The sequence below is a fragment of the Hyperolius riggenbachi genome, chromosome 8 (assembly GCF_040937935.1).
Source record: "Hyperolius riggenbachi isolate aHypRig1 chromosome 8, aHypRig1.pri, whole genome shotgun sequence".
Taxonomy (NCBI): Eukaryota; Metazoa; Chordata; class Amphibia; order Anura; family Hyperoliidae; genus Hyperolius; species Hyperolius riggenbachi.
The window spans coordinates 151,074,123-151,217,587 of record NC_090653.1 but is presented as its reverse complement, the minus strand read 5'-3'; the positions used below and the strand labels follow the sequence as shown (position 1 = coordinate 151,217,587).

Below are 143,465 nucleotides of genomic sequence, written 5' to 3'. Positions count from 1 at the left end.
CAGCATGGGTATGTGTAAAAATACACCCCAAAACACTTTATACTACTTCTCCTGAGTACGGCAATACCACGTGTTACACTTTTTTGCAGCCTAGGTGCGCTAAGGGGCCCAAAGTCCTATGAGTACATTTAGGATTTTACAGGTCATTTTGAGGTATTTTGATTTCCAGACTACTCCTCACGGTTTAGGGCCCCTAAAATGCCAGGGCAGTATAGAAACCCCACAAGTTACCCCATTTTAGAAAGAAGACACCCCAAGGTATTCCGTTAGGCGTATGATGAGTTCATAGAAGATTTTATTTTTTGTCACAAGTTAGCGGAAATTGATTTTTATTGTTTTTTTTCACAAATTGTCATTTTCCACTAACTTGCGACAAAAATAAATTCTTCTATGAACTCATCATACACCTAACGGAATACCTTGGGGTGTCTTCTTTCTAAAATGGGGTCACTTGTTGGGTTCCTATACTGCCCTGGCATTTTAGGGACCCAAACCCGTGAGAAGTAGTCTGGAAACCAAATGCCTCAAAATGACTGTTCAGGGGTATAAGCATCAGCAAATTTTGATGACAGGTGGTCTATGAGGGGCCGAATTTTGTGGAACCAGTCATAAGCAGGGTGGCCTCTTAGATGACAGGTTGTATTGGCACTGAAGTGCAGGAAGCACAGGATGTTCTCAAATCGTGACCTGGACATGGCAGCAGAGAACATGGGCATGTGATGTATTGGGTGCGTAGACCAATAAGACCGCAATACATTCTTTTTGACTAGACCCATGTTAAGGAGAAGGCCCATAAATTTTAGTGGCATAACGGTTGGTCTCAGCCACAATTAAGTCGTAGAGATCCACGGTGCAGAACAGATGGAAAAAGTCTAGGGCCAATCCTAGATTATCTGTCTCCACCTGGACTCCAGACTGGGCAGTGAAAGGGGGCAGTACGGGTGCGGCGGAACCAGGGGATTGCCAATTGGGATTTGCCAGCACCTCTGGTAGACTATGGGTAGTACAGGGCCCATTTTGCTGGTGGTTGCGACTCGGTCTTAATGCACGTGCTACTGAACCAGTTTCTACTACCATGCTGGTGCTCGCCACTTCACCAGGGTCTACGGTAGTACTGGTGCTAGGTCCAGGAGATGATACGCTGCTGGTGCATGCCTCACCAAAAAAAATTGGATCAGCGCTATCACCACTCTGCTGCCCTTGAGTCTGATCCTGCGGCCCAGTGACATGGGGTGTGGTACGCCTGGCTCTACCCGGGACCTCAACCTCGTCATTGCTATCGGTCAGAGAGCCACTGCTGTTCACCGGTTCGTATTCTGACCCGGATGATTCGTCGGATGAGGCTTCCCAATCGCACTCACCCCACTGGGCCAGAATCTCAGCGGCCTCTTCAGCGGAATACCCCTTTTTTGCCATGGTGGACTGCTAAATTTAGGGGTATTCCTTTGAGACTACCCAGGAAAAAGAACACCTACCTAGCAAAATGGAGTACTTGTGAAGTAGAAAGCTGTGGTCACTGAGTTTTGATTAAAAAAAAAAATCAAACTGATCTTTACAGCGCCACAGTTATTGTACAGTGTTTTTGCAGTGATCAGAAAAAAAATTCTGTCACTGCGGTGGGGTGGGTGGGGGTTTGGCCGGGTGATCAGAAGCCCGCAGGGGGCAGATTAGGGCCTGATCTGATGGGTAGGAGTGCTAGGGGGTGACAGGTGGTGACAGGAGGTGATTGATGGGTGTCTCAGGGGGTGATTAGAGGGGAGAATAGATGCAATCAATGCACTGGGGAGGTGATCGGAAGGGGATCTAATGGGGATCTGAGGGTTTGGCCGAGTGATCAGGAGCCCACACGGGGAAATTAGGGCATGATCTGATGGGTAGGTGTGCTAGGGGTGACAGGTGGTGACAGGAGGTGATTGATGGGTGTCTCAGGGTGTGATTAGAGGGGGGAATAGATGCAATCAATGCACTGGGGAGGTTGATAAGGGAGGGGTCTAAGGGCGATCTGAGGGTGTGGGCAGGTGATTGGGTGCCCGCAAGGGGCAGATGAGGGTCTGATCTGATGGGTATGATGGTTAGCAGTGACAGGGGGTGATTGATGGGTGATCAGTGGGTGATTAGAGGGGAGAACAGATGTAAACAATGCACTTGGGAGGTGATCTGAGGGCGGGTCTGCGGGCGATCTGAGGGTGTGGGCGGGTGATCAGGTGCCTGCAAGGGGCAGGTTAGGGTCTGATCTGATCGGTGGCAGTGACAGGTAGAGATGGCCTGAACGGTTCGCCGGCGAATGGTTCCAGGCGAACTTCTCGCCTCCGCGATCGCGGAGAACGGCTAACTTTACCGGAAGTTCGATTCGCCCCCATAGTGCACCATTAGGGTCAACTTTGACCCTCTACATCACAGTCAGCAGGCACATTGTAGCCAATCAGGCTACACTCCCTCCTGGAGCCACTCCCCCACTTATAAAAGGCAGGCATCGCCAGCCATTTTACTCACTCGTGTGCCTGCACTAAATAGAGAAGGGACAGCTGCTGCAGACTCTCTCATAGGAAAGATTAGTTAGGCTCTTGTAGGCTTCTTAGCTTGCTCCTTGCTGATTCTTATTGCTAAAATAGCACCCCACAACAGCTCTTTTGAGAGCTAATCTTGTTCTTGTGATCTATTTTTTTCTGTGTGTCCCACTGACACTTGTGTTGCATAGACAGCCTTGATAATTCATACTGTGTGTGCCACTGCCAGGCCCAGCACATTCAGTGACTACCTGTGTGTGTGTGACAGGTGCACATTACCCATCACTGCATATACCTACCTGTTGTTCACTGTGCACCCACCCACCTACGTGAGCGCACGCAGTGTCACTGTGCCTGTCCGCTACCTGTCTGTGTGTGACAGGTGCACATTGTTATACCCATTACTGCATATACCTACCTACCTGTTGTTCACAGTGCACCCACCTACCTACGTGAGTTGAGCGCACGCAGTGTCACCGTGCCTGTCCGCTACCTGTCTGTGTGTGACAGGTGCACATTGTAATACCCATTACTGCATATACCTACCTACCTACGTGAGTTGAGCGCACGCAGTGTCACCGTGCCTGTCCGCTACCTGTCTGTGTGTGACAGGTGAACATTGTAATACCCATTACTGCATATACCTACCTACCTGTTGTTCACAGTGCACCCACCTAGCTACATGAGTTGAGCGCACACAGTGTCACTGTGCCTGTCCGCTACCTGTCTGTGTGTGACAGGTGCACATTGTAATACCCATTACTGCATATACCTACCTGTTGTTCACAGTGCACCCACCTACCTATGTGAGTGCACGCGCAAGCAGTGTCACTGTGCCTGTATGCTACCTGTCTGTGTGTGACAGGTGCACATTGTAATACTCATTACTGCATATACCTACCTACCTGTTGTTCACAGTGCACCCACCTACCTATGTGAGTTGAGCGCATGCAGTGTCACTGTGCCTGTCCGCTACCTGTCTGTGTGTGACAGGTGCACATTGCAATACCCATTACTGCATATACCTACCTGTTGTTCACAGTGCACCCACCTACCTATGTGAGTGCATGCGTAAGCAGTGTCACTGTGCCTGTATGCTACCTTTCTGTGTGTGACAGGTGCACATTGTAATACCCATTACTGCATATACCTACCTACCTGTTGTTCACAGTGCACCCACCTACCTACGTGAGTTGAGCACACGCAGTGTCACTGTGCCTGTCCGCTACCTGTCTGTGTGTGACAGGTGCACATTGTAATACCCATCACTGCATATACCTACCTGTTGTGTTCAGTGCACCCACCTCATTACTGCATATACCTACCTGTTGTGTTCAGTGCACCCACCTCCTCACTGCATATACCTACCTGTTGTGTTGAGTGCACCTACATACCTATGTGAGTGCACGCAGTGTGATATACCACTCCGTGCATACCTGTTAACTGCACCTGTGTGACTGCACATTGTATTAGTCAAGTCAGTGCATACCTTTCACTTCATCCCCCCTGATATGGACAAAACAGGTAGAGGCAGAGGTAGAGGCAAACCCAGAGGAAGGCCACCCGGCAGGTCTGTGCGAGATGGTGGTGATGTGATTTTGTGCGGCCCTGGACCAAAGTACAGTGCTCAGAAGAAGGCACGTCCCATCACCTCCCAAGATTGTCAGGACGTGGTGGACTATTTAACACAGAACACCTCATCTTCCTCAGCCACCAGCGCTACTCCAAGTACCACATCCGCCACACTTGACAGTTCGCAAGAGTTATTTGGTGGGGAAATCACTGATGCACAGCCATTATTGTTACAACCAGATGAAGGCGCTAAGCAAGTTACACCACCTCATATGTCTGAGTTAGGCGACACTATGTACGTAACGTGTGCAGAGGGGGATGATGAAGTACCTGCTGTTGGTGCAGTTTTAGAGGTGTCTGAGGCAAGCGAAGCTGGGCAGGATGATTATTATGATGACGATGATATGGATCCCACGTATGTTCCCAATAGAGGAGATGACCAGTGGGACAGTTCAGAGGGGGAGTCAGAGAGGAGTAGGAGGAGATGAGTTCCTGAAAGAAGCAGGGGGAGCTCGTCGTCAGAAACAGCTGGTGGCAGTGTCCGGCGCCATGTATCGCCACCTTTGGACAGCCAGCCAACGTGCCCTTCAACGTCAGCTGCTGATGCCACCATCGTGCCATCATCCCAGGGGGGCTCAGCGGTTTGGACATTTTTTAGTGTGTCTGCCTCAGATCGGAGCAATGCCATCTGTTCTCTCTGCCTCCAAAAATTGAGCCGTGAAAAGGCCGACACCCACGTAGGGACAAGTGCCTTATGAAAGCACATGGAGAAAAGGCACAAACTGCAATGGGAAGAGCACCAGAGGAAAAGCAGCACACAAAAGAAAAGCCACCCTCCTTCTACTCTTCCTCCTTCAGGTGCATCATCCTCAGCCGCTTTCTCCCTTGCACCCTCACAGCCACCCTCCTCCACTCCGCCTCTGCCCTTGAGCGGATACTGCTCCTCTGCCCACAGCAGCCAGGTGTCTGTGAAGGAAATCTTTGAGCGGAAGAAGCCAATTTCTGCCAGTCACCCCCATGCCAGGCGTCTGACAGCTGGCTTGGCGGAACTGTTAGCTCGCCAGCTGTTACCATACCAGTTGGTGGACTCTGAGGCCTTCCGTAAATTTGTGGCCATTGGGACACCGCAGTGGAAGATGCCAGGCCGCAATTATTTCTCTAAAAAGGCGATACCCAAACTGTACCGTGAAGTTGAGAGGCAAGTGGTGTCATCTCTGGCACACAGCGTTGGGTCAAGGGTCCATCTGACCACGGATGCCTGGTCTGCTAAGCACGGTCCGGGCAGGTACATTACTTACACAGCCCATTGGGTCAACCTGGTGACCGATGGCAAGCAGAGAGTACGTGGCTGTGCAGCGGACCAACTTGTGACACCTCCACGGCTTGCAGGCAGGCCTCCTGCCACCTCCTCTCCTCCTGCTACATCCTCTTCACTGTCGTCATCCTCCTCCTCTTTGGCTGAGTGGCAGTTCAACTCTACTGGTGCTGCGATCTCCTCTCCAGCTACACAGCCCCAGCTCCCTAGGGCCTATGCTGCATGCCAGGTACGACGGTGTCACGCCATCTTAGACATGTCTTGCCTCAAAGCGGAGAGTCAAACTGGACCAGCTCTCCTGGCTGCTCTTAACAAACAGGTGGATCAGTGGCTGACCCCGCACCAGATGGAGATCGGCAACGTGGTGTGTGACAATGGCAGCAATCTCATTTCCGCGTTGAATTTGGGAAAGCTGACACATGTACCCTGCATGGCACATGTGCTGAATCTAGTCATTCAAAGATTAGTGTCAAAGTACCCAGGCTTAGAGGACGTCCTGAAGCAGGCCAGGAAGTTGTGTGGGCATTTCAGGCGGTCTTACACGGCCATGGCACACTTTGCCGAGATTCAGCGGAGAAACAAGTTGCCGGTGAGACGCCTCATTTGCGATAGCCCGACTCGCTGGAATTCAACCCTGCTAATGGTTATTCGCCTGCTAGAACAGGAGAAAGCTGTCACCCAGTACCTCTACAATTTCAGTAGAAGGACACAATCTGGGGAGATGGGGATGTTCTGGCCTAACAACTGGACACTGATGCGAAATGCATGCAGGCTCATGTGGCCGTTTGAGGAGGTGACCAACTTGAGTTGCAGTGAAGGCACCATCAGCGACTTGATGCCATACGCTTACTCCCTGGAGCGTGCCATGAGTAGAGTGGTGGACCAAGCTGTGGAGGAGCGTGAAGAGGAGGAACAGTTGTGGGAGCAATTTTCAGCAGAACCAGATGTTTCCTCAACACCTGCGGCAGCAGAGAGGGGGGAGGAGGAGGAAGAGTCGTGTGGGGAAGAGGAGACAAACTCGGATGATGAGGAAGGTGTTTCTTTGGAGGAGGAGGAGGAGGCGGCAGCAGAACAACCGCAGCAGGCGTCACGGGGCTTGTGCTGCTCAACGTTCCCGTGGTATTGTTCGTGGCTGGGGGGAGGAGGAGGACTTACCTGACATCACTGAGGAAGAGCAAGAGGAGATGGATAGTACAGCTGGATCCAACTTTGTGCAGATCGCATCTTTCATGCTGTCCAGCCTGTTGAGGGACCCCCGCATAAAAAAACTCAAGGGGAATGAGCTGTACTGGATGCCCACACTACTAGACCCTGGTATAGGCACAAAGTGGCGGACATGTTACCAACTCACCTGAAGGCAGAAAGGATGCAGCACTTGCAGAACAAGCTGGCAACTATGCTTTACAGTGCTTTAAGGGCAATGTCACAGCACAATGGAATAAAGGTACCACTGCCTCAGGTACCCTCTGAGGGTGTGGGGGGCAGTTTAGGACCTAATCTAAAATATAGCGTTGACAGATAGTGACAGGGGGTGATTTATGGGTGATTATGGGGGTGATTGGGTGCAAACAGTGGTCTGAGGGGGTGATCAGGGGGGGTCTGAGGAGTTCTGTGGGCGATCAGTGTGCTGGTGTTTTACTACAAGGGCTGCCTCCTCCCCTGGTGGTCCCTCGATCACTGGGACCACCAGGGGAGGAGGCAGCCTGTATAATACACTTTGTATACATTACAAAGTGTATTATACACTTTGTACACGGCAGATCGGGGGTTAACAACCTGCCGGCGCTGCTAATTGGCTGGCTGGTTGATGTTACGGGTGGGCGGAGTCTAATGTTGGCGGATCCCAGCTAATCAGTCCCCCAGGTACCACCGCCGATCAGCGTTACGCGGTCCAGGGGTGCCACTTTGCCACCGCCAATTGGTAGTGGGCGGTCGGCAAGTGGTTTTTTCTTAGATTTTTTAAAAATTGATTTTCTCAAAAACTACAAAAAAATCCAATTTGAATTTTTTTTTTCCCATGGAAACACAGAATCCATGCCGTTCTTATTGGTGGGTCGTTCATAAGTCGGGGACTACCTGTATAGTAATTTTATACTATCAATTTTAAAATGTATGTAAATTAATGTAAAGCATTACCTCACATAGATAGACATTAAATTATACCATCATTATAGTTCAATAAATTAAAAAATCTGTCATTATCAGTCAAAATATTACATTTACACCTAACAAAAACCTCCCCTCTCCACTCCTAACACTAACCTACCCCCTCTCCACTCCTAACACTAATCTCCCTCCTCCACTTCCAACACTAATCTCCCTCCTCCACTCCCAACACTAATCTCCCTCCTTCACTCCCAACACTAACCTCCCCCTCTACACTCCTAACGCTAATCTCCTTCCTCCACTCCCAACACTAACCCTCCCTCCACTCCTAACAATTATCCCCCCCCTCCACTCCTAACATTAACCTCCCCGTCTTCACTTCTAAAGCTGAGAACTCACCACCCAATGGGCCCAAGGACGTCCCCTTGATGATAAGCGTTCGGCGATTCCTCTTCCTGCTCGTAATGTAAACTGTGGACGTGAATGGGAAGTCAAGCGATTGCAGTACTTTGTGTGGAGTCGTCGGGGGTCTTAAAGATCCGATCTTCTGTGATGGCTGTTATCAGCGCAGCCACTAAATGTCATTTGTGTGATTGTGCACCTGTACCCATGTCACTAGATCACGGAAATGACCGCTCATTACTAAAAAAAAAATGGCTGGTTGTCGGAAAAATTGTCAGGAAAATCGCGTGGTGGGTTCAGGCCTTTACACTAATCTCCCCCCTAAACTCCTAACATTAACTTCCTCCACTCCCTCTCCACTCCCAACACTAATCACCCCTGTCCCAACTCACAATAACTGCAGCGTTGCACTGTTCGATACAGTGCAATGCTATGGGCCATAAATCCCTCCCAAATAAATTAAATTTACTGTCCGGTCCGATCATAATTTCAACTGATTTGTGCATTGAATTGATCAGAATTTCAAAATGAACAGTTCAATTCATGGTGAAATTTATTGAAATTCTGTGTGCAGTCTATGGGGGGTTCGATCCCTCTCTGCCTCCTCTTACAAGGTAAAAAATACAGACAAAAAAGTTTTTGGGGTCTAGTCCTGGGAAAAAAGGTGGGTGGACTCTACCCCGACACTAAAAATGGGCGTGGCCATGCAGCAGAATGTGGGCGTGGTCATGGGCGTGGTCATGGGTGGGCCATAGTCCTGGAAAAAGTAGTGAGTGGGCTCACCCCAGCCACGGATGCCACCCCCCATACTCCCCACCCCCCCCTGGAGACAGCAGGTCACTTTTTAGACAATATATCTGGTGACAGGTCACAGCAGGTGGTCACTTTTTAGACAAAAATATCTGGAGAAAGCAGGAGGTCAATAATATTATCAGGCAATATATTACACTGACACTGGTCTGACTGGTGGGTGGTAATGTAATGGTATTATATCTGGCTGGACTGGCACTGGCAGGCAGAGTTAAATTAAGTCTCCTGAGTCCTGTCTGTACTAGCAGGCCTGGCCTGCAAGAGCAAGGTGGTGCTATCTGGAGACAGCAGGTCACTTTTTAGACAATATTTGTGGAGAAATTAGGTCACTTATTTTACAATATATCTGGAGACAGCAGGTCACTTTTTAGACAATATATCTGGAGACAGCAGGTCACTTTTTAGACAATATATCTGGTGACAACTGGTCACTTTTTAGACAATATATCTGGTGACAACTGGTCAGTTTTTAGATAAAATTTGTGGAGAAATTAGGTCACTTTTTAGACAATATATCTGGAGACAGCAGGTCACTTTTTAGACAATATATCTGGAGACAGCAGGTCACTTTTTAGACAATATATCTGGTGACAACTGGTCAGTTTTTAGATAAAATTTGTGGAGAAATTAGGTCACTTTTTTGACAATATATCTGGAGACAGCAGGTCACTTTTTAGACAATATATCTGGTGACAACTGGTCAGTTTTTAGACAATATATCTGGTGACAACTGGTCAGTTTTTAGATAAAATTTGTGGAGAAATTAGGTCACTTATTAGACAATATATCTGGAGACAGCAGGTCACTTTTTAGACAATATATCTGGAGACAGCAGCAGCAGGTAACTTTTTTAGACAATATATCTGGTGACAGGTCACAGGTGGTCACTTTTTAGACAAAAATATCTGGAGAAAGCAGGTAGCAGGAGGTCAATAATATTATCAGGCAAATAATTACACTGACACTGGTCTGACTGGTGGGTGGTAATGGACTGGTCTGGTATTATATCTGGCTGGACTGGCACTGGCAGGCAGAGTTAAATTAAGTCTCCTGCTGAGTCCTGTCTGTACTAGCAGGCCTGGCACACACACTGTCTCTGTGACTGACAGTGCTGCAGTCAGTCAGTCCGGTAAGAAGACTCTCTGGAGGAGTGTGGACTGGGTCACTCTCAGACTCAGAGACAGTGACTCGTCTCAGGGAGCAAATAGGGCAGGCTAGCTAGCCTAGTAGCAGGTAATGAATGAACAGATGATCACTCGCAGTCGCAGTGTCGCACTAGAGCTCAGGAGCAGCAGACTGTCTCTCTCTGTCTGTCTGCTCTCTCTGCCTGTGTGGCTAAAATGGCGCTGGGGGCTGCTGGGCTGGGCTGGGCTTAGCCTGGCTGGGCTGGGCCTGGGAGGTAAGACGTCACGCCGCATTACGCGAGCGGCCGTCATTACGCTGCGGCTCCAGCTCCACCCACTAGAGGAGGGGAGAAGCCGGGAAAGAAATGCCCGGCGCGCCGAGCGGTCATGTGACTAAGCTGTCACATGACCGCAGCTCAGCTGCCACTCCGGCTCCGCCCACTAGAGGAGGGGAGAAGCCAGGAGAGAAGTGCCCAGCGCGCCGAGCGGTCACATGACCGCTGCGGCTGTTCTGCATAGTGTAGCCCAACTGCCAGCGCCGCCAACCAGGAAATGGGGACAGGGTGGACGGCGTTCACGTTGAAGAAAAGGTTTGTGAACGTCGTCCACCCGCGTTCACGCCCCACTCGACCACTGCAAAAAACCCTGTAAATACAGGTTAAACAGATTTTCTCTACTTCTGAAGATGAAAGATTGAGCTTAGTTTCTGCTAGAGACATGAATGCAGTCATCAAACCAACAAGCGTATATTCTAGTGATACCGTTAACGACTAACCGTACATTTGTCAGGTTCTTCAGTTCCATTCATACCTGGTAGGTTGTGGTATCTTCCATGGCGAAGCAAGTGAAGTGTGGTCTGGTGTTAGTCGAGGAGCAGAGATGCAGACATCAAACCAACGAATGTTGATTTTGGTGATACAGTTAGTCATTAAAGGTATTATCAGAATCAACGTTTGTTGGTTTGATGTCTGCATTTCTGCTTCTCAACTAACACCGGAACACACTTGCTAGAGACATATGTTTTATATTTTTTTAGGATTTCGTTACAATCAAATTTTCTGATTACCGTAATTGTAACATTTGAAAAATCTGACCAATGTGCCACATACATGTTCAGTTTTTCTCCAATTATGAAAATCAGTTAAATCAAGAATTTGACAAATTACAATACACCCATTCCATTTTCATAAAGATCGATTAAAAGGATCCACCACTCCCAATCGGAAAAGAAAGAAAAAGGAAAATTTGTATAGTGTGTGGCCACCTTAGGATGAATCCTGTTATATTCTGGTAGCTATTGCTTTCAATGAATGTCTACAGGAACTGCTGTAGGTACATTAAAATGCCTCAAAATGCAATAGGCATTTTACAAGCATAATTTAGCATTTGGTAGGTGTTCATAATGGAATTTTCCTTAAAGGAGTACCGGCCCCCCGCAAACTGTGCCTGCGCAGGTACAAAACAATCCCCTGGTCCCCCACCATGGCTTGCTTACGGTATTTGTGACTTTAATGTCGCAAGCCAATGAGCAGGTGCAGTACGCTCCCAGCAATGTCAGTGGGAGCGAGAGTGCACACGGCCAGGGCCACACAGGCGCAGTGGCTTGCGACATTAAAGTTGCAAATACTGGAAGCGAGCTGCGACGTGGGACCGGTGGATTGTTTTGCCCTGGCGCTGGCACAGGAAGTCTGCGAGGGGCTGGTAGAGGTGCCAGTTAAGTTAAACTCTCTTTTTATTTTTGCATTACAGTACTCCTTTAACTGACTTTCCTGCAGTTTGACAAATGCTATAAAATTCTAATTCAAATGCAAAGAAAACACTGGTCACATATGAATGTCTCTTGAAATTATGGCCAGAATCGTTTGCAGATAATTGTTTGGGTGCAGGTCTGGTATGAGGTCTGTGGGGATACTGTATGTCCCTGAGTTAATTTAAGCTTAAACTGATCAGATGCTGACACAGCTGTTATCTTTGTCCACTTCATGTTCTCTCTCACTGAACACCCCAAACACATTCCAGCTGCTATTTCAGCTGTGAACTGCAGATCAGCTCTTAGCTTTGAGGCTGTTCACCAAACTGTAACATTTGTACTATCTTGTACTAACTATTGTGTTCCGATTTTAACAATTACACCAAATTGGCCCTAGATTCCGATACATGCACTACATGATACATACATAGACATATGACTCTGGTAGGGATTAGATTGTGAGCCCCTCTGAGAGACAGCTAAGTGACAAGACAATATACTCTGTACAGCTCTGCTGAAGATGTCTGTGCTATATAAATACTAATAATAATAGGTCTCATTTACTGCAAGAAATTATGCTTCCATTTGGAAATATAATTTGTAAAAGGATTAAACATGAAACTTAAGTTAAATAGAGAATTACAACTTGCTTCTCATGCAATAAATATTTTTTTTTTATAAATAATATATCAGTATGCTGCAGTTGTGAATTCTCCAGATTCATATTACAGCAATAACTTAAATTGTTCCTAAAGGAGGGTCTACATACTTCAGTTTCAAAACCAAATGCAAGCTATCACAGAGAGAGTGTAAATAATTGACATAGTTTACAATTATGAGGAATGTCAGAACGCTGTGCCACTTGTAACTGTTGATATGGCTGTCTGTAGTTTAGCATTACACACAGTAGATAGGAATATAGGGGTCTCATCAGTGACTGGATTTGCCACTACTAAAAATATGACAAAATCTGTGACGGGTAATTCATGAAAGTTACAGTAAATCATACCTGTAGTGAAAAAGTTAGAAACTAACCTCAGGCTTAGGAGACGTCCTGTATTATCAAATACCTGCATCTTGGTTTGAGTAGTGAACCTTGCCAACCTTTATATTCTTTTTTTAATGATCAGACTTTTTCATATTTTTACTAAAAGCAATGCCTGTGTGGTCACAGTAGTGGCTGGTAGTGGGTAGTTATTTAAGTGACAACTACCAGGAAGATAGAAGCGAGCACGTCGATTAGAGCGCAGGAGATTTGAGCGCCACCATAGACTGGAATAGGAATTACGGCTATAGCGGCACAGTAAGTAACTGTGTAAAAAAGTTTTTATTTAAAAAGCAATCTGACAACGCGTTTCAGGCCATGACCCGTGAAGATTACTTTTTGAATAAAAACCTTTTTCCAGTTAAACTGGTGTCTATATCTTCTGGAGAGGTAAGCAATAACCTATTTTTTATTATACGATTTTTTATTTGTATTTAAAAATACTAAAATAGAACGCACATTGGGCAGACTCCATCCTCTCTCTTTTACAATAAGTTTTATCCTTCTAAAATTATTTTTATATCTCCAGGAGAATTATATTAATTAGCAATAAAGCTTTTCTACTCTACATAATATTGGTGGTGACATATACTCATTATAGATTGCGTAACTAACCAATAGCGCCTCCTTCAAACATAGTTTTTTTCGTCATATTGCAGGGGGGTTAAGGGGACACCCCGGATCCTGAAGGATTGGCAGCAGGAGGAATCCTCCTCCACAAGTTAGTTAGGACATTGGGTCAGTGGCGCCCTTCATCTATTTACTTTGAATTGTCACTTTAATGCTTCCGATACCTGTGTGGTTTCGGAGTCAACTGGCAAATTAAAAAAAAATGACTTGAGCATTACAAGGGGACTCTAGGTGAGATGTTGAGTGCTTTCTGTTTCATGATGGAACTTTCTCGAGCATCACTTATGACCTCCGCGCCTTTATTTATTTTTATCTATTCTTTTGTTACATTAGTATAATGTGCACATTTATGAAGTGTTGCTTCACCACACATTTCTGAGCCGTTTGTGGATGTTGGCAGCAGTACTCCCCTCTTTGGTCAAGAATGCAGTGGCCATGCTTTGCTTTTGATTCAGATCCATGGTTCCGCAAAACCTAGAAATATAAAAATAATATACCGGTAAGACATACAGTAACAACTACTCTATATGGTGGTGTAAAAACATACAATTTGGGATAATAATTGGAAAAACAGACATTACCTTTGAGTAAATTCATTTTATATTGATAAGAGGAAGAAAAAACTTTTATGGGAAAAGGAGTCAAAAAGAAGAAGGCCTAATGACCCCTATTCAATAAGCTTTTCTTCTGAGTTTTCTCAGAGGAGATGACTTAACACTTTATCAATAAATGTTTTTAAAGACCCCAACAAGAAAGCAAATACTCAAAATAAATTTGATACTACTTTGTTTTCTACATTTTAGTACTTTTTCTATTTCCAGTTCCTGAAAAGTTTTTTTTTAAGAGGAGATTAAAAAGACACTGAAGCGAAAAAAAAATATGATATAATGAATTGGTTGTGTACTATGAATAATTTCTAGAAGATTAGCAGCAAAGAAAATATTCTCATACTTTTATTTTCAGGTATATAGTGTTTTTTCTAACATTGCATTATTCTATAATATGTGCAGATTATACAACACTCAGCATTCAAAATGATTCTTTCAGAGCAGTCTGTGAAGTAATGACCTATCCTCTAGCAGAGAAAAAGTAAACAGTTCACTTACAGTTGAGATAATAAAAGTCAGATAACAGCCCTCTCCATGACTAACTTGGTGGGAGAGCTTAATGGCTTGTTTGCATAGAGATAACAACTGGAGTTTCTCAACTCTTCCTGTACTGGAAACAATTAGACTGATGTATCTGATCTTAATGTTTTATTTCTTAGCTGTACTACACATACAAATCATAATATCATCATTTTTTACCGCTTCAGTGTCTCTTTAAAAGATCTCCAAGGAGAAATCTCAGAAGGTACTGGTAAATTGCGCAAGTGCCAGTGTGTACTGTGACACTATCCTGCTAAATAGGAAACATCCAGACTAAACACTGTAACAATCTGTGTCAGCTAAACAGATTTTCTGATGATTGGTGATCTGCAGAATCACAATAATGCTAGTATAGCCAGACACAGGACTACCAATGTGAGATAGTGTTTGGTGCAACAGTAATGAGGAAGAGGAGATCTCCCGAGGAGCGGGTGACTCGGACAATACTGCAGCCAAGGATCACCTGAGGAGCAGGCGAGTCAGGCTGTACTGCAGCCACTAGACACCTGAGGAGCAGGTGTTACAGACCGTGCTGTAAAGGGTTATCATCTGAGGAGTAGGTGATTAAGACTATACTGCAGCTAGTGGACACCTGAGGAGCAGGTGTTACAGACAGTGCTGCAAAGGGTGTTCACCTGAGGAGCAGGTGATTAAGACTATGCTGCAGCTAGTGGACACCTGAGGAGCAGGTGTTACAAACATGGCTGCAGTTGAGCTTCACCTGAGGGGCAGGTGAAAGACTACAGATGCCTCACCAGTGGCTAGGCCCACTGGCGAGGACAGAGAGGTCAGACAAGCAGAGTAGGCAACGTACGGACAGATAAGGTACAAAGACAGAAGACTGATTCAGTGTTGAGTTCAGGCAGAGTCGGCAACGTGAATCAGATGGGCAGAGGTACAGAGTCAGTAATCAGGAGAATAGTCAACGGAAGCAGAAGGTCATAACAGATAATACAATATATTTAGTACTTTAAGCTATCAACAGAATCTGGCTAAGTGTGGATCCCCAGCTCCGGCTGGTTCTAGGCACACTTTGGGATCTGACTAGGGTCTGAGCGCTCACACGTTAACATTCGCAACAGCAGACACGGAGCAACTGACTGGCTGGATAGTGTAATGGTTAAGGGCTCTGCCTCTGACACAGGAGACCTGGGTTCAAATCTCGGCTCTGCCTGTTCAGTAAGCCAGCACCTATTCAGTAAGGAGTTTCTTGGGCAAGTCTCCTTAACACTGCTACTGCCTACTGAGTGCGCTCTAGTGGCTGCCTCGCAAGTGCTTTGAGTCCAACAGGAGAAAGGCGCTATACAAATACTGCCATTACTGCCATTATATATACACAGATGCTCCGCAGCGCCGCCCCAGTCACTGAGCCAATCCGAGGTAGCGTCTGGAGTCAGCTGACCAGGCAGATCAGCTGACTCCCCTTCTATTCGCATAAAGGTCCTGTCGCCTGGCGCGCGCGTAGCCCTCAATCTATGTGCAATAGAAGGACCAGGCAGAGCACCAGCATGTAACTGCGCGGCCGAAGCCGCCGGCTGATACGCGGAGATAGCCGCCATGCCGCTTGTCTCTGCGGCGGCATCTCCTCTATACAAACACGATTTATGATTAAAAAAGTGGCATGTGCAGGTCTGCTGTGTCAACTCTACATTTATTACCATTTGCTGGCCATCTGCATGTCTGGGTAGGAGTTAATAGCTGCAGTGATTACAGCAAATGGCAGGTGAAAATACTTTTTAACCAAGTATTATAAAACATCACTGTGATCTCAAATAAAAAAATGTTATAACAATACATAAATATATTTCTACCTTATCTTTTATTTTAATTGACAAAACCCCAGCAAATCCTCATACTTCATCCCAGGAATGCCAATCATCCAGTAAAAAGGTCCAGCAAGTGTGAAGAAGCCTCTCTGCCAAGCTGCACCAGCTCACATAGATTTCAATCCTGGCAGAGCGCCATACAAAGAGGGACAGTAGATCTATCTCTTCTCTCAGAAAAGACCCATGTTTCAATGTAAAGGCAAGATTCTTCAATACCTTTACCACCCCAGGGAGAGGGAGGTGGTGGCAATATAAGGCTTTTGGACTATATGGTCAACCCCTCAAAAATGGAGGGGGGAGGGCCAGACAGCACTCAGCATTCCTATTTATCAGCTAGTTTGGACTCATGGAGATCTTTGGCAACATATTTCAACATGCCAGGGCTGCTGGTTTGCATAATATGGCTCTAAATGATCTTTTACTGTTCATGATCATAACCACTTCCACCACTACAACTACCACCATCATTTCTTCATGTAGTGGGGCTCATTCAACTAGATCTGTAACTGCGGCATACTGGACCACCTATCGAGCAGCACTGCTGCCTTTCTGCATAATATACTGTAGTCAAACTAACTTTTAGGCTGGATTTACAGTGGTCAGTTGCATAACAGACGTTATGAAGACTGAACATCGACTTTAATACAAAGCATGCATGCAGCAATTTAGAATAATGCGCTCCGTTACCTGACAAGACACGGAGCATTTATATCATACTTTTCTCCTGGCGGACTCAAAGCGCCAGAACTTCAGTCACTAGGGCATGCACTATAGGCAGCAGCAGTGTTAGGGAGTCTTGTCCAAGGTCTCCTTCCTAAATAGGTGCTGGCTTACTGAACAGGAAGAACAGAGATTCAAACCCTGGTCTCCTGTGTCAGAGGCGGAGCCAAATATGTCTCTTGGTGTGCAGGGCACTATAGTAATCTGCGGTTCTTTTCACATATTGGGCACAGACACAGTCAATTTCCAGGTAATACAAACAGTATTGCAAAGTGCAATCAAGAGGCTTATTAAATCAAGCATCATCTGTCTTTTTTCATTCAAAACTCACAATGAAAGGGAAAGCTATGAAGTTTGAATGAAATATTTTATTTTAGATTTGGAAGGTGTGAAACATTTTAGACCCTCCTTCGTTCTATTTTATTGCTGCTTTTGGTTATATGTGCAAGATTTGTTATCCTAAAAGGAAATGGTTTAAGCCACTCATAAAAGGGCCAGGGATACCAATAAAATGATTTCTGTAGAGTAGGGAAGATTTGGAACCTCTGGTGGTGAATCACCTGCATATTGGTAAGAGTATCTTACTGATAGTCTTATTAAAGAGACTCTGAAGCGAGAATAAATCTCGCTTCAGAGCTCATAGTTAGCAGGGGCATGTGTGCCCCTGCTAAACCGCCGCTATCGCGCCACTAAACGGGGGTCCCTTCACCCCCAAACCCACCCCCGCAAGACTTGGTCGCAAAGTTGATCTTTCGTGGAGGCAGGGATAACGGCTGCAGCCCTGCCTCTAGTCGCGTCTATCAGCGGCGCATCGCCGCCTCTCCCCCGCCCCTCTCAGTGAAGGAAGACAGAGGGGCGGGGAGAGGCGGAGATACGCGCTGACAGACGCGCGTGGGGCAGGGCTGCGGCGGTTAGACCTGCCCCAACCAGGAAGTGCTCCCCCGCTGCACCGAGGGGATTTGGGAGTGAAGGGACCCCCGTTAAGCCGCGGGATAGCTGCGTTTTAGCAGGGGCACACATGCCCCTGCTATCTATGAGGTCTGAAGCAAGATTTATTCTCGCTTCAGACTCTCTTTAAGGCTATTACCTGCACCAAATGTACCTCTAAAACAGTTTCCTACACATGCCTGCTAATGTGTTTAGTAGCCCACAACAGGAGAAAAACCACTGGAAGTACTTGGAAAAAAAGAGGATTGAAGGGGGTGTTTGGGAAGATATCTTCATTCAAAGGAATAAGAATAATATTGCTAACAAGCCATACATACTGTATTATGTTTACAAGCTACAGAATATTACTCTATTTTTATGATTATGAAGAAAAAAGAAGGTGAGAGTTGCTTTAGTTTCCCAGAACCCATAGAGACACATGTGATCAGTATAATCAGGTGACCGATGTTTAAGGCTCTGATTTGTGTTTCAAGGTTATGCCCCTCGTGAAAGTGTGCTTGGCACGTGACACAGGTCTTAGCCGGGGCAGTTTTTACTCTAAACTAAAAACATCCCTGGGCTCATGTACAAATCCCTTTTTCTCCTGAGTTTTCTCCTTGGTGATATTTTCACATCTTATCAAACATGCCTTTTTAAACCACCAGCAAGCAGCAAAATACTCAAAATAATTTTGATAGTACTTTTTCACCAACTTTTGGGTACTTATTCAATTATAAAGTGCAAAAAATGTATTTTAAAGAGAAGATAAAAATTATCTCCTCTGAGATAACACCGGAGAAAAAGTTAATTGCAAGGGCACTGGTGAGAAGGGATAGATTGCTGGTCATTCCTGTATACATTTTGATTTCACACTTACAGGCTGAAATAAAAAATGACAAATGAGTTCAAATAGAAAGATGGAACTATGGGACAACCTTTTTTTCAGAACAGGAGTAAAAAAACAATGCCAAAGTAATTAAAAGTGCCAAAAATGATTTATTTCTTTAAGAAAAACAAAACATTTGTAACATTTCAACATGAATGCATTTAGGACGGATCATAACAGTGCAGAATCAGAGCAGTGCAACAACAAAGTGTACAGACATCAGTACACCTAATTTCCAGTACGGGTTGGAATAGATCATTTTAGAACAGTCTTTAATAATTTCAGTCCTACAGACAGAGGATGTTGACATACTGTTACCCAGCAATCAACCATTTCAGCCTTGAAAGAGTAACACAGAAGAACATTGAGTAAGAATGAACTGCACAGATAAAAGCTACGTTCACACCAGATGCCACATAACCTATGCTACTGCATGCAAATTTTACAAGCATTTTTGAATAACTTCATTGAAATAATTTGCAACGGGATAGGTAGGGTCAATGGTACAAAAATGCCTAATGTGCCCACTGGTACTCAAAGCATCAGTGTAAGACATTCGGTGTGAACAAGATCAATAAGTTAACCTATCCATCTTTCACGTTTACATAGCAATCCTCATATTTTATCACATTAAAGAGGGGCTTGGATTCGGAAACAGAGTAATATTTAGGTACATGACTCAGTATAATTCTAGTACAGTGCTGGGTGCACAAAAACTATGTGCTTCAACATACTTTTGATACAGATACACATGAGCTGAAAAATGACCTTATTGTAAAACTTGACCAAACTAGTCATACTTACACCATGAGGTCCTGCATTAAACCTCGTACTCACTTTGGTGCAGCCGAGGAACTTGTGGACATCAAGGCACACTCTGTACAAGATAGTCTTGACGTTTCAAATTAACCTCTACTAGCCCAATTTTGGCATTATTCTTAAACTGATCACATTTCAGGACACATTAGGTTATGAGGTAACTGGTTTGGATATACAAGTAATTTAACAACCTGATAATCTTATTGATTTACTTACCTTTCCCGCCTGCAGGTATGTTATTGGATCATTTTTTCTTTTTTTTTTTTAAATAGTGTTATAATTTGTTTTTTTTTAACTAGGTTTTCTTCATCTACTTTTGGGACTTTTAAAAATCAAGAATGGGGTTCATGTTACCACAGGTGTATGCACTCCTTATCTTAGGAGAAAAATATGGATTGGCTGGGGAAAAAACATTTTTTGGCAATTCAATTGTATCCATTCAGTCAAGAAGTGTCTGATTGGCTTGCATTCTACCCACAGACCTACACTTTTTTCCTGATGCTACTGGCACTAGGCTGAATCAGGTGGCCATCACATGTCCACAGGCACATTAAACATGACCAGTAACTTTACATGAAGCAACAGGGCAAGATCTAGGGTGAGGTCAGAGAAATTTGAAGAGAACATCTGAGGACCTGATCCAAAGATTTAGTGTAGTTTCAGTCATTGGTTCTTTTGAGATAACAAAACCACTTTTCAGTATTGTAGGCAAACTATATCTACTAAAAAGGATAATCACAGTATATGTTGAGAGGAGAGGAGGGATTAGAGTATTTGCTTATTAGCTTTCAAAACCACAGAGCAAAGAAACATGCACAACTTTTGCTGGGAATATGCAGTAGAGGAGGGATTACAAAAATATGGAGAAATGTATATAAGAACATTTACAAAAGAATAAGACTCAAATGAATTGCTTTTGGGCACCTACTTATTAGCTCTGATTTTCTTTACTCTGAAGGTGGCCACACATCATACAATTAAAAGATCCAGTTTTTCACCAATTCGATAATTTCGATCGTTGTCCTGCAAAATCAAGAACTTTTCTTTGTTTTCAATCGATAAATCAGATCGAATTTCACATTTTTTGGAGATTGGACATGCTGAAAAACTCAGACCAACTTTATCAAGAATTGTATGGTGTGTGATGGATTGTGAAATTGTATTCAACCAGAAAAAAAAGTGTATTTACCTATTCAGTACTTTTTTCTCTCAATTATTTAAACCAACCAATTTTTCAGAGCTTTTGATCGTTTACACCTTGAAATTGCAGCAATCTTGAATATACGTGTGTAGTACATCGAATATTCTGATCAAAACCTCTGATCAATCGGAAAATTGGATCGGAATGCTTGAATCGAAACAAAAGAAAAAAAATTGTATGGTGTGTGGCCACCTTTAAGGTGACCACTAATGATCCAATCTTTTTCATCCAATCTTACCATTTCTATGTAATATAAGGTAACTGCCTGAAGTATCCATTCAGTATATTCACTCAATTTACCCTTATACTACATAGATCTGGTAAGATTGGATGAAAAAGGTTGGATCATTAGTGGCCACCATTAGGCAGGGCTGAACAAACCTCAGGAGACAGTCAAAGATCCTGATAAATGAGAGCAGGCACCAGACTTCTAACAGAAGTTTCTCTGTTATCTGAGGATCTGGTTACTAAAAAAAAGTCCTACCTGCTTCCTGGATTGGACAAACTAACTACCAAATTCCATATTAACATTTTAAGCAACTGCCTCATTATCCACTATACATTTGAGAAAATCCCAAATTGGATCATTTCCACATAGATGCCCTGACATCTTCCACAGTGCTTTTACATGGTTAATATAGTCATGTAACTGACTTTTCTCAGAGGAGCTCACAATCTAATCCCTTCTATAATCATAGTCTAAAGGTGCGTACACACAAGCCATTACTGTCGCCTACAGAGACAGAGCTGGTCCCTATGGCAAGGATTTGGGGCTGTGTGCTGTAAGTTTTAGAGAAGTGTGAGGAAATCCAGAATACCCAGAGGAAACCCATGCAAACACAGGGAGAACATTTAAGCTCCAAGCAAACAGTGTCCTGGCTCAGACTAGAACCTGGGACTCTAGTGGTGCAAGGCAAGAGTATCCACTACACTATTGTGTCACCCATTACTGGAATAATTGATAGGTTTTCACATTCATACATTAAAATGATGAATTAACAGACATGAATAAATCCAATATGTAATGGAATGTCACAACACTGACCCATTTCCCTGCAATCAAGGGATATTTCCCTAAAGTTATAGGCACAAGCAGAAGCCCTGATGTGCAGACAACACATTTTGTTTTATCAACAAAACAAAAATATCTATGGAAGCTGCCATTCTACTTTACTCTTTAGACAGATACATGGTCATGTCCAATAAAAGGGAAAGAAAAGCATGGAGGTAACTATTATAAAAATGTACAAGGCATTTAAATTGTATTGCTATGTAGGTTAAGCATACTTTCCCTTTGCTGCAGAAATACCAATGATCAGAGCTCACACCTGCAGAGAGCACCCAAAGGTCACACTTTTTATAAGCCTACATAGGAGAACAGTTTTATTCATAACTAACCATTTAAACTGAAACACCACTATTGCTGATATACATAGGTGAACTAAAGGGATTGCCTTGTTTATCGCAGGAACTAACAGCAAGCTTCATTTAAACTTATATACATGTAAGTATAAAAAACAAACAAACAAACAAAAGTTATTCAACATGGGTCCTAAAACACACTGAAACAGGAGTGTCCCAAGTTTGCTGCCAGTCAATGGATTAGTCCAGGTGTAGAAAATAAGTGACAAGCACCTCCTCTATTTACTCATACGTCAAAATAAGAGATTTCTAGGCAGTTTGTACTCTAGAGAGATTACAAATGCCAGTCTTGTAAATATATGCAATCTTCATTTCACTTAGCTTTGGAAATTCATAGCTTGTTGCCAACTGAAATGGAAATATACCTTTTAAAATACTAAATTATAAAAGTAATCCTCTGTTATGCAATTGCAGCAATTTTCAATGAATGTAGAGTTTCACTATAAAGCTAACTGAGCACCTGGGTGCTCCTAGGTTAGTCTCCTATCTATACACTTGTCTCCATTTTGCTTCTTCACGTGCAGCAGATAAAGTGGTCGTGCCAGCATGCAATGGAAACTGTTCCTTTGCCGTGCATTGGTTACAGCCGTGGTGCGCTATGTAACCGCATCGCACAGCGTGTAATGGAAATGAGCCCTAAGTCTTTCTGATGTGCTGCCCATTTCTCAGGCTTCTAGGGGTATGGAGAAGTAAGCAAGGATAATATGCCTACTTGTCCATATCCCTGCAAGAAAGAATGATCAACCCCAACTCTGCAACACAATTGAGTGGTCCCAAGCAACTATGCCAACACTCTGTAAACCATATATAAATTAAAGACAAGCCCGTGCTTGGTTTATTTAGGCAATGTTCCTGATAGCAGCTCTTTCATCTGTTTAGGCTCTGATTAAATGTCAGAAATTTTAATTTCAATAATTATATATTTTGGGAACATTCGAAGCACATAATTTTGCACCTTATGCAAAGTCTTACTAAGCTGTGTATAAAAATACCAAATGGGTATTCATAAAAAGACCTGCAGTGATTGTAACAGTGTCTCTTAAAGGGACTCCGAGCTGTAACTAGAATCAAAATCTGAACTTGCCTGGGGATTTCTCCAGCCCACCGTAGGTCGGGAGGTTCCTCGGCGTCCATCTGGTTCATCGGCATCACCACGCCGGCCGCCTCGCGTCATAATGGCGGCCGGTGTGACAGTACTGCGCAAGCGCAATTAAACCGCGCATGCGCAGTACTGTCAAGCCAGCCGCCGCAATGCGCCCGGCGTGGCGATGACTAACGTCACCTTTCAGGAAGGAGGCAGACACTCGGGCCCAGTGTCGCCGGGAGCCATTTCTGATCAAGGCCTGGGAGAAGAGCCAGATGGACGCCGAGGAACCTCCCAACCTACGGTGGGCTGGAGAAAGCTCCAGGTAAGTTCAGATTTTGATTCTAGTTACAGCTCGGAGTCCTTTTAAACATATCCCAAGTCCCATAAACAGTGCGTGTTTTGCTGATACCCTCAAGGGTGAGGAATCCATATTGCTAAGACACTAAGGGGTTGACCCAATTCACTTTTTCTACAAGTTTTCTCTAGGGTGATATTTTCACACCTTATCAATAAAATGCCTTTCAAACCACCAGCAAGCAAGAAAATACTCAGAATAATTTTGACAGTACTTTTTCACTTATTTTTGGTACTTTTTCATTTGCTGAAAAGTTCTTTAAAGTGAGTCTGAAGTGAATTAAAAACAAACAAAATATACTTACCTAAGGGGAGGGAAGAGGAGTGGTCCTACAGAGTCTTCCCATTCTTCTCAGTCCCCGCATTCCAGCGCTGGCTCCCCCGTTGGCAGTCTCCAACCAATGGGTCAGAGACTGCTCTCTTGACGATGCGGGAAGCTTCTGAAGTCTTTGAGAGCCCAAGTGCTTCTGAAGACAGGCCGCTGTACTGCGCATACATGACCATATGCTCTCTCGCACACCTGCGCATGCGCAATACGAAGCCACCCATCTTCAGGAGTACTCGGGCTTCCAAAGACTTACGAAGCCTCCCATGGTGGGAGATTTGAACGGGGGAGCTAGCGCTGGAATGTGGGGACCGTGAGAGGAATGGGAAGGCTCATTAGGACCCAGAGCCTTCCCACTCTGTATCTGTTTTTTTTTTATTCACTTCACGTTCTCTTTAAGCAGAAGATGAAAAATTACCTCTTAGCAGAAAACTTTGCAGAAAAAGTTAAAGTGGATCAGGCCCTAAGTGGCTATTCTGTACATAAATAAAGTCACCTGCAAAACATGCACGTTCAGTAGGACCTGAGGGCAGGTATGGGAAATGAGGTCACCGGTAGCAACCTGCACCTCACTGCAGACGTTGGTTTTCCATTTTACTACTAATGACAAACACCTTCTTCTGTATATCAGAAGAAATGCATTTTGGAGAAAGCATTCTGGCAGATTTTGTAGAAAGAATTCTATAGACATCAATGCAGTATGTAACATTACACCAATGTAAAAAAGTAAAACCTCAAAAAAAATTATAAATCTTTAGATGTGTAGAAATATCGATATCAAATGAAAGTGCAATCATACATGTTAAAAAAATGAAATCTCATTTTAGAAGGTAATTTTAAAATGGCCACCTGCCCTTGGACAAGTTCTTGGTTTATTTTGCCCATTCTGGAAGAGCAAAATGCCATATATTTGATCATATACGAGTCATTCTATGCCAATACTGCAGAATATAAGCAAACTGGAAAAATAAAGAGCCCACTGATTCTTTGTGTCAGAGGCTGGCTGTTCATCAATATTCTTCACTCTTCTTCAGCAATGAGTGGCATACCAGACCTTGGTGACTGGACAACAGGTGTGCATTACGGATGACCTGTGTAAAGTGACGTCTTCTTGGCAATATGACATCTGTATCCTAGCACCCACCTCTCCATGTGACAGGACTTACCCACAATTCCAGACGATATAAGTCACTCACATGGTTGTCCCTTTGTCCAGATGACAGTTGATGAACTGATGGTTCTGTCAGAAGTAGGTGGGTAAAAGGAAAAACAAAAGGCTACCAAATGATCATGGTGTACAATTCATGGTTAAGACAAACATGGCAGCTGCACATTCAGCAAAGCTCACTGGGTATAAGTAATTGTCATCTCCCTTTGCCAGATAACAAAAGTAATTTATTTTCTTCTTTACATCCCTTGTGACTTGTGATGCGGTTCAGAAGCACTGTCAGCTCCACTGGTCTTAGCAGGAGACAGAGTATGATTAGATGAGTTCCTGTGCTCTAAGCCCGCATGGTTATAGATGTTACTTCCAGGCTTTTCCTCTGTCTTTTCACTGTTCTTACAAACCCCATTGTAACTGCTTGCCACCGAACCATTGGAGAGAAGATCTCCTGCGTTCCCTCTGTCACTCTCCAAAGCAAGTCTATCTGATAGTTCATCCATTGGTGGCTCCTCGTCAAAGTGCTTCGGCAATGTGCTCAAGTGTTGATGAGGACTGCCTTCCTTACAGAGTTCCTAGCAACATAAAATATATTGAAGTAGTTGCATTTGTGCAATTCCCTATCTTACCTAGGCAGAAAAACATTTCCAATTTTCAGATTTATGTTGCTTTTAAGGTGACCATTACTGATACATTTCCAAGGACGAACTATATTTTCCAATCACTGCAGCAAACAAACGGAAATATTGATCGTGCCCATTAATGGCCAAAAAAACCCCACTAACCAATACAATTAGTTTACTGGAATTTTTCTGATTGATCCTATCAATCTGATCGGATTGTATAGTGCAGTGATCTGCAAACTTGGCTCTCCAGCTGTTAAGGAACTTCAAGTCCCACAATGCATTTGCCTTTATGAATCATGACTTTGGCTGTCAGACTCCTGCAATGCATTGTGGGACTTGTAGTTCCTTAAAGCAGAATGAAACCCAGCATTTCTTCTTTGCTCTAAAATATTATTTACAGCATATTATACACTACCACCATTTATTTTTTTTTACTAGAACAGCACTCAATTAGTTAAACACAGGACTTTTCAAGTTCCCTGTAGAGAAAGCTGGACGCATCCGACCTGTCAATAATGTTATCTTGTGTTTACTTAATTGTATCAAGTGAGGAATGTGACACATTCTCTGACACTGCAGACTCTCCTGAACACAGACAGTCAGAAAGCATTTCTGCTCAAAATTCAAGATGAATAAATCAGTTATGAATAAAATGCAAAGGCAGCTCTCAGAGCAAAAAAAACTGTACTTTGGAAATGTGTAATTTCTAAATGAATAATAATACTTATGCACAAAAGCAAATATGATAACCGTATGGCATATAAAAAGTAGGAAAACATGTTTTTATTGAATATTATGTCAGGGTTTTATACAGCTTTAACAGCTGGAGAGCCAAGTTTGCAGATCACTGGTATAGCGGGTTAGCAGCCGTTAATGGGCATGACTGATCATTTCTGATCGATTACCACAGTTATTGGAAATGATCGATCATACGTGGGATTGCATCGTTAATGGCTACCTTAAAGAGTATTTTAAATAAACTTAAAAAGCTGAAGGTGGATAGAGGGGATGAGTGCACATGCGGTGTTCTCCCAAATCCTTGTTACTATATTTCAGTAATCTAATCTCTCATGCTATGGGCTGAAAGAGCTTTTGCACAGGCAGTTATATAAACAAGACCCAGACAATAAAACTAACGAAACAGAAAAAAAACAAAATACGATGTCCAAAATCCTAATGTGTAAATGTTTTAACGTTTTAAGAATGTTAATATCATAACCTAAAGAGTATGTCTTTTGGACCTCAGGTACTTTAAAGAAAGCATAAAAATATCATACACAGAGCTGTGTAGCTGAGAGGAATGTTATTGACTACATGTCTATGGCATTTCCTACACTCAGGAGCTGAGAGTCAGCAGCAGTAGAGCTAAGCTGACAGACATGTGAGGCTTCTCAACTGTGACTCTCCACTTCACAATCATCTTTGAAGTTTAACGCACAACCACTGATAAACTCCTATGAATATACAGTGAGAAACAAACTAACTTTTCTATAGGTGCCCAAACATCAGGTGACTTTGGCGGCCAATCGACCAGCCAATTTGATTATCGAATTGGTTGAAAATTGGTTCAGCCAAGTGCAGGCCCAACCAATTAAGGGCCCAATTTCGTGATGAAACTGGTTGTGTTAGTTAACTGCGCCTGATGCAAGACGTCGGGCCGAAGTTGGTTGATCGGGTGTGCGGCGGTAGATTTCGGAACAAGCAACGAAACGGTGAAACCACCGCTGCTGCTCCCTTAATGTACAAATGTGCTCCCCATGTGTGCATTTATACATTACCTGTCCTGTTTTAGCCTCCACGCGGTGTCCGTAACCTCCGGGCCTCTGTACACGCCACTTGCGCATAGCATCTAATGACGGCGCATAGCTTCTGACGCCAATGCGCCAATGTCGTGTACGGAGGTTACACAGGACAGGTAATGCATAAATGCACACACGGGGGTGGGTTTTTTGGGGGGGGCACATTTATACATAATGGGGGCAGCGGCAGGGTGGATGTGGTGGGCTCAGCAGATTCCCTGAAGATTTCATGTTGAAATTGAATGGGAATCTGCCTGCAGTATATGGGCAGCTTTGACAAAGAGACAACTTTATCTCTGGCGAATCTGCCCATAATTTGATGTTTGGGCACCTTAAGTCCCAGACATTTGCAAACTTTTGATACAATCGAAAATGTTTTATTTACCTCACAAAGGCAAAGCAACCGTGCTTTAAATTATGATTTGTGCACTATGTGCTCCTGACGTCCTCCCCTCTCCCCTGATGCAACCACTTCCAGCTTTGCCCTCATACTGGATGTCGGGGACCGCTCCTGAGTAACCAACTCCTTGTCGCCCAAATGATTTGTGTGTTATGACTTGGAGACTACTTTCTTTCCCCGCTTTTACAAACTTAATGATATCCCCCCCCCCCCCCCCTTCCCTTCTAAATGTTAATTTTGTTTATACATTTGTTTCACTTAACATCTTAAAAAGAAGGTTTTTGTAATGTATTAATTTGCAACATGTATTTTTTTGCACCACCATTGGATTCAATATGGTGTGTGGGTGGAGTGGTAGGTGGCACCGAGGAGGGTACTTACTACCCCGTCCCCAGATGAGCATGTGACCTAGCATCTTCCGGATGTGAAATGGCTGTAATGCCGCACTGTCTTCCCCTTGCACCCACCCAGATTGGTTACTCCTGTTATACACGGATGCACTTTCTAACACTTTTACTATAGTGGACCACTGATTGGATTGTACCTGGTCTTTGTACTTTTTAACATGTGTTTAGTGCCCGACTTCTATTCGATGAACGTCAGCAGAAGCCGCAGCAGACAGGTGAGATTGCATGTGTGATCGCAGTGGTACGTTCCCCTTGGACGGAATGCAGTTTGCTTGTCTTTATAGACTACTGACTTCATACCTGTACTGGTGCAGAGTTGCATGCTCTATCTGTAATGTTATGCAATGGTTACATAGGCAGAAGCCAGGGGGAAAAAAACTTACATCTTCCATAGCAATTTCGCTAGCTTCTAATGAGACTTTTCTGTTCATACATTCCAGCAGGTAGTCCAGTACAGATTGCCTCGGGTGCATTCCTTTATCAAAGCGATTATACATTCCACACCAGAACCTCAAAAAGACAACAGGTTGAATATAACAGATGTAGTTTAAAACACTAAACACTACACATGATTGCATTAAAAGGATGACCCTTTGTAAAACACCTGCAAAAAAAAGTGATCCCGAGGTGAAAATAAATGAATGAGAAACAATTGTATCTATCCTCCTACTCCTAAAAGTGTATTTTTTTTATATTTAAACCTTTACAAAGTAGATTTAATGTTTTATTGTCTCTGCCCAATATCAGTCTATTAAGTGTCCCAGAGTTAAAATTCATGAACTACAACCTTTTTTTAATCTAACTCCTGCTTTTAGAAGTTGTATTCTGCAAGAAAAAATGTTTGGGCTGCAATTCCTTATTAGTGGGGGTTGCTGAAGCTGTCACTTGCATGCCTGAAGAATAAGGGCCCATTCACACTTGTGACTACAAAACACAATCACCTAGCATTGCTTTTGCAATCACACTTGCGATTGTACAGCAATTGCAATTTGCGATTCTCATTCAGTGAATGACAGCTGCAATTGTGATCACTCAAAATATGCAGGCAGGCAGAGCGATAGCAATTTTCACAAATTGCAAATACTGCAGGGTGAACGATCCCATAGGGACACATTGTGCATAACGCTTTGCTGATAGCAGGTTATGCAAAATGCCCCAGTGTGAATAAGTCCTAACCCCTAACTCTTTTAAAGGGAACCAGAGAGGACCGTACAGAAAAAAAAGAAAAAGCTTTTATACATACCTGGGGCTTCTTCCAGCCCCATAAGCCTGGATCGCTCCCATGCCGCCATCCTCCGCTTCCTGGATCGGCGGTACCGGGTCCCGTTACTTCCGGCGGACACGGCCAATTGTCCGCATCACAGCGGCTCCCTCCATACCCGTACGCATGCGGCTGCGCAGTAGGCAGCCTCATGCGTACTTGTATAGAGGGAGCGCCGTGTGATGCGGACAATTGGCCGCGTCTGCCGGCCGACTGGCGGCCATGACGGGACCCGGTACCGGCGGTTCCAGGCAGCAAAGGACGGCGGCGTGGGAGCGATCCGTGCGAATGGGGCTGGAGGAAGCCCCAGGTATGTATAGTATCTTTTTCCTGGGGCCTCTGGTTCCCTTTAAGGCAATAAAAGAAAAAAAAAAAAAAAAGAACCACAGCCTGGTTATTAACCGATCCACCAAGCGTATCCTTTAAAACCAGTCTTATTAGCTGAACGACCGTTTGTACACACGCCCGATTTAACGACCGGTCGTTTTGTAAACAAAACAAACAAAAAAAAAGAGCGTAAAGGATCAAAGTATACATGTGCTATCTTTTCACAGTGCAGTTATGTGTTAGTCATGCAAGCAGAAAACTTACTTGAAGCAGAATGGAAATGTATTCGGATGCAAGGATTTATATGCATTGGGGAGATACAAGGGATTCACAAACTCCTGCTTCCGTTGCAGCAGAAATGGCCACAATGAATGGGTATTTTCATAAACTCTGTTGAAGTAAGATTCAGTACAGTTAATAATCAAATACAGCCAAATATGGTCTTCTATACTAAAAATCTATTACAAATATGTTTCGATCAATTAAATCAAAACCAAATATTCAATTAAACAGCACTGGCGCCCTAGTATGATAAACGCTTTTATCATACTAGGGCGCCTCTTTCCTCCGTTGTGCTAAGCACCGGCAGAAAATGGGTCAATATAGATAATGGAAATACAAAGTTCCCCTTTTTCTCCTTTATATCCAGATTTTCTCTTCCTTTATAACCAGAAAACCTGATTCCTAACAGAAGTGCGTGTGCAGACCACAACCACTGCCCACACTATAGGTGGCCACACACCATTAACTGCTTCCTGACCGCTCCACGCCAATTGGCGTGGACGCAGCGGCAGCCACAGGACCGTACAACGGCAATTGGCGTGAAGTCCTGGGGCGGGGTTGTGCGAGAGATCACACACGGATCTCCGCCTGAATGACGGAGCTCCACTCCATCAGTCTCCCAATGGCGATCGCCGCTAGGAGACAGTTAGATGGCAAAACCACCGTCTATATACAAAGTACAGTGCTGCGATCTAAGGCAGCGCCGTACTGGGGACAGCTGTGTGACACGGCTATCCCCCTGGGAGGCACAGAGAGCGATCGTTTCTCATAGGTTGACGTCTATAGGAGCCAATCGCTGGGATTGGCTGCCAGGGAAGGGAAGGAGGGAGATAAAAAAAATGCAGACATGTATTTAAAATAAAAAAAAATAAACTAACACCCCAGCAGCAATCAGAGCCCACCAACAGAAAGCTTTGTTGGTGGGCAGAGAAGGAGGTGGGGGGGGGGGGAATCACTTGTGTGATGAGTTGTACGGCCCTGCAGCGAGGCCTTAAAGCTGTAGTGTCCTAAGTTGCAAAAAATAACCTGGTCACCAGAGGGGTGTAAGCCTACGGTCCTCAAGTGGTTAAAAGATCCAATTTTACACCAATTCGTTAATCACAATCGGTTGTCCCGAAAAAAATCTAAAGCTTTTTTTTCATTCAAGAAATTTGATCTCCAATTTTTATTCGAAAAAAAAAATTTCGGGAGTGCTGGATTTTTCTGATCAATTTTTATCAAAATTGTATGGTGTGTGGTAGATTTACTTGATGTACAGACCTAAGCATTTTTTTCTTAATTTTCAAGAATTTTTTTCATAATTGGGGAAAAATGTAACATGTGTGTGGTACATTGGTCGGATTTTTTAAATGGTACAGTCAGTCATAAAAATTGATTGCAATTGAATTGAAAAGATATTTAAAAAATGTATGGTGGGGGCCACCTTAAGGCACCACCCACACGTGCTTCCAGATCAATGTATATTTACAACCTTCGGTTAGTAGAGGATTTCTGGCAGATCAGCTGTTGCTGCAGGGCACCTGAAGTGAGGCGATGCAGGACACCTAAAGCGACATTTATATGGAGGTTGCTATATTTAAATCCTTTTAAACAATACCAGTTGCCTGGCGTCCTGCTGATCTTTCTGGTGGTCAGTAGTATATAGATCACATACCTTAAACAAGCATGCAGCTAATCTTGTCAGAAAGATCTGATCTGCATGCTTGTACAGAATCTATGGCTAAAAGTATCTGCAGGACAGCTAGGCAACTGGTATTGTTTAAACCACTTTCGATTTCAGGACATGACTCCCGCATCCTAATTTTTCCTCAAGAGTCCAGGATGCGAAAGTCACGTCCAGCTAAAAGCCTCTGCCCACACACTTGCACGCGCACTTGTTGCTTGTGCACGTGGTCATGCTTGGGCACACATTCAATAGTGAATCATTACTGCCAATCATTCATGAATTTTTAATTTCTTTATTTTTATTATAAGGTACAAGTTAAAGTGTCACTACCAAAAAAAATGTTTGTTTTTCCTGTAGGGAAGTGTTAACCTCTACCTAATTAACACCTTGTGTCACCCATACTTGGCCTTGAAGTGAACCTTAAAGGAATACTTAAGTCAGCTTAAAAAAATGACTTTTACTCACCCGGGGCTCTCCTCAGCCCCCTGCAGCTGAACGGTGCCCTCGCCGTGTCCCTCCGATGCGCCTGGACTCGCCAATGGCCACTTCCGGTTTGGCCGTCACCGGCCGACAGGCTGGGAACGCGACTTATTAGCCGCGTTCCCGGCCGCAATAGCATTATAGAGGGGGCGCTATTGCGGCCGGGAACGCGGCTAATAAGCTGCGTTCCCAGCCTGTCGGCTGGTGACTGCCAAACCGGAAGTGGCCCCCGGCGAGTCCAGGCGCATCGGAGGGACACGGCGAGGACACCGTTCAGCTGCAGGGGGCTGAGGAGAGCCCCGGGTGAGTAAAAGTCATTTTTTTAAGCTGACTTAAGTATTCCTTTAAGCCAAAAAAAAAAAAAAGCGTTTTACTCACCTGGGGCTTCCAATAGCCCCCTGCAGCTGTCCGGTGCCCTCGCCGTGTCCCTCCGAGCCACGTGTCCCCGCCGGCGGCCACTTCCGGTTTCGCCGCCAGGACCAGACAGGCCAGGAAAGCGAATAATCACTCGCGTTCCTAGCCTGTCGGGTCCTGCCGGAGAAACCGGAAGTGGCTGCCGGCGGAAACACGAGGATCGGAGGGACACGGCGAGGGCACCGGACAGCTGCAGGGGGTTATTGTTAGCCCCAGGTGAGTAAAACTAATTTTTTTTTGGCTTTGGAGTAAATTTGTCCTGGAGTAAATGCGTGGTAATTTGTGTTTTACTTTTTATGTAGTTGTCACTTACTATATTCTAACAAGTTTTGGACTAGTCCATTTTCTCATAAGGTATTCTCAGGATTTCTTTTATTTTCTAAAGTACTCCTTGAATAGAATTGGCACAGTCCAACTGTCAGAATAGTGCACGGGTGAATAGGCAGGCCGGCTGGCATCTTGGAATACATGCTTGCCAGGGAGTGCATTTGAATCAATTAGAAGAAACTTTAAAAATCCCCCCATGAGGCAGTGGACTAAATCCAAAACTTGTCAGGAAAAGGAAAAAAAAAATCACTCACTTAAGTTCCAACCGTTCCTTCTGGGAATTCCCAAGAAAGTTCCCAAACTGGCAGGAATATACATGGTCATGAATTTCAAGTAAGTATTTCTCACTGAATTCAAAGGCACATGGGAACTGTTCCATCAGGTGCCATACACACTCCACAAATTGTGTAAATACTGGAGACACTTCTTTAGGATCAACATCTAAATGGCCACATCTGCAGGAGATAAAAAGGTCAATATTGATCATAAGTATTAGTACTGACACAAAGATTAATGATTATTAAAGCGAACCAGAGACGAAGCACCCTCATGTATTTTACCATATACAGTATATCAGTGGGAACATTAGAGAAAACACCTACCCTGCTCTCTGTTTAATCCTTCAAGGCTCAGCCTGCTCGTTATCAGACCTGATAAAATCCCTGACTGAGCATTCAGTCTGGCTTTGCTCAGGAATCATTATAGCTGAGTCTATCTTCTCTGATGTCTTTTCAAGCCCAAGCCTGCCCCCCTTCTGGCTCTGCTATAATGATTCCTCCCTAATGCTGCTACTGCCTATAGAGTTTGCCCTAGTGGCTGCAGCTCTGGTGCTTTGAGTCATCCAGTAGAAGAGTGCAATATAAAATGTTCTGTGTCTTGTCTGTGTCTAATAAAGCTTTATAATGTATAACAATAGATGTACTGTAGCTTTAATAAAAAGGGACAGTTACTGCAGTCTGTGAATTTCTGTTGCGCACATGTCACACAAATTTACATTCCTAAACACAGAGCTGTGGAGGAAGGAAGGGGACTTCAGTCGCACAAATACTATGGGGAAAACATTGAAATTACCCATGTTAACTGTGTCTGTATAAAAAAGCAAGCTTGCTCATAAATGTTTAAAAAACAAACAAACAAAACAAAACAAAACAAAAAAAACAACATACCTTTGAGAGAACTTATGCCCCAGGGATATCCACTCTTTTTCAATAAGTACCTTTATAGAAAAAAAATACATCATACAATATTTCCATTCTGATTTCATAGATAGATTGCATAGTATGTATAATAAATAGTATTTGTAGATATGTTCTCCAAGCTCTATTCAGTCACAGCCAACAGATCCTCCCATCTGAGGTCTCTATTGGGGAAGGATGCAATAGTAATAACAACAGGCAGTCTTGAGGGTTTGCAGTGAAAGTGAGGAGGAAGAAGTTCTCTGATTATTCTGCCTCAGCTGCTGTGAAGTAACCACCTTGCAGATTCTCAGGGGAATCGCTCCTTTTTAGAAGGCTAGGTTCACACTAAACCTAAAAATGGACCTCGGATCAGAGGAATCTATCGGATTGAATCCCTCCACACACTGTACACAAGTTTTCAAAAGATTTCAACAATCTACTGAAGATCTGTGCGCACTTCCTGCAAGGTCCCCAGTCCGTCAGTCCACATTGCCCGTACAGAGTGCAGGCAGCTCATCTGTCCACCAGCTCATGTCTTCTCTCCACCACCAGCTCCCCTCCCTGTGTCTTCTCTTCCGGGACTGCTGTCCACAGTGACTAAATGCTAGAGGCCAAACACTACAGACCCTGTGGCACGTTCACTACAGACCTCTAGAGTTTGGCCACTAGCGTTTGTCACATCACACAGGTGCCCCGAGAGAGAACAGACTGGATAAAGCCCTAGCGGTGGAGAGAAGACAGGGGAGAAAGTGACGGTGAGTGTAAGCTAGGTTACTAGTCACAAAATCAAATGCTGCCAGTGACGCACTCCTGATCCTCTGCCTATTGAAATCTTCCACCTGGTGAGATTGGCCGAATCAATCGATTTAAAACAAAAATAGATTGCGAATAGTTTGTGGCATTCATTTCTAATAGATTTGTTCAAATGATCGAATTGGCCGGACATCGATGGACAATCGAGCAGAGTATGGCCACCTTTAATCAGGGTTCACACTTGTCGATGTGTACGGCAGTGTTTCTCAAACTTGTCCTCGTGACTCCTCAATGGTGCATGTTTTGCAGGCAGTCTCACCTATGCACAGGTGGGGGGTTAATTAGTGTCTCAGCTACAATGAATCAACCTAGCTGAAACACTTAGTACCCCACCTGTGCATAGATGAGGCTGCCTGCAAAATATGCACTGTTGGGGAGTCACGAGGACAGGTTTGAAAAACTCTGGTGTATGGAAAAAGCAAGCTTTTTTGCATGCAAAATTTTCAGACACCATGTGTGTTTGACTGTGATACAACACACACTGTTTGCTGCAGAATGTAATGATTGCTAATAAGAGAAAATGCTCGGTGTGTAAAATTATGTTGCATGATGCAGGTTTTCTGTAGCATGCCAAACTCAAATCGTCCTCCTCCGATGCGCCGTTCCCCGCCGCCGGCACCGGGCTAATTATTCTTCTAACTAGACGAATAGAACGGCAGCTGTGACTGCGCGTGTTCGCTCGTGCGCTCATCAGCGGGAGCTTACTGTGCAGGCGCAGTACGAACTTTTCTTGAATAATTAGCCTTGTGCCGGTGGTGGGAAACGGCGCATTGGAGACGGACGGCGCATTAGAGCTGCAGGGGCCGATAAAAGCACCAGATAAGTGTTCGTTTTACCTTTTTTTTTTTTTGGTACCGGAGAACCCCTTTAAAAGTTCAAATGCGAAATCGCATGTAGGAAATAGCAAGCTATTTTGATAAGTGTGAGCCCTGCCTTGGGAATGTAGGAGGGAAAGAGGCTGCACACTACTGTGTTATGGAAAATGGCAGGTCTGACCAGTAAAACAAGCAGGGTAGTGCTGAACGAGGCAGCATTAGCATCAGTGTCTATTTTCCCACTTTTAGGGCTCAGACACACTGTAAGCATTTTTCTGAGTGCTTTGTGGCCTCCAGAGCTTTCTGAGAGATTTAAAAAAAAAAAAAAAAACGCCCCCCATTGACTTCCATTAAAATCGCGTAATTTTACCGTGATCGTGATTTTACTGGAAGTCACTGGGAGCATTTTTAAAAGCCCTCAGAAAACCGCTTGTGTGTCTGAGCCCTTTGTCTTTAACTGGGCTTTAGCTGCAACTGATTTTTGATCAGAGACATAGGAAACTACTGATTATATTTGCTGAACTTGTTTGTTTCAAAATAACACAAGATCATTAAAATAAATCACTTCATATAAAAACATTGAGTTCCACCCAGTTAATAAAAACCCAGATTATCTCACCATAAAGCCTTTTATAGTTCTATAAAATGGATCCAGGAGTATGCCAGCAAGAGAGCAGACCTGAGCCGTGCGATCCCAGCCATCCGAGCAGTGTACCAGCACACTGGCATTGTCGTCTCTTACTGCCTGCAGAAGAAGGTGGGAAAACTGGTATTAGTTATTTTTCTTTAATAGTGGGTGTACTCACACTCTGCTCTGTAAATGTATAGGAAGACAGCACCATAGCCAAGATGGAACCTTTAGGCCACCTTTATGCAGTACTAGCAGTTCTGAAGTCAGTAAGCCACAGTTGTTACCCCTTTCTAAAACCACAGACTAAACCTATGGACTTGTACAAGTGTGCACAGTTAGGGGGCGTTGCAGTAGAGGGAGGGTAAAGATCCACAACTTGCAACGTTCAAGTTAAAGCAACTGCAATTAAAGAGGAACTTGAACCCAGGATTGAACTTCATCCCTATGAGTAGCTGATACCACCTTTCCCACCAGAAAGCCTTAATTTTTCTCAAATAAATCATCATGGGAGTCTGTATGGCTGCTATTGTGGTGAAACCCCTCCTACAGTGTGATGTCATGACCTTTATCCTAACAGTTTGCTGTCTTTGAACCTTGTTGCACTGTGGGAAATCAATCAGTGTAAAGCAAGCACCCAAGGAGGGGAGAAAAAGATAGATGTGCTATGGCTTGTAGCGTCTCTGCACTCCAGACGTTCCAATACTTCCTCCACAGTCAAGCTAGCACCATCCGTAGTATTCAAAGCTCTTTATTTTTCTTTAAAAAGCATGACAAGCTTATCACAGCGACAGCAGCGCTGTTTCGATCACCAGATCTTTCTCAAGCTGTACAAAGTTATGTCACACCATATCAGCAACTACATGCCTTTAAATAACCCCCTCGATATCCCTTCACCAATCAGAGTCAAGTACCTGTAGCCTATCGGATCGCTCAGGCAGCAGTGTGGACCAGAAGGAAGACTACAACTTCTAATATTCAAATCCGGACATCCCATAATGATGTCCACAACGTAACCTAAACCCACCCCTTCCTTGCACTGTGGGAAATAACTTTTTCCAACTGCCAAGCAAGCAATATCTCCCTCTGTGCATAGAACTCTCAGCAACAAACATTCCGCACAGATTGCCAATAGTGATAAATGTCAGAATGTAGATCAGAGAGAGGAAGGATTTTACAATGGGCAAACACTGACTAAATCTATAAATGAATGAATTAATATTGTAAAAATAAACAGTTTTATTCATTACTAGCTGGTTACCCGGCGTTGCCCGGGTATGTATTTGGCTGGTGTCGGCTCCACCCACTTTTTCTAACCCTAACAATTACTCAGTGACCAAGTTTGTGAGCTTTGTGGTCTTTGGCATCAATAATTTGCATTGAAATGAAAAAATCTGATGGGTTGTTTGTGGCTCCACCCCCTTTTCTGAATTTCAACCCCAGTCACCCAATGACCAACTGTACCAGGTTTGAGGCCTGTGCCATTAACAGTGCAAGAATGGTAGCAATTAAATATTCCCTTGAAAAGCAATAGGTGAAGCTTTATACACTTTTGTAGGCTTCACCCACTTTTCTGAATATTAATCCCATTCACTGAGTGACCAACTGTGCAAAGTTTAAGAACCCTCCCATTAACAGTGTAAGAATGGCTGCAGTTTAAATTTTCCCAGTGAAATTTGTATTTGTCTCCACCCACTGATGACCCGGCATTGGCCGGGTATGTATTTGACTGGTGTTGGTTCCGCCCACTTCTTCTAACCCTAACGCACAAACACTCAATGACCAGGTTTGTGAGCTTTGGGGTCTTTAGCACCAATAATTTGTATATTCCCATAGAAATTAAACAAATCAGATTGGCTGTTTGTGGCTCTGCCCCTCTCCAGCATTTGAACCCCAGTCACCCAATGACCAACTGTAGCAGGTTTGAGGCATCTGCTATTACCAGTGTAAAAATGGCAGCAATTTAAATATTCCCCTTGAAAATCAACAGGTGAATTTTGATTGCCTATTATAGGCTCCACCCACTTCCCTGAATATTAATCTCAGTCACCCAGTGACCATCTGGGCAAAGTTTGGGAACCCTGCCATTAATAGTGTAAGAAGGCCTGCAGTCTACATTTTCCCAGTGAAATTCGGTTTTGGCTCCGCCTACTTTTTGTACTTTTTGTAACCTGGACATACAGTCCCTCAATGACCAAGTTTGTGCGCTTTTGGGTTCCTGGCATCAAAATTGTGTGAATGGAAGCAGTTTATCCCCCCCCCCCAAAAAAGCAAATCTGATTGGATGTTTGTGGCTCCACCCCTTTAGTGAATTTGAACCACAGTCACTTGATAACCGACTGTAGCAGGTTTGAGGCCTCTGCCATTAACAGTGTAAGAATGACAGCAGTTTCAATATTCCCCTTGAAAATCAATAGGTGAATTTTGATTGGCTCTTGTAGGCTCCACCTACTTTTCCGTATATTAATCCTAGTCCCCCAGTGACCAACTGTGTCAAGTTTGGGAACCCTGCCATTAACAGTGTAAGAATAGCTGCAATTTATATTTTCTCATGTAAAAAGTTGTTTTTGGCTCTGCCCACTATTTCTAACCTTGACATACAGTTACTCACTGACCAAGTTTATGAGCTTTGTGGTCTTTGGCATCAGTAAGTTGCATTTTACCATTGAAATTAAACAAATCTGATTGGCTGTTTTTGGCCCACTCCCTTTTCAGAATTTTAACCCCAGTCTCCCAGTGACTGACTGTCCCGTTTCCACTATCGCGGTTTCCGCCGCGATTCCGCAGTTTCCCCGCACATGAATTGCACGGGGAAACTCAGCCATAGGGGATAACGGCACCGCGGCCGAATCGCTTGCAGGAGCAATTCGGCCGGAACCCCCCGCAGAATTTGCGGCGGAGGCTGCAAATCCATGGGATTCGCCTGCGATCCCGCCCACCCGCTCAGTGCCGACGTGCGTCTGCGAGACGCACGTCGCACTAGTGGAAACGAGCCCTACCAGATTTGAGGCCTCTGCCATTAAGAGTGTATGAATGGCAGCAATGTAAATATTCCCCTTGAAAATCAAAAGGTGAATTTTGATTGGCTGCTGTAGGCTCCACCCACTTTCCTGAATATTAGTCCCAGTCACCCAGTGGCCAACTGTGTCAAGTTTTAGAACCCTGCCAATAACAGAATGGCTGAAATCAATCTAAAAAATCTGATTGGCTGTTTGTGGCTCCACCCACTTTAGTGAATTTGGACCCCTGTCACCCAATAACTGACTGTATCAGGTTTGAGACCTCTGCCATTAACAGTGTAAGAATGGTAACAATGTAAATGTTCCCCCTTGAAAATCAATAGGTACATTTTGATTGGCTGTTTTTAGGCTCCACCCACATTTCTGAATATTAATCCCAGTCACCCAGTGGCCAATTGTGTCAAGTTTGGGAACCCTGCCATGTAAAAATTAAGTTGTTGATGCCACACACTTTTTCTAACCTTGACATACAGTCACACTATCAAGTTTATCAGCTTTGGGGTCCTTGGTATCAATACTTTGTATATTCCCATTGAAATATTCTGCCCTCTTTCTGATTTTTAACCCTAATCACCCAGTGACCAACTGTACCAGGTTTGAGGCATCTGATATTAACAGTATAAGAATGGTAGCAGCTTAAATATTCCCTTTTAAAATCAAAAGGTGAATTTTTATTGGCTGTTGTAGGCTCCACCTACCTTCCAAATTCTTAATCTCATTCACCCAGTGACCAACTGTGCAAAGTTTGAGAACCCCGCCATTAACGCTGTAAGAATGGCTACAGTTTATATTTTCCTAGTCAAATTTGTTTTTCGCTCCGCCCACTTTTTGTAACCTGGACACACAGTCACTCAATGACCAAGTTTGTGAGCTTTCAGGTTCCTGGCATCAAAAATGTGTGAATGGAAGCAGTTTATCCACCAAGGAAATCTGATTGGCTCTTTGTGGCCCCGCCTCTTTAGTGAATTTGGACCTCAGTTACCCAAAGACAGACTGTAGCAAGTTTGAAGCCTCTGCCATTAACAATGTAAGAATGGCAGCAGTTTAAATATTCCCGTTGAAAATCAATAGGTGAATTTTGATTGGCTGTTGTAGGCTCCACCCACTTTCTTGAATCTTAATCGGATTCACCCAGTGACCAACTGTGGCAAGTTTGAGAACCCTGCGGTTAACAGTCTAAGAATGGCTGCAGTTTGCCTTTTTCTATTTAAAATGAATGGCTGAAATGTGATTGGCTGTTTTTTGCTCCGCCCACTTTTCCTGGATTTGTAACCTCGGTCACCAAGTGACCAACTGTGCCAAGTGTGGGGACTCTGGCTTGATTACTGTGAGAATGGCAACCTTTTACATTTTTTTCCATTGACTTGAATGGGTGAAAGCTGATTTTAGCTCCGCCCACATGTGCAGGGGGGCCGCGAGACCCCAGAACATATCATCCCAGGTAGTAAGGGATTTGTATACCAAGTTTCGTTCAAATCGGTCAAGGCGTTTTCGCGTGTTCACATACATACATACATACATACATGCACACACCAACACACATACCTCCAATTTTATATATATAGATTTTATTTTCACTACAGTTCCTCTTCAACTGCATACATATGTATGTGCTGAGTGCAGTGTTTTTTTTCGGTGGTCTTGTGCTCACTTTAGGAGATGTGATTTGACAGTGGCCATCGTTCACCAATGTGTCTCATTAGGAGAGATGATCAAAAAGATGCTGATAACTCAGCTTACAAGCAAATTTAATGCAATCAATATGGAGCTATGTGACCCAAATTTCTCTATGTATGTAGTCCAGAAATAGGTTCATAAATTTTACATACTTTTGCAAGAAAAACGGAAGCATCCATTATAGCTTTGATGTGGCGCAACCAACCAGAATTCTCCAGGATAGTAAGGAAACTGCTCATAGTGGCGTTCTTCTGTTCACAAGCTTGGAGAAAAATAAAAATGGCATAAATTATAGCTTTTGTCCAAGTAAATAAATGAGTAAAGGAATTCTTAAGGCAAATAAAAAAAAAGAGCTCAATTTACCTGGGGCTCCTTGCAGCCCACCGCCCCCCCCCCCCCCCCAGAGCCATCCTGTGCCCACGACGTCAGTCTGAGTCCCTCTGGCAAGCTTCGGCGACCCCTGCCAAGCTGGCCGGCCATGCCTCTCTGTGGGCGGGAGCGTTCTGCACATACGCAGTACATGAAAACAGCTACTGTGCATGTGCAGAGTGCTCCCGACTGTGGGAGTGCGATCATTGTGTGCACAGAGCTCTGGGCGGCGACCAGCTAGCTTTGCAGGGGTCACCGCTGCATGCTGGAGGGAGTCAGACCGACGTAGTGGGCACAGGATAACTCCAGGGGGCTGCAAAGAAGCCCCAGGTAAGTTCAACTCTTTATTTTATTTTACTTAAAGAGAACCCGAGGTGGGTTTGAAGAATATTATCTGCATACAGAGGCTGGATCTGCCTATACAGCCCAGCCTCTGTTGCTATCTCAAACCCCCCTAAGGTCCCCCTGCACTCTGCAATCCCTCATAAATCACAGCCACGCTGCTGACAAACGGCTTGTCAGAGCTGGCTGTGGATTTTCTCTATAGTGTCAGTCTGCTGCTCTCCCCGCCTCCTGCAGAACTCCAGTCCCCGCCTGCATCCCTTCCCTCCCTGCTGATTGGAGGGAAGGGACGGGGGCAGGGACCGGAGCTATGCAGGAGGCGGGGGAGCAGCTGAGACTGACACTACAGATGTAAACACAGCCTCACAGCACAGCTGTGATTTATAAAGGATTGCAGAGTGCAGGGGGACCTTAGTGGGGTTTGGGATAGCAACAGAGGCTGGGCTGTATAGGCAGATCCAGCCTCTGTATGCAGATAACATTCTTTAAACACACCTCGGGTTCTCTTTAAGTCTTAACAAAAAAAAACAGACAAATGTAGTGCATCCTACTTGGTGATGGTCCCACCTTATAGCACCTGCAATTTTATTGTGTCCCACATGTAAATACTCCCTTCATAGTGCACTCCAAAGGTGGTCCTGTAGAGATCAGCACAGGTAATAGTGTTGGGGAAGTATTATAGCCGCCACTCCCCAAGCTATTGTTCTTGCTTCCGTGTCCTGTACTCCAGCCAGCCTCCTCTGCAGAGGAAGCTGTCAGGGTAGGACTGATTAATGCAGAGAAAGCTAGCTGAAGCAGAGTAGCATGTACTGTCAATGGAGAAGAAGGGATGGGGTGGTACAGTACTATATACAAATGGCATTACAAAAGCAAGCATGACAAATTAACTTTTTAACCCTGTGTTTGTACACAGGTCAAGAGGACATAAACTGCATATGGAGGAAATGAGATAGATTTCCTGTGCAGAAAGGGGTTCTTTAATCTTTATAGTAAGAGTTGGCTGAAATCTGAAAGGGGGCAGGATCCTCTTCTTTGCAAAACTGCGCAAAAGGTGGAACAGCGCATCACCAGGCCGCCTCCGAATGGCCTCAAATCAGAGCCCCCCCCAGAAACTGCAAACGCACCTTGAACCCAATCCTTTTCTTACATTAAAGGACATTTCACAGCTGTAAATGTGATGTATAAGTTGGCGGTGATCCAGTCAAGTGGAAAATGTTACTCTTGTGTTTTTTTGTTTTCCATTTAAACCTCTAAACTTCTGTGCAGAGATTTTTTTTTTGCAGCTTACATAACTTAAAGCAGCAGGGACAGCCATACTATCCCAGGAAAAACACCACATATGTAAGTAGATAAATACTTGTTCTACTTCATAACATATGCATTGTACTGTCCATGTTTTTATTACTGTGAAATGTGTATAGTAAATAAAGAGAAACCAGTTACAGGCATTTTCCATCTTTACCACCTCTGACTGAAGCCAATCCTGATGTAATTTCCTCCCTTACTCTTTTTATTCTCCTCCTGTACTAGAAACTGCACTGTCATATCTAGCTTGCTTTGTAAACACATGTGAGCACAGCATAGATTGTATTTCAGTAGCTTCTGCAGAGGGGAGAGATGTATTTCCCTTCTCAGCGTCGTGTTACACTGAATGGCCCTCAGCCAATCAGTGAGGAGCAGGAATGGGAAGTACTTGGGTATTTAAGTACTTTCAAGGATGAGCGGCTTTGTACTGCATATGTGCAGTATGGAGCTGCACACCTTTGGAAGTACTCAAAGACCAGAGTCCTTCTAAAGCCTTCCCGAGGAGATCCAAAGGCTTCTTAGATATTAAAGTGGGATCGCTGCAACGGGCCCTAGCAATGGAACGAGGGAATGCAGAGAAGACTGGGAAGGCTCTTTGGGATCCATAGCCTTCCCTCTTCTTAGGACAGTATGTAACTTTCTTTTTTTGGCCTGCTACAGGTACTCTATAATTGTGCCGCTTCTAAGACAAGTGCAGGTCAATACCTGAAGACAGCATTTTTTAAAGCAGACATTATTTCCACTGAAATTTATATGACCAAATGACAGCAATAAAACTTAATGGACATAACCTCAGGCTGTGGGCAGGATTCGCTTTAAAGGGAAGGTTCAGGGAGGTGAGCAGTACAGCCCGGCGGACGTCCGATGACGTCAGCGCGCCCGCGTGGGACGCAGAAGTGCCAGGCCTTGGAGCGCAGAAGAGCCCGACGTGGCAGCCGGCCTGGCCAGGTCGGGTCGGCCACCGGAGACCACCGGGAGCCTGCAGAGCGGCGGCGAGGGCACCTCCTGCCTGCCACAGGCTGGAGAAAGCCCCAGGCAAGTGGAAATTGATTTTTATTTTTTTACTCCCCTCCCTGAACCTTCCCTTTAATAAAGCAGTAACATACCATACCTTCTAGGAGCTTTTGCTGGCTTCCTCTCATTACATGGATATTCTCAATCCCAATAAACTGGAAGTGGATGTTGGGGTAGTTGTCCTCATTTTCATAGCCCTTCCCTGCAGCCCTGTTTGCCATTGCGTTCAGCTGTTAGGAACACAAAGAGGATGAGAAATTAAAGCGGATACTTCTGTTTATGGCAGAGATTGATAGCAATTAATATTTATTGACTATATTAGTCAATAAAATGTAACTGGATATTATATCTGTACAACCACCAGCAGGATGTTGATTTCAACTGTGTCAGTCCGGAACAGGTTAAAGGTACACTGAGCAGTACCCCTGGGTATGCATTTAGGAAACCCATGTCTAATTAGTTGTGCCCCCTCACTCACCCTCCCACGTGTTAACCTCGGGGCCTTATAGTTCTTGAGATTCAAAATGCATTACATCAGCTACTCTGTCATAAGTCGCGCTGTGACCCCCAGAACAGGAAGCCTGCAGGTCCTCTCTGCACATGCGCAGGTTTCCTGGCTTCTTCCTCCTCTGTTCCCCTCCCCTCTGCTGCGTGTCATATGACGCTGTTCCGGGGGTCACTTTTCACAGAGTCGCTGCTGTAATGCATTTTGAATTTCAAGGTCTGGCAGGCACCGAGGTTAACGCAGGGCAGTGTGACTAGTGAGGGGGTATAACTAATTAGACGTGGGTATGCTTAAATGCAAACCCGGGGTACTGCTCAGGGTTCCTTTAAGCATGTCAGGTTATACAGAAGCAAGGCATTATTTAATGCTTTAATTTAATCTATGCAAAAGGAAAGTAAGGGCAGGGGGTGCAAACCATTTCAAGACGGTCGCTCTTTGAGCACATTGACAGTAACATTGACATGTCTTTGAGGCCCCCGAATAAAAGTTTGGGTGATGGTGTAAGTTGAAAAATAGTAAATTTGCTCAACTTCTCAATCACCTCTTGCCGGCAGACCCAAACTACTAAACGGTCCCAATACATATGAATGTAGTACCCTAATACAAGTGTAGAAAGGTAAGACCACGTCTCCATCATAGAGTTCAATATACCGAAAAGTCTTCCGGGGGCAGCCAAATCGGAGACTGACGAAAAACATAAAAATATAGGTATGACACAATATATATATCTCCACTGCACTGGTATCAGCACAGTCCATCCAAGTGTCCCTGGATCTAATGTCATCAATGTAAGCTTGTCCTAGTTCACAGAAAGACCAGGAAACCTACCAAACTGGTATTCAGTTTCAGAGATACCTAAAGGTTATCAGCATAATATACTTTTTCTGCGATATTGCTCATGCCAAACCTCTGCACCATCGGCGAGTTAGAAGTCTTTCTCGCCACTTGATTTATCCCCAAAGCAAATGATTAGTGGATAAAGAATATCCCACATTCGGCCTGTGGGCCTTAGTTTGAGGACCACTGGTATAGCGCATGCAAATATTCCAAATGTATACAAGTTCTGCTTATTAACATTTTATTTAGTATACATGAATATAGAGTCTGAAGAAGGTATTGTTACTAAACTCTTAGAATGTTTTAAAGTTAGCCAATAAATGGTATGATCCAGAATCAACACTTCCTGCTTTAGTTGTTGGCTAACATGATACAACAACTGCTATGGGTAGTGGTGGTGATGGCCATTTTAAGTTGCTTAAGTAACATGTTTGCAATAATGTTAGCAGTCACATTTAATAATTAGGATAGGTAGAATGAGCATTTACTTGGGGATTTATTACGTATAAGCAGGACAATAAAGACCACTTCCATCTTGGATACAGGAAGACAGGGGGGGGGGGGGGGGGGATTTCACCTGATGAATCCTACTTTTCATGTACCTTTCTTTTCTCTATTAACGATTTAAATTGGCACATATATTCCCCCGTTGTCAGCACTTTAACAAGATCCCAGACAACATAAAGAGACATTAATCTCAGATTGCATTCAAAATATTTAGTGACTGATTGACGAATCTTCTTTAAAAGTGGCACTACAGCGAAAAAACTGTAAAATTTTAAATATGTACACACATATACAAATAAGAAGTACATTTTTTCCAGAGTAAAATGAGCCATAAATTGCTTTTCTCCTACGTTGCTGTCACTTACAGTAGGTTGTAGAAATCTGACAGAAGTGACAGGTTTTGGACTGGTCCATCTCTTTATAGGGGGTTTATAGGGGGTTCTCAGGGATATATTTATTTTCAAAAGCACTTAGTGAATGGCAGTTGCTCTGTCCAACTGCCAAAAAAAAAAAACTGTGTAGCGAGCAGGGAGGCTGGCCAACATCATTGTTTAAATCATTTTTCAGGTATATCTTTATAAAGAATAAAGGCCATGCTGAGAATCCCCTATGAAGAGATGGACAAGTCCAAAACCTGTCACTTCTTTCAGATTTCTACTGCCTACTGTACGTGACAGCAACATAGGAGAAAGGTAATTTATGGCTCATTTTACTCGGGAAAAAATGTACTTATTTGTATATGTTTGCACAGATTTTAAATTTTACAGTTTTTCGCTGTAGTGCCCCTTTAATCCACTATCTTGACCCCCTCTAAAGTCTATCTCAAGCTTGTAAATCCACCGTAGCTTTAATCATTACAGGTGCATGATCCAAGACACCTCTGGGGAGAATGTCAATATGAGTTAAATGAGAAAAAAAATGTTTTAGGACCTATAAGCCCAATTGATTTGTGAAGGAGTTTTATGAGTAGCAGACCAGCACGTAAATTTGTTTTCTAACCTTTTAACTTTCTTATGCATAATTCATATTAAACAATGTTCCATTAATGCTTATAAAACTGTTCCTGAACACTTTACAAATTCAGCAGTAGACAACATTTCTGAAGTGTAGACATTTACACATGGTATTCTTGCTTGATAGCCAATCCAATGACATTTTGTGTAGTTCTCATCTAAAATTACAGTACCAGTCATTGCTTTTCAGCTAGCCATACACTTATAGATTTCCTACTAATGTTCCAATTATTTGATTCCTTTCACAAAGGAATCGATTCAGAAGGAATGGGTTACTACCACACACAGCATGTTTTTTTAAATAGGTTCCAGCAGGGAATCTATTGAACACTGATGAAACCGCCGCATTGCACTGTTCAATTCAATGCAACGATCTAGCCTATCAATTGTCCATCGCTTCTGCCCCTCCCCCAATCGACCTCGATTTTTTGTCCTGTCCGATCAATAGTTTCAATCGAGTCCTGTTCTAAATCAATTGAATCGAACTCTGAAAGGAATCAATTCCCATCCAATTCTAACAAAGTGATTGAATCTCCAGGGAATCGAATGGGAAAATCTGTGTGTATGGGCACCTTAAAGGTGGCCATAAACTGGTAGATCAATTATTACAACCCATTAATTGAATGACAATCGAGCACTCTACTTTATGTCCGAACGATTCCAATTAATCGATATTGAACCAAAATTTTATATTTATTTGATTGAGTAGAACAGGTTATTTTAAATCAATGGAACAAAAATCGAGAGTTTTCAATTATGAGTTCAATTGACCTTTAATCGATCATTGTGGCAGCGCACACACCTGTTGTATGAAGCGATTCTGACATACTTGGTTGAAAATCGTAACCAATCAATAAAAGGAAAAATGGAACAATAATCGATTAACGCTTGATCAATTCTTTTATATTTTTATCGAGACAATGTATTAATTGGTAGATCGATCATACTTTAATCGACCAGTGTATGGCCAGCATTGCTGTTATATTTTATCGCGGCTACTGTTTTTCTCAAGTAGGCAGCATACTACAATCCAGTGCATCAGCACTAAGGATCTGGGTTCAGTTTTAAGCAGTAACATGACTTGTATGTACACCCCATATAAGAAAGAGTCTCAAACTATGCTTGTAGCCAGGCCAGCTAAGATATCCCCAAATCTGTAGTAAAGTGCATGTGAACAGTTAACCTATCACAGCTATGCTTTAGAGTTTCAGGATAAAAGTGACAGATAAAGCAAGAAATATTTATTACACAAACATGCAAATTTGTAGAGCTATGGGCCTCTAAAAATCCAATATTACCTCACAAGTATAGACTACAGCAGATGTGTGTAGGCAAGAACAGACGTCAGGCAACAGCAGAGAGCAATCCTACTATGTTACCATTTGGTATGTTAATATTTTAGTCTACAATGAAAACAAGTTTTCCCCCTCCTTTTGCATAAATACATCTGAGACACATTTTACAAATATTAGAGCTGGATAAGAACTGCAGTCAGCGTTAAATAATAATTTGCTATAATAAAGGAGCACTTTTCAGTAAAAAGGCCCAGAAATCCTGCAATGCAGTCATGCTCCGTTGCGGCAGCTCAGACCTCTGGTGAACAGCTAAGCAACAGCAGCTTCCAAGCTAGATAGCTGTGAGAGCTGCTCAGTTATATTTAACACAGCACAGATCAAAGCCTCCAGCTGCCTTGAAGCAGCTTCTTAACAGATAGCAGCTGCTATCTCTGATGGTGGCAAATTTGCCTACCCAACAAAGAAGATGCTTTACATTTTCATAGTTAAAAAATCAATCTATAGGGCTACTTTACTAACAATTCGTGTCCTCGAGTCCCAGCGAGACCCCTGTTCTGCCTGCATTTACACTGGCTCACAGTGCATCACACACCAACGTAGGAGTCAGAAATCAGCCCGGTGGGTCAAGAAGCTGTCAAACATCTGACTCCATGTTCCTTTGGAGATAAAAACAAGGAACACCAAGAGCCCCAATAGTGTAATGTGTACTGGTAAATGGTTACTAGATAGAGTAAATATTAATACTCACAAACCAGGGTTACCATTAGGCAACCACTGTAAAGTCAGGTGGGGAGATTTTCCTGACCCCACTCAGGAATAAGAAGTCACTCTCTGTAGATGAGAAAAGGGGGTTCAACCCTCCACCCAGGGTGGACTCAATATTATGCAGGAGAACAGAGGCGCCAAGAGGATAAAAGGAAGCTAAATGAGCTTAAAAACCAAATTCTTGGTAAATAGAGGAGGTAGTGGTGGTCTTACCTCCTCCAAGTAGACACACAACGACTGTAGTAAAGACAGTCAATATATTTTATTTATGAACTCCAAATATGCAACGCGTTTCGCAGGTTTGATCCCACTTCATCAGGCAATAACAACAGAGCAATAGCATATGTGGTCAGTAGAAGAGCCAGGCACCTCTGTTTGCACCTCCTTTGGAGAACTGCCATGTCTTAGAAACACCGATTTTGGTGGATTAGAAGTAAGGAGTCAATCTTACATTGTTTTATTTTCTATTTCTAAACAATTACCTCAAAGTGAATTTCTATTTTAAATGCTGCCATGCACAATGCAATCTTTAAAATGATAAAGAAATTGATCATCTAAAACTGCTGCGCACTAATGTTCCCATGAAAGAACTCCTCTTATGTACATCACAAGTTCAGTTCCAGTTTTCCATCAAATGTACAATCTTGATCCTGCAGTCAGCTACCACTGTTTCCGCTTTGGTACGACACCACCACCACACCCCAAGCAGTGGGCACTCACCGCATCATAATGACCCTCTATTAGATGGGTCTCCAGCGCCTATAGGGTCATATGGCCGCCCCTTGCCTTCTCAAGCAACTCTTGTTCATCACTTCAACCTTTCTCATGGGATCATCACACCTCAAAAGATAATATTCGGAACAACCATAGCGTAAAACCATAAACGCTATTTATTATTAAGAGAAATTTGCACTCACAAGCATGGAGGTTTTCATAGGGCACAGAGTTTTTGTGGGCTCTACCCCAATCGATGGCTGCTGGGTGGGCTATGTTGCGCTGGTATGGTCAGCTCCTCCCGGCGTCCCCCTGTCTCCACGTCCCTCCTTGGCCACAAGCTTTACTAGTTTCGTCGCTTCGTGCGACTCATCAGAAGCATGTGCGGCCATTACTCTTTCCTTCTAATATACCCTTTACCTTTTCTTCTTCCGTTTACTCTTCCCTCCCCTCCCCGGATGTGACCTCCTCTCCCTCGTCATCATACTTGATCATACATGACAAGACAAGACAAGGCAAATAACATTTATATTGCGCTTTTCTCCTTGCGGACTCAAAGCGCCAGAGCAGAGCAGCAGCCACTAGGGCGCGCTCTATTGGCAGTAGCAGTGTAAGGGAGACTTGCCAAAGGTCTCCTACTGAATTAGTGCTGGCTTACTGAACAGGCAGAGCCGAGATTCGAACCCTGGTCTCCTGTGTCAGAGGCAGAGCCCTTAACCATTACACCATCGGCCAACATGCTACCTGGCACACGCCTCTTTTCCTTCCCGATTGGTTACAGCGAATATGGTGTTGCCATGGGCACGCGTACGCGTCCATACTGACGCCTACTTCCAATCCCCGCTGTAGAACGCGCATGCGTCCCACCCGACTCCCACCGCATCGCTAGCTTGGGCTCTAGGCGAGGACTAGATATGGGTGCGTGCGCGAGCCCAAGCTAGTGATGCGGTGGGCGTCGGACGGGTCGCATGCGCGTTCTACAGCGGGGATTGGAAGTAGGCGTCAGTATGGACGCGTACGCGTGCCCATGGCAACACCATATTCGCTGTAACCAATCGGGAAGGAAAAGAGGCGTGTGCCAGGTAGCGTCATATGACGGATGGCAGTTACGCTTCTACACCCGAGATTGGAAGACCCGTATGATAACGAGGGAAAGGAGGTCACATCCGGGGAGGGGAGAGTAAACGGAAGAAGAAAAAGTAAAGGGTATATTAGAAGGAAAGAGTAATGGCCGCACATGCTTCTGATGAGTCGCACGTAGCGACGAAACTAGTAAAGCTTGTGGCTATGAAAACCTCCATGCTTGTGAGTGCAAATTTCTTTTAATAATAAATCGCTTTTATGGTTTTACGCTATGGTTGTTGCGAATATTATCTTTTGAGGTGTGATGATCCCATGAGAAAGGTTGAAGTGGTGAACAAGAGTTGCTCGAGAAGGCAGGGGGCGGCCATATGACCCTATAGGCGCTGGAGACCCATCTAATAGAGGGTCATTATGATGCGGTGAGTGCCCACTGCTTGGGGTGTGGTGGTGGTGGTGTCGTACCAAAGCGGAAACAGTGGTAGCTGACTGCAGGAGCAAGATTGTACATTTGATAGAAAACTGGAACTGAACTTTTGATGTACATAAGAGGAGTTCTTTCATGGGAACATTAGTGCGCAGCAGTTTTAGATTGTGAAAGGGGACTTTGTTTTTTAAGCAGCGCACCGCCAAATTGAATTCACCCGAGATCTGATATCAGCGCGGTGTTTGCAAGCATTTAAAGAAATTGATAAGAATGATCTTAAAGCACCCCTGAATTAAAATTAAATGTATGAGGTGGCCAAACCTGCGAGTTCTTCACTGCCCCCAATATTTCCGCAGTCCTTCAGCTTCGCCAGCCTCCCCTCCATCTTCGTGCTTTGTCCACCACTACACCTTGTTCTTGCGTGAAGGAGGCATGCTCAGTGCACTTGCGCGCCTATTCATGCACGCTCCCCAACAGGCTGTGTGCTGGAGCCTTGGCCAGGAGCATCCTGGACATGTGAGGCTACAAAGGTATCCAAATGCCCAATTCCCAGCTACAGCTGCCATGCACAGCTGGTCAGAAGCGCAATCAAAGGAGACATGCAGAGAGTACAGAGCATGTGTGCCCTTGCTCTGACTGGGCTCAGTTGGACCTTAGATGGATGGTTGTAGGGGTTGGGGGGGGGGGCACTAAGACAGAGAAGAGGACGGCTAAGCTGAAAGCCATACAGATTATGGGAGAACTGAAAAAGCCCCAGGTATGGCCAGCTTTTATATATTCTTTGTCCAGACACCCTTTAAGGAGGAACCCAGGATTCAACTTCATCCTAATCAGTAGCTGATACACCCTTTCCCATGTGAAATCTTTTCCTATTCTTGGATAGATCCTCAGTGGGTGTCTGTGTGGCTGATATTGTGGTGAAACCCCTCCCACAGTGTAATGTCAGGAACATGATAGTCCTGACAGTTTACTGTGTAACCTCGTTGCATTGTGGGAAATAACGGCTGTTTCCAACGGCCAAGCAAGCCATATTCTCCTCTATGAAATGTTCCTGAGAATTCTATGCACAGAGATCACCTGGCAGAACTAAAGATGTTGCCACCGCTTAACCACTTGAGGACCACAGTGGTAAACCCCCCTAAAGACCAGGCAATTTTTTTCAAAATTGGCCACTGCAACTTTAAATCCAAGCTGCAGGGCTGCACAACACAGCACACAAGTGATTCCCCCCCCCCCTTTTCTCCCCACCAACAGAGCTCTCTGATGGTGAGGTCTAATCGCCCCCCCCCCCCCCCCCCCGCGTGTTTATCTTTTTTTATAAATATTTATATTACTTTCTTTTTTAATATGTCTTACTCTTCCTTTGTTTATATATATATTTTTTAAAACCCCTCCCTCCCCCAGCTGGCCAATCCTGGCGATTGACTGTCATAGGCTTCTGTCAGTCGGGCGGCAGCACTTGTGCAGCGCAATTATGCATCCTAATACCTGCTCTGTTTTGTTTTTTAAACAATACCAGTTGCCTGGCAGTTCTGCTGATCAGTAGTGGCTGAATCACACACCTGAAACAAGCATGCAGCTATTCCAGTCTGACTTCAGTCAGAGCACCTTATCTGCATGCTTGTTGAGGGGCTGTGGCTAAAAGTATTAGAGACACAGGATCAGCAGGAGAGTCAGGCAACTGGTATTATTTTAAAAGGAAAAACCCACATCCTTCTCAGTTTAGGTTGCCTTTAAGAGGTTTTTAAAATAAAAACATGATTTTAAGGAGGCTTTAGAGTCTCTTTAAGACCTTTTAGGCACCTCCACTTGCTGTGAAGGTTCTATTTAAAGAGACTCCGTAACAAAAATTGCATCCTGTTTTTTATCATCCTACAAGTTCCAAAAGCTATTCTAATGTGTTCTGGCTTACTGCAGCACTTTCTACTATCACCATCTCTGTAATAAATCAATGTATCTTTCCCTTGTCAGACTTGTCAGCCTGTGTCTGGAAGGCTGCCAAGTTATTCAGTGTTGTGGTTCTGCTATGCACTCCCCCCTCAGGGGGGAAAGAAACACACAAATGATCTCTTGAGATTCAAAAGGAATGCTGTATACAGCCTGCTTGTGTATGGATGTATTTTCTATGTGTGGACATACTGTACATCAACCTACTTCCTGTTTTGGTGGCCATTTTGTTTGTTTATAAACAAACTTTTTAAAACCACTTTTAATGCGGCGGGGAGCGGCGAAATTGTGACAGAGGGGAATAGGAGATGTCCCCTAACGCACTGGTATGTTTACTTTTGTGCGATTTTAACAATACAGATTCTCTTTAAGTGATGCTTAGACTCAACAGGTCCAGGCAGGCAGGTAATAAAAAAATTATATAGATCCCTTTAATCAGGGGTATACTCCATAAAAAGATGATGCTCAAATCTACATGGTTGCACACAATAATTCAGCAACAAGTAAAATGTACGTCCATTGCCGGTAGTGATGGACAAAAAGATACTAATAATTCCACCCAGCCTGAAAATGAACCAACCAAATGCATCAGCCGCTTGGTCCTTTACCGAGCTGTGTAACTTTGCATGAAATGATCATAAAACGTGCAAAAGCTCAGAATTATAAGTATCTCACTGATTATTCCTAATAACCAGTGATACAAAGAATGCCTCCCACTGAATGTATGTCATGTACATTAAACCTCCCATTATCCAGAACTCCATTAACCAAAAGTCTCCAGCAACCAGAAAATACATTCTGGCCTTGCACAATGCATATATCTACTTTTACACTTCTTTATACAGTAATAACCCTGTTTTATTAACTTAAAGGAATGCTATCTATACCCAAGTGTTCTAAAATGACAGTGTGCAAATAATGTCTAAGTAGCTGTGTAAACATTTTCCTACTTTTCATGTTAAATATCAGAGGCAAAAGCTGTAATTTATTGAGGGTAGGATTTAGCTATATTGGGACAAATCAATTGCAGAAGGGGTGTCTGCTTCAATGCACAGCCAGAGTTGCATATCAGACTACAGAAAGCAAATATCAAACATATCAAACTCTGAAAGCAAAAACAGTATGAAAAAACTGTGACAATTAGTCACATTTCCTCTGCTCTCTTCAGACACGTCAGTCAGAAACACAGGACACAGGAGCTGCAGCTGTTGGGAGCTCTCTTCTCTGTCACACACAGAGCTACACATAGAGTTAACTGATCAAGTGTGAGGGGAATTTCCCCTCTCCTCATGGCTCAAGTCAGCCGTCAGTTTTGGCGTCAGTAAACTTTGAATGTATTTTGCTAACAGTAAACAAAGAAGTTGCTACTAAAATGTATACACCAGTACTTAGCAGTAGTGATGGGCCGAACAGTTCGCCTGGCGAACCTCTCTGGGCCTCTTAGTACTTCCGGGTCGCAATGACCCGCAGTAGTACGCCTGCGCTGCCCGGCGGAGCGCGTCCTAGATCGCGCTCCTGTTGCCGGGCACTCTCTGCGCATGAGCGTGACGTTACTCATGACGTCACGCACATGCGCAGAGAGTGCCCGGCAACAGGAGCGCGATCTAGGACGCGCTCCGCCGGGCAGCGCAGGCGTACTACTCCGGGTCATTGCGACCCGGAAGTAGTAAGAGGCCCATGGATTTAGAGATGTTCGCCGGCGAACGATTCAGAAACCGTTCGCCACATCTCTACTTAGCAGCACTTCCCAAACAATTCCTGTGTCAATTAAAAAAAATATGTGAATCGATAGTATTCCTTTAAGTCTGTCCTTTATCCTAATTTGTTTCATTACTGTATCCTCCTTTACTTACGCCTCCTATACGAAGCATAGCAGTGCAGGAAAAATCGCATAGCAAGAGTGTCACTAATATGTTAACATTTAGGTTTTAAATATCCAAAGATGTAATCCTGAGAATTAGCTTTCTGAAGGCAGGAGAAATGAGTGGTGAAAATAGTAACCTATACATGCAGTATTTACAGCCTATAGCTGACTATACACGCATGGACTCAACCACTCTGATCGAATCTGCAGCTTATTTTAGGTGCAATGAGCCGCATCAATGGTAATTTTGATTTGCAGAAAATAAAAAACAAAATCGGATGGTAAATTTCAATAAATCAGACGCAGCAGATGACTGGCAGTAGCTCAACGAATTGCACTATATTGAACTGTACAATGCAGCAGTTTGAGAGATTTTATTGTGAAACCTACTGAAAATCTGTGTGCAGTGTATGGGAGGAGGGGTCTACGCCTCTCTGATCAGATGAAGATCAGAGAGGGATTGAGGCGTTTGCCACACTGGGAAGCAATCTAAATGTGTGGTCACCTTATGTATCGATCCACAGCAAGGACCATGTCAATGTGGAACTCCAGGACATTTTTATTCTGACTTCACCGAGCGCAACCCTGTTAAGTATGTGACTTGGATTCTACTGAAGCCAAATGATCAGCATGATCAACAGGGATATGTGAGGGAGCAGGCTGGTGTTGTACGTTGTCTTTTTTCAACCCAAATAACTACCATATGTAACTATGTAGCATGACAGTCGAGAACATTTTTTTTAATGAAAGAAAAAATATGGCAGCCTCTATATGTCACTTTTTTTTCCTGGTTAGTTAAATCGGTTGTAGTACAGCTCTGTAGATAAGGTAAAACGGCATTATAAACAATGTCAAGCAAAAGCAATCGCAAACAATTTACTAATGCACTGTGTCAAACATTACCTTAGGTCTTGTGTCTACGACATACATAAAGGTACTGCCTGGATTGGCTTTGCTGATTACATCCAGCATTTTCTCATCTTCTACACAACGGGTACTGAAGCCTGACAGAGGCTGGCTACATCTGCAAATGGCAGCCTAGAAAGGGGAGAAATGCAAAATAAAACAGAAAATAAATGGGGGTTAAGATGTTAAAGAAAAGTTGCCACGGCAATGTGCTAAATAAACTGTACATATCTTTTACATGCATCATGTCTTGCCACAAACAGGTGCATTCTTTTGCTTACATTTGTGTGTATATTCCATCTACTCTGAGCCTCAAGCATGAAAAGTGCTTTAAGGAAAATAGTTGTTGTTACCCATGGCAGTCCATTAGATTATAACACTGGCTACACACATACATATTTGAATCAAATCTTCTGAAACTATTTTAAAAACAATTGCAAAAGAATCTAAAACAATATTCTGAATACAGTAGTCTCAGTTATTCGGCACGACAGAGATCAGCTGCTGCTGGATAAGTGGGCTTCCTGGTTGCTGGAAACTCAATGTTAAAAATAGGCCTAGCTAATGCAGTACTATACCACACTCTATATACAGTATACACACACCATGATCTCTGTATTCAGTGTAAAAATACAGTAATTGAAAGTATATTGACCTTGGGTGAGCTGTGGAACCCAGTCTTTAAAGATAATCTGTACTCTAAAATTCTTACAATAAAAAGCATACCATTCTATTCATTATGTTCTCCTGGGCCCCTCTGTGCTGTTTCTGCCACTCCCTGCTGCAATCCTGGCTTGTAATTGCCAGTTTTAGGCAGTGTTCACAAACAAAGAACAAGCTTGTGATAGGCTGAGAGGAGCGCAGTCTGTGACTCACACAGAGCCTGCAAGGGGCGTGGAGAGGGTGTGTATAGCTTCTATCCTATCACAAGCAGAGCAGCACATTCCTGCCTGAGTCTGACAAAGCCATCAGGAAAGAAGATTAGATTATATAACAGAGATAATACAGCCACTGTGCAACTAGGAAAGGCTGCAGTAAGACAGACCACATTAGAACAGGTATAGGAACTTATAGGATAGAAGAAATGAGGCTGAAAATGTTGTTACAGAGTCTCTTTAAGCACAGCAGAGCCCACAAAAAGATGTTGACTTTCTCCCCCCTTATCTACGGCGAGAGATACTTCTTATTCCTAAGTGGGGGCAGGTCTAATCTCGCTGCCTCTCTGCCGCACTTCTTGCTCCGGTTGCCTGCTTGCCACAATATTACCATATAATTTTTTATTATATCAAAGGTGATTTTACACAACAATAATTTCCCTCAGACCCCCACCCCTTAAAACTCCCATCCCACGCTGGGCTAACAGGAGCGCTCCTGGTCACACCATACACATCCAACCTTCATTCATCAACCATAGAATTTTCCAGTCCCTACTGGCTAAACAAATGGAGGTGATTGCATGACAACAGTTCCGCCAAGGCACGTCTATGAATAGGTGGGATTTGATTAGGTGTGACTATTGCTAAGAACTAATCTGGATTGCAGGGATGCTGCGAAATGTATCAATATTGGTGCTGAGGATGCTTGAATTAAGAACTAGGAAATAGGTGTCATGGATGTTGTGCAGATTGGTTGTATGTATCCCTGGAATAGGCGTGATGAGAAGATCCCTATGGAAGATGCAGATGAAAATGCATGAAGCTGCCTGCAGGAGTGCAGGTCGCTTGGAGGCTAATGGTGGCAAATGGGACAGAAAACGGGGAAAAGGGATAGATATGAGTATAAAAATGAATTACATATTTAACAACTAAAACATTTATAATCACCATGAAGAAAATAAAAACAACAAAGTGGCGCCAGATTATTACACTTTATACAGCACGAACTTTGAGACTCCATTGTTTCTATGACATGTAGCCACGTTCCTGGATAGTACTATCTATAACATCAGAAGATGGATCTGTGGAGCAAAGTCACATTAAGGATATAGAGCGCAGAATCAGAAATGACTCAGAGGAAGGCGTGGAAGGAAGACAGTTTTGTTTTAAATAGAAGAGGGTGTTCCCGTTATGACCCAGTCACAGCGTCATCACACTGACGAAGCTCACGTTGGTGGGCGTAACGTGTATGTGGGCGTGGCCAATACGCTGGTGATGGAGGGCTGCTCCAGGCGTCTGCACGAAGGGGATGCATGACAGGGTACAAGCCGGCTAAACATCATACACACACAGGTACCTGTATACTGCGGGACGCCGCAGTCAGAAGCCCTGACGACCATCAACTGAGGCAGCGAGAAGGTAATACCTTTATGCTGAGGGAAACACTAGAGGCCATACAGCCGTGTGGAGAGCCAGAGGGCTCATGATGGTATGGTGTGTCGAGGGAAGCCTATGATTAACTCCATAAGGAAGCGTTGAAAGATATGTGATTTGCAGAGGTTGGGCGCAGTTGCTGAAGACATACTCTGAACTGTGACAAAGTGCTGCATGAGGAATCATTACATTGTATATTCCGGAGTGAATACAGATAGGCGGACGTGCCTTGGCGGAACTGTTGTCATGCAATCACCTCCATTTGTTTAGCCAGTAGGGATTGGAAAATTCTATGGTTGATGAATGAAGGTTGGATGTGTATGGTGTGACCAGGAGCGCTCCTGTTAGCCCAGCGTGGGATGGGAGTTTTAAGGGGTGGGGGTCTGAGGGAAATTATTGTTGTGTATAATCACCTTTGATATAATAAAGAATTATATAGTAAGTGAGTGGCGGTCCATTAGTGCATATGATGTTCGGAAGAGTTTGGTCCGGCCTTCCCCCACAGCTGTGAGGTTTTACTAAATAAGTAATTGATCTGTGCTCCAGATTGGAGTTGTCTGTGCACAATATTACCATACCCATTGAGAAAGGATTTAATTCCGAAACGCAGATGTCTGGGTTAAATTTTAAGGGGGTTGCAGCACCTCCTCTCACTCTGCTTTGTTGCATTATCTTGAAACTGCTGATCAGCTTTTTGAACTTTTAAAGGGACATTACTCTCTTTTAAGGACTGTGCCCTGGTTCACACCATTACTTGCACCTACTTGTACTGGGACTTACAGGCCTTGATAGGCACTGATTTTTTTCATTAATCTCTTTATGATTGGTGTCCAGGAGCACTATGTATATTTGTATACTGTCACTACCTTATCTCTGATGTATTTATTGTAGACCATTGTGTATTATGTATACTACTTGTGAGATGTATGTACTTTGTCACTTTTTATGTGTATCTTTTTGAATACAAACTTATTTGCATACATAATTGACATGGTGTGCGTGTCCATATGTTTCAATAGATTGATGTCTTTCTGACACAGCACCCAGATTTATAATTAATTAGGTGGCGTTTATCTGCTGTATATTTGAAGTAGGTGTACAACTCCTACAATAATCTTTTCAACAGGTCTAATCTCCCCACCTGCATTTACAGCGGTTGCCTTTGAGGTGACCCTGGTTTGTGGGTATTACTTACTCTACATATTTCAACATTTCCTGTACTTACTGCACTATATTGGGCTCTCGGTGTCCCTTTTTTTTTTATTTCTCTGCAAGCTCACCACAGTGAGTACTGCTGGCGATTTGTGCCGATTGGTTGAGACTGCTGGTTAGTTGAGTTCTGGATAACAGTGATTCTACTGTATTTTCAAACATCACAATTTCATTCCATGTTATCAGATTAATAATAATACTAATCTGAACATTTGTATAGCGTTTTTCTCCTGTCGGACTCAAAGCGCTCAAGAGCTGCAGCCACTGGGACGCGCTCAAGAGGCCACCCTGCAGTGTTAGGGAGTCTTGCCTTGAACTCCTTACTGAATAGATACTTGACCTAGCCAGGATTTGAACCCTGGTCTCCCATGTCAAAGGCAGAGCCCTTAACCAGTACACTTGTTCCATCTCTCACATTATATTGATTGCAGTTAAATATTCTTATCAGTTAGATTTTGAATAGGTGTTAAAAGTTGCATGTATTAAAAAGTGTCCTTAAAGAGACACTGAAGTCTCCTAAAAATCATGTTTTTAATTAAAAAATGTGTTTAACCTCTTTGCCCTACCTAAACCGCCGCTGAAATCTATCTAAAACCCCCCTATCCCCTCTCCCTCTCCCCCGCAACATCCACGACTTTCTTGGTCATGGATTTTGCTGCTGTTGGAGGCAGAGCTTTGAGCTCTGCCTCCATGCCCATCTATCAACGGCGGATCTCCGCCTCTCCCCCCCCCTCTCAGTGAAGGAAGACTGAGAGGGGCGGGGGAGAGGCAGCGATCCGGGCTGACAGACGTGCTGAGAGGCAGAGCTGCGGCTCATAGCTCTGCCTCTCACGGAGAGGGCCATCATGGTTGGTCAGATGTAATGTCGAGCAATGTCTGGACGTGCAACAAAACCCTGGCACTGCTCCCGCAATCTATAAATGTGTACGTAATGTGTGCATTTATACATTACCTGTCCCGTGTCGCAGTGTCCATCCGTCTTCTTAATCCCTACTCTGTTAGCCCCATCAAGAGTAAATCGATTTTGTCTAGCGCTATCTATCTAACTACAAGACTGAGTTTTCAGATAATCTTTCGTTGGTGCACTATGGAGCAGCTTCTCTTCTGGGTGGAACCAGTGGATAGCATGCAAAGAGAGAAAAAACGAAAAGCGCTCCTATAGTGCATTAAACTTTTAATGGATTAAAACGCAATGTACAAATTGCACTTACAAGATTGGTGTCTTTGAATCAGCGTGTTTCTAGGCAACCCAACGATCAACTCCTCTGCCGCTGTCTGGCCAGGACAAGCGGCTGCTGCGATGGATCTGCGCTGCGACGTGCTGTAGCGTGGAGGAGATGAGGGGGCGTGCCCGTCGCACGTGTGTGCCTCTACGTCACTACCGGTTTCGGCGTTCCACGCCTTCTTCAGGACCTGGCCAGACAGCGGCAGAGGAGTTGATCGTTGGGTGGCCTAGAAACACGCTGATTCAAAGACACCAATCTTGTAAGTGCAATTTGTACATTGCGTTTTAATCCATTAAAAGTTTAATGCACTATAGGAGCGCTTTTCGTTTTTTCTCTTTTTTTTCTCTGTTAGCCCCATATATGCAGACGCATAGAATGGCGGCCCATGTGTGACGTCACACACTGGCAGCATGCATGCATGCGGCTATGGGAGAGCCGAGGATTCAGAAAATGGACAGGCAATGTGACATGGGACAGGTTATAAATAAATGCATACATTACATACACATACATTAGGACAACAGCAGATAGGCAGCGGGCTCAGCTGATTCCCGAGTGATTTCATGCTGAAATTGATTCGGAATCGGCCTGCGGTGTATGGGCAGATTTCCCTCTAATCAGATTTAATTAGAGCGAGATTTGTGTCTTGGTCAAAACTGTCCATCATCACTAGATGTATGGCTGCCTTTAGTCTTGGTTCACACATAAAGAGGTGTTCAGTCCTGTCCTGTGAGTTTTTGACAGTTGTCAGTTTTGTATGCGTTGTATGGATGTGTGTTCACAAAACCGGTGTACATTTCCAGCTCAGTCCAGTCCTGTCAGTTTTGTATCAGTTTTCTATGGATGACATAAAGTGTACATTTCCATTCCAGTCAGTTAAAACTGATGCAAAACTGACAGGACAGGACTGGACTGGACTGGAAATGTACAAATTTATGAGTGAACCAAGCCTAAAACCATTGAAACTGATATGTGTGGTCAGTAGAACTTATTTTTACAATGCCGGTTTAAAAAAGAAACCAGGAATTTAATGGTTGCTACTGGGGAAAATCATTTTCATTTTCTCTCGTACAGAGGTCTAGGAAGTCCACATTATGACCAAAATCAAACTTGTAAAATATTGCACCTCTTCAACATGTGCTGCTTTCCAAAGGGAACATAAAACTCACAAGTGAAGCTACATACACACTTTCGAATTTCCTCAGCTGAAATTGTTACACAAATCTCTGCCAAAATCTAAACGGTTTACAGATGCCTCTCGGGGTCGCTGGCCTCCCTTCAGAGGTCTGCCTGACAGATCCCACTCACACAATGCCCATTGTTTCTGTGGAACTTCAAGCTCTCAGAATGAGGTGTAGCTCACATGTCCCCCCCCCCCCCCCCCCCCCCTCTATATATATAAAATAACACAATTCCAAGCCAGAAAAAGCAGTGTGTATGTACAATGCTTGAAATTTAAATATGGCGGAATACATGAGAGTGTGCATGTGTATACTGGAGTGAAAGTACATCAGCACTAGAATATAGTAGTCGCAATAGTATATGACCCCTCCACACCCAAAGAAAAAATCTGTACAAAAATCCTTAAAAAGAAAATATACCTGGCAAGTAAAATGTTAACTTGTGTGGTTAAGGAAGTTAAACTATGAAAGTTACTGTCCAGATTGGATGTTTATGAATGGACTTTGGACAGAGAGTACATAGTATAGTGGTGGATTGTTGATTTATGAGGAAGCAGTAAGTGAAGAATGTTAGAGAAGTAGTTTATGCTGTGAAAGAAGGAACTCATACCAACTATACCAAAAAAATGATTAATTATTAATACCTCAAGTGCGTTTCGTTTTCCTTCTGTGTTGCACAATAATTTCCTTACAATTTTTCACCCCAATAGATTTAAAATAAAAAGTGCATATTCCTTTTCTGGAGATTTATTGTATAAATATGTCTATTTCCACCAACTGAACCCAATAATGTAAGAGTGAACGACTTTTGGGGATGTATCGACTTTTGGGGATGAAATATATTGGCGTTTTGCTTTGCTACCACTAGTGCCCGGATACTTTCTTCTCTTTATAGGTGCTGAAAGTAAAACTGCTAAATCCTATCAATTTCCTGTGTTATCACACTCAGGAACTCTGCTTCCCTTTCTAGCCTATCTCTGAGTCACAGTGTTTCAGTGTGTGACTTGCACGTGACTCACATTGTTTTCTTTGTAGTAGTAAGACAGCACAGGAAACCGTTCCCGACTTCTGAACTTGGAGCTTCCAATTATTGTAGCTTCGGAGGCTTCTTTAGGCACAACTACACAAGTTGGGTAGGTACTACACACCTGTAAGCAAGCAGAACAGAGTCATGTGAACTAAATTAGATCAGGTACGTGATTACAGCAGATAGCATGAATGCAAAAGTACAAAACTTGCTAAAGAACACTAGATTTGATGACAAAGCTGAGAATCGGACTTCATCCTGTGCATGTTTTATCCTCTGACTTCAGGCTTTGGCAATTTTATAATCATGCATTGCTGACCAAGGATGTGTGGTGCAATGCATTTCACACTACAGGCGCTGCACACAGAACAAACCATAGTAGTAAATCCCTTAAGCAGTAGCGATTCCAGGAAACTCTGAAAGCCTGCAATTAGCAGTATAAAAGCCTATGGCCTTATTAAGTATAATTTATAAGGCAAGACAACACAGAACATTTAAATCACGCTTTTCTCCTGGTGGACTCAAAGCCACTACAGCCACTAGGGCACACGCTATAAGCCGTAGCAGTGTTAGGGAGTCTTGCCCAAGGTCTCCTTCCTGATTAGGAGCTGGCTTACTGAAGAGCCAAGTTTTGAACCAAGGTCTCCTGTGTCAGAGCCAGTACACTATCCAGTCACTGCTTATAAAATGCTTACCTGTGTATGCCACCCATAATAGTACAATTACACTGTTAGAATGCAAGATGTTATATTATTATATGTTATTATTAAATGGGTTTATATAAGGAATATGCACAGGTTTCTTATTAAGATATTTAGATATAATCTCAAGAAAAAGCTTCAAACAAATGAACATTTAAATCAGTTAATGCAATACCTTGCAATCTCCGGGACAAACTTAGGGCACATATAATGATGTAGGAATTGGAGCCATTTCTCCTTAGCACTGAACCAGATGCAAACCTACCCTGAAAGTAATACTCAGGTGTGTGCTTGTGAGCAAATTCCTCCAACACTTATAATGCCTAACCACCCTCCTACCATGACCTGACCTTAACCCCCCCACAGGTCTATCCTTAACCATCCCTCCTGCACACCTAACCATACTTCCACCACTCTACCCCTCTCTTCCTGCTGATTTAAAACAAGACTTGATGTGAAAGGCAAAAAGGAGGGGAGAAGCACATGAGACTGTGGTAGGCGGTGTAGCAATTTGTGGCACGGGGGTTGTGGAAAAAGGAATTGGACAGCACCAACTGAAGCCAAAGTGGCTCAGTATTGCTTTGGCTCCATGGACTGGATAATTGCGGGTTGGGTTGGGGAAGGGTGACTGGGCATGTTACCAACAAAGTGTATTTAGTTATGACATAAAGGGATGAATTTTAGAGACTATGTCAGCTGTGGCTAGATTGAAATAGCATAACTAAATTGGGGCATAGACTAAAGATGAACTGTAATAAAATCAAAGTCAGTGCAGGTATAGGTGACCTAACCATAGTTACAGACTACCCAGCAAGCTCATTGTGAACCAGAACTCCTAGCAGTGTGTAAGGGGCTACAAAGGACCGAAAAGCCCTCTTACTAAAATGTTATGCAAAACAAAAGTGTGCCTTCTTAAAACAGAATGTATTTGCAATAATTCAGGTTGAAGTGAGCATTTGATGTCTCCCACAATGCATCAAAACTGAATAGTCAAATTATCCTTTGTTGTCCCTGTAAGGTAACCACACCACCAGAAACGCTGGAATGCAGTGATGTGTCAGCTTGTTAATTGTACAGAGCCACAATAATCCAACATGCATACAGACTGTTTTGGATTAGTTGATCCTCATCAATGCATGGCATGGATTAATGTGGATTGATTAATTGGATCATTGTGGCTCTGTACAATTACCAAGCTGACAAATCATTGCATTCCAGTGGTTCAGGAGGTGTGACCATCTTCCAGAGACAACAAAGGATAATTTGCATATTCAGCAGTGGTTAATCTATAAAGGAACCTGAAAATCAGGATTGGTCATATCAAACCATAATTATACGTCACTTTGTTGCACAATCAAATGTTAACTCTTGCAGAAATGTAACAACATAATCTGAAGCCACAATCATGGATACAGTAAAAAGATTTGATACCAAATTTAAGGCTGCAGGTATGCCATAAACCAGTGATACTGGATACAAGTCTTGTCTACAAGGTTACAAAGGGATGATTTACATTAATCCACCTGCTATTCTGAAGTGATTATTATTATGGCCTTGCTTTTTGGACAAGTGCTGGAGTGAGGTCTTGCAATTACCTTCTCTTTTCAGAAGACAACACTGTACTTATTGTCTGTGTTATTTTGCTGTACTGTCAGCAGAGGATTTTAGACTTTTTGCTTACTCTACAAAATCTGGTGGTTCCCAAAAACTTAACTAAGCACCTTGTATATCCTTTACTGTAAATTAAAACTTGAATAACCCAAAGGATAACAGTGTTAAATTAATATATTAAACCCCATCTCCAGGCACAAATCTAAACATACAGGGAGTGCAGAATTATTAGGCAAGTTGTATTTTTGAGGCATAATTTTATTATTGAACAACCATGTTCTCAATGAGCCCCAAAAACTCATTAATATCAAAGCTGAATATTTTTGAAAGTAGTTTTTAGTTTGTTTTTAGTTTTAGCTATTTTAGGGGGATATCTGTGTGTGCAGGTGACTATTACTGTGCATAATTATTAGGCAACTTAACAAAAAACAAATATATACCCATTTCAATTATTTATTTTTACCAGTGAAACCAATATAACATCTCAACATTCACAAATATACATTTCTGACATTCAAAAACAAAACAAAAACAAATCAGTGACCAATATAGCCACCTTTCTTTGCAAGGACACTCAAAAGCCTGCCATCCATGGATTCTGTCAAGTGTTGATCTGTTCACCATCAACATTGCGTGCAGCAGCAACCACAGCCTCCCAGACACTGTTCAGAGAGGTGTACTGTTTTCCCTCCTTGTAAATCTCACATTTTATGATGGACCACAGGTTCTCAATGGGGTTCAGATCAGGTGAACAAGGAGGCCATGTCATTAGTTTTTCTTCTTTTATACCCTTTCTTGGCAGCCACGCTGTGGAGTACTTGGACGCGTGTGATGGAGCATTGTCCTGCATGAAAATCATGTTTTTCTTGAAGGATGCAGACTTCTTCCTGTACCACTGCTTTAAGAAGGTGTCTTCCAGAAACTGGCAGTAGGACTGGGAGTTGAGCTTGACTCCATCCTCAACCCGAAAAGGCCCCACAAGCTCATCTTTGATGATATCAGCCCAAACCAGTACTCCACCTCCACCTTGCTGGTGTCTGAGTCAGACTGGAGCTCTCTGCCCTTTACCAATCCAGCCACGGTCCCATCCATCTGGCCCATCAAGACTCACTCTCATTTCATCAGTCCATAAAACCTTAGAAAAATCAGTCTTGTGATATTTATTGGCCCAGTCTTGACGTTTCAGCTTGTGTGTCTTGTTCAGTGGTGGTCGTCTTTCAGCCTTTCTTACCTTGGTCATGTCTCTGAGTATGGCACACCTTGTGCTTTTGGGCACTCCAGTGATGTTGCAGCTCTGAAATATGGCCAAACTGGTGGCAAGTGGCATCTTGGCAGCTTCACGCTTGACTTTTCTCAATTCATGGGCAGTTATTTTGCGCCTTGGTTTTCCAAACGCTTCTTGCGACCCTGTTGACTATTTTGAATAAAACGCTTGATTGTTCGATGATCGCGTTTCAGAAACTTTGCAATTTTAAGAGTGCTGCATCCCTCTGCAAGATATCTCACTATTTTTGACTTTTCTGAGCCGGTCAAGTCCTTCTTTTGACCCATTTTGCCAAAGGAAAGGAAGTTGCCTAATAATTATGCACACCTGATATAGGGTGTTGATGTCATTAGACCACACCCCTTCTCATTACAGAGATGCACATCACCTAATATGCTTAATTGGTAGTAGGCTTTCGAGCCTATACAGCTTGGAGTAAGACAACATGCACAAAGAGGATGATGTGGTCAAAATACTCATTTGCCTAATAATTCTGCACTCCCTGTATAATCTAATGTCTCAATAATCAAAGTGTTCTGTTATACTTGTGTGCGTTAAACTCTCTGTCTTAGAATATTAACAAAATGACCAGAGGCAGAAGGCAGTTCTTGCTTTGACCGCATCATTCCCACTGTTCAGACTGTTAGGGAAAGGCACAGACTGACTCTCTTTGAGAAGAGTGCAGCCTATAGCAATGACAGTCTGTGGAAGAGGAAGTAGCCAGTGTGAGCTACTGACCAGGTATTTTAACCACTTTCCCCTCCACTACAGTATATCTACGTCAGCTGTGGCACCCTCCAAGCCACACCGACGTAGATATACTGACCTCCTTGCAGCCCTGTTGTGCAGGAACAGGTGCGCTTCAGAGCGCACCCCCCGACACTGTCGGCTGCCTTACTAATTGGCAAAAGGGAACATGTTCCCTTGTAGCCAATTAGTGACCCCCCCACCCCCACCCCGCGGATGAACAATCACCGCTGTAGCAAACAGCATGATCATTCATCTTTCCCCCTCTGTGGTCAGATCATAAAAAAAATGCCCCTGCAAGATGAATATCTCACCTTACCTGGTTCCTGCGATCATCCTGCAGCTCCAGCCTCCATTCACCGCTCTTCACTCAGCCCTGTGACGCTGAATATCCGGGTCCCAGCTTGATGACGTCATCAAGCCGGGACCCGGATGTTCGGCATCACAGGGCTGAGTGCACAGCGGTGAATGTTAGCTGGAGCTGCAGGATGATCGCAGGAACCAGGTAAGGTGAGATATTCATCTTGCAGGGGCTTTTTTTTAACAATCTGGCCGGGGGGGGGGGCACATCTGGCTGCCCATAACAGGGTGGGGGGATCCAAATCTGAAGGAGGGTGGGGTTGAAATTATTATTGGGGCCCATCAGGGTAATGGGGTGGGGGATTTTATAATGGGGGGCACATCTGTTGGTCCTGAGGGACATAACTTAATGCTGGGGGCACATATGCAATAATGGGGTGGGGCGCTAATAATGGGGGCACATCTGGCTATAATGAGGAGCACTGATCCTGGGGACACATCTGGCTATAATGAGGGGGGCTTATTTGGGATACGCAGCTGTGTGTGTGTGTGTGTGTGTGTGTGTGTGTGTGTGTGTGTGTGTGTGTGTGTGTGTGTGTGTGTGTGTGTGTGTGTGTGTGTGTGTGTGTGTGTGTGTGTGTGTGTATGTATATATATATATATATATATATATATATATATATATATGTGGGGGGGGCCGAAAATGTGGGGACACATCTGGCTATAATGGAGGCTGATATGGGGGGGCACATCTGGCTATACTGGGGGGTCTGATACTGGGCACACATCTGGCTATCTATCCTTGGGGGACTTAATACTGATGGCATGTCTTTTATCTACTGTAGCACTTTTTTAGTAGAATTGAAGAAAACCTGCGAAATAATGCAATTTTAACGGTTTTCCCTCTTTTTTCCCGCTAAAAGGCGCAGAAAAAAAAAATTCTCGGGACAAAATATCCCCCAATGAAAGTCTAGTTTATCCTGAAAAAAACGATATCTAGATCATTTAGGTGCCGTGAGTAGGGATAAAGTTATTGCTGATTGAATAGGCACATAGCTAAAACGTTAAAACTGCTCTGGTCAATAAGGGGAAAACAAGGTATGGATGCAAAGTGGTTAAAATATCCTTCACATCAACTAGAGAAGGTTCTTCTATACATACAAAAACAAGCTCTGCAACCAATTTCCTACACAGATGCAGATAAACATTTGTGCCAGGAGCGATCTTCAACTCCAAACATTGTATTATTAATGAAGCAATTATAAGGCATTACTGATTTTGCCCACCCTATTGTATGTCTATTGTTTACATTTATCAGCAGTTTGGTCACATGCACCAAATATTGCTTTGGGGAAATTGCATAGGGCCCCATAACCAATGGCAGACCCCCAAGTCTCCCCTGCAGAGTACTCACAGCAGTGTACTGCACTCACCTGTCCACCTGGCATGCTCCCTCTAGTCTGTGTCCTTCAGTCAATAGGTTACTAAGGGAGCGCACTGGTTGGACAGGTGAACACTTTGTAGAGGCCCTGGGGACTGTGTGTGCGCGTGTGTGTGAGACCACCTTAACGGACAAGAGGGGGTCTGAGATACACATGATCCCAGTAGAGATAAACAAATCTTAAATGTAACCAATGATGTAATATTTAAAGGACTTTCTATGAATACATTGTTCTCTTATTTGTTCTAACGTGCTTTGTAGTCCTTTACAAAGTTGTGTTTGTTAACCTTCTTAGCGGTAAGGACGAGTGTAACTCGTCCTGCTAAAAAATACTGAAAGCGGTAAGGACAAGCCACACGTCCTTGCAGCCAGGGAGGCTAGGTTCTCTGCTCCGCTGGCTCCAGCTGCATTCCCTCTCCCTTCTGTGTAGTGACCCCCCCACCCTACCTCTCGCCGCTGACTACTGCGCTAGCCCTCCTTTATGCGTAGCGGTCCCTAGCCTCTGTCGCCCCCCCCCCCCCCCCCCCCCCTCTGTGTAGCAATCCCTGGCCCTGATCTAGAAATACTCACTGAGCCACCCGAGCCTCTCTGTCTCACTATCCCACCCCATCTCTGAAGCTGCAGCACCAGTCTTCTCTGCTCAGGACACAGTGATTCGGCTTGGTGACGTCACCAAGCCGTCACTGAGAAGTGACAGAGAAGACTGGCACTGCAGTGGCAAAGATGGGGTGCGATCGTGGGACAGAGAGGCTCGAGTGTCTCAGTAAGAATTTCCAGATCAGGGCCAGGGATCGTTACAAAGAGGGAAAGGGACAGAGGCTGGGGATTGCTACACATAAGGGAAGAGGAAGGGAGGGCTAGCTCAGCAGGCAGGGGGGGGGGGGGGGGTCACTACACAGGCAGGGGGAGAGAGGCCAGAGATCGCTACACACATAAGGGAAGAGGAAGGGAGGGCTAGCTCAGCAGGCAGGGGGGAGAAGAAGAGGGGGTCACTACACAGGCAGGGGGGGGGGGGGGAGGGAAAGGCCAGGGATTGCTACACTCAGAAGGGAAGAGGAAGGGAGAGCTCTGCAATACTGACAGGTTGGGAGAAGAAGAGAGGTCACTCCACAGATGGGGGGAAAAGGGATGGAGAATGCAGCTGCAGATTCTCTGCTCTGCTTACTCCCGATCACATAAGGGCTTCCCCCAGGGCCAGTTCTAGCTACAATGGGGCCCTGGGACAAAAGTATCTTCCCCCACTGAAAGCCTAATTTCCCCCCGCTGTGGCTGCCTCTGGCCACATCTACCCCCTCGCTCACTTCTCTTGACCCACAGACACATGCGTACTGCTTCCCCCCCCGCCGCAGTGTAGCAAAGGCAATGAGAGATACACACACTCACTTTCTGAACGATGCAGCTCCTGTCTGTCTCCCCTGTAATTACTCTGTCCTGCACTTCCTGCTTCTCCGTTTGAAGACAGAAAGGAGCTGCATCGCCTGGATCGTTCAAGAGGTGAGTATGTGCATCTCTCACTGCTGGGATAGTGTGACGCGAGCAAGGGGGAGATCTGGTTGGCATCCACAGCAGGGGGAGCGCGTGGGGGTATCTGTCCGGCAGCCATCTGAGGTGAAGGGGACACGGGGGGGCCCTATAGATGCGGGCCCCCACATGTCCATAGAGGCAAATTGCCCTTTTGCCTCTATGGAAGTGCCGGCCCTGGCTTCCCCAGGACGGCTAAATGCCTGTCCTATAGCACCTATAGCTGCCTAATCTATACTGGGGACACATACCTGCATAATCTATACTAGGGACACATACCTGCATAATCTATACTAGGGACACATACCTGCATAATCTATACTGGGGACACATACCTGCATAATCTATACTGGGGACACATACCTGCATAATCTATACTGGGGACACATACCTGCATAATCTATACTAGGGACACATACCTGCATAATCTATACTGGGGACACATACCTGCATAATTTATACTAGGGACACATGCATGCATAATTTATACTAGAGACACATACCTGCATAATCTATACTAGGGACATAAATATCTCTTGGTCGAATTTGCCCATCACTAGATTTTGGGGAGTAATTTTAAAATTTTATTTTGGATTTTATTTTGTGTTTCAAGCTTTCATTATACTAAAAATGTGTACTAGACCTTTGCTTGACGCATTTTGGTAAGTTACAGGAAAAAAAAGGTTATGATAATTAATTGAACCACTTTTTGCACAGAAATCCTGGGGAAATTGAACACCAGGGAGGTTAATACATGTTCGCCATGTTTTTAATTTCCTATGGTACAAACCTTAAAATCCTCATTAATGTCACTTAGCACCCAGTAATCATTGGGGATTCCCATACGCATGTATTCCATTTTCAAGTCAATTAACTTCCAATCCATAAGCCGCTCATCTTGATCAGACTTGGGATTGTAGGAGAAGGCGTACAGCTCGTCATATTTTACTGCAAAAATAAATAATATGTAAATACCCAGGCCTGTTCTATTTTTACATCAGATAATTTTAACTGTAGCTGAAGCAATGAAAATAGAACACAAAATGGCATTCTTTCCTCGGACTCCTGCCTGCTTACTGATGCATGAACACCACAAGGTCATTTCCTGCACTCATTACTAAAGGCCAAAATCAGAGAGCAAATTCATCATGTTTGTAATAAACAAGGCAGTGAGGCCATCATATCGCAAACTTGCCAAGAAATGCTGATTGATTGAGCTGTTTCATTGAAAGAGGAAATTGTGTTTCGTGCATACACTGCCCATACATGCACAGCCGAAATGAAGAGAGGAGAAAAAAAAAAAATAAGTATTTTGGTGGCCCATGATTTTCTATTAATTTACAAAGGGTAAGAAATACCACACTTAGCACCCGAGCACACATTCACTGAACACACTGTTGCCTGCTGTTCTGTGTGCAACACTGAGCTCTCTCACTCGGTGTAATTAAAATGGGGTCAGCGCTGCAATTGAGAGCAACACAGGTGACATGCATTTTTTAAAACTCACCAAATGGGTGCATAGGCCCTAACACACACACACACACACACACACACACACACACACACACACACACACACACACACACACACACACACACACACACACACACACACACACACACACACACACACACACACACACACACACACACACACACACACACACACACACACACACACACCTGGAGTTAAAGGCATATAGAGGCTACCATATTTAATAAATTTTAAACAATGCAAATTGCCTGGCTGTCCTGTTGATCCTGTACCTCTGATGCTTTTATCTATAGACCCTGAACAAGCATGCCAATCAGATATTTCTGACTGAAGTCTGACCAGATTAGCCGCACGGTTGTCTCAGGTGTCCTATTCAGGCACTATTAATACCAGAAACATCAATAGGACTAGACTACATTTAAAGTGGATCCGAGATGAACTTTTACACATTGCATAATTGGGTTCCTTTCCTATTGTTTATAGGGCATTCCTTAAGCCAAATACTTTTTTGTTTTTGTTTTAATACTGTAATTCCCTATAAACTAAACAAGCCACGCCCACAGGTTTTCAGAGAGCCAAGGCACTTTCAGACAGTAGCAAGGGCTCATGGGAGCTCAGTCTGGGCAGGAGGAGGGGGAGGTATTACTAGCCAGAGATTTCAGAGGCAGAGGGGAGGGGGGATTAGTTTGCTTTGCTCTAGATACAGATAAGCCTGCCTCTGTGTAATGTTTACAAACAACATGGCTGCTGTCATTGTGTCACAGGAATAAATAATCATATTCTATTAAAGCTGTTTGCAGCTAGATTTGTTGTGTAAACTATCTAAACTTTAGATAAGATATATAGACAAGTTACTTGTTATAGTTAGTTTTTCATCTCGGATCCACTTTAAGTCAGAAATGCCTGTCAACAAAGACCAAAAGACCAATGTCAGCGCCACGGAATATGCTGGCACTTTGTAAATCAATAATAATACTTATATATAATAAATATGTTATCTTTTTGTGTCTTCAAGGCTTCTTTAGCTAAATGCCTTAAAATATAAAAAAAATAAATGACCAGATGAAGCTCAGGTCAAAGAATTTAGAGAGATTAATTGAACCAGGGTCATAATGAGACAGCAAGGGTCAGGACAGAAGCTATGAACATTTTGAACTGGTAAAGTGGCTTTATAAGGGATTTCTTTTATATGATTTAATCAGGTTCTTTAAAACTGGTCACTTTGACATTAGCTAATGAGGAATCTGATACACAAGCATAAACAAACAAAGTCAGCAGTGGCTTCACATGACTGGTGTTAAGCTGTAAATCATATTGCAAATGCAGTTGGAACATAAACAAAAGCATGCTAGTACAAACACCCTGTGCTGAAACTCTGCATTTGTCAGATAGACAAAGTATATAAACTGCTATGTTTATATTCCCATAGTAAAGCATCCACAATCACCTTTCAGCTGTCTAACCCCAGTAAACTAACATCTGATAGGTTATTGTGAGCTACTACATCTCATTAATTGCTGGCAGATTTAAAATAGAGATCTGTGACAGTTCAAAATTTCAAACTCCTTGGAGTCCAGTCAGACATTATTTCATTTTATAATAGCTACGCAGCCAGCATAGGCATGGCTTGCAACAAGCACACTTTGCTGGCACTAAAGTACTGTAGAACTCCAGAGAATGTTTGAACACAAGTTATAAGCACGCAATAGATTGGTATAGTTCAAAACCAGTGCTAATGATTGTTCAGAGGGAGAATCTAAAGGTGGCCATACATCATCGATTTTGCGGCCCAATCGACCATCTAATTTGATAATTTAATCAAACTGGATAAAAATCGGTGCCGCAAGGAGCATGTCCGATCGACAGTTTGACAGATTTTGGGTCAAAACCATTATAATGTATCGAAGACAGCAAGCAATGGGCAGCGCTCACAGGCTGCAAGTGAAGTGAAAGCTCCAGAGATATGCCCAGCCCCTTGGGGCTAAATACACACCTTGAATACAAATCAGATGCAAATTATGTGCTAACACTACTCTAAATTCTAAAATTTGAATGCAAGCTGACACCCCTGGAGGCAGCTAGCCTGAAGTATACTTAAGTTTTGTACAGCAGAAGGAAATGGCAGCGCTTCCAAACAGACGCTGCACCTGAATTGACTACCTGCACAGGTATGCAGAGCTCAAATAACGGGCAGGTTACACACCTTGCATTCAAAACAGGTACAGTAAAGGGGGGCGTTAGCTTCAGCATAAGTTGTGCACAAATTATCCCTAATAGACTCTCCAACGGCGGTTCAGGTGCAGCGTCTGTTTGGAAGCGCTGCCATTTCCTTCTGCTGTACAAAACTTAAGTATACTTCAGGCTAGCTGCCTCCAGGGGTGTCAGCTTGCATTCAAATTTTAGAATTTAGAGTAGTGTTAGCACATAATTTGCATCTGATTTGTATTCAAGGTGTGTATTTAGCCCCAAGGGGCTGGGCATATCTCTGGAGCTTTCACTTCACTTGCAGCCTGTGAGCGCTGCCCATTGCTTGCTGTCTTCTGAACAAATGTGTATACCATTTATGGCTAGCTGCGCCAGGTAAGGATTATGATTTTAATTTTAGACTAGCTAGGGTTCACTGTTGGATATGTTTCACTGTTGAATATGTTTCACTGTTACATTAGTTTGAGGTTTTAACCTTTTTTTTGGACAATTTTCATTGTTTGAACATGCTTCACTTTTTTTATATGTTTCACTGCTAGATTAGTGGTTAGTTTCTCTCCTATGGGGCACGTCACCGCCGTTGGAGAGTCTATTAGGGATAATTTGTGCACAACTTATGCTGAAGCTAACGCCCCCCTTTACTGTACCTGTTTTGAATGCAAGGTGTGTAACCTGCCCGTTATTTGAGCTCTGCATACCTGTGCAGGTAGTCAATTCAGGTGCAGCGTCTGTTTGGAAGCGCTGCCATTTCCTTCTGCTGTACAAAACTTAAGTATACTTCAGGCTAGCTGCCTCCAGGGGTGTCAGCTTGCATTCAAATTTTAGAATTTAGAGTAGTGTTAGCACATAATTTGCATCTGATTTGTATTCAAGGTGTGTATTTAGCCCCAAGGGGCTGGGCATATCTCTGGAGCTTTCACTTCACTTGCAGCCTGTGAGCGCTGCCCATTGCTTGCTGTCTTCTGAACAAATGTGTATACCATTTATGGCTAGCTGCGCCAGGTAAGGATTATGATTTTAATTTTAGACTAGCTAGGGTTCACTGTTGGATATGTTTCACTGTTGAATATGTTTCACTGTTACATTAGTTTGAGGTTTTAACCTTTTTTTTTTTGGACAATTTTCATTGTTTGAACATGCTTCACTTTTTTTATATGTTTCACTGCTAGATTAGTGGTTAGTTTCTCTCCTATGGGGCACGTCACCGCCGTTGGAGAGTCTATTAGGGATAATTTGTGCACAACTTATGCTGAAGCTAACGCCCCCCTTTACTGTACCTGTTTTGAATGCAAGGTGTGTAACCTGCCCGTTATTTGAGCTCTGCATACCTGTGCAGGTAGTCAATTCAGGTGCAGCGTCTGTTTGGAAGCGCTGCCATTTCCTTCTGCTGTACAAAACTTAAGTATACTTCAGGCTAGCTGCCTCCAGGGGTGTCAGCTTGCATTCAAATTTTAGAATTTAGAGTAGTGTTAGCACATAATTTGCATCTGATTTGTATTCAAGGTGTGTATTTAGCCCCAAGGGGCTGGGCATATCTCTGGAGCTTTCACTTCACTTGCAGCCTGTGAGCGCTGCCCATTGCTTGCTGTCTTCTGAACAAATGTGTATACCATTTATGGCTAGCTGCGCCAGGTAAGGATTATGATTTTAATTTTAGACTAGCTAGGGTTCACTGTTGGATATGTTTCACTGTTGAATATGTTTCACTGTTACATTAGTTTGAGGTTTTAACCTTTTTTTTTTGGACAATTTTCATTGTTTGAACATGCTTCACTTTTTTTATATGTTTCACTGCTAGATTAGTGGTTAGTTTCTCTCCTATGGGGCACGTCACCGCCGTTGGAGAGTCTATTAGGGATAATTTGTGCACAACTTATGCTGAAGCTAACGCCCCCCTTTACTGTACCTGTTTTGAATGCAAGGTGTGTAACCTGCCCGTTATTTGAGCTCTGCATACCTGTGCAGGTAGTCAATTCAGGTGCAGCGTCTGTTTGGAAGCGCTGCCATTTCCTTCTGCTGTACAAAACTTAAGTATACTTCAGGCTAGCTGCCTCCAGGGGTGTCAGCTTGCATTCAAATTTTAGAATTTAGAGTAGTGTTAGCACATAATTTGCATCTGATTTGTATTCAAGGTGTGTATTTAGCCCCAAGGGGCTGGGCATATCTCTGGAGCTTTCACTTCACTTGCAGCCTGTGAGCGCTGCCCATTGCTTGCTGTCTTCTGAACAAATGTGTATACCATTTATGGCTAGCTGCGCCAGGTAAGGATTATGATTTTAATTTTAGACTAGCTAGGGTTCACTGTTGGATATGTTTCACTGTTGAATATGTTTCACTGTTACATTAGTTTGAGGTTTTAACCTTTTTTTTTGGACAATTTTCATTGTTTGAACATGCTTCACTTTTTTTATATGTTTCACTGCTAGATTAGTGGTTAGTTTCTCTCCTATGGGGCACGTCACCGCCGTTGGAGAGTCTATTAGGGATAATTTGTGCACAACTTATGCTGAAGCTAACGCCCCCCTTTACTGTACCTGTTTTGAATGCAAGGTGTGTAACCTGCCCGTTATTTGAGCTCTGCATACCTGTGCAGGTAGTCAATTCAGGTGCAGCGTCTGTTTGGAAGCGCTGCCATTTCCTTCTGCTGTACATTATAATGTATCGATCAAGCAAGCAGGAAAATCTCAGGCCAACATGGTCAATCAAATGCGTGGCGGTAATGGCGTGTCATACCAGACACACAACAAATGCGACAGAACCCCAGGCTGCAGTCCCCCAAATGCCCTCCAGTCCCCGCGCATGAAAAGCTCACCTAACGACACACATGCGCTATGTGCGGCAGCCACGTGGGACACGACTGGAGAAGCAGCAGCAGCTGTACTATAGCAGAAGCTGGAACAGGTGAGATTTGAATGTACAAAGGAACACATTAACATTTGGAGGGACAGAGGCGGAGGCAGTAGCACAAGGCCAATTCCCAAGATATTTCATGCTGAATTTTATCTGGAATCGGTCTGGGGTGTATGGGCAGCCATCAAATCTCTCTCTAATCAGATTCAATCAAAGAGAGATCGGTGTCTTGGGCGATCTGTCCCTACATCGCTAGATCAATAGGCAGATCAATTTAAGGTAAATTATCATTTCTAGAGATTTTGAAAAATGTTTCTGGCTGCGTTCTGGCTGCGTTTATCCAGCTATGGGCTCTATTCACAAAGCTTCTCATAAATGACTTTATTTATCATCTAATTGACAAAAAATAACCTTTCAGCACATTTACAAGCAAAATAATCACTCAGAGTAAGTAGTTCCTGATAAACTTCTTTGCAATATTACTTTTCTTACCTTAATTATATTATATTTTTGCCCTTTGAAAGCTTAAAAATTTAACATAAACCAGGTGAAAACAGAGGAAAACAGGTGAAAAAGCTTGTGAATCATGCCCAATGCGTCAAGAGCTCTAGTATCTGGATAGACTTGCACTTATTTTGTTGTCTGTGCCCCAGTTAAGAAATGTCCCATTAGTGGTGAAACATGAAGAGACTAGATCTCTCTAACATTTATCAGGTTTTAACTCTTCCTATCTCTTTACACAACTTCACTCATTTCCTGTTTTTGGTGGAAACCCTGGCGACATTTCCTGTTTTTTGTAAAGTAAGGGGAAGAACCAGGTAAAAAGAAGAATCCACAAGAGGCTGTAACCATTTCTTACTTTGTCCAAAGGTTTGTTGGAAGAATTTTTATTTAATAAATGAACCTAACAAGACAGTTGAGATCACATATTTATTCTAAAATGCTTGAAAAATGTGACCAATTAATGATCCTTTTTTCTGGAGGTGTGAAAAAACAGAACCCAAAGCACAAACCAAACTTTTTTCAACGCACTGATAGGATCCGAGGCCCAGCTCCATTTTTCTGAACCAGAGGATACAGCGCCCATAGCCACCTATGGTGCAACAAGATGCAACATGAAAACAGAGCAGAGACTAAACTGGACCAAATGGGCCGAAACGATGAGCTGCAATTGGGAACCGAGCCCAACACCAGGGAGTGCTCACATGACTCTCATGCATTAGACACGATGCAGTTATACTGGCACCGTATTGTAAACAATCAAATTAACACAACAGTGATGAACCTAGTCATATACTGTTTTATTGGAACTGGGGGAAAGATGATAGTCTTTACAGTTTCAGTCAGTAATCTCTGTTCTCTACAAAACAAGACATGTATTCTGTAAATTCCACTAAGTTGAAATGACATGATAGGCCCTCACAACAGCCTGGCACCAGAAATTATGTGCTGGTCAGTCGTAATGCAATAGTCAATAGGCACTCAAAGCTCACTTTTGCAGCAACACATATCAAAGCAGCAAACTGCCAATTAAAATGGAGGATCTCTGTGCTTGAAAAATGCTGTGGCATTCTCAGTTTGTGTAAGCTTTGAGAGCAACCGTTACTGATTATTTGGACTTGATTTGGCCACATTCCTTTGCACTGCCCTTTCCCTGAATAATGGCCAGTGTAAGATAAGCACAGCTATTCTGTATAACTGGTCAGATGTAATACTTCTTTTAAGGAAATGGAAACATGTTACTGCTTTAATGTAGTACTGTGAAAAAAAAAATGTTAAAAGTGTAATTTTATGTTAACTTTTGTAACATTCCTAGCACTTTTGCGATTTGTACCGTCATACGAGTTGTATTGGCAATAAATACCTGGCTGTGACAGCTTGAGGAGTGAAGTGTAAACTTCATGACAGTCCCGTTCTCGCTGGATGACAAAATGAATCACTCGGAAATTCTTGCAGCGTAGTATTAATGGGCACCCAGCAGTACTGATCGGCTGTTTCTCCACAGAGGCAATGTGGTGGTGAGCAATCTAGGGAAGGAGAATCAGGCCGACATTAAATGAACTAATTTCTTTACAACACAGTTACCTGCAAAGCATTGCCCAAAATGCAAGGACAGTGCCCGCATTCCCCTCTAAATGGCAACTCCGCACCTAAAAATAATAATACATAAAATGAACCTGCCTATAAGGAGGTTCATACTCCACTGGCTACCGATAAAATGGAGAACTCTGTTTAAGATTGGCTTACTGACATTCAAATCCTTGCACAATCTGGGCCCTGGATACCTGAAGGACTTGTTGCAACTGTATCACACCCCCCACAATCTTAGATCAAAAGGACGTAACACCTTGGTCACCACCAGAGTCCACCTCAAAACCTTTGGAGACAGAGCCTTTTATCATGCTGCCCCTACACTTTGGAACTCCCTGCCACACCCAATCAGGACAGCTCCATCCCTGGAAGCATTTAAGTCTAAACTGAAAACCTACCTCTTCAGTCTGGCATTCATGAACATCTATCTCCTCTGTAACACAACCCAGCCTGCAACCCTGTATTAATCTGAGACACAACTATGTACTTTGAGTCCTATGGGAGAAAAGCGCTTTACAAATGTTATTGTAAAATAGAGTGTACCGCTGGGTGGGGGCAGGGGTTGGAGTCATCGGCATTACTTGCCTACGAGGTGCTGCTCCCTTGACAAACACCCCCGCAATATCCATACTGGATTCACCATTCTCCCCAATTTAGTTTTGCATCCCGCTAATCATCTCTGCTGAGCTCTGGGCCCTTTTCCACTAGCAATCACAAACGCTAGCGATTGCAATTTTTAATTCATTCTGTTATGCGATTGCGATTTTTCATTTGCAATGCATTATCACTAAAAATAAAAATAAATAAATTGCTCCAGAAAGCGATTGCGATTTTCAAATCGAAACACTATAGTGGAAAATACTTCTCATGATTTCTATGATAAAGTTAGCGATTTAGCTGTGTAGTGGAAAAAGGCCCTCACAGGGAGTCTGCAATCTCAAATCCAATTTCAGGAATTCATTTTTTAAATTGGATCTCTGCTCTGCCTCTTCTGCCAACCCAAGCAGTGAGAAGATGCAAGAGTTCTTCCATTGGCTTGTAAATAGCAGGAGAAGATGAGAGGTGCTGCTACAGTGACTACTAGTGGGAACAGGCCATTCTCTCTGCTCAGTATATGAAATCTATAGACTGCAGGAACCCCTGAAGGAACCTAAACAGATTTAAAGTTTAACAAGAACCCTAGCAAGCACCTGCATTAACTGTATTCAATTATCCAATAACAACAACAAAACATTTGTAAAAGGGTTTTTCTCGCTGGATTTCTAAAGTAGCACCTGGGATTGTAGACTCCTTTAAAAGGCAACTGAAGCAACAGGGATATGGAGGCTGCCATATATATCTAATTTTAAGCAATACCAGTTGCCTGGCTATCCTGCTAATTCTCTACATCTAATACTTTTAGCCATATACCCTGAACAAGCATGCAGCAGATCAGGTGTTTCTGACATTATTGTCAGATCTGAAAGATTAGCTTCATGCTTGTTTCTGGCATTATTCAGACACTACTGCATCCTTATAGACCAGCAGGACTGCCAGGCAACTGGTATTAGATAAAAGGAAACAAATATGGCAGCCTCCATACATTTTTCACTTCAGTTGTCCTTTAAGCCCCATACACACATTCAACAGCGGTCTTTTATGCTTTTACAACTTTTGTTGTGAAACAAGTTGAAACACCTAAAAAAGTAATTTTGCTATTGTTCAAAGAGCTGATAAGTCAATCCAAGTGTCGGATTGACTTCTTGTCAGTCTTATCAGCTCTTTGAACAATAGCAAAAGACTTTTTTGGGTGTTTCAACTTGTTTCACAACAAAAGTTGTGAAAGCATAAAAGACCGCTGTTCCGCATGTGTGTGTGCTCAGAAGAGATAGTCAGTGAGATAAACTCCGCCTTGGCCACATTAAAATACACAAGCAGTGTGTGTATGAACAGAAAATAGGCAGCTTTTTACCATGTATTGGAACACCAGTCAGGAATTAGGAACTGGTCAAACTCTTCCAATAAACTCAGTTAATGTGGGAATGGCAAAGGTCACAGTGTTATTATTATTGTGCAGATTTCATTACGAAGTTCCACTTCAAATTATGTAACAAAAACTACATGTGGCCATTTAAAGAACCTCATATATCCCCCCCAAAAATTAAACCCAAAGTGACTAAAGCTACGTATTCAGACAAGATGGAACCCAGTCAAGGCAACCTTTTCAGCCCATAATTTTAACGAGTGTAAAGGTGACCCTGCGAGGTTGCTTAAAGGAAAACTGAAGTGAGAGAAATATGGAGCCAGCCATATTTATTTGCTTTTAACCAATACCTGTTGCCTGGCAGCCCTGCTGATCTATTTGGCTGCAGTAATGTCCAAATAACACCAGAAACAATCATGCAGCTAACATTGCATATCTGACAATAATGTCAGAAACACCTGATCTGCTGTATGTTTGTTCAGGGTTAATAGCTAAAAGTATTAGAGGTAGAGGATCAGCAGGACAGCTAGACCACCATATCCCTCTCACTTCAGTTGTCCAGCAGTGACAGTGATTGCCAAGTGCATCATCATCCCTCCTCCCCTCCACATAGCAACATACATCTGTACAGAGTTCACTCCCCACAACTACGAGCTGGGTCCTGATGGGTGACACTAATGGTGCATGTGTACACACCTGAAGAATTTGAACAATGTAATCTGTTATCAAAAGAAAGTCTAAACACATACCCAGGTTTCCTTTCGTACTCCAGCAGCAGCATCAACATAAATAAGGTGCGTGGCAGTCAGGTATAAAGTACCACTGGCAGGCCTTTTGTTGGTGTATCTGTCTAATAATTTAACATTCTCCACCTAGAAGGTAACAGAAAAGCAAGAATAAAATGATTATGAGAATATGAGGTATAATTGACTTTTTTTGTACATCACTGTATGTACTTTGTTTCTGAACAGCATTTGTGAAATACTTTTGATCGCCATGTTAGATCGATGGCACTGCCTAACACTGCCAAACAGTGGTCTGCATGTTACATAGTACAAGCATACACTAAGGATTGTCAATGAGATGCAAATTATTCTGACTTGTTGCAAGATTATGCAAATTATGATTGGTTAATGACTGGCCAATCTTGCTACTGCCATGTAGTATGGCGACCAACATATTTTAAATACTATTAACAAAATGGGTAGGTAAGTTCTCATAATACATGGAAGTGATAAAATTGGCCAGTCATTGGCCAAGTAAAATTGGATGTTTGTACCAGAATTAATTATTGACAATCTTTAGTACAAAGCACACACCATAAGCTCCTAGTATGTGCTTTACTTATATTTCTAAGTCCAAATTGGATGAGAGCCATATAAATCCCCTGGAACCTGCACTCTGCCCATTCTGCACCTGCATTTCTTGACTTTGATCACGAGATGGTAAATAATTCTGGCTTGTATGCAAATTAAAAAAACAAACAAAAACAGTATGCAGCTTATAACTGAGCCAAATTCACTTCCTGAAATTATTGTATTTACCCACTCAACTGATCACTTACTTGCGGTTAAGCCCTCCCTCCTAACATCCTATCATCTAACCAGGTGCCTCAGCAACCAATGTAGTGGTTCTTAGAAACCAGGCCCAATTAATCAGGATGCAATTTAGTGCCCAAAAGTGGAATTCTGGGCATCGTGCCCTCCAAAAAAAGCTCACACCTGTGGGAAGGAAAGATGATTATCTTACTGGAAAGACAACTGCTACACTAGGCCCCTTTCTTCAATGAGCCCTTTACACCAATGTCATAGTGGGAAAGGCATCATACACTTGACACTTCTAGCACCAAACACAGTCATTACATCAGGAAGGCTTAGAGCCTGTGCAAGTTTGTTACTATGGTATATGACACTACAGGTGAAATAGCTTCTCACGTCCTGTCTTTTGTAATACCCATAAAAGGGACAGGAAGTAAAAAAAAAAATATCCCCAATAGGGAAGGAACTCTTCCAAACAGAAAGATATTTTTTCTCAATTGCTGCCTGTGTCTGTTTTGGGGAGATTTCCTGTCCTGTGTGACAAATACAGTGTGAATCAAATTCTCACAAATATGTACCCAGACAGCAGTATGAATTTGACATCATTTCTAAGCCTACTTTGTTCTATTCATATCATACAGGTTAATGTTCTGGATGGTATTCGATTTGAAATATTTAATGAAAGTTACCCTTAGTTTCTACTTAATAGTACTGTAATGGCCTATACTCAGTTTTCCATATTTAAAAAGGTTTACTACATCAAAATGCATGGCATATAATGCAGTTAAATACCTGCACTTCATCAACCACCTGAAAGATGCTGAACAATGTACCTGAAGCGTTCCATGTGTAAAATTTATGAAGGATCGGCAATTAAAATTAATGTAACTCAACCGCTCAGCCTTATGGCTGGTTCACATGGGCGTCTGCCCCGCGTTTACCGCCTGCGTTCAGGACTCGGCGTTAAACGCTCCTATTAAAGTGAATGGAAGGGTTTGTACTGGGCTTTTACCAGCGTTTGCGCAAACGTGGCGTTCCAATCCCGATTTTCCCTGGCGTTCAAGGCAACCCTGGATGTAGCGTCCTGGGGCGGGTAACCGCCACTACTAATGGCCTCCTATGGGGAAGAAAACGCCAACCCAACTGAAAGCCCGAACTCAATGCCGCCGCAACAGCCTAAATCTAGAGGTTTCTGAACCGCCCCCAGCTTGGTGTGGTGCACGGCAGGGTAATCGGGGAAACAATGCTCTCGGCTGTCGCTTGGTTGAAGCAATCCACCAGGTCAAATCACTGGCTAAGCAGTCAAGGGATAAGGTACACATGCCGGATTCTCAGCTAAGGTTATCATTATTGGCCACCTTGAAAGAGGTTCAGCTAGCTTGTGTACAGAGCTTTAAGGTGCATACACTCCAGGTAGTATGAGAGTGTACCTACACAATCTGTTCATATATTCAACAATCTGTTGGCCCTCATACTACATGAGGGAGGTAAAATTGGCCAATCAGGATTGTTTGGGTGTACAAACCCTTCAACGTGATGTGGGGCACCCATTGGAACAGGTGCCCACTCAACAGCGTCACCTCTAAGCAAGTGCCTTCAATCATGGTGCCTATAAGCATAAGCCTACTGTGCCTAAAGGGAAAGTTGTCCCCTTTCTTTGAACAGCAGGCATAACAAATATAAAACTATGGGCAGATTCAGGAAGTCCCAGACTATAGAGTCATGAATTTAAAAAACATCTGAAGCACAAACAATATGTTACATCCATGGTAAAATTCTTAAAATACACAATACAGAAAAGCGACAAACTTGTTTTATTCAAAATATTGCATACTAGTGGCCCTGTATTGGATCTCTATACCCTCATTGACAATAAAACTAAGAATGATACATAGCTGCAACTTCTATCACCCCAAATGATCTTTACAAATCATTCCAGGTTGCATTTGTGGTACAACCACTGTACTGTACTGACATGCTGTTTCATTGTTTTGATGGCCATAAAAATAAACCTCTTTCTCTCTGCTTGATAACAATAAAGGTGTGCATTATGAAGAGTATGCTTGCCATGTAGCACATATATTTTATATAAGATCAACAGCCAAAGCCAAGTAATTTGGCCCTTAAAGAGAATCTGTACTCTAAAATTCTTACAATAAAAAGCATACCATTCTATTCATTATGTTCTCCTGGACTCCTCTGTGCTGTTTCTGTCACTCCCTGCTGCAATCCTAGCTTGTAATTGCCAGTTTTAGGCAGTGTTTACAAACAAAAGACATGGCATGTGATAGGCTGAGAGGAGCTCAGTCTGTGACTCGCACAGAGCCTGCAGGGTGCGTGGAGAGTGTGTGTATAGCTTCTGCCTATAACAAGCAGAGCTGCACATTCTTGCCTGAGTCTGACAAAGCTGTCAGAGGAAAGAAGATTAGATAACAGAGATAATACAACCACTGTGCAACTAGGAAAGGCTGCAGTAAGACAGACCACATTAGAACAGGTATAGGAACTTATAGGATAGAAGAAATAAGGCTGAAACATTTGTTACAGAGTCTCTTTAAGTAATTTCTGAAAATGACTTAATCAGCATCTGCTTTCTGAATTGGGACCCTATAACAGCCCCCTTCTGAGCTTCCTAAGGGCCCTTTTCCACCAGCGCGTTTGCGCTGGCTGAATCGCAAAAACGCAAACCGCTAGCGATTTTACAATCGCTACGGTTTGCTTTTTAACATGGGAATCGCGGTAGGTCATTTCCACTACCGCGATTCGTTTTTGCCGCGAACGCGCGGCGGAGCGATAATTGCCGCGATTTTGCTATGCAGTGCATAGCATAGCAAAATCGCGGCCACGAACGTCGGTGAATCGCCGGTAATTGCGATTCAGCAATCGCTAGCGTTCAGCGTGAACGCTAGCGATTGCTAGTGGAAAAGGGCCCTAAGGATACTGATCTAATTAAGACTCTCCATGGAGCTACAGCAGTCAGGTTATTTTCCCGCTCAAGGTCCAATCAAGTTTGGGGGTGACTGCATTTCAAGATCAGCTGCTATTTTTTATACAAAACACTAAGAAGTAACTGTAACAAATTTTATTCTGTCAAGTTTAGCTTGTTGAATGAGCATGAGGAGGGTGTGCAGACTAGAGTCTACAGCACACAGGATGCCACAGTAGTAAAATATTTAGATTTTGCAACTTCCCATTTAATCCATATACAGTATACGTACTGCGCTTATGCAGCTGCTCTTCATAATCTTGTCTCTAATTATTTACAAACAGGCGCCCAGCTGATATTTTTCATTTTTTCGCTGGGATTGTGGCGAGGGGGGCAGTTAAGGTTAGGCATCGGCAAGGGGGGTGGTTAGGGTTAGGCATCTGTAGAGGGAGGGTTCTGTGTGAGAATTGGGTTGGGTTGAATTTTATGATAGTAATAGATTTCAGCAATTGCTAAGGGTGCATTTTATGATAGTACCAGCTATAAGTAATTTGCAGCTGGTTGCAAAATCTGATGAAGTTGCAACACAACTACACCACCACTGTCATTGCCAGTAATTGCCCCAACTGTCCCATCACCCACTGGCGAGAAGCAACAGACAGATGAGGCAAGTCAGGGCTGGGGAGGTGCTGCGGGCAGCCAGTACAGGGGGACAGGACAAAACTTTCCTCCTATGCAGAGAAATTCACAGACACGCATAGCCAGACACACGGCGCTCTCCAAATCTCACCTTTGGGGTAGAGATGTGCTCCATGGTTGTCTATCCCAATCTCCAGTGCTCACCCCCTCCTACCCCAAACCCCGCCCACCACCGTCTTCCTGCCTGCCCTATCCAGTCAGCTGATCCCTTGCGTCACCGCCGCCCTGGGAAGGGACTCGCGATATCTCATTCGCGGTGGCTTCCGGTGGTTCTAATACTACATTACATTACAAACGACGCGTACATTGAGTTATGCACGTTTCTTGTATATGCATGGAAGTAATGAACGTAAACTGCGGAGACCATGAGGCGTGAATGGGACAGTTCGGAGCTGGGCAGACAGAAGTCCAGACTACTTCTGTCTATGACAGTTAAGAAGAGGCTGTCATGGGCTTTTATTACTGCCTGGGTCCCCATTGAGATTTCCTTTTTACCTGCGGAGTCACTACAGGGAGGGAATTAATCTGAACTCAGAACTTCCTCTCTGCTCCAAAACATAAGCAACAGCATAATAACCGTAAAAGAAACATGTTACAGCTTACAGAACTCCTGCAACAAATCTGCTGTGTGTCTTCTTCCTGCTTTCATGGAGCAGACAAAGAGTTAACGTCCTGTGTTTACATATTAGCTGTGTCTGGGATGACTCCTGAATAGTGTCTCTCAAAATCGAAATTATGACTAAAACCTGCAGGAGAAGGGGGCTTAACTTACCCATGTTGCTCGGCTATAGGCGGCGATGTGGTTAAGTTTCCTCTCCCATGGTCACCAAATTGTACTTATAATTAGGAGCGACACTACTGCTGAGTTTCTGTGCTGACAGCTGAGAGATCAAATTACACTTGTGATTACTTGAAGATGATAGGGAATTAGACGGCCTCTTCTCTCTAAAAACAGTGCATTTCTCTCTGTTTTCCTTGTGTCCCGTGCAAGAGTTCAGGACCACTTTATTGGTAAAACAGAGGCTGTGATAAAAACCTGACAAAGGCTATAAGTTCTCCACCTTGCTGTAACGGTTTTAGGGCTCAAACCCACTAGCAACATTTTCTTAGCTCTAGTGATTTGAAAAAGCTCTTGCTAATGCAATGCTAAGGGGGATGTTTATAAAATCATAGTTACCCACAAGTGGGATCACACCCCTAGCATTACATTAGCAAAAGCTTTTCAAATCAAAAAGCGCTCAGAAAAGCGCACCTAGTGCGTCCCAAGCCTTAGGGCCCGTTCACACTTGTGCGTTTTAGGAGCGATTTCAGCACTGCTGAAAATCACTAGCGGTTTGAAAAACGTGTGTACAATGAAAGTATATGGAAGTGTTCTCATCTGAGCGATTTGCTGAAATGCAAACTTGTTGCCTGCAGCGTTTTCTGAGCGATTCTGGAGGGATTCTGCAGGCTTAAATTGAACTAGAAATCACAAACCGCTAATCGCTGGAAAAACGCTCTTTATACAGTAGGGCCCATTCACACTAGAAATCGCTAAACGCTAACGCAAAACGCTGAGCGTTTTTCTGGCGTTTTTCCTAGCGATTTTTCACTGTATACAGAGCGTTTTTCCAGCGATTAACGTTTTGCGATTTCTAGTTCAATTCAAATACCTTTATTGAAACGCTAATCGCTCCATAATCGCTCAGAAAACGCTGCATGCAACGCGTTTGCGTTTCAGCAAATCGCTAAATGCTTAGATGAAAACACTTCCATACACTTTCATTGTGCACACGTTTTTCAAATCGCTAGCGATTTTCAGCAAAGCTGAAATCGCTCTGAAAACGCTCAAGTGTGAATAAAATTACATGGAAATCGCTAGGAAAAAACACCAGAAAATCGCTCAGCGTTTGCATTAGCGTTTAGTGATTTCTAGTGTAAATGGACCCTTAACTGTTCTACAACTGTGCTGCTTTTGAAGAGATTCATGCACTACTTGGTACGTGACCAAACAGAATGTAATGCCAATAACTAGTGGTGCAGACTGCAAAGCAAACAAATAATTAAGGATTACATTTTTAATTCTTATCAGTTTTAAGAAAAAGAAGAAAACTATTTTTTTAGGCTAGAACGTATTTCCAACTTGTATTGTCTGCATCCTTCACAGGGACATTTCCATTCTGTTCTAGATAGACAGGACCTGGGCAGAAATGTAATAGACAAGACACAACATTTATATTGCGCTTTTCTCCTGGGAGACTCAAAGCACTTTAGGGCTGCAGCCACTTAGGACACACTCAAAGGGTGACCAGGACCATTAGGAAGCCCTGCCGAAAGACTACTGTTTTACGTACTGGCTTGAGCCAAACTTTGGTCAAAGGCTCATATCCCACATTAGAGGCAACAACTTTACCAGTACACTATTCAGCATCCTTTCTGGTGATTTCTGCCAAATGTTCGGGCCAGCGCACACCAAAAACCTCAAGCAGATCCGCAAAATGCTAGAGGTTTTTAAAGCAGATTTTCAGAGCGATTTTAGGCATGAGAGAGGTTTTCTAAACATGCCTAGCGTTTTTTGAAGCGTTTTTGTGTAGCAGATTTTGTATATTGTTACAGTAAAGCTGTTACTGAACAGCTACTGTCACAAAAACGCCTAGAAAACCTCTCTGATCTAGCATTCTTCAGAGCGGTTTTACACTTTCCTATACTTTAACATTGAGGCAGAAAGGCCTCAGAAATCTAAAAAATGCTGCAGCCCCCGAGTTTGCGTTTGTGGAAAAAACAAACCACTCTGGTGTGCACCAGCCCATTGAAATACATTACCCAAGCAGTTTTCAAACAGCTAGCGTTTTTAAAAACGCCCCAGAACCCACCCTGGTGTGCACCAGCTCTTCTTCTGCTTTGGAGATGTTCTTATTTAGTTTATTATCACTGCAAGCTGGCATTTTGCCTATTGTTCCTGTTGCTCATTGGAATGCCAGCAATAATACAGAAGTGGTGGGTCAAACACTGTGTTTACACTAATGTGGGACATTGGATTGCTGTTTGAGGAGCGACACGTTTGGCAGATGCCATTTGCAGCATCTTTGAGTCATCTCACAGGTGTCCCATAGTGATATCCCTTAGTGAGTGTTCACACTATGCTCATTGCGGTGTGTTAAACATCGTCACATTGGGTCTGCAGTGGGTATGGTTCGACCATAATAACACAAGTTTGGCTTTGTGCTACCAGACACACATTGGCCTCAATTCACTAAGCTTTATCGAACACTTTATCAAACGTTTGATGATTTACCTCATGGGTAAAATCTAATTTTGAACTCACTAAGGTGTTATATACTTATCGAATGTTTTATTGATAAAACATTCAATAAATCTTGTTAACACCTTAGTGAATTCAAAATTAGATTTTCCCCATGAGGTAAATTATCAAACGTTTAATAAAGTGTTCGATAAAGCTTAGTGAATTTAGGCCATTATGGCCATGTTACAAATTACAGGTGACGAAGTACAACTAACACGCTGCCGGAAGATGCTCATTTTGAAATCCATTGCGATGTGTGCCCCATGCACATCTCAGTGGATTCAGTGTGAACTTAGCCTTATAGAAATATATTATGCAAAATAGATACTGCATTAATGTATAGGATGAACATGCTTTAATATTGATATGGTATTCCATTCCCGATGGTTTTAGTGCTAGTGGAATTCCAGTCTTTGGCCTTGTGCACATTGTGTAAGGTTTTTGCTTTGTTCTGCAATTTGGAAACACAGAAAGTACAACCCATGGAAGTCAATAAGCCTATTGACTTGGAAAAATAAAACTCACAGCTTTTTACCATGTTTCTCATGTCCATCCATGTTTTTGTATAAAAATGCATTATTAGGTGAAAACATCTCTATGGGATATGCATCGGAAAATGCACATATAAATTGTGAATGTGATTAAGGGCATGGTTCACAGACACGCAATCGCCTAGCAGAAACGGTGCCTTGGATAAAGCCCAATCTACACGATATGATTCTTTGTACAATTCGATTACGATTCAATTTACGATTCGATTCAATTCGATCCAACATGTCCGATAGGGATTCGATTCGATTCAATTCGCCATTGCAAAACAATGGCAAATCGAATTGAATCAAATCGAATTCCGATCGGACATTTCGGATTTAATCGAATCGTAAATAGAATCGTAATCGAATCGTACCAAGAATCGTATCGTGTAGATTGGGCTTTACTCAAGAGGCATTAAAATATGCACATGGTAGCAATCAAATTGTGAGTTTCTCTTACGGCAGTTAAATACATAATAATATCAACAATATCCCCACCTTCTTTAAGACTATTTAATACTTTTTCATATAATTATCTATATGCATATATATCAAGTTGAATTACACATAAGTACTAGTTTTTGGGAAACTATATTGCATGGCTTTCAGCTGGGATTGGTTACACCCAGATCATATGGATGCATGCTAAAATCCCCACACACAGAATACCTTTTTGTGTGGACTTTTGAATCAAAGATATAGAGTGTAACGATCGGTGTAACAGAGAGGATCCGATTATCGGTGATCTGCAGTATCACCGAGAATACAGATATATACCCGATTATTGATGATCTGCAGTATCACCGATAATCAGATATATCTCTAACCTCTGGACACTTGAGTAATATGAGTGTTTGGTGCAACAGTAATACTTTGAGGAGAGCACCCGTATCCAGGGTGCAAGGCAGTAAGAGATACTGCCCAAAGAACAGGCTCCCTTCAATGGCCTGAGGTTCCCCAATAGGAGGAGCCAGTCTGAGAGTGGGAAGGACCAGAGTGTGAGTGACACCAATGGAGGAGTGTCACTGGCAGATCTGTGAACTATCTCTAAACAGAGGAGATAGTTCTCGAGGTCGGGCAAGCCAGGTCGGCAACAGACAGACAGGACAGATACAGAGACAAGAGACAGATTTGGAATCCTGAGGCAAGCAAGGTTTGGCAACTGTGAATCAGATATAGTAAAGTACAAGATCAGAGATCAGAAGAGTGGTCAGGAAAGCAGAAGGTCATAACAAATAATCAAACAATGCCTAGACTTAGGTGTGAGCTCCTTGATCATCAACACCCCGGAACTAGTCTGAATATGACAAGATGGTAACGCTAATTCCTAGTCTTGGGTGTGAGTTCCGTAGTCATCAACACCCTGGAACTAGTCTGAAGGATAACACAAATGAAATACAGTATTCCTAATTTGGGGTGCGAGGTCTGTGATCATCAACACCCAGGAACTGGTCTAGAGAATAACACAGATTCTGACAAAAGGTCTGAGTGCTTCCACGTAGTGATCGCAACGACAGACACCAGAGGAATGACCAGCACCCAGTATATATACTATAGCGCTCTCCAGCGCCTCCCCTAAGTGCTGGACCAATGAGAACTGATACAATTGTCAGCTGACCGGCTTGGTCAGCTGACTCCCTTCTGGCTGTCATAAAAGCTCTGCCTCTCAGCGCGCATGCGCGTCCTTCTGAACCTGTGTGGACTATCTGTCCCAGACGTGTTGTAACCCATCCGCTGTGCATCAGAGCATGCGGCGGTTTCTCCGCGTTCAGTCATGCTAGCAGATGCAGGCCCAACGCGCGCAACCTGCCGCGTTGGACGCGGAATCAGCCGCCTTGCTCTGAGCACCCGCGGCGGCTTTTCCGCGTTTTCTCACAGTACGCCCCCCCCCCCCTGAGGAGTGGACTCTGGACAGCTCCTACCCGGAATCTTAGGATGTAGGGCGTGGAATTCCCTTTTTAATTCATCCGCATGCATGTGGCCATCAGGTACCCATGTTCTTTCCTCAATGCCATAACCCTTCCAGTGAACTAAATACTGCACTGAGTTCTGTACAATACGTGAATCTAAAATCCTTTCCTCTTCATACTCAGGTTGGTCATTCACCATCACAGGGGGAAGGAGGAGTGGAATCTACATGCACTGCTGGTTTAAGCAAGGATACATGGAACGATTTTACACCACGCATGCTGGCAGGAAGATCAATGGCATGAGTAACATTGTTGATTTTCCTGGTTACTGGGAAAGGACCCACAAATCTGGGTCCTAACTTGGGCGAAGGCTGTTTTAAAGTCAAATGACGAGTGGACACCCAGACCAAGTCTCCTGGCCGGAACTTCCACTCTATGGAACGTTTTTTGTCAGCTTGACCTTTCTGACTCTGAAAGACCTTCTCTAGATTCTTCCTCACGATCCCCCAAATGTTCTTAAATGACTTTTGCCAAGCCTCCAAAGCTGGAAACGGAGTGGAAGCTACTGGCAGTAGGGAAAACCTAGGCAACTTTCCAGTTACCACCTGAAATGGAGAGAATCCAGAGGAAGAGCTTCTCAAATTACTGTGTGCAAATTCTGCGAACGGCAAGAACTTGACCCAATCATTTTGCGCATCCGCAACATAACACCTCAGAAACTGTTCTAGTGACTGATTAATTCTCTCGGCCTGACCATTGGTCTGTGGGTGGTAGCCCAACGAAAATTACAGTTCCATGCCCAATTGATGACAAAATGCCCTCCAAAATTTAGAAACAAATTGGACTCCCCAATCTGACACTATATTTTACGGAATGCCATGTAGCCGGAAAATGTGCATGATGAAAAGATCGGCCAACTCCTGGGCCGAGGGGAGTCCTTTCAGGGGCACGAAATGGGCCATTTTACTGAATCTGTCGACTACCACCCAAATGACCGACATGCCTTCAGACCTCGGGAGCTCACCCACAAAATCCATGGACAAGTGGGTTCATGGTTCACTCGGGGTGGGCAAAGGCTGCAATGTTCCCACAGGTGCCAGACGGGAGGGTTTGCTTTTTGCACACACTGCACATTCTCTCACATACTCCTTGCAGTCAGTTGCCAATGAAGGCCACCAAGCACACCTAGCAACAAGGTCCTGTGTTCTGGAGGCCCCAGGATGTCCAGCATTCTTGTGGGAGTGGAACATCTGCAATATCTGGAGACGAAACGGCAATGGTACAAACAGGACCCCTTCACGCTTTCCCTCAGGGACATCTTGCTGGAAGGGACCCAAAGTCTCCATCCAGGACTTCCACGTCTATGTGGCTGCCAATACCACTCTCTGTGGGATAATAGTCTGTGGGTCTGAGGGCTGTGCTGTCTCTGGCTCAAAGCATCTGGATAAAGCATCTGCTTTAATGTTTTTACTACCCGGGGTATACGTAATTACAAATCTGAATCTCGAGAAAAATAGTGACCACCGAGCCTGACGGGGACTCAATCTCTTAGCCCCCTCAATGTATTCAAAATTTTTGTGATCAGTGTAAACTGTAATCGTATGTTCTGCTCCCTCTAGCCAATGACGCCATTCTTCAAAGGCCAATTTAATGGCTAGGAGCTCCCTGTTGCCTATATCGTAGTTTTTCTCTGCTGGTGAAAACCTACGAGAAAAATAGGCACACAGGTGTAATCTTCCCTGCAACCCAGAACGCTGAGACAACACCGACCTCTGAGGCATCCACCTCTACGATAAAGGGATAGGAGGTGTCGACGTGTCCCAAAATGGGCGCAGAACAAAACAATTCTTTCAGAGTGGAGAAAGCAGCCAGAGCTTCGGGGCCCCAGTGGTTGGTATCTGCCCCTTTCTTTGTGAGACTGGTGAGGGGTGCAATGACTGTGGAGTACCCCTTTATGAACCTTCTATAGTAATTTGCGAACCCCAAGAATCTCTGGAGAGCCTTCAGTCCTACTGGCTGAGGCCACTCCAGGACAGCCGAGACTTTGGCAGGGTCCATAGAAAGGCCCGAGGTAGAAATTATGTACCCCAGAAAGACGACAGATGTTACCTCAAAAATGCATTTCTCCAACTTAGCATAAAGCATGTTCTGTCTTAGCTTGTGCAGCACAAATCTGACATGAGCCCTGTGCTCTGAGAGGTTAGCTGAGAAGATTAGTATATCATCTAGATATACCAGGACAAATTTACCCAAAACCTCCCTGAACACCTCATTAATGAGTTCCTGAAAGACGTCCAGAGCATTACACAACCCGAAGGGCATCACCAGGTACTCATAATGCCCATCGGGTGTGTTAAAGGCCGTCTTCCACTCATCGCCCTCTCTGATCCGCACCAGGTTGTATGCACCCCGCAAATCCAATTTTGAGAAAATCTTAGCGTTGGTGATCTGAGTAAATAAATCGTCTATCAAAGGTAATGGATAGCGATTTTTTACTGTGATTTTATTCAGACCCCGATAATCAATGCATGGCCGAAGGCCTCCGTCTTTTTTCTTGACAAAAAAGAAACCTGCTCCAGCCGGTGACCGGGAAGGGCGAATGAATCCCTTAGCTAAGTTCTCGCGGATGTATTCCTGCATGGCCAACTTTTCCGGCCCAGACAAATTGTAGAGGTGACCTCTAGGGGCATACAACCAGACCGGAGATCGATGGGACAATCAAAAGGGCGATGTGGAGGAAGTTTATCGGCTGATTTAGGACATGTAACGATCCGCTCAGCTGCCTGCGCAGGCAGGCAGCCTTTTGATCATTATTCAGGTCTGCATGCTGCAGGACTCTGGAAAGAAGTCCTTCTGTCAGTTTTGCAGCTTGTGCTTGCTGAGGAATTTGCATACGTTGTCATGCAAATTGCCTGGCCACATTCATTGGAGGCGTGTACTATAAGTACTATGTGTGTCCCACAATGCTTCGCTGCTCATAGAGGTTTGTTCCTGCTGGACTCACCTGGAGTGTCAGCCACTGCTATCTTAGTATAGTTAATTCTTGGGGAGTGCTCCTTGCATTCCTAGTTAGTGCAGTCAGTTTGTGTATAATTTGTACTGCCTATTCTGTCTTGTCTTGTCTGTCGCGATTGCGCTGTCACCAGTGGCGGTTGATAGCGAATCGCTCTGTCTTGTTTGGATCTCACTAGCCTCTAGCGGTAGCGGCTGTGGATCCTTCTGATCTGAGTTCCTGGAGTGTAAGCTGGAGCAGCGGTTGCTACCGGCTACCTCATCTGATCTGTCTTGTTTAGATCGCACTAGCCGCTAGCGTTAGCGGCTGTGGATCTTTCTGATCTGTGTTCCTGCTTGGATCACACTTACTCTGGCGGAAGAGCGGTGGATCCTTTCTGCCTAGTTCCTGTTTCTCGTTTGTCTGTCTTGTCTGATACGGGCGCTTGCTGTAGGCTCGATGAGGTAACCGTTAAGCAAGCGTTCACGTTCTTTGTTTCGTGTTTGTCTGTTGATGGTTAGTTAGGCGTGCTTGTCTCTATTGTGCTTATCACGTGGAGACCGCGCATAACCGCGTGCACTGTTGCGAATGAGTGCGGTGTTCGCGGTTAGCTAGCGTTTATTATTTTCCGTATATTCTCATTGTATTATTTGCTGTGCCTTTGCTAACCTCGTATTCTGTTCTGATCTGCCTTGTGTCACGTCTGGCGATCGCACCTCTCGCGATCGCGTTCCTATTTCATATCTGCTGTTGTGTATGCGTGGTCGCGGGGTGGCGACTAGATTGGCGCACACACATACAATCTGTCCCTTTGCTCATTCTCATTCGCAATCGCCTCTCTTGCGATTGCGTTCTGCGCTTCGTACAAATTCCTGTCTGGCATTTGTGGAGGTACAGAGGATTGGTTCCTCTGCACTCCCCAGCGCCATCTGCCGACAGGAATTTTCCCTCTACTGGTGCGTAGCACCAAAAGCTGGGTTCTAGTATCTTGACACGCTTGTGGAGGACCTCCGCAGTGTCAGCGCACATTTTTGTGCGCTGAACACGGAGATATCCCACAATCGTTACATTATGAGCAGCCCAACCCAAAACCCCAGTGTAGAGGGAATTTCTGATTTGTACGATTTTGCTGAGTATGGTTCCTGTGTCTTTAAGAGTTTCAAAATATTAAATTCAGAGACGAAAGAGGATTTTCTCTCTGAATGCGTAAAATTTTGTCTGAATCCTACTTTTCAAATTACTGATCCGTCCACGTCTGCTCTCCAATTAGCTTATGTGCTTTTGAAAGACGATCTGTTTGTATGGGCTCATGAAATCTTGCAAGACAATTCTTGGAATGATAATCTATATCAGTTTCTTACATTTACATTCTCCTACTGGTTTGAGTTGCCTTGCTTGCCACCTGCCCTGTATGAGTGTGTAGTTGCTAATGAGTCAGCTGCTCTACCTACTTCATGCAAAACCATTCAGTTTGAAAATGAATGCAGTAACTATTCCCCTGTGTCTAAACAGCAGCCACCTAAAGCAGCAAGGACTAAAAGCAGGAAAAAAAGGAAGACTTCTCAGCTGAAAAAACCGTTGCCCATAGCAATTACAAATAAAAAAATTGTTTCTGTAAAGTCTGAAATTTCTCAGTCTCAGGTTTCATTACCCCAAGAAAGGGCATTTGTGGATCCTTTGATAGGCAGAATTATTTTCTATATTAAAGGAGTGAGAAAGTCTTTGCATGTTCCTGACCCCAACCCTTATGAGGGTTTCTTGGAAACCGAGTTGTTTGAACCCCCATTTGCTCCATGGGATATTGGAGCATTAATTGAGGAGTTCGAGATTGATTGGAAGGCGTTTTGCGATTTTTACATCGCAAAAAGCGCAGAGATTCTTTATGCTTGTCTTGATTCGGTGTACGCTTTGATTGACTCTGATGAGTGTGACGAATGTTTTGTGAATCCGGTGACTTATGTGTGGCAGACGATTTTGGATGAATTGCACACACACCAATCAATTGACTTCAATAAAGAGACATCGTTATCGGATGATTGTTCCTGCCTTTCTGGGGTAAAGCATGTGAGTCTAGATATTGTGCGACCTGACATGAATGGGTGCACTACTGTGGTTGATTCTTGTGCGAATCTTGAAAGATTCTCTCCTGATTGCGTGAAGTTTGAATCTATGCGATGTAATGCCTGTTTCTCAGATGTTCCTGCAGATTGTGATCAACATGAATGTGCCAGTTTTCTCAAAGATATGTGGGATCCCTTGTCATCTAAGAACAGATCTTTAAGATCTTCCATCTATGATCCTGCTATGGGAAAAATTCCTAAACTATGCAGCATCAAAAGTGAAATTAATATGCCTAATAAAGTTTATTCTGTTGATGTCGCTATTTCTTCTGCAGATGAGTCTCTGTCTCACCCTGTTCACACCTGTAAGGGCCCGTTGCCTGGGGACAATTGCTCCAGTGTTTCGACCCTAGATGCCTTGCAGTCTGCTCCGCAGATCGCGGAGATTTGCGCTATGGAAGCGTCAGTTTCACAACCTAAAGCGATCTTGGATTCGCAGGTTTTGCGTTCTGGCTCCTCGGATTTGACATTGTTAGCCGAATCTAAGAGTGAGACAGCGCTTCGGTTTTGCGAATCTGACTCTGAAACATCTTTGCTGGGTCCAGAGAAAGTTTCTCTGAGCCTGCCTTGTACCATGAATAACAATATGATGTCCAATCACACTGACATTTGTGAGTCCCTTTCTTGTTCTGAGGAAAGTGCTGATTCTGCACCCTGTACTCTGGATGAGTTAAGATGGCCTTGTTTAGAGTCTCCTGCAGTGTCCCTAGAGGCTCGTCTAGGTATTGCCACTATACTCACCTGTTTTTCTGCAGTTTTGGAGTTACAAGCTAGTTTGACTGCCACACAGAATTCTGGGTACAGTGAGAATGAAGTTAGGGAGTCAGTGTGTGTTCCAGTAAATATACCTGTACATTCCCCTCATGATGATGAGATCCAGCCTCAGGTTATGGTGGAACCATTCCTGGGACATCTGCCCTGTCCACAAAATAAACTTCCAGTTTTGCCCTGTAACATGGATAGTTCAGAATCCTTCCGAGAAAACTTGAAAAATGATGTTCCTGAGGTCTTGTTTGAGGTTCTGGAGGTCTCAGAGTTCCTCCCAAAGGGTGCAGAACTTGTAGGAGATGTCTCCTGGCCCCCAAGTCCTTCTGAGGTGTTACCCTCTTCCGTAGGCATTGCTGCCTTGCTGGCTACCTTTTCAGCTCTGATGGAGCTTCACTCATATGTAGTCAATGATGATATTATTGTCACAGAAATTTCTGAATTTGTATCCGAGTCTTCTTGTGAAAGTACAGTGCCTGTGACCTCCACTCATGATGATTCTCTGTCCGGTACTGGTTTTGGTCTTGTCGTGCCGGACTCTGAGGTTGGCAGTTCCCCGACATGTACTGAGGTTTCTCCTGTGCTGGTGTACCCCAGTGTGCTCTGTGACCCAGAAAGCCCAAGTGTGCCTCGGTTACCAGCGTACTCAGATGCTTCCTCGGTGGAGACATGCTCTGATTTAGCCTGCCTGCTTGCATGCCCAGAAGTGGTCCCTGAAAGTCTTGATCTTGATGGGTGTCCTCGTAATTCTGAATCCGGAATTGTCATTGGTTCCATGGGGGTTCTTGGTAATTCTCCATGTGAGCCTGGTGATTGTTCTGCCCTCTTGGGATCTCTGTGGAGCTTCAAAAGGTTCTGGGAGATTCCGGGAGAGATTTTGCTTGGTCCCCTGGATAAGATCAACGGTGGCTTTTGTGTTGTAAGGGACACTTCGAACAGGTATTGTGGCAGGTTTGGTATTTTCGGACGCTCGTTGGAAGGTGGTGGGTATTGTCTGGAGGGTGTCGATGGCTTTTTCTCTGGTATCCACAGTCCTGATGGGTGTTACGCTAAGACTGGTAGTACTGATGGGCATGTTTCGGTGGCTTCTGTTTCCGATGAGGTCGGTTTCGGGTGGACTGACTCTGGAATTGGACCTTGTCGGGCTGCCCCGACCTTCATGAGTCTTCAGTTAGAGTTTTTTGGTAACGCCAGTTTTGAAAGACGTCTGGAATTCGTCCCTAGAGGGGGGGGTACTGTAACGATCCGCTCAGCTGCCTGCGCAGGCAGGCAGCCTTTTGATCATTATTCAGGTCTGCATGCTGCAGGACTCTGGAAAGAAGTCCTTCTGTCAGTTTTGCAGCTTGTGCTTGCTGAGGAATTTGCATACGTTGTCATGCAAATTGCCTGGCCACATTCATTGGAGGCGTGTACTATAAGTACTATGTGTGTCCCACAATGCTTCGCTGCTCATAGAGGTTTGTTCCTGCTGGACTCACCTGGAGTGTCAGCCACTGCTATCTTAGTATAGTTAATTCTTGGGGAGTGCTCCTTGCATTCCTAGTTAGTGCAGTCAGTTTGTGTATAATTTGTACTGCCTATTCTGTCTTGTCTTGTCTGTCGCGATTGCGCTGTCACCAGTGGCGGTTGATAGCGAATCGCTCTGTCTTGTTTGGATCTCACTAGCCTCTAGCGGTAGCGGCTGTGGATCCTTCTGATCTGAGTTCCTGGAGTGTAAGCTGGAGCAGCGGTTGCTACCGGCTACCTCATCTGATCTGTCTTGTTTAGATCGCACTAGCCGCTAGCGTTAGCGGCTGTGGATCTTTCTGATCTGTGTTCCTGCTTGGATCACACTTACTCTGGCGGAAGAGCGGTGGATCCTTTCTGCCTAGTTCCTGTTTCTCGTTTGTCTGTCTTGTCTGATACGGGCGCTTGCTGTAGGCTCGATGAGGTAACCGTTAAGCAAGCGTTCACGTTCTTTGTTTCGTGTTTGTCTGTTGATGGTTAGTTAGGCGTGCTTGTCTCTATTGTGCTTATCACGTGGAGACCGCGCATAACCGCGTGCACTGTTGCGAATGAGTGCGGTGTTCGCGGTTAGCTAGCGTTTATTATTTTCCGTATATTCTCATTGTATTATTTGCTGTGCCTTTGCTAACCTCGTATTCTGTTCTGATCTGCCTTGTGTCACGTCTGGCGATCGCACCTCTCGCGATCGCGTTCCTATTTCATATCTGCTGTTGTGTATGCGTGGTCGCGGGGTGGCGACTAGATTGGCGCACACACATACAATCTGTCCCTTTGCTCATTCTCATTCGCAATCGCCTCTCTTGCGATTGCGTTCTGCGCTTCGTACAAATTCCTGTCTGGCATTTGTGGAGGTACAGAGGATTGGTTCCTCTGCACTCCCCAGCGCCATCTGCCGACAGGAATTTTCCCTCTACTGGTGCGTAGCACCAAAAGCTGGGTTCTAGTATCTTGACACGCTTGTGGAGGACCTCCGCAGTGTCAGCGCACATTTTTGTGCGCTGAACACGGAGATATCCCACAATCGTTACAGGACAAAACACGTCTTAAAATTCAGTATACTCCCTCCATGTGAATCTTGCTCTGGCCTGAGGTTACCTTCCCTAAACAATGACGAAAGCAATGGGACGACCAGCTCGTTAGCTGACCAGAGGCCCAATCAATCAGAGGGGAGTGACGTTGTAACCAGGGCATGCCAAGAATGATCGTGGAGGTAGTCATGTGTAACACAAAAAAATGCAACTTCTCTCTATGCAGCACCCCTATAGTGACTCCCACCTCTGGAGTCTGCGACAGAGGGCTGTTACCCTGCAGAGGGGAATCATCCACTGCCGTAACCTGAATAGGTGGTTTTACCGGGGTGAGCGGAATACCCAATTTTTTTGCAATTCGTAATCCATAAAATTAGCCGCTAAACCTGAGTCAATGAAGGCCTCAGTGACTTCAAATTTATCTTCCCATAAAATAGTACAAGGAAGAAGCAACCGTTTATCATCTAGGGGTAAAAATTGCACGCCTAGGGTATTACCCCCAACTACTCCTAGGCAGTAGCGTTTCCCGATTTCTTAGGGCAATTCTGTACTCTATGACCCCCTCTGCACAATAAAGACAAAGCTGCTCTGCTATCCTGCGTTTCCGCTCCACTTGAGACAATTCTGACCGACCAATCTGCATTGGTTCAGGTGGAGGCGAAACGGGAGGAGGTGGAGTCACAGGGTGGCATACCGTTCTCACATAGTTTCTACCCCGGGTCTGTCTCTGATAGCGCAGCCGGCGATCTATTCTGATGGCCGATGAAATGGCCTCATCGATGGACTTAGGTTCCGGCTGACTTAACATAAGATCAGAGACTTCATCTGACAACCCTGATAAGAAACAATCTAAAAGGGCAAAGGTATCCCACCTGGCTGATACTGACCACCTCCTAAATTCAGCAGCATACTCTTCAACCGGACTCTTGCCTTGACGTAACAGTTTGAGCTTCCGTTCAGAAGTCGAGGCAATGTCTGGATCATCGTAAATTATAGCCATGGCTTTAAAAAATTCCTCTACAGAGGTTAGGCCTAAGTCTCCGTCGGGCAGACTGTACGCCCAGGTCTGAGAATCACCTGATAACAAAGTTTTAACAAATGTAACCCTTTGGGCCATAGTTCCTGAAGAATTAGGTCTCAACTCAAAGTATGATAACACTCTACTCCTAAAATTTCGGAAGTTAGATCTGTGACCGGAAAATTTTTCATGTACAGGCATACGTATGTCTGTGCTAGGAGGAGATCGCACTTCATCCATAGCCGTCTGGAGGGTTTGTATAGACCCGGACAAAGCGTTAATTAACGCCCGGTGACTACCCAGCACTTGGTTGATGTTATCCACCGAAGTGGTAAGTGTGCCCAGACGGCCGGTGAGTGCGTCCATTTGCATTTGGTCTGTCGTTCTGTAACGATCGGTGTAACAGAGAGGATCCGATTATCGGTGATCTGCAGTATCACCGAGAATACAGATATATACCCAATTATTGATGATCTGCAGTAACACCGATAATCAGATATATCTCTAACCTCTGGACACTTGAGTAATATGAGTGTTTGGTGCAACAGTAATACTTTGAGGAGAGCACCCGTATCCAGGGTGCAAGGCAGTAAGAGATACTGCCCAAAGAACAGGCTCCCTTCAATGGCCTGAGGTTCACCAATAGGAGGAGTCAGGCTGAGAGTGGGAAGGACCAGAGTGTAAGTGACACCAATGGAGGAGTGTCACTGGCAGATCTGTGAACTATCTCTAAACAGAGGAGATAGTTCTCGAGGTCGGGCAAGCCAGGTCGGCAACAGACAGACAGGACAGATACAGAGACAGATTTGGAATCCTGAGGCAAGCAAGGTTTGGCAACTGTGAATCAGATATAGTAAAGTACAAGATCAGAGATCAGAAGAGTGGTCAGGAAAGCAGAAGGTCATAACAAATAATCAAACAATGCCTAGACTTAGGTGTGAGCTCCTTGATCATCAACACCCCGGAACTAGTCTAAATATGACAAGATGGTAACGCTAATTCCTAGTCTTGGGTGTGAGTTCCGTAGTCATCAACACCCTGGAACTAGTCTGAAGGATAACACAGATGAAATACAGTATTCCTAATTTGGGGTGTGAGGTCTGTGATCATCAACACCCAGGAACTGGTCTAGAGAATAACACAGATTCTGACAAAAGGTCTGAGTGCTTCCACGTAGTGATCGCAACGACAGACACCAGAGGAATGACCAGCACCCAGTATATATACTATAGCGCTCTCCAGAGCCTCCCCTAAGTGCTGGACCAATGAGAACTGATACAATTGTCAGCTGACCGGCTTGGTCAGCTGACTCCCTTCTGGCTGTCATAAAAGCTCTGCCTCTCAGCGCGCGCGCGCGTCCTTCTGAACCTGTGTGGACTATCTGTCCCAGCCACACCAGACATGTGTTGTAACCCATCCGCTGTGCTGGACGCAGAACCAGCCGCACCGCTATTAGAGCATGCGGCGGTTTCTCCGCGTTCAGCCATGTCGACAGATGTAGGCCTATGCGTGCAAACCGCCGCGTTGGACGCGGATTCCGCCGCCTTGTTCTCAGGACATGCGGCGGTTTCTCCGCATTCAGTCATGCTAGCAGATGCAGGCCCACGCGCGCAACCTGCCACGTTGGACGCGGAATCAGCCGCCTTGCTCTGAGCACCTGCGGCGGCTTTTCCGCGTTTTCTCACATAGAGTAAATAAACAGACTAGCCATTCAAACACAAGTTCAATAAACACTACTATGCCTGCAGCTAATTATGTAACATAAATGTATGTCCCCATATTGCAGTATGTAAGCATACAAGGCGTTGCATTCTCTGTACAAACAAGATTACATTATAAGAGAGGGGAAAAGAGGAAGCAGGAAATGTGGGTGACTGCTATCGGCGACAGTTTGGGCACTGCTTTAGGCGCATATCAGCAGTAACGGGAAATATGAGCACCCATGGGCTCCAGGGCCACGCCCACTATTTGTAGACATATTTCGAACTTTGGGCAGCCCTTCATTGCCGTTATTTTTATGGGCATTTTTTTGTAATTTTTTTGCAGAGGATTGGTAGCCCGGGGTGGAGGGGGGGCTTTGGAGGGTCTGTTAGGGTGTGCCACGGGGGTTGGTGGTTAAGGTTAGGCATGCATGATGGTTAAGGTTACCTGGGATGGGAGGGGGGGGGGGGTAGGTGAATCTAGTGCAGTAGGATTTACGGCTATAGCGGCACACAGAGAGTAACTCTGGCGCCGTCAGAAGTCGGAGTTGAAGTTACTTTTAAAACACTGTAATTCGTCTGCCAGCAATAGCTGGAACCCGAATTTCATCATTTCCCACCATCCACATGTACCTGGAGGGGGCATAGTAATTAACGCCGCCAGGACTTGTGCAGCAGCAGGGTAAGCCATATATCGGCTGTATCCTGTGCCCAAGTCTCCTGACAGCAATTTCTCTTGTACACGGGGTAGGTGGCGAAGGCTAGCTAGGGGAGTGGTTAAGGTTAGCCGTGGGGAGGGGGTGGGTAAGCTTAGCGGGGGGGGGGGGGGGGTTGGTTAACCACTTCCCCACCACAGGTTTTTTCCCCTTCAAAACCAGAGCAATTTTCACATCATACTCCTCCCATTCTTTCACCAGTAGCTTTATCGCTACTTATAACATTGAAGTGATCTATATATTTTTTTGCGGAATAAACAAGGCTTTCTTTGGGCAGAATTTTTTTACTAAGAACCATTTTATATTATATGCATTTTGTAGGGAAGAAGAAGAAAAAAAACTGAAAAAAAATCACCATTTCTCAGCTTTCAGCCATTATAGTTCAAAAATAAAATGTGCTATTGATGATGAAACAGACATTTTATTTGCCCATTTATCCCGGTTATTACATCATTTAAATTGTTGAAGGTTACAGCCACCAATAGTCTCCTCCACTTTGATAGCTACCACCCCAGACATGTAAAGGATGCCATCCCGCAATGCTAATTCCTCAGACTTAAGAGGAACAATTCTGATATGAGTGAGTTTGAGATTCAGGCATTCAAACTTACTAACCGCCTCTTAAAAAGAGGGTATCAAAGAAAATAGATTAAACAAGCTCTGGAAAGAGCAAGATCCATACCTTACGCCCAACTACTTACAAGGCGGGCCAAGAGGAAATATGAGGAGAGGAGATTTAAAGCGGAATATAACCCTGCATTTCAACTTTGCTCTAAAACATTATTTACAGCATATTATATGCAAAAAGCATTTTTTTTACTAGACCAGCATTGGAAGGGTTAAACACAGAGGTTTTAAGTTCCGTGCAGACGTTCAGATAGTTACATTCTATTTAGTTATATGTATATATTTAGAAATCTTACACACTCTTTGGCTGTCCTCCAACTCCTTCTCAGTGAGAGAGATGAGTCACAATAAACACTTAGATACATTTGTGTAAACAAAAAGTATCTAACTCAAGTTCGGATGCGTCTGCAAAAATCTCCAGGGACTTTAAAGCCCTGTGTAACCCTTCCAATGCTGGTCTAGTAAAAAAAAAATGCTGGTTGCATATAATATACTGTAAATAATGTTTTAGAGCAAAGTTGAAATGCAGGGTTATATTCCGCTTTAATTTTATTTTTGATTATACCCCCATTTCCAATCAGATTCACCAGGCGATATGTAGTCATTGGCACTTGTTGTCGCTTGATGAACATTTAAAAGCGGTTGCTAGTAGGCCACCTAGGGTGAGTTTTAGGAGAGGTGATACTATTAGAAAGATGTTAGTTCATAGTGAATTCAAAGAAACAGAAAATTGGTTAACGGAGAAAAAATGGGAAGGGAACTTCCCTTGTGGCCATTGTTCAGCATGTAGGTTTGTGAGGAAAGTAGTAGTAGTTCAGGTAGGAGGTATTACGTGGCATGTTAAGGAATTTATTAATTGTAGGTCCAGGTATGTGGTGTATTGCGTTTGGTGCCCCTGTGGGAGATTTTACATAGGGGAGACCACTCAGCCACTCAAGGACAGATTTTTACAGCACAAAAGGTCAATCAGGAGTGGGGTGGGATCACACCGCATGATTGATCAGGTAAACTCTTGCCATGGGGGTAATGCAGACTGCTTGGAAGTAGCTGGCCTTTTAAAAATCACAGATATGTCTAGAGTGGGTTCAAAGGAATAATTATTACTACATAAGGAAGCTTCTCTGATATCCATGACCAATGCACTGGGCAATTTGGGATTTAACAATAGAAATGAAATTTCAGCTTTTTTAAAATGATTGTATTGGTTTTATCTGCATAGAATTGTATGTATATTTGTAACATCCCTTCCTCGAAGGGTTAATGCTTAGGCAAATACCTGAGAAGAATGTATCCGCCCTCCCAGTTAGATATATAGGTGGGGTGGAGGGAGGAGGGGGTGAGCCTTGGTGTCCTGAAGAGGTGTGGTTTCACAAAACAGCTGTCGACACAGGAGTGTTTGTAACCTGTTGCAAGTTGTGTACCGTGCTTGAATAAACTACCTCTGCATTGGAGTGCCAGAGTCGCCTTCTTCATTTCAGATAACATTTAAAGGACCACTATCGCGAATCATTTCATTTTTAATTACCTCACTGTAGATATAGGTAAGTATATAGAAGCCTTGCTGTGTATTTTTTTTTGTTTTTGTTATGGCCCTTTAATTTTCCACATCTCACTGTAATCTGTGTCCGTCAGTCCCTGACCTAACGCTGGCGGACTTTTGTAACTGAAAATTCATTGCAGGGGGAGTCTTGTTAGATATTGAAGAAAAAAAAACAAAAAACACAGATGGTTTATCCCTGCTCTCCCTAACTACCCAAACTGTACAGTACGAGCTCACCTCCTGCCCGTCTTCCCCCATCATGAGATGCTACAGCAAAAGGACACCATGCCCCACCCCCAAGATTTGTCAGTGATGATGTGCGGGTAATGAGACGATGTGTAGTGATATCCGGTTCATGAGTTCACTTGAGCCGGTTCTTTCCTGTAAGTTGAGTGATCCGACTCATCACACTGAACTGAATTAGCTCAGTGGATGAGACTGAGATAGAAAAGTAACATGAATGTCTGATTGATAAGATTGGTGTCCACGATATATATGTTAGCTTCTTTTATAAGTACTAGATGATAGTTTATTACAACACTGGTGGTTATTTTAATTCAAAATGACATGTTTTTTCATTCTCATGGCTAACTGACCATGAGAATGTTGCTATCTACAACACTAGTCAAAATATGAGATGTTGTGCGAAGTTCTCACACAAGCAACAATAGTCAGACGTGTTGTGTGACGCTTCTAAAGCACGTTGTGATCACGCAGTCATGTGTCTTGTCTGCACAGGCGCACTGATACAAGCACATGGTGATCACGCACCCTTATCTGCACAGGTGCATTCATGAAACATGTTCTACGCCTGTGCTGTTATTGAATTCTCTCTATCTAAAGGAGGGAAAATACTTTTGAGTTAAGACTCTCGAAGGACAAGCAGACATGCCGTCAACAGGTATTAACCCTCCGAGGTCGCTGAGGTCCCCCAATCTTCTCTGGGTGATGCTGCAATACTTGGTAAGAATTAATATTGATGCTCACTAATTACTCAAATACAATGTAACTATCATTTTGCAAGCCTAGATAATTATTATAACAGAATTGTAGCTCAATAAATATTACTATTGAACCTTTCCTCATGTTTTGCTGCAATTCAATTTAACCACTACGGTGGTGAGCAAAGTTAGAGAGTTTAAAAGTCCTTCCCGTGAGGCAAAACATAAATAAGAACTGCAGCTGCACACACACACAGCTGAATCACTCAACTCACTGAATCACTCGGATCACTCAACTCACTGGAAAGAACCGGCTCAAATGAACCAATCACTCATAAACCGGACATCACGATACAGCATCTCATTACCTGCACATTGTCACTGACAAACCCGCAGCAAAAGGATGGAGAGGGAGAGCTGCTCATTGAAACAGAGTCTGTGCTGACAGCTGCCTCCCTCAATGCCTGCGGGATACCTGAGGGGGGTCCTTCTGCAGTAACGGCTCATGGTGGGAGAAGGGCAGGAGGTGAGCTCGAAATGTACAGTTTGGGTGCTTAGGGAGAGCAGGGTTAAGCCATGCCCCCGCAATGACTTTCAGTTACAAAAGTCCGTCAGCGTTAGGTCAGGGACTGATGGAAACAGATTACAGTGAGATGTGGAAAATTAAAAAACAAAAATAAAGACACAGTAAGGCTTCAATATACTTACTATATCTACAGTGAGTTAATTAAAAATTAAATGATTTGCGATAGTGGTCCTTTAAATTGTGTCCCCAGTACAATGTATGGCGATAATGTTTTATTTGGAAATAAAAGTGTATTTTTTCTGTTTAGTGTTTTTTTTTTTTTTTTTTTATACTATAGCAATAATTACAAGCCTTTATTTACAAAAGCGACAGTAATATACCTTTATGACATATATAATAAAAAAGTCCCTAAGGTAACTTTTTATGTAGTTTTTTTTAAACTAGTGTTTTATTTTGGTAACTATGGGGTAGGGGTGGAAGGAGTTAAAAAAATAATACAAATGTATTTAATTTTTTTTATGTGAAAGTGTAATCTTGTATTTGGTTGTAGTTTTAGTCTTTGGCTACAAGATAGTGATACACTAACTCCATGTTCTAAAAAAAAAATACAGAACCAAGTGTTCTCATGTGCTGTTTAGGTCAGTTTTTTTCTTTTAATCAGAGCCTGTACTGCTGGTGGAAACTCTGATTCATCACAGGCACAGTTATCGGGTTTGAGATTAGCCTTTTTTCATTTCCCGATCATGATTGGACAGGATTATGGTGAATGCGAACGGGAGAGATGCGACGATCTTGAGTGGTGGCGGTAAGTAAACATAGATGGTTATCTACGCCCCCCTTTGCCTGAAGTGAAGTATACAGCGACGTAGATAAGCATGGCAAGAGTAGGGAAGTGGTTAAGGTTGGGCATGGGGGGGTTAGTTAAGGCATTGGTAGGGGGATGATTCAGTGTGAGAATCAGGTATATTTATTACCAATATTTTACTGTTGTTATATACACTGTAACAGTAGAATATCAGTTAATTTACTCACTTTTCTGGGCGCCCAAATTTGTGGGTGTCCTTTTTTCATGTAAGCGGGAAAACACAGGTGATGCGACCAACACAGTGAAGCATGCAGTTCATGAAAAGTAAGTAACACAATGGCCTCAATTCACTAAGCTTATCTCCTGTCTTTAATAACATTACTAGAGTTATCACCATGGTGATGAGGCATGTAGTATTCAGGAAACATTTTACCTCAGGCAAACCTAAAGTTAACTCTTCTGTCTCTAAGTTAACTCTTCAATCCTTAAAATAACTCCAGAATTCTATAGTTAAAGACATGCTGTTAATTAGCTGCGTGTGAAAATAACTACAGAGGAGGTAACTTAACTACAAAAGAGGTAACTTAACTACAGAGGAGGTAACTTAAAGAGAACCCGAGGTGGGATTTAATTATGTTACTGGGGCACAGAGGCTGGTTATGCACACTATCACCAGCCTCTGTTGCCCCATGGTGTGCCTCCATGTCCCCCCTGCGCGCCGCTATACCCCCCACAGTGCTGGCGACACGCAGTGCGTCGCCAGCACAATGTTTACCTATGCGCTGTCAGTCAGCGCTGCTCCCCCGCCTCCTCCGCATCGGCGCTACTTTTGTTTGCTTCAGTGCTCCCATAGTTAATCCGCCTGTCTCCGCCGCAAAATGAGGGCTACAGAGCCCCCAATTCCCCCAGGGGGCAATTCGCCTGCATTTCCTGGAAGGGGCAGAGCTTTCAGCTTCAGCTCTGCCCCTCCTGACGTCAATCGCGGGGGATCACCGCCTCTGCCCGCCCCTCTGTGAAGGAAGAGTGAGAGGGGCGGGCAGAGGCGGCGATCCGCCGCGATTGACGTCAGGAGGGGCAGAGCTGAAGCTGAAAGCTCTGCCCCTTCCAGGAAGGTACATAGGAGAGTTCCTATGAGCTGGTCAGGAGCCGCTTTAATTGGCTCCTGGCCCTGTCTTTCAATGTAAGCCGATGGGAGTAGCTTACATTGAAAGACAGGGCCAGGAGCCAATGAAATTGGTTCCTGACCCGCTCACAGAGCTCTGCCGTCATAGAGACAGGCAGAGCAAGTGAGCTGCGATGGGAGATGGCGAGGATTTTAGCGACGAGACCGGCTGGAGCAATGAAAACGGCGGATGCGCGCAGCGGCAGTGAGTTGAAATCTACACCCCGGCAGCCAGATGAGCATCAAAAGAGGGTGTAGATTTCAACTACGGCGGTCCGTAAGTAGTTAATATGTAGATCAGGGTTGTAACTGAAAATCATGGGGCCTCCCTGCAAAATTTGATGGGGCCCCCAATGTTCATGTATGTACAGATTATGTATAAATACAATTACACCAAGCAGTAGGCTATCAAACAAAGCCTTCAAAGTAATGTACAATGGCAGACAGTGAAATGGGAATAGGATCAACAACCATCTATGGGTACACAATGAAATACTGTACATAACTAGCAGGTGAGTAATCTCAATGCATGAGTGATCAACATATGAGCAAAGTCCATAGTGCATATACTGTTAGTGTCCTATAGGGCAGAGTTATACCCTTACAGCGCTGTTTCGGGAAAGTCCCTTCTTCAGAGGGTATAGTTCTGTGGCTGGTTTCCTGGCTGCTGCCAATGTTCATACCATTTATTCTCCTGGTGACCCTCATATCTTGGGGGAGGGCATCTTGCAAGGGTCATAAAACAAGTGTGAACATCATAATCTTTACACCCATAGCAAGTGTAGCCACAAAACACCTGATCTGAAGGATAACCCCTTTATCAGAGGGAGTGAAGGAGTCGTTGGGGCCCCCTTCCAGCTTTGGGCCCCCCATCGTCTACTCTACTGCAAACCTATATAGTATCCAATTGACTACTTATGTAGCTGGTTGATTACTACTCTCGCATTGGGTGCCCAACTCACCACATGGGCCTGATTACTGATACTTGGGGCTTGATTCACAAAAGGGTGCTAACTTAGCACGCCTAAAAGCCCCTTAACACGCCCAAAGCTTTTATTGATCGAATGCAAAGTTTAGCACTGCGCGGTGATTAAAAACAATGGTGCATGAGCCAGCCTGGGGCCCCCGGGAACTCTCACTGCCCGGGGCCCCAGAACCAGCATCTAACACCATATGTGAGCGCAGCCAAGACCTTGGAGCTGCCACCTCCAAGGCCTGTCTCCTACTGCTCTAAAAACTTACCAGACATACAATTGGAGAACCTCACTCCCAAACAGTTCTCTGCTGCTTTATAAAGCCTGCAGGCTGCTTATAAGCCAATGAAAAGTGCACACATAATACACCTAGCTTGCAGTGATAATCAAGCAAAAGCTGAGCAAGTCAGCCAATTAGTAGGAGAGGGCTTCAGTTGCATATAGACAATGGCTATATGACCAGCAGGGGGCACCAGCGTGCAGGATATTCCCTCTCATCTGCCCCCCTCCTAACTAAACTGCATGGGATACTACAATAATTAAAAACAATGGTGCATGAGCCAGCCTGGGGCCCCGGGAACTCTCACTGCCCGGGGCCCTGCGCGGTGCACGCGAAATGTCGCACCTGGTGCGACTAGAACGTGGCACCGGGTGCCCCTAAAACGTCGCACGGTGCGACTTTTTGGGAGCACCTAGTGCAACGTTTTAGAAGCACCCGGTGCAACGTTTTAGTCGCACCCGGTGCGACATTTCGTGCGCACCGCGCATCGCTAAACTTTGCGCTCGATCAATGAAAGCCTTGGGCGTGCTAACTGCTTAGCCCTATAGTTAGCACGCCCAAAGCTTTTAGGCATGCTAACTGAGTTAGCACCCTTTTGTGAATCAAGCCCTTGGTACAGGCATCAATTAGATGCATACAGAGCCATGCGCTCAAATGACCTGCTTCAGAAGGTTTATGCAAATTTTTGTATACAAATTTATACAGCTTAAAAACAGATCAAACAAATCTTGCCAAGGTTTTATTGGTCCATTTTCAAGCTGCATACATTTGCTTACAATTTGCAAAATCCTGCATTAACTCAGAATTATTTGCATCTTATTGACCATCCCTAAGTAAAAGTTCATCATTTCTTTGTGTTGGAGCAGTCCCCTACTTACAAACAGGTCCATTCTGGGAGATTGTTTGTAACTTGAATTTGTTTGTAAGTTGAGTCCTGTGTTAAAGATGGTGAAGCGTGGAAAAATGTATTTTAGTTGTTGTTTTCTATGTGTGTCTAAAGTGCTAGTTATAAAAGTTTATACACTACTGTAACATTTAACAACAAAAATATGTAATAAAAAGTCAGTATTGTATGTTTTGTACGTTTTTACCATCAAAAAATTAAACTAATAAATTGATTGTACCATGAATAATTAGTGTACTTCAGAAAAGAACAGCTCTTCTGAAAGGGTTTTAATGGTAGGATTTAACAGGGTTAAAGTACAGCAGGGGTCTCAAACTCAATTTACCTGGGGGGCCGCAGGAGGCAAAGTCAGGATGAGGCTGGGCCGCATAAGGAATTTCACAATCGCGGCGCATCGCCGCCTCTGCCCGCCCCTCTCACTCTTCCTTCACAGAGAGGGGGGAAAGAGGCGGCGATCCGTGCGGCAATTGACGTCAGGAGGGTCAGAGCTGAAGCTGAAAGCTCAGCCCCTTCCAGGAAATGCCGGTGGATTGCCCACCCAGGCGATTTGGGGGCTCTGCAGCCCTCGTCCTCGTTTAGCGGCGGGGATGCGGCGGATTACTTGGGAGCACTGAAGCGAACTATAAGGAAGCTTTTGCCGACGAGGGCCACAAAATATTGTATCGAGGGCCGCAAATGGCCTGTGGGCCGCGAGTTTGAGACCCCTGAAGTACAGTAAACCTGAGACAAAAGGCTTGAAAAGCAACTTGTCTCCTGAGGCTGAGTGGGGATGCGCCACACAGGGTGAAGACTGCGGGGGAGATTGGGGCATAGGGAGTGAGATAAGATGGTGGACCCACTAAGCCTTACAAATGCATTATTGACTGTAATAAGCATAAAGCCTGGTACACACTATGCAATTTCCCATCCGATAGATGGGTCAAATAGATAATTTCCGACAGGTCCGATCTGATTTCCGATCGTTTTTCTGATCAATTTGCATAGAAGTGATCAGAAAATCAATCAGAAAAACAATTGGAAATCGGATCTCTTGGAAATTATCTATCGACCCATCTATGTGATGGGAAATTGCATGGTGTAGCAGGCATTACAGATTAGGATGTTTTTTCATTAGATTACAGTTTCTCAGTATCCTCTGTCAATGCCTATCTTGATCATTCAGTACCATAAGCTACCAGCAAGCTTGTTAATCACGGTTGTATTAATAGGAGGTGTTATTGTTGTTAAGTGGATGTTTTTTGTGTTTATTTTGCTTGTTCCTAACTTTTGATTTCATAAGATTTGTCACAACTTTTTAACCCTGACACCATTCAGTAAATCAGCCAATGGAGCGCACAGCCTGCCTGTAGTGATGGTCCTGGTTCAATGATGGCGCTGGAGAGCGTATGCCAGGCGTCTGACATGCCCACGTCACCCAGCAACGACAGGAAGCCCATCTGCACGAACCCTCAGGACTTTTGGAGACACAATCTGCATGCCGGGAGCTGAGCATCTGATTGCGCCGACTTCCGGAGACCACTGGAACCAGGCTGAGGTGATTTTGTGACAGCAGTCTGTTAGTGAAATATGATTTCCTTTCTCAGAAGCAACTGAATGCATGGGACCCAGAAGGAAAAGACTCAAAGAATAAAACAAATGTCAATATACAGATGCCGGGCTAGTGCAGCTCAGGCTGCGGAGTCCCATGCGGTCCGAGTCCTGCAGTCTGGCTACACCAGCCTGCATAGGTGACAAGGGGTTAAAGGGGCCTGGAAGGAGGGACCCCACACTTTCAGTTTTTTTTATGTATAAAATGTGTTTACAGAGCTCTTAACCAGTATACATTAAAGTGTACCACAGAAAATGTAATTTTCCTGGGTTTAAAAAACCTTTTTCTTTGAATTTGAAAATAGATTTTCTCAAAAACTACAAGGTCTTTTTGAAAAAAAAAATGTTCCCACCATTCTCCTTAAAGTATCCCTGAAGTATCTCTGAACCGGGAGCAGGGTTTACGGGCTATGAATAATGCAGTGCTCTGGAGTGGGAGTCGAGGAGTTGGAGCAATTTTGGGTACCTGGAGTCAGTTGGTGGTTTCATAAACTGAGGAGTCGGATGATTTTTGTACCAGCTCAACAGCCCTGCGATAATATTTTGTGTGTGGTGCTGTGACATACATTACTGCACTGTTCTCATTGTCCAATGCCCCGGGGTCCCTGCACTGCTCAGCCGAAATCTTCGACTGAGACGCATGTTGATTATGGGCAGGAGGCAGTTCTCCACCTCTGAACACATCCAGTCCATAAGAATGCCCCTTCACCACGCGGTCGCGACCCCTTATGGCATAGTTACCGCCCCTTATGCAAGCTCCTGATATAACTGCATCACAGTGCGCAAGAGAGCTGCGACCTGTAAGCACCGTGGGAGCTGAGTTTTTGTTACGTTATATTGGGAGTGAGCAAAAGGGGACTTCACAATGCCACAAGGGGTGCGACCGAGTGATGAAGGGGTGTTCTTATGGCCGGACTGGATGCATTCAGAGTAGGAGAACTGCCACTTCCTCCTTGCCCAAAATCAATGATTTCAGCTGACCAGTGTGGGGACCCCTAGAGGCAGTGGATGGTGAGAACAATGCTGTGACATTAAGCATTCAGCTCAGAACTGTAAATGAACACTTCTCACTCTGTTCACTGCCACTATAACTTACATTCTGTCCTTGACTTGTAATATACAGTATATACTGTCTATCCTTGTATTGTATTGTTTGTGTCTGTTAAGCAACTGACAAGTCAAATTCCTTGTAAGTGCAAACTTACTTGGCCAAATAAATTGATTCTGACTCTGATGTCACAGCATCACACACAAAACACTACGCAAGGCATGTAAACCCCGGACTCAGTTCAGGGGTACTTTAACATACCCAGCAAATTTGATGATTCTAATGTATGGGGGCTTTGCTATTTAACCACGAATATCAGCACCATTGACTTGACATTTGGACAGTCGAATCAGCTGTTTTACGAGTCGATCGAAGCTGAATTCAGATCACATTAACGGTATTACACTATCAGGGGCTCTCGTTTTTTCCTTTTTGTTTCCAAGCTGAATTCAAGCAGCCATATTTGATTCTAACACCAACACTACCCCTTATATAATATAATCCAAGAGAATCATCACGCAGTGAAGAGCAACTCCAATAGGCCCCTGACTGACTGTAGACTGACCCATTAGTGAAGCTCCAACTCCTACAGAGCATCAGAAAAAAAAACTGTTATATGGAGTGCTACAGTGGTAAAAAAAAAAAGCTTTAGTGAATGAGAAAGGAAAACAAGTTACACTTACAGCAGTAAATGGAAACAGGCACATCAATCTTTGTATGGCTGAACGTTGATGGAGGATCCAATTGTCAAGTGTAATGAGCAGAGCCAGTGGTGCATCCCATGTGTGCTGATGATGTCACTGCATGACTCAGCGTGTCCACACTTTTTTTTATTATTATTGATTTATAAAGCACCAACATACAGTACACTGCTTTTTATTTTACTCTGTCATGTTTGTCCATAAGCATCACTACAGACACTAACTATCTGTAGAAGACATCACTGTGATGTAGTTGGTCAGCATATCATATGCCCTTCAATCTGTCTCATCTCTGGGAGCTTTATGTTCTCCTAACCTTGAGTTCTCACACGTTCCTGAATCACACACCTTTTAGTAGATAAAAAGTAGGGATAATAAAAATTGCACCCTGCAGGAAGAAAACACAGAGACAACAGGAGCCCAATGGTGCAGTATGTCACAGTACCAGAAGCATGTAAAATATGCGAATGTATTATACTCACAAAGGTGGGTTGCAGAAGGGCAACCGACCACTAGAAGCAGGTGGAGATGAATAACCCCGACTCCACTCGGGTGACCAGACAGAGCTGGTGATGGTCGCACTCTTGATAAAAAGCAAACCTCAAATGACCTAAACTGGTCAAAGAGGGTTGATCCTCCTGAGGGTGAAGGCACAAGGTAAAGGGGGAAGAGGCACCCTGAGCAGATAAAATACGTTAAAAACAAGGGGAAGGGGATAAACACTGTGATAATAGTACTCTATGCCCATAGGACAATATAAATGTAGTAGGAGCATATGGTGTTATGGTGTTATGCTCCTACTCCATTTATATTGTCCTATGGGCATAGAGTACTATTATCACAGTGTTTATCCCCTTCCACTGCAATGCTAATCTCTTTTTATACAGAGTGCTGTTTATACAGCACAACATATACCCTTTTCCCTATACTAAACATTCTATGTAAGCATTTACGTCACGCAGAGTGTCATTTATACAGTGCAGCACATACCACAGAATGCTGTTTATATGGTGCATTTACCAATCCTGTTGTTGATATGATGCACACCGCTCTGTCCCCTTTTACCCTTTTGGAGTGTTCCATTCATGCAGCCCTCCCTGGAACCATACATTACAGGACCATATAGCACATTTATCTTTAGGCACATGTTTTTGTTCTTATTTATTAATGACATGCTATTTTTATAAGCAGTATTACACTGGGGACCTACTCCAGTGCAGCTGCATTTGTTTAATGTGTAGTATGCCTAGTCTATGAGATTTAATGTTTAATCTTTTATATATATTTTTTATGCGATCCTATAGCATTAGCTTTTATACTTGTGTATTATGCACATATTTTAGCATGACCTCATGTACTAAAATAACTCTTGTTTAAATGGAACCATATCCGCTACACGTGCATGCAAATTTATGCAAAGCATTTGAGCGTTGAATGCACTACAGTCATGTATTTTGTGTGCATATTATAACCTTATTTAAATTGCATGTAACTGCTCTGGCACTGATAGTTGCCTCTGGTAGTTGAAATCAAATTCTATATGCATAAATTTGTTTGAATGCTGTTATTTATTTATTTTTTGATTCTCATTATACAATGTTGTCTGTACTATTTGTTAAAGGTAGAGTTATGTTTTTGATATGCTGTTAGTGCTGTGGCATTAAGCGCCTTGTCTGATGATTGTAGGCACTGCTATTTGGCCTGAGGAAGTGGGTATGCACCCACGAAACGCGTTGCCAGTGCAATAAAATTCTATTAATACGTGAATTTGTCTTCATTGAGGTAAGTCACCTCACTTTTTTCATTTTATTTGTTTTTAACGTATTTTATCTGCTCTGGGCGCCTCTTCCCCCTTTACCTTGTACCTTTTAGTAGAATCCTTTGTATTCATAAAGAAACAGCAGTATTTGGCAGAACAGCAGATACAAATGAAGTCTGGGTGCTACTTATACGCATACATTACCTCCTGTGTGTTAGTGGTAATAAGGAAATCTGGAAAGTAACAGATATTTTCAATCAAGGAAACTTTTTATTTTATTTTATAAATGCTCGTCCCTATTCAATTCAAGTTTGCTCCTAGGTGATATTTTTACATGTTATAAATTAAATGCCTTTTAAGCCACCAATAATGAAGGAAATACTCAAAATAATTTTTACAGTAGGTTTCACCCAGAGCCGTTTCTAGTCTTTTTGTCACTCCAGACAAGAAGTCCTGTGTCATCCCCCCCATCACCCCCCCATAAAGAAAAAAAAACATGCACACACTAAAGAATATATAAAGGCATATAAGGTGGATGCTTAGTACAAAAAGTCCCCGAGATACAAACAACCCACCGATCCTTGTAGCAACCCCTTCCTGCCTTTCCTCAGCTTAGTGTGTAAATGCAGAGTATAGCGCAGCAGAAGCTGTGCACTCACTAGTGGTGTGCTTCTGCCTGGGACAGGAGGAGCCTACACACAGTGGGACAAAGGGATGTACAGGGGGGCAGAGGTAGCACAAGGGGACAGAAGGAGGCACAAGGGGACAGAAGGAGGCACACGGGCAGAAGGAAGCACACAGGGGGACAAAAAGAGGAAATGGAGACAGAAGGAGGCACACAGAGAGACAGAAGACGGCACAGGGGGACAGAAGAAGGCACAAAGGGGCACAGAAGGAAGCATAGGGGCACAGAGGGAGGCACAGGGGGACAGAGGGGGCAAGAGGTACAGAAGGAGGAACAAAGGGGGACAGAAGGCTGCATGGGGGAGGTGGCACAGAGGGACACAGTGGCTGCTGCCTGCAACTTACACTCTCCGGACCTTGTGATGTTTGCTCTTCAGGGACCTGCAAACCTGTTGCTTCTCAGAACATAGAACTTCCTGCTGCTGCACAAATGCAGCAGAAGCAGGTAATATAACATCCATGGGGCAGGGCACCATTCAGGGGGCAGGGCTTAATCCACTGGCATGGTGCCCCCCCCCCCCCCCCAGGACCAATGGCACTCCAGGCAATGGCTTGGAATGCTTTTGCCTAAAAATGCCCCTGCTTTCAATTACTATTTGGTGTTTTTTTCTTTGCGGAGTGCTTTAAAGTTATTTTAAACAGAAGATGAAAATGTATCTCCTAGGAGAAAACTTAGTAGAAGTTGTGAATTGAATAAGGGCCACTGTATTTTCTGATAATTTCTTAACATGATCACCTCCTTTATTTAAGCATTAATTATATGTGTACAAGGTTTTCAATCCCTATGTTGTAGTAGAATCACACACCTCACCTATAGGTAGGAATTGGGGAGGGAAGTACTTCATGTTAATGCTGCTGAACAGTTATTGATGCTCTGCAGACACGTGACAAGTGGTCAGGGGGGAAAAGGTTAATCTGACAGGTTTTATTCCACAGAAAGAATACTTGTGTGGGAGATAAGAGCAAATGCCTTTTACTTACTGGGTAGGACAAATTGACGGGAGGAATTCGTGTAAATGCTGCTGACCAAACAGTTACTGGCATTCTGCAGTCACAAGACAAGCGGTGCAGAAAGAGAAGATGTAGACCTGACAGATGCAAGTTACAAGTAAATTTCATTGAAAGCATAACTAATGTGGCAGATAAAAGCGAACTGCTGTAACTTTCTGAATGACCCTCATAAATTTCATGAGGCAGATTTAACTCTAATGTAGCAATAAACTCCAAACACCACAACCTATCTATCTAATTAGCTAAAGCAAATCTATACAATTACGCACAGGGCATATATATGTTACGGCCAGAACCCGAAGTTTGGCCACTTCTAGTTCTGGCCGGCCACTTCGGGTTCTGGCCGACCAATGCGCGAAGTGGCCGCTGCGCTGCGGCCAATGTTAGAAATGGAATGATTCCTCTGAGGTTAATGTATCTTCTGGCCGCAGCGCAGCGGCCAAACGTATAACAACTTAGTGAATTTATTGCAATTCAGCCGGCGGCAATGTAACAATTCAAGACGCCGGCTTTTTGTTTCTGCCTCTCTCTCCTCCCCCCCCCCCGCCTCTCTCGCTCTCCTATGGGCCGCCGGCGGGGACACGCGTGTCCCCCCGGAGTCGTTCGTCGCGGCAGGGGGATCCTGCTGTTCTTGCAGAGCGGGTGCTGGCAGAAGCAATGTCTGCAGCCTCCCCGCTCTGCTGCCCTGGCGCCATGAACGACTCCCGGGGACACGCATGTCCCCGCCGACTGCCCATAAGAGGAGAGAGAGAGGCAGAAAAAAAAAGCCGGCGGCTTGAATTGTTACATTGCCGCCGGCTGAATTGCAATAAATTCACTAAGTTGTTATACGTTTGGCCGCTGCGCTGCGGCCAGAAGATACATTAACCTCAGAGGAATCATTCCATTTCTAACATTGGCCGCAGCGCAGCGGCCACTTCGCGCATTGGCCGGCCAGAACCCGAAGTGGCCGGCCAGAACTAGAAGTGGCCAAACTTCGGGTTCTGGCCGTAACATATACAAGAAACGCAGGACCAAATCGGCAGACAATAATCGTGGTCAAACAAGCCAAGGTATAACTGATCAGAGTACAGACAGGAGAACAGAACTGACTCTGCAGACTTTGCCAGCATCACTACGGTACAGAGCACTTGGGGAGGGGTAGAGATGTTAGGGGCTGAACGCTGTACACAAGAGCCTGCTGAACACTGAATAAGGACTTTCCACAATTCTTTGTCTGCAAAACTTTGTATAATTCTGTTACGAACTGTTTGCTGCTTTGTTCCTGCCTGCTGCTGGTGGTGTTTACTTGGACTGCCTTGGACCTTGCACTGTGCCACCAGCAGGGGGGTTTATGGACATGTAGCAGCCCTGGGGTTCTGCCCTCCACCAGCAGAGGGCTCTGTGGACTGTGAGTAGCCCTTCAGCAATTTCCACATGCATCTTGTTTGTTACCTGGACTATATAAGAACTGCCTTTTCCTCCTGCTGGTTACCAGAGCTTAGCGGTTCTTTGCAGCCCTGAGTTTCTGGACAACCTGCTACCTGATCTGTTCTTTGCCCTAAGATTTTTATTTGCCTTTCTGTTGCTGAACCTTGTATTCTTTGCCTGATTCTGATTCCTGCCTGCTCCTCTGTACTTTGATTAGTTTGTTGCCTGACTTTTCATTATGTTTTGACTGTGATCTCTGCCTACTCCCTTTTGGTACTGCGATTATTTGTATATTATTCCTGTATATATCATCCTGTGTGTATATATATATATATAGATAGATAGATAGATAGATAGATATTAGTTAGCTAGACTAGATAGATAGGGTCTTTGGTGTTTTGCACATTTATTTGTATGGTGAATGCTCTGTATATAGTGTGTTGTGCATGTGGTTTGCATCTGCTCTGTATATAGTGTGTGGTGCAAGTGATTTGCATCTTGTTGGCATTTATCTGTTTGTTTGCACGATCCGGTCACAATAAACCATTATTGCACATTATTCCTTGTTTCAGTGTCTGTATTGCTGCACACTGTGGGCATCACCCGTTCCTCCGTTCAGGTTTATAACAAATTCCTTATCAGTGGCTAAGCAGATGCAGTCATTAGAACAATTATGCAGAGAATAGAAAGTTTTTTACTTTCCATGCCCTTAGTTGTCAGTCTCTTAGGACAGGGAAAATAAACTTCTCTCCCACGGTGCCCTCTGCGGCTGCATCCCTTGCAGGGTCTATTGTTACGCCCCTGTCAACAGATCACAGGAGACAGGAGAGGCCAGGTAGTTCCTCAGGGCAAGAAGGTCTGGCACTTGCTGCAAGCCAGAGCAGTCCTTATATGTCATATGGCCACCTGCAACAGATTGCACAAGTAGCAGAAGGGTGGCAGCCTCTGCTGGTCCATACACATGGCTCTATGCGTCATACGCAGGCGAGGTCAGGAACAACAGACATCAGAGCCAACTGCTGGTGGCTAGTGAAATAACAGATGAAGTCATGCATTTTCTGCCACCAGCAGGAAAACAAGGGCAAGTTCCTAACAGTTGCCCCTACACTTTGGAACTCCCTGTCACACCTAATCAGGACATCTCCATCCCTGGAAGAATTTAAGACCAAACTGAAAAGCCACCTGTTTTGTATGGCATTTATGAACACCTGACTATTTTCTCTGTAACAGTGTAAACCAGGTGTCAGCCGGCCTCAGGTGTATATCTGGATAGCGAGGAATCCTGCTGGGATGAGATGTCCATCAGACCTCTCTCTACAGTCCACACAATACCACAAGAGCTTCCCACACAGGACTCAGCCCTTCCACGGATAAATATCCAACCTCTTTATTGCATATTAATGTGAGTACAGCATACAAACAGCACAATGTTTCTGGCCAGTCGGCCTTTGTCAAGCACTTCCCCAAACGTGCTCTTTGTATGCTGTACTCGCATTAATATGCAATAAAGAAGTTGGATATTTATCCGTGAAAGGGATTAGTCCTGTGTGGGAAGCTGTTGTGGCATTGTATTTTCTCTGTAACACAGTCCAGCCTGCAACCATGTATTGATCTGAGTCACACTGTATATATGCGGTTTGAGTCCTATGGGAGAAAAGTGCTTTACAAATGTTATTGTATTGTATTGTATAATAAGTCTGTAAATGAGCAATAGGATGAAGAACAATGACATTTTCCTGATGCTCACTTTGGTGTCTTATCTTTAAATACATTTTGCCCCACTTTACACTTTGCAATGCTAACATATTTTTTTTTTTTTATTGCAATGTCCAAAGGATATATTTAATTCAGATCACAGAACTTTGAAGCACGAACAGATATAACTTTTTTGCAATCGATAAATGAATTTCATTTATGCTAATGAAACTTGCAACTAATAAAAAGACAAGGTCACTTTTGCTGCGTAATTGTATTCAATATCATATTGAATAATTAAACAGTTTGCAGGAACTCTGCAGATCTCAGCAAGAAACTGCCACGCATGGTTCAGTGCAAGAGAAATTAAAGTGCTTCTAACCATTAGAGAGAAATCCTGATTTTTCACAGCATGAGCTCAGACAACAGCCTCGTTTACTGAGAAGTGCATTCCATTTACAACTGTACTTTGCTCTTTCTTTTGTTTTTAAAAGAAAAGCCAATGCCCAATTGCATCTTAATGTAATTGAACCAGAATTAATTAGAATGTTGAGGTCAATTAAACAATCTTTTTTCCCCCCCGATGCATTCCATTGAGAGAACTTGTGAAAGTGTTTTGCATTGTGCATACATTTTCTGGTTACACTAACTGTTAAAGTGAACTGAACTATGAACATTTCCTATTTTCTCTGAATACATTACAGTATATACAGAGCTCCCCATAATGATTCATACCCCTGGCAAATTTTGACTTAAAGAGAATCTGTACTCTAAAATTCTTACAATAAATACCATTCTATTCCTTATGTTCTCCTGGGCCCCTCTGTGCTGTTTCTGCCACTCCCTGCTGCAATCCTGGCTTGTAATTGCCATTTTTATGCAGTGTTTACAAACAAAAAACATGGCTTCTAACCAGAGTGAGAACAGCTCAGTGTGTGACTCATGCAGAGCTTGGAGAGGGTGTGTATAGCTTCTGCCAATGACAAGCAGTGCTGACAGAGAAGAGAAGATAAGATTTATTACAGAGACAGTGCAACTAGAAAAGGCTGCAGTATGCCAGAGCACATTAAAATAGGTATAGGAACTTATAGGATAGAAGAATCTTTAACCACTTCACAACGGAGGGGTTTTACCCCTGAAGCACCAGCGCAATTTGTACATTGCAGCGCTGCTTCCATTCATTTTTTACTGTGATATGATTGGTTATTGGGGACTGGGGTCCCCATAACCAATCATTGCACTGCAGAGCGGGGGTGTGTGCGCGCGCGCGCGGGTCGCGGGGGCGCGCGATCGCGCGCTACACGTTTGTTTACATTTATTTGTTATCAATGGAGACTGCTTCTGTTTGAAGCAGTCTCCATTGTGTCCGCAATCGGCGCGTCTAATTGGATTTAGGAACGCTTGTTCCTAACATCCAATTAGTCACCTGCTGTGCTGGCTGGCTGGAGTGTGCGCGCGAGGTCCCCGCCCACTCCCAGCCAGTAAACAAATAAGTGCGCCTTTCTCCGTCCCTGGAGGTGAAGCAGTGCGCAGAGGGACGGAGAAATTTAGCACTGGGGGGGTAAAGTGGTTAAAGTTACTTTTATTCAACCAGCAAGTAATTTTTTGATGGGAAATTACATAGGTGTCTCCCAAAAGATAATAAGATGATGTACAAGAGGCATTATTGTGGAAAAAAAAACATTTCTCAGTTTTTATTTAAATTTGAGCAAAAAGTGTCCAGTCCAAATGTATTCATACCCTTCACAAACTGTCACAGTCTGTGGGAAAATCCAAAGTTCTATACCATTCCAAATAGTCCAAACTGTTCTAAATCATCCTAATTACCGTAATTAATTGGGAACAGCTGTTTTAATCAATTCAACAGGTGAAAAACAGCAGCTCTCTGCAGTTGGTTTGTAGACAGTCATGGCTAAGACAAAGGAGCTCAGTGAGGACCTGCGGCTGCGCATTGTGGCTGCTCAAAAGTCTGGAAAGGGCCACAAGGCCATTTCTAAATGTTTTCCAGTTTTAGTGGCTACAGTGCAAATTATTATTAAAAAATACAAGATGGTCTGCACTGTGGAAAATCTCAGAGGACGTGGCCGGCAGCCAAAAGTGACACCTGTGCTGACCAGGAGGATAGTGAGAGAGGTGATAAAGAATACAAGGATCACGGCCATCCTGGTGAATCTGGGCTTTGCTGGTGGCAATGTCTCAAGGCAGACAATCCAATGTACACTGCACACTGCTGGGTTCCACTGATGCAGAACAAGGAGGACACCACTCCAGATAAGGCACACAAAAGCTCGCTTGGCCTTTGCAAATACTCATCTGGACAAAAAAGAAACTTCTGGTCTTCTTGTGAAACAAAAATTGAATTGTTTGGTTACAATGATGTTTCCTTCATTTGGTGTAAAAAAGGAGAAGCCTTCAACCCAAAGAACAGTATCCCCATTGTCAAACATGGTGGTAGGAACCTAATGCTTCAGGGTTGTTTTTTCAGCCATTGGACCAGGGAACCTAATCACAGTAAACAGCACCATGAAAAAAGAGTAATACATGAGGATTCTCAACGACAACATCAGGTAGTCTGCAGAGAAACTTGGCCTTGGCCACCAATGGATAGTTCAGCATGACTATGACCCAAAACACACAGCAAAGTGGCGAAGAAATGGTTAGCAGACAACAACATTAACGTTTTGGAGTGGCCCAGCGAGTTCTGACTTGAATCCAATTGAGAATCTGTGGAGGGAGCTAAAGATCAGAGTGATGGCAAGAAGACCCTCCAACCTGAAAGATTTGGAGCTCATTGCTAAAGCTGAATGGGCAAAAATTCCTGTGGACACATGCAAAAAGCTGGTCTGCAATTATAGGAAGCGTTTGATGGCTGTAATTGCCAATAAAGGATTTATTTATTGATTATTGAGAAGGGTATGAATAATTTTTTACTGGACACTTTTTGCTCAAATGTAAACAAAAACTGAGAAATGTTTTTTTTCCACAATTATGCCTTTTGTACATTGTCTTATTATCTTTCGGGAGACACCTATGTAATTTCCTGTCAAAAAATTACTTGCTGGTTGAATAATAGTAACTTTAATTCAAAATTTGCCAGAAGTATGAATAATTATGAGCAGCACTGTATTATTCCTAGTAAAGAAGTTCTACTTTCCCCTCTTCTAGCACCATAAAGCATCTGGACTGACTGGAAGGAAAACTGGCGGGCCTGTCTGAATGGACTGGAATGCCAGGACAGACTAGAAGGAGGTACTGGTGGGACTAGCTGAATGGACTTGAAGGTGTAACGATCGGTGGGCGCAGAGAGTATCTGATTACCGGTGATCTGCAGTATCGCCGGAAATACAGATATATACCAGATTATAAGTGATCTGCAGTCTCACCGATAATCCGATATACAAACTAACCTCTGTTCGCCTGAGTAGAGTGTAGAGTTTTGGTGTAACAGTAACACTAGGAGGCCTAGGCCTCAGTGCAGCAAGGAGAACTGCACGTATTCCTTCCGCAGACCTGAGCTCTCCAAGACGGGAGGAGTCAGACTGACAGTAGGAAGGAAAGTCCGAGAGTGACACTCAGGAAGAAGTGTCACTAACAGGACTGGGAACCGCCTCCAATCGTGAGGTCGGTTCTCGAGGTCAGACAAGCCAGGTCGTACACACACGGACAGATAAAGTACAAATACAGTAGGCAAAGGCGGAGTCAAAGTACAGGCAGGGTTCGGCAACGGGGTATCAGATATATCGGGGTACAAAATCAGGAGGCAGAAACAGAGTCTTGGAACGAGCCGAGGTTCGGCAACAGAGTATCAGAAATATCGAGGTACAAGGTCAGAGTTCAGGAGGATAGTCGAGGCAGGCAAAAGTCATAACATATAATCACAATCAAACTAGTACTTTAGCTATCAAATATCTAGCTAAGTGTAGGATTACAGCTCCAGCTGGTCCCGGCACACTTCAGGGTCTGACTACGGATCTGGGTGCTCCCACGTATGTGATCGCACGCCAGACAAAGAGCAAGTGAACAACCAGCAGTATATATACTCTAGGACCTTTCCAGGACCTCCCTAATTGCTGGTCCAATGAGAGCAGTGGAATTTGTCAGCTGACCCAGCTGGTCAGCCGACACCCTTCTAACTGCTATTTAAACTCTGCCTTTCTGCTCGCGCGCGTGTAAGTCTGAATCTTGGTGGACTATCAGTCCCAGCCACACCAGTACTGTCATGCAATGTATCTAGTGCGGGGGCCGCCTCTGATGCGGATTCCGCCGTTCCCAATGCGGATTCCGCCGCACTGCCTATGCGGCATGCAGCGTTTTTTCCGCGTTGTGACACCATGCTGGACGCGGAAACAGCCGCCTCACCTTGAGAGACGGCGGCATTTCCGCGTTTCCTTACAGTACCCCCTCCCCGAGGAGTGGACTCCGGACAACTCCTACCAGGTTTCTCGGGATGTAAGGCATGAAACTCCCTCCTTAACTCGTCTGCATGCATGCGTGAACCCGGTACCCACTGTCTCTCCTCAATGCCGTACCCTTTCCAATGTACGAGGTACTGTACCGAATTCTGTACCATGCGTGAATCCAATATCTTTTCTACCTCGTACTCAGGTTGGTCGTCCACCACCACAGGAGGAGGAGGAGTGGGACCCACATGGACTGCTGGTTTAAGCAGGGATACGTGGAAGGACTTTACCCCACGCATGCTGGCGGGAAGATCAACGGAATACGTAACGTTGTTGATCTTCTTGGCCACTGAAAATGGACCCACAAACCTGGGGCCCAGTTTATCTGAGGGCTGTCTCAGGGTTAAGTGACGTGTGGACACCCAGACCAAGTCTCCTGGCTGGAACTTCCACTCCAATGAGCGTCTTTTGTCAGCCTGACCCTTTTGACTCTGGAATGCCCTTTCCAGATTACTCTTCACCTTCCCCCAGATGACTTTAAATGCCCTGTGCCAGGCTTCCAGGGTTGGAAACGGAGAGGAGGCAACTGGCAAGGGGGAAAACTTGGGCGATCTCCCCGTTACCACCTGAAAAGGCGAAAATCCGGAGGAGGAATTTCTCAAGTTATTTTGAGCAAATTCTGCGAAGGGCAAAAATCTGACCCAGTCGTCTTGTGCCTCCGCAACATAACATCTCAAAAATTGTTCTAGAGACTGATTTATCCTTTCAGTCTGGCCATTAGTCTGTGGGTGGTAGCCGGACGAGAAAGACAGCTTCATGCCCATTTGGTGGCAAAATGCCCTCCAGAATCTAGAAATGAATTGGACTCCCCTATCCGACACTATGTTTTCCGGAATGCCATGCAGCCGGAAAATGTGGATGATGAACAGGTCGGCCAATTCCTGAGCCGAGGGGAGTCCTTTCAAGGGCACGAAATGGGCCATCTTGCTGAAGCGGTCGACTACCACCCAAATGACCGACATGCCTTCAGACCTGGGGAGCTCACCCACGAAATCCATGGACAAGTGGGTCCATGGCTCACTCGGGGCGGGCAAAGGCTGTAAGGTACCGACAGGTGCCAGCCGGGAGGGTTTACTCTTAGCACATACTGCGCATTCCCTAACAAATTCCCTGCAATCAACAGACAGGGAAGGCCACCAGGCACACCTGGCTACAAGATCCTGTGTTCTGGCAACTCCAGGATGTCCAGCATTTTTATGTGCGTGGAACATTTCAAGGATCTGAAGACGAAAGGGCAAGGGAATAAACATGACCCCTTCAGGCTTCCCTTCCGGGATGTCCTGCTGGAAGGGGCTCAACGTCTCCTTCCAGTCTTCCCAAGTATCAATTGCAGCCAGCACCAATTTTCGCGGAACAATCGTCTCAGGGACGGAGGCCTGTGCTGTTTCTGGCTCAAAGCACCTGGATAGCGCATCTGCCTTAGTATTCTTACTGCCCGGGGTGTACGTAATCACGAATGTGAACCTTGAAAAAAACAGGGACCATCGAGCCTGACGAGGGCTTAACCTCTTAGCCCCCTCGATGTATTCCAGATTCTTGTGGTCGGTAAAAACCGTGATAGTATGCTCCGCTCCTTCTAACCAATGACGCCATTCTTCAAAGGCTAGTTTAATGGCTAAGAGTTCCCTGTTGCCTATATCGTAGTTTCTCTCTGCTGGAGAGAATCTCCGAGAAAAATAGGCACATGGGTGCAATCTACCCTGTAAGCCTGAACGTTGAGACAGCACAGCCCCCACCCCGACTTCTGAGGCGTCTACCTCAACAATAAAAGGGAAGGAAGTGTCTACGTGTCTTAGTATGGGTGCTGTGCAGAACAGCTCCTTCAAGGTCGAAAATGCCTGTAGGGCCTCAGGCGACCAGTGAGTAGTATCCGCCCCTTTCCTAGTGAGACTGGTGAGAGGTGCAATAACGGTGGAGTACCCCTTTATGAACCTCCTATAATAGTTTGCAAAACCCAGAAAACGTTGCAACGACTTTAACCCCACCGGCTGAGGCCACTCCAGAACAGCGGATACCTTGGCAGGGTCCATAGACAGGCCCGAGGTGGAGATTATGTACCCCAGAAAGGCGACAGAAGTAACTTCAAAAATACATTTTTCCAACTTGGCGTACAGCAGATTTTGTCTCAACTTGTTTAGCACAAATCTGACATGGACCCTGTGCTCGGAGAGGTTGTTGGAGTAAATTAGTATATCGTCAAGGTATACAAGCACAAACCTACCCAACACCTCCCTGAATACCTCGTTAATCAATTCCTGGAAGACGGCTGGCGCATTGCACAACCCGAAGGGCATCACTAAGTACTCGTAATGCCCATCGGGTGTGTTGAAGGCCGTCTTCCATTCATCGCCCTCTCTAATGCGGATCAGGTTGTATGCACCCCTCAGATCCAATTTTGAAAAGATCTTAGCGTCTGTGACCTGCGTGAATAAATCGTCTATTAATGGCAACGGATAACGATTCTTCACCGTGATTTTATTTAGGCCCCGATAATCGATGCAAGGTCGAAGACCTCCGTCTTTTTTCTTAACAAAAAAGAAACCGGCCCCTGCAGGCGAGCGGGAGGGGCGAATGAACCCCTTGGCCAGATTGTCACGGATGTACTCCTGCATAGCCACCTTCTCTGGTCCAGACAAATTATACAGGTGACCCCTAGGGGGCATACAACCGGCACGGAGATCGATGGGGCAATCGAAAGGGCGATGAGGAGGTAACCTATCAGCAGCCCTGGGACAGAATACATCCGAGAACTCGGAGTATTGCTCGGGAACACCCTCCACATGTACCTTGGTCTGACCTAATACCACTTTTCCTAGGCACTGTTGGGAACAGAAGTCTGACCAACTGGTTAATTGTCCTGTCGCCCAATTGATCTGTGGCGAATGAAGCTGCAGCCAAGGCATACCTAGGACAATGGTGGAGGTGGTCATATGTAACACAAAAAAACGTAAACTCTCCCTATGCAGTACCCCAGTAATGACTTCCACCTCTGGTGTCTGGGACAGCGGACGGTCCCTTTGTAACGGGGAGTCGTCCACGGCAGTAACCTGGATAGGTGGTTTTACTGGGGTGAGAGGAATGTCCAACTTCTCTGCAAATTCGGAACTCATGAAGTTAGCCGCGGAGCCTGAATCAATAAAGGCCTCTGTGGCTTCAGATTTGTCCCCCCATGTAATCGTACAGGGGAGAAGCAATCGTCTTTCTTTCAGGGGTGCGAGCTGGGCGCCTAGGGTGTCACCCCTTATCACTCCTAGGCGGTAGCGTTTCCCGGCTTATCCTTATTAGGCTTAATGAGACAGTCTCGTACCCTATGCCCCCCTTCACCACAGTATAAACATAGTTGTTCCGACAATCTCCGTCTTCTCTCCACTTGGGTCAATTTAGACCGACCGATCTGCATCGGCTCAGGTGGAGGCAAGACCGGAGATGATGAGACAGAAGGAGACGGAGTTACTAGGGGTGCAGCGGGAGGCACTGTGTAAGAGGTCGGCCTAAGCCGATGACTGCCCCTAGTCTGTCTCTGATGGCGTAGCCTACGGTCGATTCGAATGGCCGATGAGATGGCCTCGTCGACTGTTTTGGGTTCGGGTTGGCTTAACATTAGGTCGGAGACCTCATCTGACAACCCAGACAGGAAGTAATCTAACAGGGCATAAGTGCCAAACCTGGCCGTAACTGACCACCTACGAAATTCGGCCGCATAATCCTCGACTGGACCCCTGCCTTGCCGTAAAAGTTTGAGCTTCCGCTCAGAGGATGCAGCAAGGTCAGGGTCGTCGTAGATTACGGCCATGGCCTTAAAAAATTCCTCTACCGAGGTCAGAGCAGTATCGGTAGAAGGCAGGTTGTATGCCCATGACTGGGAGTCACCAGACAGCAAAGTTTTAATAAAGGTGACCCGTTGGGTCTCAGTCCCCGAGGATCGGGGTCTCAACTCGAAATACGATAACACTCTACTCCTGAAATTCCGGAAGTCAGACTTGTGGCCGGAAAATTTATCAGGTACAGGCATACGTATGTCAGTACTAGGAGAGGATCGCACTGAATCAACTGACGTCTGGAGGGTTTGCACAGAGCCTGACAGGACATCAATCATAGTCTTGTGGCTACCCAGCACTTGGTTGATGTTTTCCACCGAAGTGGCAAGTGCGCCCAGACGGTCAGTATGTGCGTCCATTTGCATTTTTTGGGTCTGGCGTTCTGTAACGATCGGTGGGCGCAGAGAGTATCTGATTACCGGTGATCTGCAGTATCGCCGGAAATACAGATATATACCAGATTATAAGTGATCTGCAGTCTCACCGATAATCCGATATACAAACTAACCTCTGTTCGCCTGAGTAGAGTGTAGAGTTTTGGTGTAACAGTAACACTAGGAGGCCTAGGCCTCAGTGCAGCAAGGAGAACTGCACGTATTCCTTCCGCAGACCTGAGCTCTCCAAGACGGGAGGAGTCAGACTGACAGTAGGAAGGAAAGTCCGAGAGTGACACTCAGGAAGAAGTGTCACTAACAGGACTGGGAACCGCCTCCAATCGTGAGGTCGGTTCTCGAGGTCAGACAAGCCAGGTCGTACACACACGGACAGATAAAGTACAAATACAGTAGGCAAAGGCGGAGTCAAAGTACAGGCAGGGTTCGGCAACGGGGTATCAGATATATCGGGGTACAAAATCAGGAGGCAGAAACAGAGTCTTGGAACGAGCCGAGGTTCGGCAACAGAGTATCAGAAATATCGAGGTACAAGGTCAGAGTTCAGGAGGATAGTCGAGGCAGGCAAAAGTCATAACATATAATCACAATCAAACTAGTACTTTAGCTATCAAATATCTAGCTAAGTGTAGGATTACAGCTCCAGCTGGTCCCGGCACACTTCAGGGTCTGACTACGGATCTGGGTGCTCCCACGTATGTGATCGCACGCCAGACAAAGAGCAAGTGAACAACCAGCAGTATATATACTCTAGGACCTTTCCAGGACCTCCCTAATTGCTGGTCCAATGAGAGCAGTGGAATTTGTCAGCTGACCCAGCTGGTCAGCCGACACCCTTCTAACTGCTATTTAAACTCTGCCTTTCTGCTCGCGCGCGTGTAAGTCTGAATCTTGGTGGACTATCAGTCCCAGCCACACCAGTACTGTCATGCAATGTATCTAGTGCGGGGGCCGCCTCTGATGCGGATTCCGCCGTTCCCAATGCGGATTCCGCCGCACTGCCTATGCGGCATGCAGCGTTTTTTCCGCGTTGTGACACCATGCTGGACGCGGAAACAGCCGCCTCACCTTGAGAGACGGCGGCATTTCCGCGTTTCCTTACAGAAGGATAGGAAGAAATGCTGGGGCACAGTGGAAGGAGGGACTGGCTGAACGGACTGGAAAGAGAAATTGGCTGGGCGGCAGTCTGGCTGACTGGATAGTAAGAATGAAGAATGGCATAGCGGTTGTGCCTGTAGGAAACAGCACTGGACATCGTTTGGCCAGGGTTTAAGAAGGCGCTTGGCTTGGTTGTCCATACAGTTTTACTGAAGTGTGGGCTGCTGTGAAATCAATGCTTTCACTTGGTCTGACCACCTAAGGGACATGTGCTGCTATTTCTGTAGATAAAATACTGTATTTGACACCTGGGAAGTAGCAAAGAATGGAACAATGAAACCAGTTCACATTGACTCTATTCACGCTATCCAACAGTCTTAAAATAAGCCCTCTAGCAACACCTATAAATCCCACCACAAATCACTCTAGTGTCCCTTTGAGCCTAAGGGGCAAATTTATTGAATGCATCAAGTTGCTTCTTATTAGATGTAGAATAATAGGCAGCACTGTTTCCTCTAGTTGAAACACAAGCCTTATATTGTCTTCCTGATGTAGTGTATAATTTCCAGTTAGTAAGTTACAAATTGACATGTCTGGTGTGCACATTTTATAGAACAGTAAAGCTGTGTTATTGTATTAAAAACTTGTAAATAGGTATCATTACTTGACTGGCTGCTAAAAATTCTAAACACAGTTGTGTGATTATAGAGTATACAATAATGCTCAATAACCAATAACAAAATCACATGGTCACACATTGGGACTGTAACAATTATTACATCCTAATCCTTTTTTTTAATTTCTGAATCCTGTGGAAGAGTATAGAATATGTTTTAAGATGCCCATAAACTACAATTTTTTTGGTTTATTTTTCGATAAAGCACTTTAGATCAATTATTCAATTTGATCAAATACATTTTAAAATCTTTTTGAGGTACCATTCGATTTTTCTGAAAATCCAGGAAAAATGATCAAAATGATCTAGAGGAAAAATAGTTACTCAATCAAAATGGCCTGTTAGATCGGAAATGACATGTTTGCAACATTTCCTGCGTTTTTTTTCTTCGCGACCAAAGGAAGGTAGAATAGTGCTAACAGGAAAAAGCTGTATAGCGCTTGTATCTGTGGAGTCTCATGGATGAAGAAAAGCCTAAGGGCCTGTTTCCTCTATACGTGGATTCTGGATGCAGAAAAACTGACTCCAATGAATGCCCATGGGCCTGTTTCCACTAAACACAATTTTTCTGATGCAGATTTCCCATAGGCATTAATAGTCAGTTTTTTGCATCCAGAATCCACGTGTAGTAGAAACAGGCCCTTAAAGACAATGATCAAAAAATGTAAGATTTCTGTAATTATTTGTGGGTGAATGAGGAAAACTTGTCCCTATTATATATATGAGGTATAGGCAGGTCAACCAAGAGACAGATCTCTCTCTGACTGAACTGAGATCTGTTGGCTGACGATACACTGCAGGCCTGTTCCCGATCAATTTCAGCATAACATTTCTTGAGAATTAGTCTCGTGATGCTGGTGATTCCACCCACTTGACCACCCCCAAGGCCGGATTTACCATAAGGCACTGTAGGCACGTGCCTACAGGCGCCTGATAATGTAAAGGCGGCTCACTCCCCTCTCTGAGCGCCTCCCTTCCTCCTTCCCTATGCAGAGTCCTGATGAAAGTGTAAATGAGAATTTGCTCACCCTGTTCTCTGCATTCCACTGGTCAGATCTCCCTTGAGTCAGGGGCACCTCTAACTACCTAACACTGATATCCCTCTAGATCAGCGATCTGCAAACTTGACTCTCCAGCTGTAAAGGAACTACAAGTCCCACAATGCATTGCATAAGTCTGACAGCCACAGTCATGATTCATAAAAGGCATTGTGGGACGTGTAGTTCCTTAACAGCTGGAGAGCCAAGTTTGCAGATTACTGCTCTAGATACTTAATACTTGGGGGCAACTCTAACCACTTAATACTGAGTACATCTCTGGGTACCTAATGCTAAGAAACACCTGTAGCTACCTATGATGGGCAAGGAAAGTAAGGGAGAAGTGACAGCTGGGACAGCCAGTACATTTGCAGTGCACTTAGATTGCGGTTTGTAGATTCATGGAGGGCGAAATCTAAGGTTCCAGGACATCTGTGCCTATAGGCTCCTGTGAGGTAAATCTGGGCCTGGCCACCCCACAAATGTTAATGTCTCCCCCCCCCCCCCCCCCATGCCTGTGCATTCTAATCCCATGTCCAGCTGCACCAACTCCCAGTCTCCTCTGCTGGCTCCCTGGAGCGCTGCAGTCACATCAAGCACCGCCACGTAGTGGGGAGTATACCAAGCGCGGTGTGTGTGTGTGTGCTGGACAGGTGAGATTTACAATGCACAGGCACTGGGAGGGGGGGTACATTTTCATTTTTGGGGGACAGTGGCAGGAGGTTTATCAAGCTCGTTGGTTGTCACAATATTGCACACTGTTACCTTTGCGTACGCTATCAACCACATCAGGCTGAGATTTTCTAGCTTGCTTGATCAATACATTCAACCAATATCATCCAAAATCGGTCAAATCATTGATCAGGCATGATTCAATAAAATTATTGACTTGTATGGTCAATCGGGCCGCAATATCGCTAGAGGCATGCAGAGGCATATATTATCTTGTCCCGGCTGGCGAACGCTCCTTCATTTCCTAGTTAGTTTGCTGTAGTCCTGCATCCTGCCAATCACCATGCGGCTTCAGTTTATGCATGGTGATTGGCTGGATGCAGGACTCCTGCAAACAACAGTGGGATGCGAAAGTTTAGGCAACCTTTCGTCATGATTTCCCTGTATAAATTGTTGGTTGTTATGATAAAAAATGTCAGTTAAATATATCATACAGGAGACGCACACAGTGATATTTGAGAAGTGAAATGAAGTTTATTGGATTTACAGAAAGTGCGCAATAATTGTTTAAATAAAATTAGGCAGATGCATACATTTGGGCACTGTTGTCATTTTATTGATTCCAAAACCCTTAGAACTAATTATTGGAACTTAAATTGGCTTGGTAAGCTCAATGACCCCTGACATACATACACAGGTGAATCCAATTATGAGAAAGAGTATTTAAGGGGGTCAATTGTAAGTTTCCCTCCTCTTTTCATTTTCTCTGAAGAGTAGCAACATGGGGGTCTCAAAACAGCTCTCAAATGACCTGAAGACAAAGATTGTTCACCATCATGGTTTAGGGGAAGGATACAGAAAGCTGTCTCAGAGATTTCAGCTGTCTGTTTCCACAGTTAGGAACATATTGAGGAAATGGAAGACCACAGGCTCAGTTCAAGTTAAGGCTCGAAGTGGCAGACCAAGAAAAATCTCTAAACAGAAGCGACGAATGGTGAGAACAGTCAACCCACAGACCAGCACCAAAGACCTACTATATCATCTCACTGCAGATGGAGTCACTGTGCATCGTTCAACCATTTGGCGCACTTTACACAAGGAGATGCTGTATGCAAGAATGCAGAGGAAGCCCTTTATCTAGAGATGGCCTGAACCTCCAATTTTCGGTTCGCGAACATGGTTCGCGAACCTCATGCGAAAGTTCGGTTTGCGCAAACTTTCGCGAACTCACAATAGACTTCAATGGGGAGGTGAACTTTTAAAACTAGAAAAAATTATGCTGGTCACAAAAGTGATGGAAAAGATGTTTCAAGGGGTCTAACACCTGGAGGGGGGCATGGCGGTGTGGGATACATGCCAAAAGTCCCAGGGAAAAATCTGGATTTGACACAAAGCAGCGTTTTAAGGGCAGAAATCACATTGAATGCTAAATTGCAGGACTAAAGTGCTTTAAAACATCTTGCATGTGTATACATCAATCAGGGAGTGTAATTAGAGTACTGCTTCACACTGACACACCAAACTCACTGTGTAACGCACCGCAAACAGCTGTTTGCGTAGTGACGGCCGTGCTGGACTGGTGCACACCATGGCGATAGCGGTTTTCAAGCCCATATGGTCGCCGGGCTGTGGTAGCTCAATGATAGAACAACAGTGACTGTCCAGCTGATCAAATTTGGTCTGTCCACAATGAAGCAACGACCTTATTATCTTCTTGTATGTAGGTAGGCACAGGTAGGTGCCCCAGTATAGGTAGGTAGACATAGGTAGGTGCCCCAGTAGTTAGCTAGGCATAGGTAGGAGTCCCAGTATAGGTAGGTAGGAGTCCCAGTATAGGTAGGTAGGCATAGGTAGGTGTCCCAGTATAGGTAGATAGGCATAGTTAGGTGCCCCAGTAGTTAGCTAGGCATAGGTAGGAGTCCCAGTTTAGGTAGGTAGGCATAGGTAGAAGTCCCGGTATAGGTAGATAGGCATAGGTATGTGCCCCAGTAGTTAGCTAGGCATAGATAGGAGTCCCAGTATAGGTAGGTAGGCATAGGTAGGTGCCCTAGTATACGTAGGTAGGCAAAGGTAGGTGCCCTAGTATAGGTAGGTAGGCATAGGTAGGTGTCCCAGTATAGGTAAATAGGTACCCCAGTAGTTAGGTAGGCATAGGTAGGTGTCCCAGTATAGATAGTTAGGCAGGGCTTGGCTGGCACAGTAATAGCAATTACCAAGGTCCAGCTGCAACAGATAGGGCTGTATAATGCAGTGTCAGTGGGCAACACAAAAAAAAAACACATCAGGAGAACATTAGCTCTTAAAAAAGAGCTGTTGAGGGGTGCTATTTTAGCAATAACAATCAGCCAGGAGCAAGCTAACAAGCCTACAAGAGCCTAACTAATCTTTCCCTAAGAGAGTCTGTCTGTCCCTTCACTAATTAATGCAGGCACACTAGTGAGTGTAATGACCAGCGCTGCCTGCCTTTTATAAGGGGGGGATCGGCTCCAGGAGGGAGTGTAGCATGATTGGCTACAATGTGCCTGCTGACTGTGATGTAGAGGGTCAAAGTTGACCCTAATGGTGCACTATGGGGGCGACCGAACTTCCGCAAAAGTCCGCGTTTCATGGCGAACGCGAACCACCGGAAGTTCGCCTGGAACCGTTCGCCGGCTAACTGTTCGGGCCATCTCTAATGCACACATCCTCCCTCCGCATAATCCTACTCCCTCCACCCTGCCTAGTGTCTCGCTGCCTCTCCCCCCCCTGACCACTGCTGCCTAACACTAGCCCCTCCCCCCTGCATTTTTAAATGGCGCACCGTTCCACTGACAAATGTATTATAGCATGTTATTTACCGTTTTAATGTATTTAGCGCTTTGTTATTGGCGGAATGGTGCGCCATTTGTCACTCTGCACCATTTTTAATTGGACCCGTTCCTAACGCCCCTTCCCCAGCTCTCATTGAGCAGCTCCGCCTCTCCCCGCCTCCCTGCACTTTGCTCTGTGATGAGAGACACAGAGCAGAGCTTGCAGCGTCGTTTCCCAGGGTTTACTGAAAGTTAAAGTATAGGATTTCTGTCCACAGGAGCGTCGGAGAGCAGCGGTAATTGAGGGTACCTTATCCGGCTAGCCCCCCCAGACCAGGTAGCATTTTGTTTTTTACATTAAGGCTACTTCTGGCATTAGGAAATTAGGACGTTGCTAGATGATTTTTCTAGATTGCTTGTGATTCTGGTCATTGGTCCCTGTTTTCAGTACCGTGTGCTTTGCTCTTGTATCTGATTCCTTGGTAACTGGCCTCCTGCCTGTCTGACTATCCTTATTGCCTACCATCTGTATCACTTCATATTCTGAGTATTTTTTTCTCCTGTGTGCTGATTTTGCTTATTTGTTCCTGTACATATTTTGCATGATCATTGCTCTTGCATATTTGCCAGTGTGTATATATTGTACGATCCGTATTTCTTCATATATCTTTCACCACTTCCCCTCCCCTGGGACAAGTAACTACTTCCTTGCAAAACGCCATAACTCCACCACACGTTCCCGCTCGCTCCCCCCCCCTTCCCAGTACCCATTCATTGATCTAATGGCCCATACTCACGGGCTACAATTGTCGCCGCAACCACGTGGCAAGCGCGTGTTGCGGCGACAGGTCGCCCGTGAGTATGGCGCGCGCGCCCTGAACAGTCACTCGTCGCTGCTGTTGCCAGGCGATTGGCGCGGTCAATCGCCTAGCGACAGTTTTCGTCGCAACTGTCGCTAGTCCGCGTGTGTATGCGGACTAGCGACAGCAACCAATAGGCAGGATACGTAGTTTACGGCGGGGGGAAGGAACGTCAGCGACAGCTTCCGTCGCACCGCTAGTCCCTCTTCCGCAGTGTGTATGTGGAGGGACCCGGTGACGAGCTGTCGCCGAACTGTCGTGCACACGCTCCCATGTGCTAGCGACGAGCTACAAATGTAGCTCATGAGTATGAGCCATAAGTCCCCGTGTGAATGACCGCAGTCGTCTCTGAGATGGCGTCGCCATTCACAAAGACCGTCAACGCATCAATATTCCTCTTGTCGTAGTAATACTACGCATACGGAAGTCAGCTGCTTGTGGCCAAATAGTAACATTACATCTACATTTTTATTTTCAATAAAGGACCTATTTTTACATTATTTTTACATTGTACAGTGGTTTGCAAAAGTATTCGGCCCCCTTGAAGTTTTCCACATTTTGACACATTACTGCCACAAACATGAATCAATTTTATTGGAATTCCACGTGAAAGACCAATACAAAGTGGTGTACACGTGAGAAGTGGAACGAAAATCATACATGGTTCCAAACATTTTTTACAAATCAATAACTGCAAAGTGGGGTGTGCGTAATTATTCAGCCCCCTGAGTCAATACTTTGTAGAACCACCTTTTGCTGCAATTACAGCTGCCAGTCTTTTAGGGTATGTCTCTACCAGCTTTGCACATCTAGAGACTGAAATCCTTGCCCATTCTTCTTTGCAAAACAGCTCCAGCCCAGTCAGATTAGATGGACAGCGTTTGTGAACAGCAGTTTTCAGATCTTGCCACAGATTCTCGATTGGATTTAGATTAGACTTTGACTGGGCCATTCTAACACATCGATATGTTTTGTTTTAAACCATTAAATTGTTTCCCTGGCTTTATGTTTAAGGTCGTTGTCCTGCTGGAAGGTGAACCTCCGCCCCAGTCTCAAGTCTTTTGCAGACTCCAAGAGGTTTTCTTCCAAGATTGCCCTGTATTTGGCTCCATCCATCTTCCCATCAACTCTGACCAGCTTCCCTGTCCCTGCTGAAGAGATGCACCCCCCGAGCATGATGTTGCCACCACCATATTTGACAGTGGGGATGGTGTGTTCAGAGTGATGTGCAGTGTTAGTTTTCCGCCACAGGTAGCGTTTTGCATTTTGGCCAAAAAGTTCCATTTTGGTCTCATCTGACAAGAGCACATTATTCCACATGTTTGCTGTGTCCCCCACATGGCTTGTGGCAAACTGCAAATTGGACTTCTTATGCTTTTCTGTTAACAATGGTTTTCTTTTTGCCACTCTTCCATAAAGGCCAACTTTGTGCAGTGCATGACTAATAGTTGTCCTATGGACAGATTCCTCCACCTGAGCTGTAGATCTCTGCAGCTCGTCCAGAGTCACCATGGGCCTCTTGACTGCATTTCTGATCAGCGCTCTCCTTGTTCGACCTGTGAGTTTAGGTTGACGGCCTTGTCTTGGTAGGTTTACAGTTGTGCCATACGCCTTCCATTTCTGAATGATCGCTTGAACAGTGCTCCGTGGGATGTTCAAGGCTTTGGAAATCTTTTTGTAGCCTAAGCCTGCTTTAAATTTCTCAATACCTTTATCCCTGACCTGTCTGGTGTGTTCTTTGGACTTCATGGTGTTGTTGCTCCCAAGATTCTCTTGGACAACCTTTGAGGCCATCACAGAGCAGCTGTATTTGTACTGACATTAGATTACACACAGGTGCACTCTATTGAGTCATTAGCACTCATCAGGCAATGTCTATGGGCAACTGACTGCACTCAGACCAAAGGGGACTGAATAATTATGCACACCCCACTTTGCAGTTATTGATTTGTAAAAAAAATGTTTGGAATCATGTATGATTTTTGTTCCACTTCTCACGTGTACACCACTTTGTATTGGTCTTTCACGTGGAATTCCAATAAAATTAATTCATGTTTGTGGCAGTAATATGACAAAATGTGGAGAACTTCAAGGGGGTTGAATACTTTTGCTAACCACTGTAAATTAACCCCTAAACCTCCCACACTCCCCAATAGTTACCCCCCGAACAAATATTAAAAAAAACAATGTTAAAAAAAATCTAAAAAAAAACATTTTTTGACAAATAAAAAAAAATACCTAAATAGTTACCTTAGGGACTGAACTTTTTTTTATTATGTATGTCAAGAGGGTATATTACAATTACTTTATAAATTATGGGCTTGTAATTAGGGATGGACGCAAAACTGAAAAAATGCACCTTTATTTACAAATAAAATATTGGCGCCATACATTGTACTAGGCAAAATTTTAAACGTTGCAATAACCAGGGCAAATGGACAAATAAAATGTGTGGGTTTTAATTACTTTGGCAGGTATTATTTTAAAACTATAATGGCCGAAAACTGAGAAATATTGAATTTTTTCAATTGTTTTCTTATTTTTCTTGTTAAAACACTTTTAGAATAAAATAATTCTTAGCAAAAAGTACCCCCCAAAGAAAGCCTAATTGGTGGCGGAAAAAAAAACAAGATGTAGATTGTTTCGTTGTGATAAGTAGTAATAAAGTTATAGACGAATTAATGGAAGGAGCGCTGACAGGTAAAAAAATTTTTTTTAAAGTGAACCTTAAGTGACAAAAAAAATGAGTTTTACTCACCTGGGGCTTCCCTCAGCCCCCTGCAGCTGATCGGTGCCCAAGATTTCAGAAATAAAATCTATTTTTTTAAATTATAATAATAAATAGCAGCCTTTTTCAGCTGCATGATGACAAATATAAAATATTTTACATTTATTGGAGGAACCCCTCCCTTCCTTTCATATTGTCGGGACAGAATCCAGCAGACGGGTGAAGGGGATAAAAAACAAAAACAAAACACAGGCTGCTACTGATGATGTCACAGGGGATGTGATCTCAGCTTGTGTGAGATTTCACATAGACGACGCCCCTGTGATGGAGTGTAGCTGATGACAAACACACCCATGATCTAAAACCTCCTACTAAGCTCAGAAGTAATGGCTGCCACCTGTATAACCCTAGTTATGAAAAGAGAAGGGTGACAAGCATGCACTGAAATGTTCATAGGCTTGAAGGGGTGTTTATTTATCTCTGTATGTGTCAGAGTGGTGCAACTAAATATGTTGAATTAAAAAAATGTTTGGTTTGGGTCCGCTTTAATTTATATATTATTTTAGATGTCAGTGTGGTTACGTTTGTGCACCGTGTGTTTCTGATTGTATGATTGTATACATATTGTTGTGTGTGTGTATATGTATAAATTGCACTCTTGTAAATAAACACATTTTTTCACTTTTAATTCTATTGTGCAGACCTCAGTATTTCCTTACAAGTGATCTCCTGTTCCTGTCTTGTCACGATAACAATCTGCATGCGCAGATCATTACACCAAAACTGCCAGGCAACTGTGAGATCCATTACGCCACCGTGCTGCCCTAGCACATAATCCATGCAAATGTATTTTATGGATTGTTTATTACATTGCATATTGCTGATTTACCATTTTATTTGACTGCTCCTGCTGCCTGAAATAAAAGCCAATATTCCTGGCTTGCTTGCTGAGTACATGTGTAATGTTTCATTGAATAGAACAATCAATATATTGTTGAGTAAAAACGACACTCATGGTACTTAAATCACAAAGTATCTGTGCAGTTACAAAGGGGTTGAATCACTAACCTACGGTAATATTGGCGTTATTACCTGTACTACTACCAGCATTGTACTGCACATTGTACAGTAAGCGTAACAACAGCATTGCTATAGTAATGTGTGTTACTTGTGTACTGTTGCGTAGATTGCTCAGCATCCCACTGTGAATGCAGCCTCAAGCTTTGCAGTAGAGTGTGCATCCAGCTGGGACACTCTGTGGGGCACTAGAAAAGGGGATCACACTTTTGACAGGCACTGGAAAGGTTGGGGGCACAGTGGGGCAATGGAAAGCTTGGACATATGAGAAATCTGGGGCAAACTGGAGCTAGTGGAAAATGAAGACAGCAGATGTGATGGATTATTCCAGTCTAATATTTCAGTATCCTAGTAGAGTGGTGAGGATGGCTTGTCACAATCCCCTGGAACTGATAGATAGACTAGATAGGTGACCTCTATACACGTTTTATGTGAAAAACGTTTACAAGTGTGGCCAGTATAATACTTCCCCCTCATAGGAAGTATGGCTAGTTGAACCCACCTCCCCCCCATCATAGCTAGTTAGTATTAGGCCCGGTTCACACTTGCGTTCCAAGTCCGGTTTTCCCGGACCCGGAACGCACCGTATACTGTACAAACGGACCCGGATGTGAATGGATACATTGTTATTCAATGTATCCATTCACACCCGTCCGTCTGTCAGGATACGGATACGGTCTGCGGTCCGTGCTGCGTTCAGGATTTTTCCAACATGCAGCATATTTCCAGAACGCAGCTCCGGCTGCCGCACCTGACCCAGAACCTGACCATTTTCCCCACACCATAGGAAGTGATGAGAAACGGAAGTTTCTCATCACACTGGCAATAGGAACGGGTGCTTACGGCACCCGTCCTTTGCCACATGGAGGGTCCAGTCATGGACAGATGGGGGGGGGGGGGGGGGGAGACGGCAGCGCTGACAGGACAACAGCCCAGGTATGTTTATTATTGTATTGTGGGCTGTTGTCCTGTACTGTGTGCGCTGTGTCCCCTCCCCCTGACTCCCCCCATGCCTGTCTGTGCTGCCGCGCCTGTTTAAAGTACAGTATCGGCAGTTACTTTTCCGGATGCCGAACTGATACTTTTTTGTCCGTAACCTGACCGGATCCTGAGGGATCCCGACGGCCCCAGTACGGGACTCGGACCCCCCCGGACCCGGACATACGGCCTAGTTTAACACAAAACGCAAGTGTGAACTGGGCCTTACATCCCCTAACAACAGACACCTCACCCCTACATGGTGCACAGTATCTTGTAGCCTGCTTCCAGTACCAGGATGGATCCACTCTCCTCAATGCTTCACTGCAGCTGTGGACTGAGCTGTCACATACCTCACATGAAATGCAGAAACACCTGGGACCCATATGTAGCAAAGCAGCAAGGCAGACAGCTGCTTTAAGATCTGACCTGGCCCTGGAAACAAGTAACAGATTGTGCTCCACAGTGCTACCCTGCTGGGGACAATCTCTTCCACCCCCTTCCCCCACAATTGTGGAGGTTATTGTTACATCCCCACTTCAGCCCACAGCAAACAAAAAAGTATTCATCAAGATAAGTAGTTCCAATTTGAGGTAATATTAACTCTTATTTTCTTATCTACTTTGTGGTACGTTTTGTACAGGCTAGTTGCTGACAAAGAATTTTATATATGTATTTGAAGTCGAAGAGTCCTAGGCCATCTATCAGAAAGAGTCCCAAGGGTTAATAGCAACAGCATTGCGATGTATGGGCAGATCAACCAAGAGACAAATCTCTCTTTTGGATCAGAGAGAGATCTGTTGACTGCCCATACACCACAGACCAGTTCCCAATAGATTTCATCATAAAATCTTTCAGGACTCCACCAATTTTGCCCACCTCCCCTAGTGCCCATGCAGTGTAAATCTCACCTGTCCAGCTGCTGCGACTCCCGGTGAGCCTGTGTACACACGTCTCAGGCCTGGAACCTACTAGGGTGTTTTTGGCAGCGTTCTGGGATCGCCGATGATTGCCGTGTTTCCCAAAAACGCTTTGCCAATTTAAGTGAGAAAAACAAAAGTTTGCTTTCTTAAAACAGAAAGAATTTGTGATAATTCAGGTTGGAGTGAGCTTGAGATGTCTCCCAGGGCATCACTGCTGAATATGCAAATTAACCATTGTACCCTTAGAAGCTAAACACACCTCCAGAACCGCTGGAATG

The 143,465-nt window shown here is 44.1% G+C and overlaps 1 protein-coding gene across 1 annotated transcript; it reads right to left on the bottom strand.

Moving 5' to 3' along the window:
- Positions 1 to 25,349: 25,349 nt before the first annotated feature.
- MTMR8 (myotubularin related protein 8) lies at positions 25,350 to 86,631 on the bottom strand. The gene is made up of 14 exons (XM_068247532.1): positions 86,546 to 86,631; positions 82,041 to 82,163; positions 79,102 to 79,264; positions 71,479 to 71,636; positions 63,096 to 63,224; positions 56,146 to 56,280; positions 44,386 to 44,518; positions 41,411 to 41,520; positions 36,553 to 36,678; positions 34,294 to 34,343; positions 33,382 to 33,582; positions 30,223 to 30,348; positions 28,754 to 28,880; positions 25,350 to 25,713 (listed from the first exon to the last, which is right to left on the bottom strand). The coding sequence occupies exons 1-14, from the start codon at positions 86,567 to 86,569 to the stop codon at positions 25,384 to 25,386; spliced, it is 1,935 nt and encodes a 644-aa protein (XP_068103633.1). The 5' UTR covers positions 86,570 to 86,631; the 3' UTR covers positions 25,350 to 25,383.
- Positions 86,632 to 143,465: the final 56,834 nt, after the last annotated feature.

Coding starts and splice junctions, on each gene's coding strand:
- MTMR8 (XM_068247532.1), bottom strand. CDS start 86,569: ATGGAGCACATCTCTACCCCAAAG. Junction 44,519..56,145: donor TCGTAGACACAAGACCTAAG/GTAATGTTTGAC, acceptor TGTTCCTAACAG/CTGAACGCAATGGCAAACAG. Junction 36,679..41,410: donor CTTCCGTTTTTCTTGCAAAA/GTATGTAAAATT, acceptor CTTCTTCTGCAG/GCAGTAAGAGACGACAATGC.